Source organism: Dromiciops gliroides, chromosome 1 (genome assembly GCF_019393635.1).
Source record: "Dromiciops gliroides isolate mDroGli1 chromosome 1, mDroGli1.pri, whole genome shotgun sequence".
In the NCBI taxonomy this organism is placed as follows: Eukaryota; Metazoa; Chordata; class Mammalia; order Microbiotheria; family Microbiotheriidae; genus Dromiciops; species Dromiciops gliroides.
Genome location: NC_057861.1, coordinates 666,224,411 through 666,348,871, shown reverse-complemented (window position 1 = coordinate 666,348,871; position 124,461 = coordinate 666,224,411). Strand labels below are relative to the sequence as shown.

At 42.6% G+C, this 124,461-nt stretch overlaps 4 protein-coding genes and 1 long non-coding RNA gene across 15 annotated transcripts; 2 read left to right on the top strand and 3 right to left on the bottom strand.

Moving 5' to 3' along the window:
* Positions 1-20,377: 20,377 nt before the first annotated feature.
* SHISA5 (shisa family member 5) lies at positions 20,378-65,274 on the top strand. Of its 7 annotated transcripts, none has more exons than XM_043977258.1 (7): positions 20,379-20,558; positions 31,419-31,607; positions 31,863-31,992; positions 33,089-33,160; positions 61,316-61,431; positions 63,055-63,264; positions 63,731-65,274. In XM_043977258.1, exons 2-7 carry the CDS (start codon positions 31,568-31,570, stop codon positions 63,808-63,810), a joined length of 648 nt encoding a protein of 215 aa, XP_043833193.1. In that variant the 5' UTR covers positions 20,379-20,558; positions 31,419-31,567; the 3' UTR covers positions 63,811-65,274. The 7 variants fall into 7 exon arrangements, with proteins under 7 accessions (XP_043833182.1, XP_043833193.1, XP_043833200.1 ...); XM_043977265.1 differs by having other exon boundaries at positions 20,380-20,590; positions 31,419-31,550; XM_043977247.1 differs by lacking the exon at positions 31,419-31,607 and having other exon boundaries at positions 20,378-20,677; positions 63,734-65,274.
* A 517-nt stretch (positions 65,275-65,791) lies between these two features.
* Positions 65,792-68,677, bottom strand: TREX1 (three prime repair exonuclease 1). 2 transcript variants are annotated; one of them, XM_043977209.1, is made up of 3 exons: positions 67,848-68,677; positions 67,341-67,426; positions 65,792-66,904 (listed from the first exon to the last, which is right to left on the bottom strand). In XM_043977209.1, exon 3 carries the CDS (start codon positions 66,898-66,900, stop codon positions 65,923-65,925), a length of 978 nt encoding a protein of 325 aa, XP_043833144.1. In that variant the 5' UTR covers positions 66,901-66,904; positions 67,341-67,426; positions 67,848-68,677; the 3' UTR covers positions 65,792-65,922. The 2 variants fall into 2 exon arrangements, with proteins under 2 accessions (XP_043833144.1, XP_043833155.1); XM_043977220.1 differs by lacking the exon at positions 67,341-67,426.
* A 147-nt stretch (positions 68,678-68,824) lies between these two features.
* On the bottom strand, positions 68,825-87,017 carry LOC122735555 (ATR interacting protein). 3 transcript variants are annotated; one of them, XM_043977179.1, is made up of 14 exons: positions 86,918-87,017; positions 86,025-86,488; positions 84,996-85,132; positions 83,420-83,590; positions 80,252-80,373; positions 78,574-78,737; positions 77,003-77,098; positions 76,436-76,562; positions 75,350-76,093; positions 72,642-72,784; positions 71,990-72,081; positions 71,401-71,484; positions 69,500-69,752; positions 68,825-68,984 (listed from the first exon to the last, which is right to left on the bottom strand). In XM_043977179.1, the coding sequence occupies exons 1-14, from the start codon at positions 86,962-86,964 to the stop codon at positions 68,902-68,904; spliced, it is 2,727 nt and encodes a 908-aa protein (XP_043833114.1). In that variant the 5' UTR covers positions 86,965-87,017; the 3' UTR covers positions 68,825-68,901. The 3 variants fall into 3 exon arrangements, with proteins under 3 accessions (XP_043833114.1, XP_043833123.1, XP_043833131.1); XM_043977188.1 differs by having other exon boundaries at positions 86,864-86,932; XM_043977196.1 differs by lacking the exons at positions 68,825-68,984; positions 69,500-69,752 and having other exon boundaries at positions 71,470-71,612.
* Positions 87,018-90,098: 3,081 nt separating this feature from the next.
* On the bottom strand, positions 90,099-98,745 carry LOC122735159. The gene is made up of 4 exons (XR_006354103.1): positions 98,647-98,745; positions 97,983-98,038; positions 97,478-97,565; positions 90,099-90,289 (listed from the first exon to the last, which is right to left on the bottom strand). It is a non-coding gene; the product is annotated as an uncharacterized LOC122735159 (long non-coding RNA).
* Positions 98,746-98,757: 12 nt separating this feature from the next.
* CCDC51 (coiled-coil domain containing 51) lies at positions 98,758-112,430 on the top strand. Of its 2 annotated transcripts, none has more exons than XM_043976499.1 (4): positions 98,758-98,866; positions 104,109-104,452; positions 106,109-106,273; positions 109,426-112,430. In XM_043976499.1, exons 2-4 carry the CDS (start codon positions 104,144-104,146, stop codon positions 110,212-110,214), a joined length of 1,263 nt encoding a protein of 420 aa, XP_043832434.1. In that variant the 5' UTR covers positions 98,758-98,866; positions 104,109-104,143; the 3' UTR covers positions 110,215-112,430. The 2 variants fall into 2 exon arrangements, with proteins under 2 accessions (XP_043832434.1, XP_043832435.1); XM_043976500.1 differs by having other exon boundaries at positions 98,783-98,866; positions 104,259-104,452.
* Positions 112,431-124,461: the final 12,031 nt, after the last annotated feature.

The window sequence follows — 124,461 nt, the reverse complement described above, 5'->3', positions numbered from 1 at the left end:
TTTAAAGATAAGTTTTTCCATCCTCTCTATAAACTCCTTAGGATATGCTCTTGTCACTGGGATCATTGAGTCAAAAGCTATGAACACTTTTTTGGATGAGTTGAGTTTATACATTAGCAATTACAGCATCCAAATTTATAACTAATGATGGTTTTTCCTGCTTTGATTTGATTAACAGGCCACAGCTTATCACAAATGTCTATGCTAAAAATTTTTTTAATAAAAAAAGAAATGTTTATGCTGTTATTGGCTTTCCCATTTTTATAAAAGAGTCACAATTAGTCCCTCAACCCTTTCCATCTCTCAGAGCCATTACTAGTATGGGATACAAGAGGCTTTGTTCCTGGGTACCAGAAAATTAAAGGGTGCTGACAGTGTTTACCTTGCTTTAGTGGGTATGGAAACAACTATCTGTAGCATCTCATTAGCAAGAATAATTCATTAAAATAGCTACCAGATAGCTGTGTAAGTGAATTATTTCTTTACAGATGATTCCCAGAGCTATTCTCCACACAGAAGGGCCATGGCCTCAGTGGGTTCCTCCCTGACCTGGCCATGTCATGGTTCAACTTAAGACTGTCTTCCCTGTCATAGCACATGCCAGGGTCTCTCCTTCCAACTCACCACCACCACCTAAAGGGCAGGAGGATTCTCAATTGCTTGCCTGAATCTTTCTTGTACTAATTCCCAGGAAGTAAAAAGGGAAATATCCTACCTTGAATTCATGGCATTTCTCCCACTTTCTCAGCTTTGGAAGTCCTTTCCTCACCTTACCTTGTTACTGCTTTATGTAGAATGCTCAGCTTGTCCCAATGCATCAACAACCTTGGCTGTAGTGTCAGGAATTTCAAGACACTTAACTTCATTGGGTGAAGTGAGATATATGCTCAAGCTGTCCTACTTAGTGCTCTTCCTCAGATTCTCCCTAGCTCATCCCCTCTAGGGGCTGCTACACTTTCTTACAGGTTCAATCTGAAGCTTTTCTGAATCTATGACCTCTTCAAAGCACACACTCCAGAGCAGTAACTAGGAATTCTGGTGCCTGGGGCAAATTCAGTGGGAGAGGTGGGGAGAGTGTTTGGGGTGGGTGGAGCTGTTCAATAACGGTGGTATAGAAGATAGTCTGGAAACAAATTTATTTAGTGAGGCAACTGGGGTTAACTGACTTGCCCAGGGTCACACAGCTAGTAAGTGTTAAGTGTCTGAGGCCAGATTTGAACTCAGGTACTCCTGACTCCAGGGCCGGTGCTCTATCCACTGTGCCACCTAGCTGCCCCTGGAAACAAATTTAAATGTACTGGGGGAGAAGGGTAACTTGTAGGAGGAGGGTGGCACAGTGGCATGCCATTTGTAATGTAGCTGGCAAAAGATTGCAAAATAAGGCTCAGGTATGTCTGCCACAGAGAAAAGGAAATGAGCCCCTGTTCAGGAAGTAAACATGCATCACCCAGGATTGTGAGCTCCCTTGAGAGAAACTTGGTCACTACCTACCAATTACTCTATGCTCAAGCACACCAAAACACATGAGGATCACAGTCCTTCCAGGCTTTCACATCCTGTGTGGTTTTCATTCATATCCTTCTACAAATTCTTTATAGGCTATCTGTCCAATGTTCCTTAAATATCTAATGAACAGAAGTGCAATGTTCAGGCAATAATAACTTATTGTTCTGTTTTGCTACATGATCAGCCTCCCTTCTTTTTTATCTTTGGTAATAATGCCTTTTAGGACATTTCACAGCTGAAATCAACATCAGTAATACCCTGGAGCCTGCTTTCATCTACCATGCACCTTCTCATCGCTCTTTTTTTTTTGGGGGGGGGTGAGACAATTGGGTTTAAGTGACTTGCCCAGGGTCACACAGCTAGTAAGTGTTAAGTGTCTGAGGCCAGATTTGAACTCAGGTCCTCCTGAATCCAGGGCCAGTGCTCTATCCACTGCGCCACCTAGCTGCCCCCCCATCACTCTTGCCTACATTTTTGATCCTCCAGAAATTTTGGTGTACTGTGATGTCTGTCACTTGGAGGATATCCCTTGGTATTAAGAGATGGACTTTCTAGGCAAGGGAGCAGCATTGCTTTCATGTAACTGACTGAAAGCCTTGTTTTGACAGACTTCATCCAATAGGATGGGGTGTGATTGGGTACGGTATAGCCTGGTATTAGGTGGTGCCTTGGGTTGACAGCCAGTCTATGGAGCTGGAAGAGACCCTCAGAGTTCATTTAGTCTCTAGTTCAAACTCTAATTTTACATTTTAAAAAAGTATTTATTATTTTCCAGTTACATGTAAGGACAGTTTTCAACATTTGTTTTCACAGGATTTTTAGTTCCAAATTTTTCTCCCTCCCTCCTCCCCAACACAGAAAGCAATCTGATATAGGTTATATATGTACAATCACATTAAACATATTTCTGCATTAGTCATCTTGTGATAGAAGAATCAGAACACAAGGAAAAAAGTTCAAAAAAGCAGGAAAAAAACATGACCCCAAAGTAGAAACAGTATGGTTCAATCTGAATTCATAATCTACAGTTCTTTTTTTCTGGATGTTGAGAACATTTTCTATCATGAATTCTTTGAAATTGTTTTGGATCACTGCACTGCTGAGAAGAGCCAAGTCTATCACCATTGTTCATCACACAATGTTGCTGTTGCTGTGTACAATGTTCTCCTGGTTCTGCTCCTTTCAGTCAGCATCAGTTCATGTAAGTCCTTCCAGGTCTCTTTGAACTCCTCCTGCTCATTGTTTCTTTCTTTTTTTTTTTTTTTTAAGTGAGGCAATTGGGGTTAAGTGACTTGCCCAGGGTCACACAGCTAGTAAGTGTTAAGTGTCTAAGGCTGGATTTGAACTCAGGTACTCCTGACTCCAGGGCCGGTGCTCTATCCACTGCACCACCTAGCTGCCCCCTGCTCATTGTTTCTTACAGCACAATAGTATTCCATTACATTCATATACCATAACTTGTTTAGCCATTCCCCAATTGATGGGCATTCCCTCGATTTCTAATTCTTTGCCACCACAAAGAGCTGCTATAAATATTTTTGTACATGTGGGTCTTTTTGCCCCCTCTATGATCTCTTTGGGATACAGACATAGCAATGGTACCACTGGGTCACAGGGTATGAACAGTCCCATAGCCCTTTGGGTATAGTTCCAAATTGCTCTCCAGAATGGTTGGATCAGTTCACAGCTCCACCAACAATGCATTAATGTTCCAATTTTTCCACAGCTTCTCCAAAATTTATTATTTTCCTTTTTTGTCATATTAGCCAATCTGATAGGTGTAAAGTGGTACCTCAGAGTTGTTTTAATTTGCATTTCTCTAATTGATAGTGGTTTAGAGAATTTTTTCATGTGGCAATAGATAGCTTTGATTTCTTCATCAGAAAACTGACTGTTAATATCCTTTGAACCATTCCTCAATTGAGGAATGACTTACATTCTTATAAATTTGATTTAGTTCCCTATATATTTTAGAAATGAAGCTTTTATCAGAAATACTGGCTGTAAAAATTGTTTCCCAGTTTTCTGTCTCCCTTCTAATGTTGTCTCATTGTCATTGTCTTGGATGAAGTTATTGATTGTTTCTATGATTTGTTGTTTGACCTACTCATTCTTTAGGATGAGATTATTTAGTTTCCAATTAAATGGCAGTCTACCTTTCCATGGCTCTTTATTTTATGTAATTTTTATTGCATCATGATCTGAGAAGGATGCATTTACTATTTCTGCCTTTCTACATTTGACTATGAGATTTTTGTGCCCTAATACATGGTCACTTTTTGAATATGTGCCATGTACGGCTGAGAAAAAGGTATATTCCTTTCTATCCCCATTCAGTTTTCTCCAGACATCTATCATATCTAACTTTTCCAACATTCTATTCACCTCTTTAACTTCTTTTTTATTTTTTTAGTGGTTAGATTTATTTAACTCTGAGAGGGGAAGGTTCAGATTCCCTACTAGTATAGTTTTGCTGTCTATTACCTCCTGTAACTCATTTCACTTTTCCGCTAAGAATTTGGATGCTAAACTACTTGGTGCATATATTTTTAGTATTGATATTACTTCATTATTTATTATTCTTTTTAGCAAGATATAGTTTCCGTCCTTATCTCTTTTAATTAGCTCTATTTTTGCTTTTGCTTTTGCTTTTGCTTTTGCTTTGTCTGAGATAAGGATTTCTACCCCTGCTTTTTTTACTTCAGCTGAAGCATAATATATTCTGCTCCAACCTTTTACTTTTACTCTATGTGTATCTCTCTGCTTCAAATGTGTTTCTTGTAAACAACATATTGTAGGATTCTGATTTTTAATCCACTCTGCTATTCGCTTCCGTTTTATGGGAGAGTTCATCCCATTCACAGTTAAGGTTACTAACTGTTTATTTCCCTCCATCCTCCTTTCTCCTTTGTACTCTTTTTTCGCTTCTTTCACCTTATTCCTCCTGAGCAGTGTTTTGCTTCTGACCACTGCCTCCCTCAATCTGCTCTCCCTTTTATCAGTTGCCCTTGCTTTTTTCCCCCTTTTCACCCCTGCTTCTGCCCTCCCTTCTATTAATACCACCCTTTCCCCCCCCTTTTGTTTCCTTAAAGAGTAAGCTAAGTTTCTTTATACTTTTTTCTTTATATGTATTTTATTCCATCCCTGAACCAAATCTGATGAGAGTAAGGTTGAAACAATGCTCACCTTTCCCTTCTTTCCCTCTATTGTAATGGGCTCTTTTTGTGCCTCTTTATATGATGTAATTAACCCCATTCCACCTCCCCCTTCCTGTCCTCCCCCTAGTCTCCTTTTATTCTGCCCCTTAAGTTTTTTTTATATTATCACATCAAAGTCAATTTAATAACAATACCTTAATAGATATACAGATCCCAAGAGTTAAAAGAATTATCCTCCCTCATAGGCATGTAAACAGTTTAACCTCATTGAACACCTTTCCCCACCTTGTTTACCTTTTTACACTTCTCTTGAGTCTTGTATTTGGAGATCAGATTTTTTTGTTCAATTCTGGTCTTTTTTTTTTTTTCAGGAAACCTTGGAAGTCCCCTATTTTATTGAATGTCCATCTTTTCCCCTGAAAAAGAATGCTAAGTTTTTCTGGGTAGTTGATTATTGGTTGTAATCCAAGCTCCTTTGCATCATATTCCAAGTTCTGTGATCCTATAAAGATGAAGTCAGCTCCTGGGACACAGGGGTCATTGTTGCAAGCTTCTTACTGCTCTCAGCTGCACCACTCTCAGCTGCTCCACTCTCAGCAGTGTCAAGCTGCCAGTGAGTCAGTGAGTTGGCTGAGTCACCCTCCCCCTTGTCCCAGGTGAAACAGACCTTTCCTGAAGTCTTCTAAATTATCTCAAGTAAGAGGATTGTGTCTCTCTGTCTTTTTGTAGATTCTGTAGTTCCAGAATCTGTTTAGAGGCTTGTTGTTTTTGAGGGAAACACAGGAAAGCTCAGGCAGCTTCCTGGCTTCTCTCCGCCATCTTGTTTCTGCCCCCAGAAGTCTCAGGAATGTTTTCACAGAGTGATGTGAATAAAAGTTAAGTTCCAAATGGATGAAGGAGAGGGGCAGAAATGCAGTGAGGCTATTAAGTATAGCCAAATTTCCCAAGAAGTTTGTCACCAAAGGGGAGGAGAAAAGTGCCTAATGAGGAGAGCGCTCATCAACCAACCACAGTTCCAGACCGAAAGTGAGTTTCAAGATGGTGCTCAAATTTTACAGTTTACAAAATTGAGAGACCTAAAAAGATGAACTGACTTGTCCCAAGTCACAAAATCAGATCTTAAGAATCAGAACTCAAACCAACGTCTTATAACAACTCTGTGTCCTATGCACTTTCTAGTAGGTGATGGCCATGGGGCCTCGTTGGCCCAAACCATACTCTTCAAGCCCAGGTCTGATCCATGTCACTACCTGGGGTTCAAAAAGCTTCAGTGCTTCCCTATGTCCTTGAGGACAAAATAAAAACTCCTTTACTGGGCATTTAAAGCCTATATTTCCAAGACTTACTTCATGACTCCCCCTCAACACACATTCCACATTCCAGCCAAACTGGCTCACTGGCTGTCCCCTGTATATCCCACATACACAACATCCCCTGTCCTACCTTCATGTCTCCCATTGCTGGAATGTTTGCTTTCCTCACTTTCAACTCTTGGACCCTGGGTCTATTCAATACAGGAATCTTTGGCAAAAGTCACTCAGAATCTTTCTTATTGAAACCTCTTATCTTCCCTACAAAAGGTCCCACACCCCAAATGCAGTGCTTTTTAATATCCTCAGGCTTAGTTTGGGTCCCTTTGGTAAGAGATTGATTAGGTGTGTGTTTTAGGCGTGTGTTTTAGCTATGTGTTTTAGCCGTGGGTTTTAGGTGTGGGTTTTTTGGTTGTTGTTTTGTTGGTGGTGGTGTTGGTGTTGTTTTGTAGGGCAATGAGGGTTAAGTGACTTGCCCAGGGTCACACAGCTAGTAAGTGTCAAGTGTCTGAGACCAGATTTGAACTCAGGTCCTCCTGAATCCAGGGCCAGCGCTTTATCCACTGCACCACCTAGCTGCTCCCTAGGTGTGTTTTTGTTTTTGTTTTTGTTTTTTTGTTTTGTTTTGTTTTGTTTTGTTTTTTAGGCAATGGGGGTTAAGTGACTTGCCCATGGTCACACAGCTAGTAAGTGTCAAGTGTCTGAGGCCGGATTTGAACTCAGGTACTCCTGAATCCAGGGCCGGTGCTTTAACCCCTGCGCCACCTAGCTGCCCCCTCCTAGGTGTGTTTTTAAGCATGTGTTTTAGTTGTGTTTTTAGGTGTGTGTTTTAGGCATGTTTTTTAGGTGTATGTTTTAAGTGTGTTTTTAGGCATGTGTTTTAGGCCTATATGCCTTACACACCTAAACATGCCAACACACCAACACATACCTACTCCTGTAGATTTAATCCATCATGTCTCTGTCAGGATGTGTGTAGCATTTGTCATCACCATAGTCTTAAAGTAAGAGACCTGAGTTCCAGTACTGTCTCTGACTTTTTGTATTAACACGGACCATTCACCTGACCTCTCTAAGGCTTCTTCATATGTAATATGGAGACAATAATCACACCTGCCTCATGAGGTTGTCTTGAGCATCAAATGAGACCATGTATGCATACAGTCCTTTGTTATAACTTTGACGCTCTAGATAAATGCGAGCTTTAAAAAACAAAACAAACAGCTTCTTAAAATATCTTGGGTGTTAAGAAGAAAGCCTGGCTAACTTGGAACTGAATGAGGTCTTTGTTCTATCTTAGAAAACATCTCCTTATAGAGGATTCAGAGAATCTCATGAATACCACAATAAGATGATCTGTGATGTTGGTTTTTAAATTTGGGGGGGGGTGGTGGTTACCTGCTGAGCCATTCATACTTCACTGAAGATGACTGATTGAGTCAGGGTTATTGTGCATTTGAACTTTATCCTTAGATAAATTGGGAGAATAGGGATAGATCTGGCACAGAGTTCACAGGACCAGAAGTGATCCTGAAAATAAACAGAAAAAGAAAATATTTTAGAAAACAGCCAAGTTCCCGGGGGAGGTGGGGGTGGGGGAGACTGTTGGATTAGCACAGGCCTCCAGGGAATTCCTTCACCCCAAAGATGGTAGTGGTAGAGATGAATCTAGGGAGAGGCAATGACATAGAAGCTAAATCAGTTCTGGCTTGGGGGACTTCTTGGTCCCGCGAGAGGAGGGTACTACCAAGCTTCCGAGAATGATGAAAATTCCTGGACCTGGACTCCCAGGAAGAAATGCTACTTGAATCTCTGGACTTGGACTTCAAGAGGGAAGTTCTCCCTGAATTCCTGATCCTAGCTTTCTAGAGAGAAGAGAGCAAGCACAGACCCTGGAGCTGGAGAAGTAGAATGGAACCAAATTACAATGTGAGAGAGGAAATGCAGACATCATTCTCTACTGAGTTATCCAAGTCCAATGGCAACCTCAAATGCAAAATTCCCTTGGTGGGCAGCCCTAAAGCATAAGGTGGTAGTATAAGTCTGCAGGACCATCCATAGGACCCTGGGTTAGAGATGGACTAAGCATCCATCATACAAAGAGAAGGTGCGTATCCTTTTTAGGGAAGTTTCAACCAGAGGGTGGTGCTATGAATCAAAAGGACTAGAAAAATCCCTAAGGAGGAATTGTTTGGATTGTTCATGGGCTCAGGGAAATCCTTTGTCTGTTTTATATTTTGTGTAAAATGTGGGGGTAAAATGAAGGCTGTTCCTTATCCAAGACATATTGTGCATGTGGGTGCCTGCTTGGAAGCTGAGGACCTCTTCCACCCATCTCTGTAGAGACCAAGCTACAAGCTACATGTTCTTAGGGGACACCCCAGGTGGGAAGAAACAAGTTAACTAGGACTTTACAACCAGATGTCCCCCTCACTTCCTTCCCCCAGAAGAACACTGGTTGGGCATGTAGCCCTCTCTTACCTACTCCCCAGGCTGGTACTTGTCAGGGACTTGCCATCATGCTCTGCCTAGGCTGCATCCAGTACCAGGCTTGGTACAGGGACATCTATCACATAGGCTGGACAGGATTTGGAGGGGGGTCAGAACCATATTCGTCTCTCCCAGTAAAACTCTAGCCCTAATCTTAGACTTTGACTTGGCCCCCCACAGCTCCTCTCTTCCTTTCTCCTGAGCCTTCTGGAATCCTGTTTTTACTTAGGTCCCCTTTATGTTAGATCTCATCCTCTTGAAGACATCATCTCTTTGTACTTTCTTTAAGGCTGGCTGCCCCTCTTCTTATACCCCCTGACCTTCAGGACCAAGGGTTGGCATAGTCCTTGGTCCTCATCACCACGTTCAGACTCTCTCTGCCACTGTCACTCAGCACCCACTTCACCTTTAAAATTCATTCCCTCGGGGCAGGTAGGTGGCGCAGTGGATAGAGCACTGGCCCTGGATTCAGGAGTACCTGAGTTCAAATCTGGCCTCAGACACTTAACACTTACTAGCTGTGTGACCCTGGGCAAGTCACTTAACTCCAATTGCCTCACTAAAAAAAAAATTAAAAAATTCATTCCCTCCTTCCAGATCTTTGTTATTGTCATCTGTGGATCTCCTGCTCCTTTTTCTTCTTCAATAAGTTCAAGACCTGGCTCATGGGGAAGCTAGGTGGCACAGTGGATAGAGAGCCAAGCCTGGAATCTGGAAGGACCTGAATTCAAATCTGACCTCAGAAACTTATTAGCAGTGTGACCCTGGGCAAGTCACTTAACCTTGTTTGCCTCAGTTTGCTCATCTGTAAAATGAGTTGGAGAAGGAAATGACAAAACATTCCAGTATGTTCCAAGAAAACCCCAAAAGGTTACCTTAAAGAGTAGGATATGACTGAAAAGCCTGAACAATAAATATCTGGCTCATAGTCTTCTCTACCCCAAAAGGCTTTCCCCTTTGAACTCTGAGGGCTTCCAGTTCGTTCTGAACTCTTTTGACTTTTGGCTCTGCTCTAACTTAGCTAACCCCAACAAAGCCTTTCCTCTCAATTGTTTCACCCCATTTGCCCCAAGTGCTGAAATTCTTCCTTGCAGCCTTTTCTATTTCACCCCAAGGTTATTATCATATTTATTTTAAACCCCCCTATTTCTTTCTTATCCTGAACAAATGCCAAATATCGCAAGCATTTCCATACGCATGGCAGAACAGAAGAAGATTGTTCGTGAAACTGTGGGTCTCTATTTAGAGTTTGCTTTAAAAAAAAAATTCAACATGTAACTTTTGAAGCTGCCCTGCTTATCTGACCTTCCTTTTCGTTTCTTCCTATTTGTGGGGGTGGAAGGGAACCTAGATTTTTTCCCCTACCTTTTCCTCCTCCCCCACCCCAACAGATGTTTCCAAGGGAAACTCTGGGTGTGTAAATCCAGAGCTTGTAGGTTTAGGCTATGGGTTAAATCCTCTTTTCACTGTGAATATCTCAGGTTAAAATACAAAACAAAACCTGGCAGCTAAGGCGTGGGGCGTGGTGGGGGGGTGGGAGGAAGAGGGGGGAAGGGAAGGGGGGAGAGAGAGAGAGAGAGAGAGAGAGAGAGAGAGAGAGAGAGAGAGAGAGAGAGAGAGAGAGAGAATGAATCTCCATATAAAGACTAGCTCTCCATTTCTCTCTGGGCAGCACTCCAGAATTGACCATCATGCCCTTGAGCTGGGTGCCTTCCTTTTCCTGCCCCTTTCCACCTTCCTTTTACGTGTTATTAGAAAGTATGCGGGGCAGCTGGGTGGCGCAGTGGATGGAGCGCTGGCCCTGGATTCAGGGGGACCTGGGTTCAGGTCCAGCCTCAGACACTTGACATGTGCTGGCTGTGTGACCCTGGGCAAGTCGCTTGACCCCAGTTGCCTCACCCCCCAAAAAAAAAGAAAGTATGCTTCTTGGGAGCAGAGACTGTCTTTCTTTTTGCATTTTCATTGTTTGGTACTGTGCCTGGAACACAGAAAGCTCTTAATAAATGCTTGTTTACTGACTGACAAGTCAGCAAACATTTGTTTAGCATGTTCTATGTTCAAGGAATTATGCTCAGTATTAGAGGAAGATACAAAGACAGATAAAATATGGACACTATCCTGCAAGGTGTTATTATAGTCTGATCTGGCCATGTTATTGTAAACAAATAACTGCTCTATAAGCAGAATATGTTATGCACAGAGAGAAGCCCAGGCAAGGTGCTATGAAAATGTGAGCAGAAGAAATGTATCACTTTCAGCTAAGGGGAAGGGATGTCAGGGGAGGCTTCATGAAGGAAGAAACACCTGAGTTGGACATTAAAGGAAGGAAAGAACTTTAGCAGGAGGAGACAAGAGACTAATAAGATAAGGAATTTAATACTGGAATGGTGTGAGCAAAGGGTCACAGAGAGCAGTGACATGGGGCTTAGGATAAATCAGAAGTTTCTCCAGTGAGAAGCAAAACCAAAGATAACCAGATAACAAGACAGACATATGGAGAAATCAAGGGACTATTAAAGTTTAGATTGACCTAGATTGAACTAGATAACAGACTCCTAAGAAGTAAAGGGAGATAAAATTCTATAACTGGAAAGTCAATTAGGCGTAGCTACTACCTGAATAGAGCTAGGAGACAGAGATAACCCCAAAGGTCAGGATCATTTCAAAAAAAATTTCCCTTGACTCTCAGGAATATGACAAGCATCTAAGCTTTCCCCACCCCACCCCAAAAGAGAACTTTCCAATTTTCTTATTTATTTTTATTTATTTGTTTGTTTTTTGGTGAGGCAATTGGGTTTAAGTGACTTGCCCAGGGTCACACAGCTAGTAAGTGTTAAGTGTCTGAGGCTGGATTTGAACTCAGGTCCTCCTGAATCCAGGGCCGGTGCTCTATCCACTGTGTCACCTAGCTTCCCTGAACTTTCCAATTTTCAAGTAGACACCCCATCTATCCTCTATAAAAGCTTTTGCCTTTCCCCTGTTCTAGGAGGAGAATGTTTCTAAGGCCTCCTCAGGGGTGAAGTCTTTGGTTTCCCCCTTCGTCACTTTCCTAGTGCCAAATAAAAGACCACTTTAATTCTAATTGGACTGTGTGGAAGAGTGTAATTCCTTTTTTTAAATTATAAAAGTATTTTATTATTTTCCAGTTACATGTAAATATAGTTTTCAGTATTTGTTTTTATAAGATTTTGAGTTCCAAATTTTTCTCCCTCCTTCCCTTCCCTCCCCCAAGACAGAAAATCTGATATAGTAACCAGTATATATACAATCACATTAAACATAATTCTGCATTAGTTATGTTGTAAAAAAAAGAATCAGAAAAAAAGGGAAAAATCTCAAAAAAGAAAACAAAAACAAAAAAGTAGAAACAATATGGTTCAATCTGCATTCAGATTCCACAGTTCTTTTTTTTTTTTCTGGATGTGGAGAACGTTTTCCATCATCAGTCCTCTGGAATTGTTTTGGATCATTGTACTACTGTGAAGAGCTAAGTCTATCATAGCTGATCATCACACAGTGTTGCTGTTACTGTGTACAATGTTTTCCTGGTTCTGCTCACTTCACTCAATATCAGTCCACTTAAGTCTTTCCAGGTTTTTCTGAAATCTGCCTGCTCATCATTTCTTACAGGACAATAGTATTCCATTACATTCATATACCACAACTTGTTCAGCCATTTCCCCAATTGATGGGCATCCCCTCAATTTCTAATTCTTTGCCACCACAAAGAGAGCTGCTATAAATATTTTTGTACATGTGGATCCCTTTCCCTTTATTTTTGTTTTGGGTGCAGGACAATGAGGGTTAAGTGACTTGCCCAGGGTCACACAGCTAGTAAGTGTCAAGTGTCTGAGGTCAAATTTGAACTCAGGTCCTCCTAAATCCAGGGCCTGTGCTTTATCCACTGCGCCACCTAGCTGCCCCCCCTTTCCCTTTTTTTTTTATGATCTCTGGGATACAGACCTAGTAGTGGTATTAATGGGTCAAAGGGTATGCACAGTCCCATAGCCCTTTGGGCATAGTTCCAAATTGCTTTCCAGAATGGTTGGAAGAGTATAATTCTTTATTGTGGAATATCTAAGGACTACCACAAACCCCTGTAACAGACAGGATAATAGGCAGTTGAAGAGTAGAGTATATGAAGAATAGAGTTAAATAAAGCCGGAAAAGGAGTTAGAGACAGATTGCAAAGGGTCTTGAGTACTGGGCTCTAGAGTATATATCCCTTTCTCCTTGTCCTCTTCAACCATTTCTTTTTTATGTTTATGGAAACCAAGTTCCAGCCACATGACATTGCACTGCTGGCCACCAGCTCCAGTGCTGGTTGTTTCTTCTTTTACGTCCCAGAATACACTAGATCAAGAGGGTTTGGCATCCTCCTTGTTCCTACTGCCTTATCCAGACTCTCCTACTACCTATAACTCTACTACGACCAGGACTTGGAAACCTCCTCTCTTTTGAAGTTAACTTCATCAGTCTATGTCAATAGGTCCAGGTCCTTGTTATCTACTCAGCTTCCCAGTTCATCATACGACAGAGACGGCTATGCTCTAAATCTCACTGTCACTCGTAGCTATGCCACTTTCTTGATTTTCAACTCATGACACCAGTTAGATGTCACGCTCCTGGATAGAAGGGCTGATTTTCATTTCTTCCTGTGTGTCCCCAGCACCTGGTGCGTATTGTTGTATGCACTTAATAATAATAAAATGACGATTGCTAACAATATAACATCTGCTTATGTGTCGGGCACTGTGTTAAGTGGTTTACAAATATGATCTCTCCTGTGTGGTAGGTGCTATTGTTATCCTCATTTTACAGAGAAGGAAATTGAGGCAGAGATTAAGTGACTTACTCAGGGTCACTCAGCTAGTAAATGTTTGAGGCTAGAGTTGAACTGAATAAAATCTTGTTGAATTGAAAACCTCTGGTCATATTCTTTCCTGCCATTTCTCCTTCTGCCTCATCCTCATAAATCTATCTTTTGAGGGCCCAGAGCTATAATTTTATTAGTATATGGAACTAACTCTTTTTTTAAAAAATTAATTAATTAATTAATTATTTTTAAGTGAGGCAACTGGGGTTAAGTGACTTGCCCAGGGTCACACAGCTAGTAAGTGTTAAGTGTCTGAGGCCAGATTTGAACTCAGGTACTCCTGACTCCAGGGCCAGTGCTCTATCCACTGTGCCACTTAGCTGCCCCAGGAACTAACTCTTAATGAGCAAACCCCCTTTGCCAGTGTAGATGGCTATGCACTCTGCAACTTGTATCGTTGAGAGATGCCCAGAGCAATGAAAGGTTAAGTCAATAGTCCCGGGCCCACAGAGCCAGTATATGTTAAAGGTGGGGCTTGAACCCAGGCCTTTCTGACTATAAAGTTAGCTCCTATTATGTTAGGCTGCCTCTCCTAAGCCTATTCTTTATCCTTACTATTCCTCCCTCCATTCCTCCCTGTACCCCGAAGCCATTGTTACTGCTCAGGCCTCACTTCCTTCTCCTTGAAATCTTGATTTTATAGTCCCTAGCTTCTTCTTCTCCTCCTTTCTTCTTCTTCTTCTTCTTCTTTTTTGGTGGGGCAAGGAGGGTTATGTGACTTGCCCAGTGTCACACAGCTAGTAAGTGTCAAGTGTCTGAGGTCAAATTTGAACTCAGGTCCTCCTGAATCTAGGGCTGGTACTTTATCCACTGTGCCACCTAGCTGCCCCATAGTTCCTAAATTCTTAAACTGTGGGTCTTGACCCCATATTGAGTCCCATAACTGAATATGGGGGTTGCTAAAAATTTGGCAACAGTAAAAGGTTATGTCTACCTATTTTATATACCTATATACCCAGAGTCCTGTAAGAATGTCTTGGGCAAAAAGGTGTCAAGAAGTCCTGTTCTAGTTAACTAATTAAACTATTCTTACTGTTGTCTTACCACCTGATCCTCAACTTTCTCTACCATTTAATCTTTTCAGCTACTGAATAATACTGGAGGAAAACACACCACTGAATCCAAAGTGTCCATGATAAGCTCCCCATTATCTAAGCACAAGGTGGAAAGGGAAAACCTTTCTTCTTCCTTTAGTTACTCTATCATACTCCCTCACAGGTTGTTGCAAATCTCTTCTGTCCTCAAGCACTGCAATATCTTCACTCGCCCTCTCAGCTTTACTGAGAAAAATGTGTGTGCTGGGAGCTCCCCTTCCTACCTAATTTGATCATTTCCAGCCCTTCTACATTTTTACCCATCCTTTAGATTTGACTCTGAGAAAGAGGAAGTCTCTTCTTACCCAAGTCAATTCTTTTACTTCTGTTCTACATCTCACCCTTACTGTCTCTTTCAGGAAGTTGATCATTCCTTTTCTTGGTCTCATCTTTTTTAGGTTTTGGGTTTTGTTTTTTGTTTTTTTTTGGTCAGATCTTTTTTAGGTTTTGGGGTTTTCTTTTTCTTTTTTTTTTTTTTGGTCTCATCTTTTTAAATCTTTCTGCATCTACTGGCCGTTTCCCTAATGCTTCCAAACATTCTCTGGTTTACTCTAAGCCTGAAAAACTCTCACTTGATCCTGACATCCCCTTTAAGCTATCCTATTACTCCTCCATTTCACTACCAAACTCCTACAAAGAATTTTCAATCCTCCCTTTTTCTACATTCCCTTACTATTCCTTTTCAAGCCTAAGCTCGACTGAAAATGTTAAGGTGATCAACATCCTCTTAATTGCTGAATCTGATGGGACTTTTCTCAGCTATCCTTGATCTCTGCAACTTTTGATACTGTTAATTACCTCCTCCTCTTGGACATTTTTTCCTTCCTTTTAGGCATGATGCTTTTTTTCCTGGTTTTCCTTCTACATTTCACTATGTCTTGTTTAAAATCGAAATTGTGGGTTCTAATCTGCCACCCCCCCAGTCTTGGGGGGAAGCTGGCTAAAATCACTGATAAATTCAGCAAGAATTTTTAGGGTTTTAAATTTTAAATTTTAAGGCTTTTAAAGATTTATTAAAATATATATTATAACTTAGTGAAGAGAGATTGAGAACAGATTCCTTATAGCATGAAAATCCTAGCTCAAATCTAATTTGGTATAGCCAGAGAGAAAGAAAGCAATTTCCTTTCCTAGCAGCCCATGTGAAATCTTTCACCCCCAAGCCAGTGTCCAAACAACTAAGAGGGCCCCACCCTCATTCTCCATCTGCTGCCATTCCTCCTCACCAAAAAAAGAGTTCTTCTATGAGTGAGTGTCCACTTCCTAGTTCCTCTCTCCCTCCCCCAAAGGGGAGGACCTTCAAGCTGGTTAGTTGAGAGTGGTCTCTTGCTGACATCAGTAGTAGTATACCAACACATCACTCAGGGCCGGCTAGGTGTGGCCTCCATCTAATCATCCTTAAGTAGGTACTTAGCCAGTTTCTCATTCTCACCCAATTCAAATAATACTAAATCAATCAGGTGGGGCCCCTGGGAATCTGCCAAATTTCATTATTTTATCACACCAATATTCTATTTCTTTTGCTTGGGGCAGCTAGGTGGCACAGTGGATAGAGCACTGATCCTGAAGTTGGAAGAACCTGAGTTCAAATTTCACTTTAGACACTTACTAGCTGTGTGACCCTATGTGAGTCACTTAAACCCAATTGCCTTAAAGGCCATTTCCAGTCTTAATATCTGATATAAATCTTGCCACTGGACCTAGATGGCTTTGGAGGAGAAATTAAGGCTGGTAAACTTGCACAGTTCTCCCTCACTTAAATCCAATTCACTGCAAGTCATGACATCACCTCTATGTCATGTTTCTCTTTGAGAATGAAGGACAAGTGATACCATGGGTAAATTAGGAGAGGAATGAATAATTTACCTCTCAGAGCTATGGAGAGGAGGAGAATTTATGACCAAACAAGAGATAAAGAATATTATGAAATACAAAATGGATGATTTTGATTACATTAAATTAAAAAGGTTTTGTATAAAAAGAAGAAATATAGCCAAAATTAGAAGAGAAGTAGAAAGCTGGGAAACAATTTTTACAGCCAGTATTTCTCATAAAGGCCTCATTTCTGAAATATGTAGGGTACTAAATCAAATTTATAAGAATGCAAGCAATTCCCCAATTGAGAAATGGTCAAAGGACATGAACAGGCAGTTTTCAAATGAAGAAATCAAAGCTATCTATTGCCATATGAAAAAATGCTCTAATCACTATTAATTAGAGAAATGCAAATTAAAACAACTCTGAGGTATCACCTCACACCTATTAGATTAGTTAATGTGACAAAAAAAGAAAATAACAAATGTTGGAGAAACTGTGGAAGAATTGGAACACTAAAGCATTGTTGGTGGAGTTGTGAACTGATCCAGCCATTCTAGAGAGCAATTTGGAGTAATACCACTACTAGGTCTGTATCCCAAAGAGATCATAAAAGAAGGGAAAAGGACCCACATGTACAAAAATATTTATAGCAGCTCTCTTTGTGGTGGCAAAGAATTAGAAATTGAGGGGATGCCCATCAATTGGGGAAATGGCTGAACAAGTTGTGGTATATGAATGTAATGGAATACTATTGTGCTATAAGAAATAATGAGCAGGCAGATTTCAGAAAAACCTGGAAAGACTTAAGTGGACTGATGCTGAGCAGAACTCTGCAGAGAACATTGTACACAGTAACAGTTACATTGTATGATGAACAACTGTGATAGACTTAGTTCTCAGCAGTACAATGATCCAAGACAATTCCAAAGGACTAGTGAAGGAAAATGCTCTCCACATCTAGAAAAAAGAACTGTGGATTCTGAATGCACATTGAACCATATTGTTTTTACTTTTGTTTTTCTTTTTTGAGGTTTTTCCCTTTTGTCCTGATTCTTCTTTCACAACATGATTAATTCAGAAAAATGTTTAATGTACATATATAACCTATATCAGACTGTTTTCTGTCTTAGAGGAAGAGAAGGAGGGAGAAAAATTTGGAACTCAAAAATTTTATAAAAACAAATGTTAAAAACTTTCTTTACATGTAACTGGAAAATACTAAAATACTTTTAAGATAAAAAAAGAGAATGAGAGACAAATAATCTTTTGCTGGAGCATCATCCATCTTCTTTCACATTGTTTTCTCTGAGGCTCAGTCCTACACCCTCTTTTCTATTTACTCGTGCTCTCTTAGAATTTTTATGGGTCCAAGTATCATATTAGTGCCGATGACTCCCAAATCAATACATCTCTCCACTGAACTCCAATCATACATCAGTTGCATCCTAGATTTTTCCTCTATCCCTTAACATTTCAAAGTCAAATGTCTAAAATGAAACTATCTTTCCTTGTAAACCTGCCCCTCCTTTTATCTTTGATATTTTTGTCAAGGACATCTAGTCATCCAGGTGAAACCTTAGTCTTTTTTACTCCTCCCTCTTCCTCATTCCCCAAACTCACTCTATTACCATTTTTTTCCTTCAAAAAATTTTGTTCATTTTGAACTTAAATTCCAAAAGAAAAAATAACCATGTACGAAAACGCAAAAGAAAACTAGGATTCAATATGAAAACATGAATCGCCATTTCATACTGTAAACTTTTTTGGAAATACTATGTAATTAAATATGGCACATCATTTTCAAAGCTACACTGCTTTTCTGTGCTTCCTTCTGAGTTTTGTTTTGTTCTCTGCTGTGTGCCATTTTTTGATGACTCTATTTTTTTTTTGGTGGGGCAATTGGGGTTAAGTGACTTGCCCAGGGTTACACCGCTAGTTAGTGTCAAGTGTCTGAGGCTGGATTTGAACTCAGGTCCTCCTGAATCCAGGGCCCGTGCTTTATCCACTGCGCCACCTAGCTGCCCTGTGTGCTATTTTTTTCTCCCTCCCCACCCACACTAGACAAAGCTGTCTTTCTCTTGGTTCTGCTTATTTCATGCTCTATTATCATCTTGTCCATTCTACTTTTACAACACATGCCAAATCAGATTTTTTGTTCTTTCCTTTATAGTTCATATTTGTTATTCATATTGATTTCTTGCTTTGTCTACTTTGCTTTGCATTATTTCATGTCTTCACATGCTTCTTTGAATTCACTCCAGTATTCATACTTTCATCTACCAGTTTGTTTAGCCATTTCTTAATTGATGGAAATCTACTTTGTTTCCAGTTTTTTTTTTTACTACCACAGAAAGTGCTATTATGAATATTTAGCTATTTATAGAATTTTTATGCCTTTGACCTTGGAGTGAATGCCTAGCAATATGTTATCTGGGTGAAAAGGTATAGACATTTTTGGTAATTTTTAACATAAATCCCATTTTTCCCAAAATAGTTGTACCGATTTCCCTTATTTATGAAGTTATGAAGTTTATGAAGTTCTGTTTTTTTGTTTTGTTTTGTATCTGAGAGGCAACTAGATAGGTGATGCAGTAGAATGACCGTGGGTCTGGAGTCAGGAAGATGAATTCAACTTCTCTTTCCGTCTGTTTCCTCAACTGTAAAATGGCGATAAAATGGGCACCTATCTCCCAGGATTCTTGTAATGATTTAATGAGATATTTGTAAAGTGATTAGTACAGTGCCTGGTCACGGTAGGCACTTAATAAATGTTTTTTCTTCTATTTTAAAGTTAATAATCAGGGGCAGCTAGGTGGCACAGTGGATAGAGCACCAGCCCTGGAGTCAGGAGGACCTGAGTTCAAACCGGCCTCAGACACTTACTAGCTGTGTGGCCCTGGGCAAGTCACTTAACCCCAATTGCCTCACCAAAAAAAAAAAAAGTTAATAATCATTAACAAATACAAATATTTCAGTGAACGAAAAAGAACAACAACAAACAAAGAGGATGGGATATGCTCCTGTGAATTTATCTTACTTACAGTAAGGTTAAATTAAGCGTTAATTTAAGGCACAGGAAAACGGCAATTTTATTATTTCCTTCCTAGATAAAATTTCTTTCCTTCCTTTTATGCATGAGACTGCGCTTTCCCAGTTTTCCTTCCACATGTCTCACCAATATTCTCAGTCTCTTCTGCAGCAGCATCATCCATTTTCTGTGCTGTTACTGCTTTAATTTAATACGGTAGTAATAAAATTGTCATGTTTGTGCGCCCTTTTGAATTTTGGGGTTTTTTCCTGTGCATTTTCTATATTCTACTGATGCTTTTTAAAAAAAAAATCCTTTTTTTGGGGCATTTCTATCAAACTACCTAATCACCCCCCCCCCCCCCGTAAACATAACTCTTTTCTTGCAACAAACAAGGATAGTTCAAGCAAAATAAATAAACGCGCTGGCTAGTCTTGGGAGGGAAAAAGTCTTATTCTTCACCTCTAGTCCATCGTCTCTCCAGGACGGAGTTTTTTCGCTTTTCAAAATCAGTCTTTTCAGACCATGATTAGTCATTGCTTTGGTAAGAGATCTAAGTCTCCCAAAGTAGGTTTTCCTTTACATTCCTAAGGTCTTTCTTTGGAGCTTCTTTTGCTCGACATCAGCTAATTCAAGTCTAACCAAGTAAGTTGGTTGAACTTCAATTTCTTACGGCACAATAACTGTCCATTACATTCATATACCAAAATCTGCTGCCCCCCCTCCCCCCGCCAAGCGATGTGCGCCCACGTTGTTTCCGGGTCTTACTACAACAACATTGAAGCTATAAATATTTCTGTTCGTATGGGTTGGATCAGTTTTCCGGGGTATTCTTAAATGTTTCCAGGATAAATTTAGGGAGCGTGGTTCAAATTCGAAGTAGACCTGATGGGTGGAGCCTCCCTGGCGTCCTGCCCCTCGGGCTCCGGGGTCCCGCCACTCCCTGACTGAGAAGCGGATTCCAGACCAATCCTAGGGGTGTCGGAATGGGAGGGGGCGTCGCCTTTCCCGCTTCTTGGGCTGCTGCTCCTAGATTCCAGGGCAGCCTCGGGGCTGGGCGGGGCGGGGGGGGGGAGAAGAGAGAAAGGAGGGAAGGGGGTTCCGGGAACAGGACGGGGCGTGGCCAGGACCGGGGCAAGAAGGGAGGAGGGTCCCTATTCTCGCCCTCCCCTCTTGCCCCCGCAATTCCGACGGGAGATGCTGTAGGTTGTTGCCAGCCCCAGTTCGGGCTCCAGCTCCGGTCCTGACCTTGGCCCCACGAAGGCGACGGAGCGACCAGTAAGTCCGCCAGTCCGTCCATCTGTCCACTGGTGCGTCCCAAGGTGCTACCATGGCGGCTTCGTCTTCCTCTGAGGGCTTTTTCCTTCTCTTGCTGCTACTACCTTCACCGCTGGGCTGTGAGTGCTGTACTGGGAGAAGCCACGGGATGCCCCGCCTGAGAGGAGAGGGGCGAGGGATAGGGGAGGGGGCGGGAGGGGAGGAGGTTCTACCTTGGACAGAGGGCGGGCATCCTACTTGGACACGGGTAAGGGGTCAGACTGGGCCATACGTTCCCCGTCGGAGTGAGCGCCATCCTCCTCCCACCCTGTCCTGCTCCGAAGGACTGGGGCGGGGCGGGGGGGGGGGGTAGACCTATTGTCCAGACTTTTGACTCCCGATCCCAACATTAGAAGAAGGTCTTTCCCTAATTGGGGATCGGGGCGAGGGTGGGATAGGGTGGGACATGTCTAGACAAACCCAATCCATCTCGCAACCCTGTCTTTCACTCTAACCCATTTTCCCCTTTGAGGATGTCTCTAAGTTCCTAGGTAGCCTCCCTTCTGGGTCCCTGTGACCTCCATGACCCCAATACGATCCTTTACTTACTAACCCCAACATTAGTTTTGGGATTACCAAGACTGGGGAGAAAATTTCTAATCCCCACTCCCCTCTGTGCCTCCCTGGGCTATACTTTTGGTATAAGAGTGGAGCCTGAAGACTCACAGCTGGCAGGGCTCTTATTTTAACTAGGGGGAAATTGAGGCCCAGAGAAAGGAAAAGACTTGTCCGGGTCAAGGGCTAGGAGGAGAACTCCTATTTTCTGTCTGCGGATAGCACTCTTGAGTACTGTTGTAATCCATGCTAAAGCAACCACAGAGTCTGTTCCCCAGGTAACACGTGGTTGGGTATTGCAGAATCCTTCTTTCCCCAGGGAAGTTGCCATATTTTCCCCTGGTTGAACCTTAGGCAGGTAGGGATTCCAGTAGGGATTCTAGGGTTTGTGTTGGTTTGGTTAGGGAGGATTGCTGGGGTGCTGGATAGTGAGTCTGCTGCTGGAGACAATGTTTTTCTTTGTTCTTCCCTTATCTATCCATCTGGGATTCAGAAAGTTAACTCAGTGCCTTGGTGGAACGACTCAGACTTGGTGGCCCTGGCTAGTCTGAGCTAGGGAGGAATATTATGTATGAGCTTACCCTTGTATCTACTGTGTCAGGAGCTCAGATGAGATTTTTTTTCTTTTTACTCTGAATGTGATTTCCCAGCCCCCAGAAAGTCCAGATCTCCACGCAACTCCTTATCTTGTTCCCTCCCTCCCTCCCGGAAGGAGGGGGACGGGATGCCAAACACGGAAATATTCTAGAGGAAGTAAACACAATTCCTCTGAAAATATGGGTGGGACAGAGATGAATTGTGTGTATGTGTAGTACAGAAGGGAGTAGTGTATGTGTGAGTGATATCCAGTATAGAGGGAAGTTGTGTTTGTCTGTCATACACAGACTAGAGGAAAGTTGTGTGTTTGTGTTACACAACAGGGGGCAATTGTATAATTATGTGATATACAGTTCCCAGGGAAATTGTATGTATGTCTCTAATACATAATACAATGCAATTTGGGGAGGGGGGTATACAGTACAGAAGGGAATTGTGTATGTGGGCATAGTGCACAACAGGAATTGTGTATATCTCTTCAATACACAGCACAGAGGATTACTGTGTATATGTGTGGTATACAACACAGAAGGAAATTGTGTGTGTGACATATAAAATATAGTTGGAAGACTGATTTTGAACCTCAGGAAGAAATACAAGGGGAGAAGATCAGGGTGGGATGGTTGGTTTCCTGTTGAACTCAGTAAACAAACAGCCCCAGATTCCTGCTGAGCTGAACAATAGGCATTTACTATCTGGTCTTGATCCCGAAGTGCAGACGTTCTTGAGCCGATGCTTCTAGAGCTGGTGCTGTGAGCCCTGGTTCAGTCCAGACTGAGCCCTGAGCCATCCTCAGAGAGGTTGAACCCTGACCCCAGTCCCAAATTAAGCCTGGCACTGGCCACTGACTAAGCCCTTATTATTTACTAAGAGGCCAGCCCAAAACACGATCTCTGATACAGAGTGAGCCTGGGTCTGAGCCTGAACAAAACAGAACACTAACCTCAGCCTTGAGGATGAACTCTTCATCATTTTTATATTGTCGGTCATGAGGGGGGCTGGGTAAGAGAATCTAGTTGACTCAGTATAGCTCCTTCCTTTTGCTGACAAACAGGACTCAGAGCCCATGTGCCTTACTAAGAAAAATCAATAACTTGCCTTAGTTCATGAAGGAAGAATGGGGGTTGGGAGACTGGATGGGGAATGTTTAAGAACCTGGAGAACCAGTTAATGAGGCTTTTTGAAGTTAGTTATGTTTTGATTTTGTCTCCCTAGTGCCTAATTCAATGCTTGACACCTAGTTGGAGTTAATGTTTCATGGTTGCCACTGTTCTAACCTGCATACATTCATAATTCTTTAGTTTGTAGGGGGCAGATTTGAGGGGGTGGTCTTTGCTTACTTGGGAAGGATTATGTTTTGTGTTTGTGAGGCTGGTTAGATAAACTGGAACCACTTTCAGCAGTTCTATAGCCCAACGATTGAAATAGAATGATTGCCCTTTTTGTGTGGAGCAATTGGGGTTAAGTGACTTGCCCCAGGGTCACACAGCTAGCAAGTGTCAAAGTGTCAGAGGCCGGATTTGAACTCAGGTCCTCCTGAATCCAGGGCCGGTGCTTTATCCACTGCACCACTTAGCTGCCCCCAGAATGATTGCTTCTTAAGGAGGATTGGGTGGTGGTGGGGGTGGAATTTAGGGCTTCCTGATTGGCTGAGAGTGAACCTGGAATTGTAGAATGGACCAGTGAGTTCAATTGGGGGTACTCCAGGATCTCAGATCAAGAGGGTGGGTTAAGAAGGTATAGTTAGGAAGATTTCATTATTTTGGGGGGGGGCTGTGAGAAAGCCAGGAGATTTTCTCCTTCTTAAGAGAGGTCTCTGAAAGATTCTTCCTCACTGGTGGGACTGATCGACTGATAAAGTGAAGGGCTTTGGGATTGGGGGGCTGGGAAGAAGGTACCTGCTAAATGCTTAGTACCCGTTTTCTCAGGGTGTTCTGAGCTGTCAGAAATTCCATTCATGGATGCTGATGCCCCAGAAAGGATATTCTGAGGAGACAAGTAGGGGTAGAGTCACCCCCCACCCCAAAGGATTCCCTACAGAAATTGTTATCATCAAAGTACGAAGGAAAAGAGAGTATTCTTTTCCAGATTCAGAGTATAAATCTTATTCATTATTTCATCCTTTCCTGTATCGTTTCACTTCACAGGAAGAAAGTAGCTTCTATTTCATTCAAATATCCCAGCTGTTGATTAGGGATCCACAACTCTCCTTGCCAGTGCCTACCCTGATCAGTATTTGTTCCTTTGAAAAGTAATAATCTTCTTGATTTAAAAAGTGGATTTATGTTGCCAGACTTTGTTATAAAAATACTTTAATTCCTGCCTAAAGTTAGCAAGCATGGGTGTATTTTCAATATAGGTTTTTTCCCCCTAATTTGCTTTAAGCAGAGGAAAAATTGTAAACCTCTTCACTAGAGCATGCACTTGAGGTAGTGAGTTCCCCATTTCTTTTTTAAAATTTTATTTAATTTTCAGTTTCAAATCCTCTCTCACCCTCTTTTCCCTCTTCCTCTTCCTTCCCTACCCATTGAGGAGGCAAGTAAAAACTAAGCCCATTACAAATAAATACAGTCATGCAAAATAAATTCCCATATTAGCCATATTTAAAAAAAGAAGAAAAAAGGAAGAAGGAAAAGAACATCTGCTTCCATTTGCATGCTGAGTATATCACCTCTCTGTCTGGAGATGGATAGCATGTCTCATCTTGAGTCCTTTGGGATTGTAGTTGGTCCTTGTGTTTATCAGAGTTGTTGATTTTTTTTTCTGAGTTGATTGTTCTTTACAATATTGTTATCGTGTAAGTTGTTCTCTTGGTTCTGCTCACTTCACTTGGCATCAGTTCACAAAAGTCTACCCAGGTTTTCCTGAAAATATCCCCTTCATCATTTCTTAAAGCACAACAGTATTCCATCATATTCATATAAAACAACTTGTTTAGCCTTTTTCCAATGGTTAGGTACCCCCTTAGTTTCCAAGTCTTTGCTATCACATTCATACACAGCTACTGTAAACATTCTTTGTACATTGAGTTGTTTTTCAGTTGCATATGACTCTTTGTGACCCCAGTTGGGGTTATCTGGGCAAAGGTACTAGAATGGTTTGCCATTTCCTCCTTCTGCTCATTTTACCAGATTTGAACTCACAAAGAGGAGTTTTCCTGACTCCAGGCTGGGCACTCTATCCATGTCACCACCTAGCTGCCCTATTTTTGTATGTATGGGCTCTTTTTTTTTTTTTTTTTGGCAGGGCAATGAGGGTTAAGTGACTTGCCCAGGGTCACACAGCTAGTTAAGTGTCAAGTGTCTGAGGCTGGATTTGAACTCAGGTGCTCCTGAATCCAAGGCCAGTGCTTTATCCACTGTGTCATCTAGCTGCCCCCTGTGGGCTCTTTTTTGAACTACCCATCTTTGGGAGAGGCTAAATGATTCCATGTCAAAGATGCTTTTGAGGAAATTCTAGAATGGAGTGGGAGCTTGGATTAGATGAGTTCTCTAGTCCTGTGGTGTTGAATTTTAAACAGAAAAAGATTAACTGTTTTTTTTACTAATGGCCCTATTTTATGAACTTAAGAGCATCTTTAATGAGAGGTGATAACAACCAGATTTTTATAGACTTTGAAGTTTGAAAAGTGCTTTACATATGTTATTTCATTTAATAACAACTCAGATTTACAAAGGGCTCATCACAACTCCACAAAATAGTCTGGGCAGATTATTATTATTATTATTATTATTATTATGCTGATTTCACAAATGAGGAAACAGGCCTAGAAAGATTAAACAACTTGGTTGTGGTCACAAATGGAGATCACATTCCAGTCTCTAGACTCTAGATCCAGCACTTTTGATTTATATTGCCCCTGGAATGCACAGTTCACATAATTTAACCTTTTACCTTTAATAATATTTAAAATTTTGTTTTTTCTTTTTGCGAGGCAATCAGGGTTAAGTGACTTGCCCAGGGTCACACAGCTAGTAACTGTCAAGTGTCTAAGGCTGGATTTGAACTCAGGTCCTCTTGAATCCAGGGCCAGTGCTTTATCCAGTGTGCCACCTAGCTGCCCCCCTGCTTTAATAATCTTTTTCAGAATTTTTCTCTGCTCTCTTAATAGTTTTTCTTTTTCTTTGCCTATGTCTCTGTGTCTCTGAATTTTTCCCTTGTTTCTTCTTTCCTCTCAGTTTTTCTTTTTCACTGGGTCTCAACTTTTGTATTTTTCTGGATCTCTGGATCTCCCTGGTTTCCTCTCTCTCCTTCCCCTTTCCCCTCTCTTCTGTCTTTTGTTTCATTCTGTTGTTCCATGAGAATCCAATTGTCTTCACCTTTGTTATGGACTGGTAAGGGGTCCCTTCAACCTGTCTTTTTGAGTTGCCCTGTTTTCCAGAAACTTTGGACCCAGAGGATCATGAAGTTGTGATTGATCGCCTCCTGACATTAACCTCCAGCTTGTTTAATTTCAAGTTTGAATATTTGTTGTGTTTTAGGGCCAATAACTATAAATCAGTTTTCAAATACAAATTAATGAACCAAAGTTGAGAGGGATTTGACAGAATATTTAGTCCATTCTTCCATCCCAATAAGGAATCAGCTTCCCAACATTCCTGACATTGGTCAGCCAGTAGGTTCTTAGCTCCTTCAGAGTAGGTACTGTTTTTGGTTTTTTCTTTGTTATTTCTAGCATCTACACCTCCATGCTTACCTAGTTGATTGATAAAAGCTTGTCAGTTTGGATTGAATTCAGCCTCTGCTTGAACACAGTTACAAATAGGAGCTTATCAACGTCCAAGCCAAAAGCAACCTATTCCATTTATTATTTAAGAGTTTTTCTTTGTACAGAACCCACATCTGTCTCCCTTGTTGCTCCTAGTTCTGTCTCTTTGAGGCTAAGTATATGATGTTGAATCCCAGTTCTATGTTATAACTCTTCAATTACTTGAAGAATGGACAGATACAGCCAACAGCACATACACTATTTCTTTTAGTTAGTTAGTTTTTTTGTGTTTTTTTTTTTGATGAGGCAATTGGGATTAAGTGACTTGCCCAGGGTCACACAGCTAGTAAGTGTTAAGTGTCTGAGGCCGAATTTGAACTCAGGTACTCCTGACTCTGAGGCCGGTGCTTTATCCACTTCGCCACCTAGCTGCCCCAGTTAGTTTGTTTTTGTGGGGCAATGAGGGTTAAGTGACTTGCCTAGGGTCACACAGCTAGTCAATGTCAAGTGTCTGAGGTTGGATTTGAACTCGGGTCCTCCTGAATCCAAGGCCAGTTCTTTATCTACTGTCCTACTTAGCTGCCCTTCCCCTACACTATTTCTTTTGATCCTTCTGACAGTCCTCCGAGGTAAGAGCTACATGTATCATTCTTTCCCTTTTAAAGATGAGAAAACTAAGAGTGAGACAGGTTAAGCAACTTATGTCCAAGGTCACATAATATCCAGGGCAGAATTCTGATAAAGGTTTTCCTGAATCTCTCTAACTGTCTCTACTACATGCCCCCCAGCTTTTCTTTTCACTAGTCTGCACATCTCCAGTTCCCTCTTTTTATGTAGATGCGTAAGAAATATTTGTTGGATTGACAAATGTGAAAGATGTTGTAAAGGAAGAAGGAACACAACTACCAAATGGAATAAAATTATGTGAATTATACATTGAATTGTATGTGGCATGGGCTCTGGATGGTCAGTAAATCTTTATTAATTGCTTACGATGTGTCGGGCACTGTGCTAAGTACAAAGAAAGGCCATCAGCTAGGTGGCACAGTGGATAGAGCACCAGCCCTGGAGTCATGAGTACCTGGGTTCAAATCCGGCCTCAGACACTTAACACTTACTAGCTGTGTGACCCTGGGCAAGTCACTTAACCCCAATTACCTCGCTAAAAAAAAAAAAAACCCAAACCCAAAACAAAACAAAGAAAGGCCAAAGACACTTCCTGTCTTCGAGGAGCCTGAGATCTAATGAAGGAAGAGAAAACAAAAAAAGAAGCCCCAAAGGGTGTAGGGGAGGGAAGGTGCCATCAGGGTCACATGGGGCATAATCAAGTCTGAAGTTCAACCAGATGGGAAATGAAGAAATGGGTGGCCTGGGTGCCCTTCTGAAATTGAGGCTCTGACAGAAGCTCTCTTCTCTCTACCTTCAAATCAGAGGGCTAGAGGGACCCCAGGTGCAGGGGATACCGACCAGTGGGAGTTCCAGGGCTGATATGATCTTGCAGAATAAAGAGGTTCCTAGACTCTATTAAAGCCCAGTGGAGCACAGCCAGATGGAAAATGAAATCGAGTTACCTCCTCATCCTGATTAGCCTCCTCTAGACATGCTCCAGCTTCCCAAAGCTTTAGGAAGCTTTTCTTCCTAAATGTGACACTCAGAATGAAAAAATAATCCACCTGCAGACTGACCAGGGCATGGACAGCAGGACTATTTCTATATTCATCTTGAACACTGTTTTTTTGTAATGATGCCTAAGATTGCATTAACTCTTTTTTTTGACTGTCATGTCATGTTGTTGGCTCTTGTTATCCACTCGTAATATCCCTTCCACCAAAATCTTTTTCACACAGACCCTGAATTGTGTCAACCAAAGTACAAAGTACAAAGTGTTTGAATGATCTGTGATTTCATCAATGTGGGTGCTCCCCTCCACTAATGCAGATTGCATACCATAATAGACAACCTTCATATGATCAGGAAAACTTATGACCTGAGCAACCAACTTCTGGTGATGGGTCTAAACTCAGCTGGGTTTATCCTCAGAGCACCAAGTAAAATGGGATCCACAGAGGACATATAGTCCAACCTGCTTATTCTGCAGTTGAGAAGACTGAAGGCTAGGGATACACAGATAGGAAACATCAGAGCCAGGTTTGAAACCCAAGTCCTCCACTTCCAGAGCCAGGGTTCTTTCTCCATTGTAACACACTGCTTCATAGTCTGTCCCTGGGCCAGTGTTCCAGTTTTTAAACTTTTGATAACTATTTCAGTATAACTGGTTTCCTTTGTAATACTCTGTATTTTATTTTATGCATTTAAAACATGGCCATTGGACCCAAGATCACCTCCACTCCAGGATAAGGCAATTGAAGAAGATTTTAATGGAGATGCCAACTGAAGAAAATGGCTTTAAACGTAGTACCCACTGTGCACCTCCCTCCTTCCCTCCAAAATCTTTTTCACATGATCTTCAATCTCCTCTATTTTGTAATTAGGCAATTGGTTTCTTGATCCCACGTGTAGAACTTTCCATTTATCTTTGTTAAATTTCATCCTCAATGCAATCCATCACCTTAAATTGTCATGATATTTTGGGATCCTAACTGCCACAAAAATGCTTAGCTGTTCTTCCTAAGTTCATTATGTCTAACATAGAAACTCATGATTTCCATCCACACCCTGCCCTCCAAACCCATTTCTCCTCTTCCAAACTTTCCCATTTTCTTTTGAAGGTACCACCATTCTTTCAGTCTTCCAGGTTAGTCATGTTAGCATATCCTTGACTATTCCCTTTCCCTCACCCACACAGTTACCAGATCTTTACTTTTCTATTTCTACAACTCTCACATCCAACCATTGTTTTCTGCTCACATAGCCTTAGTAGTTCGGCTTGTCATCCATCACTTCTCTTTCAGACTATTGCAAACAGTTTCCTCTCTGAGTCATCTCTCTACACTAATGCCAAATGACTGTTCTTGATCTGACCCTATCATCCCCTTCCTCCAACAACTCTGGTGATTCACTGTTGCTTTTAGAATAAATGATCATCTCCTGTAGTTGTTAAAGCATTTCAAAATCAGGCTTCAACCAGTCTTTTCAGCCTCATTGTATGTTACCTCACCTCCCCCTTCCTGAATTTTGTGATCCAGCCAAACTGACCTTTATTCTGTTCCTTACACTCAGGATTCCATCTCCCATCTTTATATTTTGATAAGCACAGGAGCTAAGCCATCACCTATTATTGATAGATATACTGAATAGTATAAGGCCAGGAATAGATCCTTGAGGCATTCCATTAGAGTGTCCCTTCTAGACTGACAGTGATTCATTCACAATTAATAGATCACTTGGGTTGAGTCCAGTGAGCTGGTCTTAGCTCTCATCATCTAGCCCAAATCTCTTCATATTACTTATGTGCAGTCTTGGGTTGTTTTTTTTTTTTAATCTTCCTTCTAGTCACTGGCCCTTAAGAAAAATTTTTCTTTCACTTTTGTTATTTTTTAAATTTATTTTATTCTGAACTTAGAAATAAAACAAGCGCTTCTATAACAGAAAAAAGATGATTGTACATGAAAATATAAATTTATTATGCACAACTTGCTATTTAAAAATTTATATTAAAATTATCGTGGGGGCAGCTAGGTGGCACAGTGGATAGAGCACTGGCCCTGGAGTCAGGAGTACCTGAGTTCAAATCTGGCCTTAGACACTTAATACTTACTAGCTGTGTGACCCTGGGCAAGTCACTTAACCCCAATTGCCTCACTAAAAAAAAATAATAATATTGTGTAATTTTTTTCCCTTTTCTCCCCCTCTCCCCACCCTCCCTACCCTGGCTATGACTGCCATTAGGTACAAATATGTATATATGTGTATGTACACACACATATATTTTAAACCATTCTATATATACTTCTATGTATCAATTCTTTCTCTGGATGAAGATAGCATTTTCCTTCATAGGTCCTTTGCAGTTAATTTGGGTATTTATAATAGTCAAAATGACTTATTTGCTTAAAGTTGTTCTTAAAACAATATTGTTACTGCATACAACATTCTCTTGATTATGTTCATTTTGTTCTTCATTATTTTATGGAAGTTTATCCATGTTTTTCTATGATCATAGAGCTTATCATTTCTTATAGCACAGCAGTATTCTATCATAATATGTACCACAGCTTGTTCATCCATTCCCCAATTAATGAACATCCTCACAATTTTCATTCTTTGCTACCACAAAGAGAACTGCTATAAATATTTTAGAACATATAGGTTCTTTTTCTTTTTTCCCTATTCATCTTGGGAAACAGACCTACTAGTTGTATTGCTGGGTCAGAGGGTATAGGCAGTTTAATAACTCTTTGGGTGTAATTCCAGATTGCTCTCCAAAATGGTTGGATTGGTTCACAGTTCTACCTACATTGTTTTAGTTTTACCACATCCCTTCCAACATTTGTTGCTTTCCCCTTCAATCATTTTAGCGAGTCTGATAGGTATAAAATTGTACCTCAAGGTTACTTTAATTTGCATTTCTCTAATCAATGTAGATAATTCTTTCATATGACTATAAATTGTTTTGATGTCTTCATCATAAAACCACCTGTTCATATACTTTGACTATTTTTCTCTTCTTTTCTTTTTTTGACTATTTTTCAATTGGGGAATGATTTGTATTCTTATAGATTTGACAATGTTCTTTGTATATTTTAGCCATGAGACCTTTATCTGAGAATCTGTCTATAAAATCCCACCTTCCAGTTTTCTGCTTTCCTTCTGATCTTGGCTACATTTTTTTGTTTGTATAAAACCTTTTTAATTTAATGTAATTGAAATTATCCACTTTATACCTCACACTGCTCTCTCTCTCTCTTGTTCATTCACAAATTGTTCACTATTCACTGGTCTGATAGGTAGCATATACCATGTTCTTCAACTCTTTTTGTAATCTCTCTCTTTATATCTAGGTCATGTGTCCATTTTGATCTTCTCTTGGTAAATGGTGTAAGATGTTGGTCTATGATCAGTTTCCACTGTTGTCTTCCGAGTGATGATGACAAGTAATGGAGTTTGGACTTTGTGAGAAATGGAAGCCTTTCGTGAGTAGGGAAACAATATGGTCAGAACTCTACCTTGGGAAGATTACTCTGGCAGCTGTGAGTAATATGGATTGGAGGAGGGGAGAATGGCACTGAAGGAGACTGAACAGCTGTCAGGGATGCTTAAGGAAGAGAGCTCCCTTACACCCTAGGCTACAGTTTTATTCCAGAAGCTATTCATCAAATGTTTCCTAAGCCTCCACTCTGTGAAAGGCCCCATCCAGGCCTAGTTATACTGAGAGAGAAACTAAGTCATGCATACATATCCCAGCTTGGAGTCTGACTTGACCTGAAGGTTTCTCTCATTTCCAGCCAAAGGTGAGACGTGTGGGTTGTTCACATCCTGTCCAGAGTTCTGCTGTGGGAATTGCCTCCTCCGGTACTGTTGCTCTGACGAGCTGAAGAAATTTGATGATCACGACATTTTGTGCCTGAATGACAGGTATGTGGCCTGGGAAGTGAGGGAGGGAGCCTGAGTTCTTCATGTTTGTCATTTCATGTGGCATAATAATATTCTGTTATATTGATGTAGCATTGTGTTTAGGTTCAGCCATTCTTTAATCCATGGGAGCATGCTTTATTTTCAGGTTTTTGGTTGGGCAGTTTTTGTTGGTGGTGGGTTTTTTTCCCTTATCAAAAAAAGCAGTGGTTTGAATATTTTGGTATATATGAGAATTTTTTCCTTTGGAATTTGCTCTCTTTGGGAAATAGGACTAAAAATGGGATCATTGACTCCAAAGCTATTAGCAGTATTGCCTCTGTTTTATAGATAAGGCTCAGGTTCAGAGAGGGCAACTTGCTTGGAGTCACAGCCAAGAGCCAGGATAGAATCTATGAAAAAGAAGGAGTTGGACCAGAGTGGGGGCTCTCGCCCTGTTCTTATGTCAGGGACCCTGAGGGCAGTCTGGGGAAGCCATTGGTTTCCTCGTTGGAACAATGGTTTTAAATGGCTAAGGCAAAATATATAACTTTACAAAGGAACCCACTTCTGTTGAAATATGGTTATCAAAATATTTTAAATAGCAAGTTTACAGATCCCATTAGAGCCCCTAGACTGGATGATTTCTGAGCTTCCTTTAGCTCTAAATCCCAAGATCACTTTTATTGTTGTTATAATTCTTCAGCCATTTCAGTCACATCTGACTCTTCATGACTGCATTTGGGATTTTCTTGGTAAAGATACTGGAGTGTTTGCCATTACTTTCTCCAGCTCATTTTCTAGTTGAGGAAACTGAGGCAAACAAGGATAAGTGACTTGCTCAGGGTCACACAGCTAGTAGGTGTCTGAGATCAAATTAGAACTCAGGTTTTCCTGACTTCAGGGCCGGCACTCTATCCACTGTACTGTCTAGCTGCCCACAGTTTTTGATTAGTAATAGCAAATTACTATGGTTTTAAAGAGAGTTCAGCTTACTAGGTTGCGTTGATCCTTGGGTCTGGAGCCTCTGTGAATTCATCCTAATGTGTTACAAGTTTTTGGATTTTGCTTCTTGTATATTTTCCTTGTTCATTGTGTTCCTATTGTGTTTTCTTTTCAGATCAATAGAGTGGGAAGAAAAAGACAGAAAAATGACATTTGATATTGACTTTGACCATAACCCCTCACCAGGGTAAATTCTTCTCTTTTGTTTTGGTTCATTTGCCACGTCTGGGAGGGTAGGGTTTATAGACGGTGGAGGGAATTAGAGATGGCCTCATTGGACAAGTGGAAGAAGGTAAGTGCCCGGGTTTAGAGAGGGTATAGATAGAGGTGGGAAAGCTAGTGGGGTATAGACAGCATAGGAGACTGTGGGGCATGGGGGTATAGTCAATGGGTGATGCATATAGAGTATGTAAATAGGAAGAACTCTAGATGAGCACAGGGTCTAACTGGCATTGGATTCTCACAGGGGTCAGGAAATGTGTAAATGAGCATAGAAGGTCAGAGGTACAGTCAATTGGAGAGATATTGATGAACACGAGCTATAGACTGGAGATAGATTGGTACAGGGAGTCATGGGAGCAGGTCATGGGCAAGCTCTGAGGAAATCAGACCTGGGTGAACTGAGGGGTGTGATAGTTGGCCATCTCTAGGGGTACCGTGGGATAGGCAGTGTCTCTTTCCACCCTATACCATCTGCTTATTCTAGGGACCCCTGCATGTAATGAACCCAAAGGCTTTCCTGCCTCTTAATTTATGACTCAATGAGCTCTCTGATTTCATGCCTAGCTTTGTAGAAGATAGGACATAATCAATGGGAATGGATTAGTGTGAGGTGCCGAATGGGAACTATTGGGATGGTTATGGGCTTGGGAAACTGAGACTTGAGGGGCTCGCTAGCCCTGTTAAGAATGTTCATGTGCTGGGGCAGCTAGATGGCGCAGTGGATAAAGCACTGGCCCTGGATTCAGGAGTACCTGAGTTCAAATCTGGCCTCAGACACTTGACACTTGCTAGCTATGTGACCCTGGGCAAGTCACTTAACCCCCATTGCCCCACAAAAAAACAAAAGCCAAAACAAAAAACAAAAAACCCCACAAAAAATCAAAACAAAACAAAAAAGAATGTTCATGTGCAAGTTGGTTTTGACTTAGAGGTCACCATTGGTGTTGAGGTATTTATCTGCATAAGTTTGTGTTTCTTTAAGCATCACAGTGTGGACTTGTGTGGATGTGTATATTTGTGCGTATGCCTATGCATGAGTTTCTGTGTATTTGTGAGTCTGTGTGCACCCTGGGAAAGGATTCTCTGTTTGACTCTACCTGTGTTGTTTGAAGTGTATGTCTCTGTGTATGTTTTTGTGTTGAGAGAGTGTTCCCTGGGAGAATCATGTTAGTTAACAAGTATTTATTAAGTGTTTATGATGTGCCAGGTAATATGCTGAATTCTAGAGTTACAAAAGAAAGGCATAAATTTGTGGTGGATCTACTCAACACGATTTCATGATTTTCTCCATCTCCATTCAACAGTACATGAATGGGAGCGAAGGAAATCAGAAGTGATTCAGAGTTAAGGTTTGGCAAGGAATGGTTGTGGATTGGACAGAAGGGCGATGGAATCAAGAGTAGAGGCTAATATAAAGTTGAACTGGTTCAGCAAAGGGGTCAGGATAGGGAAGGGAAAATAGTATATTCATTACAAGGGGGATATCTTGGGAAAGAACTGAAGAGTAGAGATAGTGGGAGATTATGGTTGAGGATGAAGGATAGGGTGAGGGGTTTGTAAAGTGTAGGGAAAGGGAATGATAAAAGATTATGAAAAGCTAAAGGAATTTCAGAGTTCATGATGTTCATGAAGTGGAAGACTTGTGGGTATTGGCAAGTTCAATGGTATGACCATCTCTGTTTGGGATTAAAGAGCTATAATATAGATCAGTGGTCAGTGAATCTGACCCCTCCCTTGTTTTGGTACAGCTGGCCAGCTAAGAATAATATCTACATTTTAAAAATTTTATTAACTAACAGTTTTCATACTTTAAAATTTATAAAACTTTATTTAAAAATGTAAAAAAAATTTCTTAGCTCACAGAGGCAGCAGCCCGGATTTGGCCTGAGTACCATAGTTTGCTGACCCCTGTTATAGACTAAGGAACTTTAGGGAGGGTAAATATGTTTATTTTATTCATCTAGTAGGATGGCAGGAATTGGGATGGAAAAGACTGTCAACCAGGTACCAAATTCACTGAGGAAGGAAAATGTTCAAGGGGTCAATAGATGGATCTGGCTTGGGTGACAGATTTAGAACATGTAAAACTTGAAGGAGGAGAGGTTGCTATGTGATGATGGTGAAGGGACAGTCTGAAGGAAGCAAAGGGGAGCAAGGGGGTAGTCTTATTCTCCTGCTAGAACTGGTGAATCCAAGACGTAAGAGAGAGAATACTGAATGGGGTGGCTAGAGAGGAGTGTCTGGAACGGGAGAATGAGGGATTAGGGGTCAGGAACCTAGGAATGGGGGATAGTGCATCAGCAGCCAAGGATGCTGAATTACTGAGCTAAAGGGCTAAGGAGTTCACTGAAGCAAGCGTTGGATTTTCTTCCCCCTGTAGCTGAAACCCTGGGTGGTCAGTCCATCCTGTTTATTTGATTCATGTCGGTTGTTTTCTTTGGGCATCTATGGTGGTAGCATTCTATTAAGATTGTTCTCTTCTAGGGGCTGCTAGGTGGCGCAGTGGATAAAGCACCGGTCCTGGAGTTGGGAGGACCTGAGTTCAAATCTGGCCTCAGACACTTTACACACTTACTAGCTGTGTGACCCTGGGCAAGTCACTTAACCCCAATTGCCTCACCAAAACAAACAAACAAACAAACAAAAAACCCAAAGATTGTTCTCTTCTTATATCAGGTTTGTTATTATATGAAAAGTGCTGCTGTATTGGGGTCCAGGATCCAGCTTACCTTGCTGAGAGCATCTTTCCATCATCCCAGGGCCTTTCCTGCCTGCCTGTTACCTCTTGACTTCAGTTAAGTTCCCTGTAAGAGCTGAGACTGTCCTTTGTCTTTATTTTTATCCCCATTGGTTAGTACAGTTCCTACATGGTGTGGTTTCTTAATAAATGCTTGGTTGACTACCCACCACTGAGGAGTGGAACATGTGAGTTGGTGCTGTCGCCATGTGTAGGTTTGAGTTTCTAACCAGGAAGTTCTCTGGTGTGTTGGATTTTTAAAGTGTCCTATTACCAGCTGTTTGTTTTACCTGGGCACATCCCTCTCAGAGTCATTGTACTTTGTCTCTATAATGCCTCCCCAGTGTGAGGTACAAGTTGATAAGGCCTGGATTCCCTGAGTTAATGTTTGATGTTAAGCCACCCTGTGACCCTGGAACTTCATGCCCTGTGCCTGTGCTTTGGCCTGTGCTAAGCCTCTGCTTTGGGTTTAGAACTGTGATGATGAAAGAGGACATTTTAGGCATAGGGTATGACTGCTGTCAAAGCACGTGGGCCCAAGAGGGCAGCATGGGATCAGGGAACAGCCTATAGTGCAGTCTGGCTTCTATATAGAGAGCATAAAATGGTACTTAGTCAGTAAACATCTCTTAAGCACCTACTGTGGTCAGACATTGTGCTAAGTGTTGGGGATGGCTACAGAGAAAGGTAAAATGTGTCTCCTGCCCTCCAGGAATTCCTGGTCTGATGGAGAAGACAACATGTAAATAACTATGTATCCACAAACTATATGCGGGATAAGTGGGAAGTGATCAACAAGGAAAGGCACTAGAATTAAGAGGAATTGGGAGGGGCAGCTAGGTGGCACAGCGTATAGGGCACCGGCCCTGGATTCAGGAGGATCTGAGTTCAAACCCAGCCTCAGACCCTTGACACTTACTAGTTGTGTGACCCTGGGTAAGTCACTTAACCCCAATTGCCTCACCAAAAAAAAAAAAAAAAAAGAGGAATTGGGAAAGGCTTCTCATACGAGGTGGGATTTTAGCTGGGACTTGAAGGCATCCGGGGGGTTAAGTTGAGGAGGGAGAGCCAGTGAAAATGCCCAGAGCCAAGAGATGGAGTGTCTTGTTTGAAGGCTAGCAAGGAGGTAGTGTCACTAGATTGAAGAGTCCACAGCGGGGATATAAGACAAAACAAGACTAGAAAGGTAGGGGTTCTAGGTTATAAAGGGCTTTTCATGCTAAATGGAGGCTGTTAGATTTGATCTTGGGGGTGATAGGGAGCCCTAGAGTTACTTAAGTAGGGGAGCAGTGTGTTTGTGATATGGTCAGACCTGTGCTTTAGGCAAATCACTTTGGCCAACGAGTGGAGGCTGGACTGGAGTGGGGAGAGACTTGTTTTTGTTTTTTTTTTGGCGGGACAATGGGGGTTAAGTGACTTGCCTAGGGTCACACAGCTAGTAAGTGTCAAGTGTCTGAGGCTGGATTTGAACTCAGGTACTCCTGAATCCAGGGCTGGTGCTTTATCCACTGCGCCACCTAGCCTCCCTGGGGAGAGACTTGTGACAGGTAGACCTACCAGCAGGCTACTGCAGTAGGTCAAGTGGGAGGTGATGAGGGCCAGAATTTGGGGTGGCCACTGAGAAAAGTGAGGTAGGCATTGAAAGATAGGTTGGGACCTGATTATAAAGGTTCTTAAGTGCCAATTTAAGACATCTATATTCTATCTTTTGGGTGGTGGGCAGCCCCAGAAAGTTTTTGAGCAGAGGTCTGATTTGTGCATTAGGAAAATTATTTGGGATGCTATGGAGAGCTTCTAGGCCAAGGAGGTGTGTTAGCTACAGGAGCATGATAATAGTCTAGGAGAAAGGTGCTGAATTAGGGCGGTCACTGAGTGGAGAGATGAATGGTTCATATGTCAAGGTTAGCTCAAGACTTGGTGTTTGATGGGATGGAGTAAGGTAAGGAAGGGGAAAGAGTCAACGATGGGGGCAGCTAGGTGGCGCAGTGGATAAAGCACCTGCCCTGGAGTCAGGAGGACCTGAGTTCAAATCCGGCCTCAGCCACTTGACACTTACTAGCTGTGTGACCCTGGGCAAGTCACTTAACCCTCATTGCCCTTCAAAAAAAAAAAGAGTCAACGATGACAACAAACTTAGGGCCCTGGGAGAATGGCGGAGCCATCAGCAGAAACAGGAAAACTAGAAGGAAAGAAAGATTTTAAAGATGAATTCAGTTTTTATACATATTGAGTTCAGGATGCTAGTGAAATACCATGGTGGAGAAGTTGATTATAGTGGTGCTTAATGTATGTTTATTGAATTGAATTCTGTAAACATGGACATGGAAACATGGGACTGAATCTCAGAGACAGCAGGATTCTGTGTGTGTGTGTGTGTGTGTGTGTGTGTGTGTGTGTGTGTGTCTATTTAGGGGTCATCTGCAGAGAGGAAATAATTGAAAGTATGAGAATAGGGACAGCTAGATGGCGCAGTGGGTAGAGCACCAGCCCTGGAGTCAGGAGTACCTGAGTTCAAATCCAGCCTCAGACACTTAACACTTACTAACTATGTGACCCTGAGCAAGTCGCTTAACCCCAATTGCCTCACTAAAAAAAAAAAAAAGTATGAGAATAAATTATATTGTAAAAAGAGGGAGAAGAGGACCAAGGATAGAGCCTAGATTTAGGCAACTAGCATTTCCAATGTGTCTGCTATGTGCTATGTATTTGCCAAGCACTGGGGAAATAGAAAAAGGCAAAAAATAAAAATTAGTCCCTGCTCTCAAGGAGCTCACAGTTTAATGGAGGAGATAACATACAAACAACTGATGTACCAATAAGATATGTACAGGATACATTGGGGTTAACCGCAGAGGGGAGGCACTAGCATCGAGGATTTAGGATGTGGGGAGAGGGTTGTAAACCTGTAAAAGGAGCCTGAGAGATTGATCTGAAAGATCAGAGGAGAATTAGAACAGGCCAGTGTCACAAAAGCTAAAGGATGAGAGAGTCTTAAGTGTAAACAGATAGGGACAGCTAGGTGGCACAGTGGATAAAGCACCAGCCCTGGATTCAGGAGGACCTGAGTTCAAATCTGGCCTCAGACACTTGACATTTACTAGCTGTGTGACCCTGGGCAAGTCACTTAACCCTCATTGCCCTGCCCCCTCCCCCAAAAAAGAATGGCAAAAGTGTAAACAGTCTCAATTACTGTAGAAAGGTCAAGAAAGATAAAGACTGAGGAAAAAGCCATTGAATTTGACATTTAAGAAATTGATGACTTTAGAGACAGTAGGTTTAGTAAGAGTGGTGGGGACTGAAACATGCTCATTTGCAGGAATATAGAAAGGGGGACAGTGGGAGTGATGAAAAATGTAAAACAAACTTTAAAAAACTGGCTATAACACGTAATTGTGCCAGTGACAGAACAGCCAACAAGTAAATTCTATCTGACCCTTCTTCCTCCCCACCTTGACACCACCTATTCCTGGCATCCTTGTAGTCTGGCTAGTGCTAAACCCTGTCCATTCCACCTCTGCTCTTTGTAGAAACCGGCTTCCAGAATGGCTTCCATCTTTTATTCTCTGCCTTTGGCTGTTCCACCAGTTCTTAATCCGCTTAATTGTATTCTTGTCTCATATATAGTTCTCTGTATTGTCCACTAGTATATTAGGAGAAATTTGATCAGATGCTTTCCTGAAATCCTGTTTGTTGCATTCACCTAGTCTACCAGTCTAGTGAAATTAATCTGTCAAAAAAAAAGTAAATTATGTCATACCTAGCATGACTATTTTGTGAACCAGTGCTGGCTACTAGTAATCACTATTTCTCTTTCTAAAGCCTCACAAATCATATATGTTTTTTTTGTTTGTTTTTTGTGGGGCAATGGGGGTTAAGTGACTTGCCCAGGGTCACACAGCTAGTAAGTGTCAAGTGTCTGAGGCTGGATTTGAACTCAGGTCCTCCTGAATCCAGGGCCGGTGCTTTATCCACTATGCCACCTAGCTGCCCCCTACAAATCATATATGTAATAATCCATTCAGTAGTTTGCTGGGGATTTATGTCCAGATCCTCAATAATTTCTAAAATCAGTATTTTAGAGAATTAGGATATTTTTCTCATCTCTGATCTTCTGATGCCATCGAAATTCTCCACAACCCCATATAATTCATATAGGCTATCATGTAAAGTTATTTTTCTTTTTTTTCTCCCCCTACCCCTGCTCTAGAGAGTGCTACCATTAGACACACACAAATAACACATACACATACATAACACATGCATTTGTGTGTGTCTAATGGTGGCCGTATATAAATATATTACTTGTAATTATATATATGTATAATGTGTACAGTTATATGTAAATAAATATATTTATACCTGTGATTACATATGTGTGTATACCCACATATAATCACACATGTAAATATATGTAAAATGATTCCATTCATCTTTCAGTTCTTTCTCTGGATTCAGATAGCATCTTTCTTCATATGTCCTTTATTTTAAATTTGCATGTTTATAATAGTTAAAATTACTTAATTGGTCAAAGTCATTCTTAAAATAATATTGCTGACAGCAATATTGTTTGATGAAGAACTGTGAATGATTTATTCTCAGAAATTCAGCGTTCTAAGACAATCCCCAAAGGACTAATGATGAAGCATACTATTCACCTCCAAAGAAAGAACTGATATTGATTGAACACAGACTGAAGCATGCTATCTTCTTTCTTTTCTTTTCCCCCTCTTATTCAAGTTTCCTTATACAAAATGACTAATATGGAAATGTTTTATATAACTATAAGCATATAATCTATAGCTGATTGCTTACTGCCTCAGGGAGAGGAGAGGGGAAGGAGGGAAGGAGGGATAGAATTTGGAGCTCAAAACTTTAAATAAAATAAAAATGTTTATTAAAATAAAAAACAATATTGCTATTACTGTATACAGTGTTCTCTTGGTTCTGCTCACTTCACTCTTTATCATTTTGTGAAGGCCATTTCCCAGTCAATGAGGATCCCTGTAATTTCCAGTTCTTTGCCACCACAAAGAGAGCTGTTGTTAGAAACATCCCATTCACATTTTTTTTTTTTTAGTGAGGCAACTGGGGTTAAGTGACTTGCCCAGGGTCACACAGCTAGTAAGTGTTAAGTGTCTGAGGCTGGATTTGAACTCAGGTACTCCTGACTCCAGGGCCGGTGCTCTATCCACTGCGCCACCTAGCTGCCCCAATATTTATTAATTTAAACTTTTTATTCTAATTTAAAGCCCCAAAATCAATAATTCCCAGACAGAGCTGAACATGAGGATTATATATAAAATGATGAATCTGCATCTCATACTACTTGCTTTTTTTTTTTTTAGTGAGGCAATTGGAGTTAAGTGACTTGCCCAGGGTCACACAGCTAATAAGTGTTAAGTGTCTGAGGCCGGATTTGAACTCAGGTACTCCTGACTCCAGGGCCGGTGCTCTATCCACTACGCCACCTAGCTGCCCCTGCTTTTTTATTTTTAATATATTTTATTATATTAAATTTTCCCCAATTATGTTTAAAAAATTTTAAACATTGCTTTTTAAAAATTTTGAGTTTGCTGTGGTATCTGATTGTAATGGAATATTATTGTGCTATAAGAAATGACAAGCTGGATGGTTTCAGAAAGACCTGAAATGACTTATATGAACTGATATATAGTGAAGTGAACAGAACCAGGAGAACATTATACATAGGAACAGCAATATTGTTTGATGAAGAACTGCGAATGACTTAGCTATTCTCAGCGATACAATGATCCAAGACAATCCCAAAGGACTAATGATGAAGCATACTATCCACCTCCAGAGAAAGAACTGATATTATCTGAATACAGACTGAAACATGCAATTTTTCTCTTTCTTTCTTTTTCTTTTATTCGATTTTTCTTATATGGAATTGTTTTATATAATTGTACATATATAACCTCTATCTGATTGCTTGCTGCCTCAGGGAGTTGGGAGGAGAGAGAGGGAGGGAAGAATAGAATTTGGAACTCGAAATTTTAAATAAAAATATTTATTAAATTTTTTTAAATAAGAAAAAAATTAAAGTTTTGAGTTCCATATTCTCTTCTTCCCTCTTGCCCTTCTCCCTACCCCTTGAGAAGGCAAGAATTCCTGGGAAAACCAGAAAATAGTTTGGCAAAAACTAGGCATAGACCAACATCTCACACTGTGTACCAAGATAAGGTCATAATGTATAAACGAGTTCGACATAAAGGGTAATATCATAAGTAAATTAGAGGGTTATGGAAAAGATGGTCAGATCTATGGATAAGGGAAGAGTTTATGACCAAATGAGATGGAGAGGATCATGAGTGGTAAAATAGATAATTTTGATTGTATAAAATAAAAAACTTTTGCACAAACAAAACTAAGGAAACCAAAATTAGAAGGAAAGCAGGAAACTGGGAAAAATAATTTACAACAAATTTCTTTGATAAAGGCCTCATTTTTCAAATGTATAAGGTTTTTTGTTGTTGTTGTTTTTTTTTTTTAGTGAGGCAATTGGGGTTAAGTGACTTGCCCAGGGACACACAGCTAGTAAGTGTTAAGTGTCTGAGGTCGGATTTGAACTCAGGTCCTCCTGACTCCAGGGCCAGTGCTCTATCCACTGCGCCACCTAGCTGCCCCTCAAATGTATAAAGAACTGAGCTAAATTTATAAAAATATAAGCCATTCCCCAGGATAAAGGATATAAACAGGCAGTTTTCAGAAGAAAAATATGAACACAATCAATAGTCACATGAAAAATTGCTCTAAATCACTATTGATTAGAGAATTGCAAATTAAAACAATGAGATACTCCCTCATACTTAATAGATTGACTAACATGAAAGAAAAGGAAAATGACAAATAGTAGAGGGGATGTGGAAAATTAAGTACACTAGTGCACTGTTGGTAGAACTGTGAACCGGTCTAAACATTCTGAAGAATGATTTGCCCAAAGGGCTATAAAACTGTATACCCTTTGACCCAACAAGAGCATAATTAGGTCTGCATCCCAAAGAGGTCAAAGAAAAGAAGAAAAGGATCTATATGTGCAAAAATATTTATAGCAGCTCTGTTTTTAATGGCAAAGGATTGGAAATTGAAGGGATGCCCATCAACTGGAGAATGGCTGAACAAGCTGTAGTATATGATTGTGATGGAATCCTATTGTGCTGTGAGAAATGATGAGCAGGATGCTCTCAGAAAAACCTGGGGACTCATATGAACTGATTCAAATTGAAGTGAGTAGAACCAGCAAAGGCTTGTACTGTTGTAATGATAAATAACTGTAAGTACTGTGATCAAAACAGTGCTCCAACCAAGACAATCAAAGGGCCCATGATAAAAAATGCTATCCACCTTCTGATGAACTCTGAGTGCTGATGAAAGCATAGTTTTTTTTTAACTTTTTACTCTTCTTTTTTTGCATGTATTTTCTTTTGCAATGTGGCTAATATGGAATTATGTTTTACATGACCTCACATGTATAACCACTATATTGCTTGTTTAGACTGCTTGCTTTTTTTTCTTTTGGGGGGGGGCAGGGCAATAAGGGTTAAGTGACTTGCCCAGGGTCACACAGCTAGTAAGTGTCAAGTGTCTGAGGTCGGATTTGAACTCAGGTCCTCCTGAATCCAGGGTCAGTGCTTTATCCACTACACCACCTAGCTGCCCCCAACTGCTTGCTTTTTTAAATAAATAATTCCATATTACTAAAAAACCCAAACTTCTGAATTTCTTTCTGTTTTCCTTTGTGCATTAAAACAAATATTTCAGTGGTCCTCTTTTTTTTTTTTTTTTTTGCATTACTATTGATAAGCCCTCCTTCCGCATGCCCTCACAACACCCCTCTGAGGACAACTCTGATCCCCGCTCTTGGGGAGCTTACTATTTAGTAGACATGTAAGACATCAAGGCAGATAGCTGTACCCACATGATATTACATAAAAATGGATTAGTGAGAATGTTAAGGACCACTGACCACTTGCAGCCAGACAGCAGATGTAAGACTCTTTCTGAAGAGGCAGCTGAAGAGTCACCTTTTAGAATACAGTTACTTGTCCCAAAAGTAATGATGATATAGTTCCAAAGGCAGTATATAACACTATAAATCCACTACCGATTTATGTTACAGAATAGCAGCTGGGCACTCACTGCTACTAGGCAATCCTGCTATACCTCATTTATCAACTGACTCTCCCATTCTCCACAGCAGCTCTTCCCAACCTTTTCTTTTTTTTCTTCTTTCTTTTTTTTTTTTTTTTTTTTTTTTTTTTTTTTTTTTGCGGGGCAATGGGGGTTAAGTGACTTGCCCAGGGTCACACAGCTAGTGTCAAGTGTCTGAGGTTATATTTGAACTCAGGTCCTCCTGAATCCATGGTCGGTGCTTTATCCACTTCGCCACCTAGCTGCCCCACTCTTCCCAACCTTTTCATGTCTCCTCAAAATTCCCATGGCTTTTCTTCACCCTATTTTCTTTTCTTTTTTTTCTTTTTTTTTTTTTTAGTGAGGCAATTGGGGTTAAGTGACTTGCCCAGGGTCACACAGCTAGTAAGTGTTAAGTGTTTGAGGCCGGATTTGAACTCAGGTACTTCTGACTCCAGGGCCGGTGCTCTATCCACTACGCCACCTAGCTGCCCCTTCACCCTGTTTTCTTAACTGAGAACCTTGCTTCATTAAATTTGAGCTTCCTCTTCTCCCGTCTTCCTCATCCCCTTCTGCTACTGTTTCCTTCATCTTTGTCTCACATGAAGTGGTCAATCCATAACAAGGCTAACCCTTCTGCTTGTTCAAGCAATCCCATTCCATCCTGTCTCCTCCAATAGATTATCCCCTTTGTCATTCCCACTTTTCATTAATTTAATTTAATTTAATTTAATTTTTTGCAGGGGCAGCTAGGTGGTGCAGTGGATAAAGCACCGGCCCTGGATTCAGGAGGACCTGAGTTCAAATGTGACTGTAGACGCTTGAAATTTACTAGCTATGTGACCCTGGGCAAATCACTTAACCCCAATTGCCTCACCAAAAAACAAAACAAATTAAATTTTTTTGCAGCGCAGTGAGGGTTAACTAACTTGCCCAGGGTCACACATCTAATAAGTATCAAGTGTCTGAGGTCGGATTTGAACTGAGGGCCTCCTGAATTCGGGGCCGGTGCTCTATCCACTGCACCACCTAGCTGCCCCCTTTTCGTTTAATTTCAATCTCTCCTTGTTTACTGGTTCCTTCTCTACTGTCTAAAACATACCCATGTCTCCCTCATCTTAAAAAAACCTCACTTGGTCCTTCCATCCCTGTTAATCTTCATATACCTCTCCTGCCTTTTGTTGCTTAAACTCCTTGAAAAAGCCATCTACATAGGTGCCTCCACTTTCCCTCCTCTCACTCTCTTTTTAACCCTTACAATGGGGGTTAAGTGACTTGCTCAGGGTCACACAGCTAGTGTCAAGTGTCTGAGGTTATATTTGAACTCAGGTCCTCCTGAATCCATGGTTGGTGCTTTATCCACTTCGCCACCTAGCTGCCCCACTCTTCCCAACCTTTTCATGTCTCCTCAAAATTCCCATGGCTTTTCTTCACCCTATTTTCTTTTCTTTTTTTTTTTTAGTGAGGCAATTGGGGTTAAGTGAGTTGCCCAGGGTCACACAACTAGTAAGTGTCAAGGGTCTGAGGCTGGATTTGAACTCAGGTACTCCTGACTCCAGGGCCAGTGCTCTATCCACTGCGCCACCTAGCTGCCCCCCAGACATCTTCATCTTAAACTCAACATGTCCAAAATGGAATTCATTATGTTTCTCCCAAATCCAGCCCCCTCCTACCTTCTGCATTCTTGTAGACTATCCTCCCTCCCCTCAGGCTTGCAAACTAGGAGTCATCCCGGACTCCTCACTATGTCTCACTCCTTCCTGCCTCCATGTTTGATTTATGGCCAAGGCCTGTTGATTTCAAATCTTTGCAAATCTCTTCTGACACTGCCAATCAACTCTCACCTTGATTACTGAAATAGCCTGCTGATGGGTCTGACTGTCTCAAGTCTCTTCTCTCCATCCATTCTCCATTCAGCCACTAAAAGTGATTTTCCTAAAACAAGGACCAGTCATGTCAGTCAGTAAACTCTAGTGCCTTCCTATTTTCTCCAGGAGCAAATACAAAATGCTCTGTTAGGCATTCAAAATCTTTCATAAACTAGTCACTTTGTACCTTTCCAGTCTTTTTTTTTTTTTCATGTCAGTGAGGGTTAAGTGACTTGCCCAGGGTTACACATAGTAAGTATCAAGTGTCTCAGGCCGGATTTGAACTCAGGTCCTCCTGAATCCAGGGCTGGTGCTCTATCCACTGCACCACCTAGCCACCCCAGGCTTTCCAGTCTTCTTATGCCTTACTTCTTCTCAATGTGTACTCCAAGCCTCTTGGTTATTTCAGAAACAAGACACTCCATCTTTCAACTCTGAGCATTGTCTCTGTCTATTACTCTCCCTCCTCTTGTCTGACTACTGATCTCCTTGGCTTCCCTTAAGTCCCAACTAAAATCCCACCTTGTACAGGAGGTCTTTTCCAACCTGTCTTAATTCAAGTTCCTTCCCTCTGTCAATTATTTCCTTTTTAAATTTTATATATAGTTTACTTTGTATATATTTTTATATTGTCTCCCCCATTAGATCATGAGTTTCTGGAGGGCAGGGGTGGTCTTTTACCTCTTTTTGTATCTCCAGTACTTAGCACAGTGCAGGGAACATAGTAGATGCTTAATAAATATTGATTGATTAGTTGAGAGATCAGTGAGAAATAATGGTGGTTGCACACTTCCTCTTGAGGGGTGTTGAAGCAGTTGAAGAGTCTCTTGGGGGAAACTATGCTCCTGTCAAACTTAAAAGAACAGAGAGCCGTGTAGTCTTCATGGGACCTGTTTCCAGGATGAGATGGAAAATTTCCCAAGATTTGTAAGACAAGATGATGGATACGCACGTCTGGTGATTCAGTTTCTGAGTCATAGGCTGGGTTTTGGGACCCTGCCTGGGTTCTAGGCTGGGTTCTGGGATTTGGGCCAGATTCTAGGCACTTGATAGGGCTGAGTTCGGAGCCCAGGATTGAGGATCCAAGCTTTGGGCTTTGGACTAAGCTAGGGCTCTAGGCTCTGGCCCCTGGGCATAAACAGGGTTAGGCTGTTTGGAGACAGGGATCCCCTCACCATAAGGAGCCAGGGAGCAGAATCTTTACAAGGAAGGGTTGAAATAGTGCTTTGGGGGAGGTTAAAACACAGTCCACCTTAGGAGGGCCAGCTTTCCTTAGGAAGAGGACTTAATGAATGCATTGTTCCTCCCTGCTTCCTCCCGAGTGGAGGAAGGGAAGACGCATGTGCCGTTAAGAGACTCTTTGAGCATGCCCAGGTGTGTCTAGAGCTGAAACTCACTCTTGGTCTTTTCCTCTGACGTCAGAGGGCCAGCGCTGTGGCCTCTAGTTGGGGAGAATTGAGGCAGTTTGAGGAACTGCAGGCACACGTGCTTACTTTCGTTTTTTTTTTCCTGGAAAGGGGAGGGGAAGGGAGCCGGTGCCCTCTGATCAGGGGAGGTTATTGGAAGTGCTTCAGCATGTAGTGGGGATCAAAATGGGGTAAGTTTGGGGAGTTTTGTGTTCTATCTTGTGTCCATCCATCTGTGTGCTTGTCAGTGGGTATCCCCAACGGTGTGTCTTGCCTCGGTCCATGTAGTTATCAGTGTTTGTGTATGTTTCTTTGTGTGTCTCACCCTGTCTGTGTATAGGAATGCAGCTGATAGTACCCGTCAGGGTGTACCTTAGCCAGGTTCAATGTACTGAGACATCCAGGAATAATTAAGCAAAGTCTCCCCACACCCTTGGCTGGAATGCTCAGTTTAAAATTTGCCAGGAGAAGAGCATCCCCCCCGCCCCCCAAGGGTTAATTTCTCCATGCTTCATTTAAAGGACCATCACTTTGAATCAGTATTGTTATGGTGCCAATGGCCTTGGCAAATGTTGCCTTCCTTATAAATAAGTGGAAAGATGATGGTGAATTAGGAATGTTTCCCTCTAAAAGTAATTGCTTTCTCCAATACCTACCTCCTGGGCAGAAAGGATGAAAGCTAGATTCTCTGGTGTCTGGGTGATGGCACTGCCCACTGCTGGCACACCCGGTGATAAGGAATTGGAGTGGGGGGGGTCATAGGGATGATTGTAGGGAGAGAGACCTATCAAGGTGTGTAGAAACCCTCATAACTATCTGCCTAACCCCCTTGGATTCTGATTGTTCCGCTCAGGGTCTGAAATCTTTTATCTTGAAGATTCTTTTGTTTGTTTGTTTTTTGTTTTGTTTTGTGGGGCCAAGGATTAAGTGACTTGCCCAGGGTCACACAGTTAGTAAGTGTCAAGTGTCTGGGGCTGGATTTGAACTCAGGTCCTCCTCAATCCAGGGCCGGTGTTTTATCCACTGCCACCTTGCTGTCCCCTTGAAGCTCCTTTTAAACAGAACACTCCCCCCCTTTTTTTTTTAATTTATTTATTTATTCATTTTTTTAATTTTATTTTTTGTGAGGCAATTGGGGTTAAGTGATTTGCCCAGGGTCACACAGCTAGTAAGTGTTAAGTGTCTGAGGCCGGATTTGAACTCAGGTACTCCAGGGCCGGTGCTCTATCCACTGCGCCACCTAGCTGCCCCCCCCCTTTTTATTCAAGGAAAGGTGGGAGAGAGAAAATCGATTTTTTAAAAAATGTAAATTTTTAAAAGAAATAGATCACCTCCTACAGTAAGGAAACAGGAACATATTGTGAGGTGACTAGAGATATCTTTTATCCTAAGATCCAGAAAGTAACTAGGGTCTCCACCCAAGGTTCTATGTGCCTCATGGGCAATGGAACAGATTGAGGGTGGTCTTTGAGTTTGGAAAGAAAGGGGAGGGAGAAAAATACCTGCTTTAAGGGAGCTGGGTGGGATATGAATGAGGGAAGCTTGGTAAACCAATCTGTGGAGGTCTAGGACCTTAATTCTGTCTGGGTGGTAAAAAAAAAAACAAACAAACAAAAATTGTAGTTGGTCGGATGAGGGCTAGCCTGGGGCTGTCAGGATCGGAGGATGATTCTTGCATTTGGAAGGTCCTTTTGCAGCCATCTAGTCTAAGGCTTAATTTTTTACCCGGGAAGCCCAGGGATATTTAAGTCTAAGGTGGAGTTTTGAAGCACCCGGGGGGAAAATTAGGAGGGGTCCTGGCCTCTTTGGGATTGTTTGCTGAGCATTCTGAGGGATTTTGCAAATGAATGGTGCTCTCTTGGCCTAAGGGTGTTTCCTTTCCTAGGATTTTTAGTTTCAAATTTTTCTCCCTCCCTCCCCTCCCCAAGACGCCAAGCAATCTGATATAGGTTATATATGTCTAAGGGTCTTTCTTGAGCTAAACTTTGAGGCTTCAGCTTGGAGAGGAGATTTTGAGAGTTTGGGGTGCTAGCTGCTGGTAACCCTCCCTTGATCAGGCCCAGAAGAAAATAGTAAGGCTGCTCTCATGTGGCCTGTGACTGAAGCTACAGGAGAGGAAAGGTTTTTGACATGGGGCTTAGGACATATCGAGGAATTAAGAGACTATTAACTCACTAAAAATAAATGAATAAATAAATAAAAAAAACTTAATTGAAAAAAAAAAGAGACTATTAAAGTAAGCCCCATGTCGGTTTTTATAAAAGCAGAGGTTTTAAACCTTTTTTTTTTAAATCATTGACCCCTTTTGGCAGTCTAGTGAAAGCCTCTGGACCCCTCAGAATGTTTCCAAATGCATAAAGTATACAGAATTTAAAAGGACACCAATTCTATTCAAGTATAGTTATCAAAATATTATTTTTAAATTCCTGGTCCCCAGGTGAAAATCTTCAGTTTTGTGAGGGGTAGTTGGTGGTGAAAGGAGCTAAAGCCATGGAAACTAAAGGTGTGAAGAGAAGGTTTGGGAGTTTCTGAAAGTGCTCCCTTGCTAGCTTTTGTGAGGGAATAGGACCCAGCTAGGAAGCATCTGTTCAATGAGACAGACAATGCCTAGGTCCCAGTGACAGGGATCTGAGGCCAAACTTTTCAGGGACTTCTGACTGGACCCTGACCGTTAAGGAAAGCTAGCAGGATGAGAAAACAGAGAAAAAGCATACTGCCCCAGTAACACATCACAGATTCACCCTCATTAGGGCAGGTCTCTCTTGCAGTAAGTAAGTGCTTTGCTTTACGGAGAAGTGAGAAAGGATGTGGTAGGATGGGGGCCAACAACTAGCATGCTGTATGTAGTGACAAGGGCCCCAGAGGGGCTAGAGAGACTGTGGAACAAAGTTGGAGGTGTTTGTTGTCGTTGTTTGTCCTTCTTTCTCAAAGAGGACCATGATATCTGGGAGGTGGTGTTAGGACTTGCAATGAATTGGATTTAAGTGAGGGAGGGCTGTGCAAAGTCACCAGCCTCACCCTCTCCTCCAGAATCATCTGGGTTCAGTGGCAAGATATACATCCAGATGACTGGAGATGGCCCCAGATACAGTGGGAGACTTTGGCCTTTTATGCTAAGGCCTTTCACAGGTCTCTGTGTGCTGAGACAACCCCCCTTCAGTGATTAAAGCTGGCTATCACTTTAGCAAAGCTCTTGAGACAGTACCGTCTCCGGAAGTTACTGTCCTGTATCTCTCTTCTCTTCCACAGCCAAAGTACCAGGAAAAAGCAGTCCACATTTGTCTTCATTTCCCTTCACCTCACTTTTCCATCCTTTGAAATCTGTTTTCCAACCTTGAATCAAATCAAACCACTCTTTCAAAAATGACCAACCATCTCTTAATCCCCATATCTGATATTTTGACTTTTGTGAAGGATTTTGATCTCTTTTAGTTCTCTTCCTACCCGGTTAATTGCTCCTCTGTCTCCTTACTGCCCAAATTGGGTGTGCCCCCAACCCCTTGGGCTGGGTGCTTCTCTCTTTGTTCTAGATACTTTCATTTGGGGACCTCACCACTTTCCCCTATCTCCTATGCAAATGATCTATATAGCCAGCCTTAGTCTCCTTTCTGAACACCAGTCACATATCACCAAATCTCTGTTGGACTCTTGGATATGTTTACAGAATGTTGGAGAGTGATGGAAGCCACTGATGAGATAGAACTGAAGGGTTGGAAGCCATGAGCAGGGCTATCTCAGTTCTAAGAGATCCCTCAGAACGTGTGGGGATGAAGATGTTGGATTCTGTCTCATACTAGAATCAGCAGTGGTAGCCATCCAGCTTATCAGAATGAGGGCCAACTCAATTTGATTCAAAGCAGTTTGGAGGACAGGGTGGAGAGAGAAGGCCTTCACTGACCCCTCCAGCCTTAGTCATCCTAACCACAGTGAAAGCATGAGGCCAGTTGAGTCCAGCATCTTGGCCTAGATTCTCAAGAGGCAGGGCTAGTTTGAAAACCTCAGTTTTGTTCTTCCAGTGATTTAGATTCTGCTTCAAGTTCAGGCCTGCCCTTTCCTGAGGCTGAGGTTTGAGGTTTGCACTGAGTAAAAGGCATTTTTCTTAAATAACTAACTGGAACCAAATCTGGATGACCTGGCGTAGACAAGTTTAGTCTTGGGAGTGAGCCCTGTGTTCCTATGGGCCTGTGGAGACAGATGCTGGAGGCCCATGGGTGGGTCTCAAATGGAGGTATTTTCACTGTTGAGATTAAGGAGGAAGACTGTTTCATAGCATGGAGAAAGAGAAGTGAGCTCAGATGGGAATAGTAGCAGTAGAGATTCCCGATGGAAGGCTTGACCCCAAAGAAGAGATATAGGAGGGAACCACTCTTCACCCCTACTGCTGCTCCACTTCTTTGCAGAGGTGGGAGACTTAGGGTGATGGAGCACTTCATTTGATATCTGAATTTTGACATATTCATTACTTTTGCTGAGCTTTTCCTCTGTTATATTCTTTGCTACGCGGGATTCTGGGATCGTAGATTTAAAGCCAGAAAGGGACCTTAAAAGCCTTCTGGTCTAATCCTCTCATTTGAAAGATGGGGAAACTGAAGGTTAAGTGACTTGCTCAATGCTATGCGGGTAGAAAGTGAGAAAGACTGGATTTGAACCCAGGAACTTTGATTCCAAAGCCAGTGGTGTATATTGTAGCACTTAGCAGCAAACAAACGAGAGAGAGAGAGAGAGAGAGAGAGAGAGAGAGAGAGAGAAATTAAATTTTTTTTTTTTTAGTGAGGCAGTTGGGGTTAAGTGACTTGCCCAGGGTCACACAGCTAGTAAGTGTTAAGTGTTTGAGGCTGGATTTGAACCCAGGTACTCCTGACTCCAGGGTGGGTGCTCTATCCACTGCGCCACCTAGCTGCCCGAGAAATTAATTTTAAAAAACATTCCTGAAAGGGATGGACAAAACTCAAGCACAATAAATTAACCCACTCAGTACTCCCCAAACCTAAAGACAAAGCCAGTTCTGAGTTTGTTTTTTTTAAACCCAGATTTTATAACAGCGAAAACCTCAAACTACAAGAGAAGATTGCATCAGCTAGCCCCACCTGTTACCGGTCACCTGAAGGTTGATTATTTTCCCCCTCAGTTCAGCCTGTTCACTTGCTATTTTTTAAGCAGTGCATAGTTCCTGTAGGCCTTTCCTGCACCTGACACAGGGTGCAAGCCAATGGGACCCACAGCGGTTTGGATTCTCGCTTCAATTGCTGGGGAAGGGGAAATGTAAGTCATGTAAAAACCAAAGCTATCTAAAACTTACTCTTTTACAAAAGAGAAATGCAGAAGTGGCAGAAACAGTAGAGAAATTCTGAGTTCATAAGGAACAAAGGTATTCTAAGTTCATAGTTTCAAGAGATGGGAAAATTAAACATAAAAGGATCATAGATTTAGAGGAAGGGGCTTTAGAGATGTTCTAATCAAACCCTCTCATTTTAAAGATGAGAAAACCCAGAGCTGTGTACAGGGTGGACCAAAAGGCACGAAGGGGTCTGATGTTTTCATTACTTTTTGAAAATTATGTTTTCTTTATTTTTGGCCATTTACAAGATTTGATTTTTCACATGTAATGTAAATTCATTTCCTATATGTATTGTATATGATGCTATGGTATTGTACATTAGAAGCAAAAAATAAAGGAGGTACTAAATATTGATGACTTTTGGCCCATCCTGTTCAGTGCCTCTATTTTATAGATGAGGCAACTGAGGCCCAGGCAGAGGACGACCCTTGGGCCCAAGGCAGCGGAGTCTAGGTCCTCAGAACTCCAGATCCTAATGACTGCAAAGCCCAGGGAAGTCAGGATTTTTGTTTTGTTTTGTTCCTGTTGATGAGGTCTCCAAGGGAGAACTTCCCACAGTTAATAAAATACAGATGACTTCATGATTCTTGGTAAACACAAATCTGAGAACTGGTTGATAGGGTGGGGATTGGGATGGGGAGGAAAGTAAAGTCAAAACTAAGAAAATTATGATTCTTTGGAAATAACCTCCCTCTAATACAGGGTCAAACCGTATTAAGGAACATTCTACCAACAAGCATTTGTTTACTTATTTTTTTGAAAAGTTCTGTTTTATTTTTATTTCTGGATTTTCTTCTCTCTACTCCATTCCCCCACCCATTGAGAAGGCAAGAAATACAATATCCATTACACGTGAAGTCATGAAAAAACATTTCCTGAATTGGCCATTCAACTAGCATCTATTAAACACCCAATTTTTTTTTTTTTTACATATAAAGTATTTTATTTTTTCCGTTACATGTAAAGATAGTTCTCAACTTTTGTTTATACAAGCTTTACAATTTCAGATTTTTCTCCCTCCCTCCCCCCTCCCCTAGACAGCAGGTAATCTGATATAGGTTATATCTATATATCTATATACATATAGATATAGATATATACACACATATATATACACGTAATAACATTAATCCTATTTCTGCATTAATCCTGTTATAAGAGAAAAAATCAGAGCAGTGATGCAAAACCTCAAAATAGAAAAAAAAAACAACAGCACCCAAAACAAAAGAAATAGTATGGTTCTGTACCATTGCATTGGTGAGAAGAATATAGTCCATCACAGTAGGTCAACACTCAATGTTGATGATACTGTGTACAATGTTCTTCTGGTTCTGCTCATCTCACTCATCATCAGCTCACGCAAGACCCTCCAGGTTTCTCTGAACTCCTCCTGCTCATCATTTCTTACAGCACAATAGTATTCCATTGTATTCATATACCACAACTTGTCCAGCCATTCCCCAATTGATGGGCACCCCCTCAACTTACAATTCCTTGCTACCACGTAAAGAGCAGCTATAAATATTTTTGTACATGTGGGTCCCTTTCCCCCTTCCATGATTTCTTTGGGAAAAAGACCTAAAAGTGGAATTGCTGGGTCAAAGGGTATGCACAGCTTTATCGCCCTTTGGGCATAATTCCAAATTGCTCTCCAGAATGGTTGGATCAGTTCACAGCTCCACCAACAATGCAGCAGTGTTCCAATTTTCCCACAGCTTCTCCAACATTTATTATCTTCCTTTTTTGTCATTTTAGCCAATCTGATAGGTGTCAGGTGGTACCTCAGAGTTTATTAAACACCCATTTTATGCCAGGCAATTATCTTACAACCCTGGGAGGTGGGTGCTATAATTGGCCCAATTTTACAGTTGAGGAAACTGAGGCAGATAGGTTAAGTGAATTACCCAGGGTCATAAAGTGGCTATAGCTAGATTTGAACTCAGGTCTTCCTGACTAAAGAAAGGCCCAGCCCTGGAAAAACATTGTTTTGCTTTGAAAACCTCAAAGACTCTGATCTACAAAATGACCAACCAGGATTCCAGAGGACGCACAATGAATCTCTTGACAGATTGGTGATAGTATGCTGATTAAGACATATATAAGGGGGCAGCTAGGTGGCACAGTGGATAGAGCACCGACCCTGGATTCAGGAGTACCTGAGTTCAAATCCAGCATCAGACACTTGACACTTGCTAGCTGTGTGAACCTTGGCAAGTCACTTAACCCCCATTGCCCCACACAAAAAAAAAAAAAGACATATATACATGGGGGCAGCTAGGTGACTCAGTGGATAGAGCACCGGCCCTGGATTCAGGAGGACCTGAGTTCAAATCTGGCCTCAGACACTTAACACTTATTAGCTGTGTGACCCTGGGCAAGTCACTTAACCCCCAATTGCCTTACCAAAAAAAGAAAAAAAGACATATATACATAACATGTCTATCTGTATTTTCGCCATGACCCATGTAGGAGTTACTTTTGCTTGATTATATGTATTTGTTACAGGGGTTTTTGTTTTTCAGTGAGGAGAGGGAGGGGAGTAGGAGAGAGAAAAGTCAGATTTGGCTGAATTTTAAAAATTAACCTAATTTTGTTTCATTTTAAAGTTTTTGAAAAGAAAGGAACTTGCTCGAAAGGCAATCAATCCGCCTGTTAACACAAAGGGTAAAATAATCCCATCTTACACCCAGAAATCCTCTTCTGCCCACCCTCATACCCTCTGACCACATTATGCTGTTAGGTCACCAGGTAGTAAAGAGAAGAGCAGGGGCAGCTAGGTGGCACAGTGGATAGAGCACCAGCCCTGGATTCAGGAGGACCTGAGTTCAAATCCGGCCTCAGACACTTAACACTTACTAGCTGTGTGACCCTGGGCAAGTCACTTAACCCCAATTGCCCTGCAAAAAAATAAAAAGAAGAAGAAGAGCAGAAGCTTCTTGGGGAAGAACTTGAAAAGTAAGTTGAAATGGAGCCTCACTTTGTTCCAGGCGCATTCCTAGCTAGAGTCTGGGTGGACAGTTACGTGGTACATCATAGACTGCACCTGCAGGATCCTTGGGGCATGTGGACTGTGTGCATGGATTTCCTGTGGTGTGAGGTGGCAGGAGGACAGTACGGTGGGGTGGCCAGGATTGGTCTCCCCAGTCAGCACAGCCTCAGGGACGGAGCTGAAGGTCAGCTTGGCAAGTTGCATCTTAGGAAGACCTAATGAAGGAGAATGCGGTCAAGTCAGCAAGAACTTACTGTGCAAAAACAAGAAAAGGGCAATCTAGACCCTACTCCCAAGGAGCTCGCGGAATGATTGCTGTGTCATAAGCCTGCAGAGGCAGCAGAGCTAGATCGTGGAGGACCAAACAGGAGTTTAACCTTAGAGACAAGAGGGAGCCACTGGAGGCGTTTGAGCAGGGGCCTTGAGGTGGTCAGACCTGTTTATTAGAAAGATGATTTCGGAGGGGCAGCTAGGTGGCACAGTGGATAAAGCACCAGCCCTGGATTCAGGAGGACCTGAGTTCAAATCCAGCCTCAGACACTTGACGTTTACTAGCTGTGTGACCCTGGGCAAGTCACTTGACCCTCATTGCCCCACCAAAAAAAAAATAAATAAAAAACTCTCTTTAAAAAAAAAAAAGATAATTTGGGCAGCTCTGCCAAGGATGATTGGATAGGGGAAAGACTAGAGGCAAGGAGACCAGTTAGGCGGCTATTTGGAATAATTCAGGCAAGAGGTTGTGAGAGCTTCCACCAAGGTGGTTCTTGGTGTGAGGAGGGCGAAGGCAACAGGTGCAGGAGATGCTATGGTGGTAGAATTGACAGGATTTGTCAATACCTGATGGGGTATGGGAGGGAGAGACCGAGGGGTGAAGGATGATTGTGAGATTGTATTCCTAGGTGCCTGGGAGAATGGTGATACCCCTAATAGAAATATAGAGATACTTGGGGGAAAGATAATAAGCTCTGTGCAGACATGTTAAGTTTGAGATGACTGTGGTATATCCAGTTAGAAATTGTACAGTAGGTGATGTGGGACTAGAGTTCGAGAGACAGACTTGGAGCTGAAAATATAGGGATAGCTAGGTGCTGCAGTGGATAGTGTTGGACCTAGAGTCAGGAAGGCCCAAGTTCAAATCCAGCTTTGGACACTTTCTAGTTTGATGATCCTGAGCAAGTTGTTTTACCTCTTTGCTTCAGTTTCCTCAACTGTACAATTTGGGTAATAATAGCACCTACCTCTCAGGGTTGTTCTGAAGATCAAATGAGATAATAATTGTAAAGCATTTAGCACAGTGCCTATATAAATGTTACCTGCTGTTGTTATTGTTATAGTTGGCTCTAAAGGAGATAAGTTCACAATTACACCTCTTACAAGGATGATTATTTTGCAGGGGAGTCTTCTAGGAAGGAGAATGAGGAGAGAGTAATGTCATGAAAACCCAGAGAAAGGAGGTGATCCCTAGGAATGAGGGAATGGTCCACAGTATCAAACGCTATAGAGAGGTCAAGAATAAGTAGGACTAAGAAACTGGTTTGTTGATTTGGCCATTGGAAGATGATTGGTAACCTTAGAGAGAGCAACCTAATAATTGCCAAGTCTGAAGGTTGCCAAAGTTTGAGAAATGAGTGAGAGGTGAGGAGAAGGAGGAAAACAGGTAGAGACAGTTTTTTCCAACAGTTGGGTTGTGAAAGGGTTGGGAAGAAGATATAGAGTAGGATGCCTGTTTTAAGAGTTGAAGGGGGGCAGCTAGGTGGTGTAGTGAATAAAGCATTGGCCCTGGATTCAGGAGGACCTGAGTTCAAATATGGCCTCAGACACTTGACACTTACTAGCTGTGTGACCCTGGGCAAGTCACTTAACCCTCATTGCCCCATCCCCTCCCCCCCCAAAAAAAGATTAGCAAGAGTTGAAGGGGAATGTATGTCCAGAGGTTATGCATCAGGTGGGTATAAGTATCAATCAGTTCTTGCAAACTAATAGAAAGTTGTGTTTTTAGATTTTAACAAATGGGTTCAGAACCTACTGAAACTGAAGATTTTTAAACAGATTAGAAAATTATGTTTCCAGGTTTTCTAAGTATTTACCTAGGAGAGCTTTTACAGAGGACACAGATATGGTTTTCTGCAATAAAAGCTGACTTTAAATGTCTTGTTAGATCAGTACCTTCATGGTATCGTTAACTAATGTCTTGTGGTACAACACATATTGGGGAAAGTTCATCATTAATGATAGTGTGTATTTAAATCCATCTTTCAAATAAGATCCTTGATGCGTAGAAGTTTCTTCTAGCTGACCTTGTGGGAGATGGATTAGATCATCCTTCTGGCTAATAAAGAGGCTGCTAAAATGTGTCAGCTCTGCTGTGTTCCCTTTTGTCAGCTTGTGCTCAGTTATTAGTATGATTTTCCAATGAACAAATGGAATGAACGAGTGTGCCATAGTCAACCCCTCTTCACTGTGTGTGTGCCCACTCTTTCCTTAGGACGCCCTGCAGACTGTACATGGCAGGTGGTTGGGGGGCAGGGGGAGAGAGGGGGGAGGGGAGAGCCTAATGATGGTGCCAGTGTCAACCCATATATTTCAGTATTAGTAAAGCTTATTTGTTTCTTGTTTTTAAAATGAAAATAAGCATAAACAAGTTTTAATATTTTCATCCCATACCCTGATGGATTCATTGCCTTGCATACCCCACTTTGGAGGCCAATCTCCATGGCTCTCAGTAATGTCCTCTCTCTGTGCACCATTCTTCCTTGTTGATCTCATCCTCTTCTGTGGCTTTGGTTGTCACTTCTATGCAGAAAAATCCCTAATCTATTGAGGTACAACCTCTCCTCTCCTCTTAGCTCCTGTCTCAGGTCCTAGCTCCACCAGCCCCACCAATCCAACATTACTCAAAGTGAACTCATCTTCCCCTAAATTCTCTGTGTCTCTTAATTGTGCTGACTGCTTTGCAGTCACTTTGTCTCCTAATCTTGGAATCATGTCTCGATTAGCAATCCTATCTCCCCCCAAAAAAAGAAAGAAATCCTATCTCCGCCCCGCCCCCCCCCATCCAATCTGTCGCCAAGTCCTGTCAATTCTGACATTGCCACCACCCCAGTTCAGGACCTCCTAACCTCTCACCTACTCTATTATACTAGTCCCCTAATTGATTTGATTCTGACTTCATTCGCCCTCCTTTCCAGGTCACTCGCCTTGCATGTCACTTGCTCAAATCATTTTCCTAACATACTCAGAAACTTCAAGAGGCTCCTTTTTGTTTTTGTTTATTTTTTAAGTGAGGCAATGGGGGTTAAGTGACTTGCCCAGGGTCACACAGCTACTAAGTGTTAAGTGTCTGAGGCTAGATTTGAACTCAGGTCCTCCTGAATCCAGGGCCGGTGCTCTGCGCCACCTAGCTGCCCCACTCCTTTTCATTAAAATACAAACTTCTTTGGGGGCAACTAGGTGGCGCAGTGGATAAAGCACTGGCCTTGGATTCAGGAGGATCTGAGTTCAAATCCAGCCTCAGACACTTTACACTTAACTAGCTGTGTGACCCTGGGCAAGTCACTTAACCCTCATTGCCCTGCAAAAACAAAAACAAAACAAAATAAAAAAATACAAACTTCTTATTTTGGTTTTCAAAGCTCCTCACAGTTTGGCTGCTGCCTACCTTTGCAGCCCAGCCAAACTGCTGTTTTCATTGTGGGGTGGGGAGCAAAGGAAATAAACATTTATTAAGCACTTACTAGCTGCCAGGCTAGCCAGAAGCAGCTAGATGGCTCGGTGGCTAGAGTACTGGGCCTGGAATCAGAAAGACCTGAGTTCAAATACAGCCTCAGATACTAGCTGTGTGACCCTGGGCAGGTCACTCTGCCTTAGCCCATTGGAGAAAGAAATGCCAAACTACTTCAGTATCTTTGCCAATGTGTGTGTAGGGGGGCTGTCCTTAGGTATTCCTCAGGAAAGAATTACACTCTCCACAGTCCAATTAGAATTAAAGTGTTTTGCTTTTTTAAATTTGGTGCTAGTGAAAGTGACCAAGGGGGACTTCATCCCTCCAGAGGAGGGTTAGAAACATTCTCCTCCTAGAACGGAAACAAAAGCTTTTATAGAGGATAGATGGGGTGTCCACATGAAAACTGCAAAGTTCCCTGGTGTGGTGGGGTGGAGAAAGCTTGGATGCTTGTCATATTCCTGAGAGCTGAGGGGGATTTTTTTTAAATGGTCCTGACCTTTGGGGTTATCTCTGTCTCCTAGATCTGGTCAGGTAGTAGCCATGCCTAATCGACTTTTCAGCTATAGAATTTTATCTCCCCATACTTCTTAAGGTATGTCTTTCTTGATATCTAGTTGGTCAATCTAAACTTTACTAGTCCCTTGATTCCTCCTCAATATGTCTGTCCTGCTATCTGGTCATCTTTGGTTTTGCTTCTCACAGGAGAAACTTCTGATTTATCCTAAGTGCCTTGTTACCGAGAAAACCCCATAGACAGTATTTACATAATATCCCTGAAGTCTTGAAGAGTCAGACATTACTGAACAACAACAACAAATATTTTCTTATTTAATCCTCACAAAAAATACCGAGGTAGATGCTACTCTGATGCCTGTTTTGCATTTAAAGAAATTGAGGCTGACTGAGAACTGCCCAGGGTTATACAGCTAATATTTGAGGCTAGATTTGAACTCTGGCTTTCCTGACTTGGGGGAAGCTAGGTGGTGAATTGGTTGGAGCACTAGGCTTGGAGTCAAGAAGACCTGAATTAAAATCTGGTCTCAGACACTTACTAGCTTTGTGACCCTGGGCAAATCACTTCACCCTCTTTGTCTCAGTTTTCTCATCTGTAAAATGAGCTGGAGAAGGAAATGGTGAACCACCATATCTTTGCCAAGAAAACCCCAAATGGGGTCTCGAAAGAGTTGGCAGCCACTGAAATAATTAAACAACTTCCTGACTCCAGATCTAGAGGACAAATTGAAATGGAAATGGGCCACTAAATCAAACATAAGGATCCCTGTAGGCTGCTTGTGGATTTAGAAAACCAAAATTAACATTATCTATGTTCTATTGTATTTTTATTTCTTTTGCTAAAGTTATCCAGCTACATTTTAATCTCCCCAGTGGAATTTATCCTAGATTTGGAGTCTGAAGGCCTAGGCTAGAATGCTCTTCTTTTGGGGGAAGCCCACCCCCACCGTTACTTTCTTTTTTGGTGGGGCAGAGGGTTAAGTGACTTGCCCAGGGTCACACAGCTAGTGTCAAGTGTTTGAGGCTGGATTTGAACTCAGTTCCTCCTGAATCCAGGGCCAGTGCTTTATCCACTGTGCCACCTAGCCGCCCCTACCTTTACTTTAATTAATGAGACTCCACAAGCTTTGCAAAGCAGAGAAGGCAGAGGTTTCTGTGGCCAGAGAAGATGGAATGAAAGGAGGGAAGAGGCATGGCAGGTTACTGCATTGTGGGTATACCTGCTACTTAGTAAGCCCTGCGGGCCCAATATTGTAATATTCTCTGTGTTGGTTATCACTGGGTCATGATTAAGACTAAGAGGACATATTTGGGGGAGAACTATGCATAGGATATTTGGAAGTCCTAAGAGATCAAGTCCATAAGCTAGTCTTCCTTTTGATTTTTCCTCTTAGTTTCGGGACATTCGTGGGCATTGGAGCAACCATCTTTGTGCTCATTGTGGTCACCATCATCCTCTGTTTAACGTGTTCCTGCTGCTGTTTGTACAAGATGTGCCGAAGGCCCAGACGTGAGTTTAGCCTTAGTCCCTCCTCTCCTCTTTTCTTTTTATCCATATAGATTTACTCTTTCTGAATTCCATGAACTCCCCATTCCCCAATGTGTCCCCGTCCTCATTCTCATCCCATGCCCAACCTCGCTTTCTATCATCCATTCTTTTTCCATTCATGTCCTTGTCCCCTATACTTTCCACCATACCCTTATCTCTTCCACCCCAACCATTCCCTCACTTCCAACTCTATTCGTTTCTCCCACACTTTAATTTCTCTCCTACCTCTTTCTACCTTTTTCCCTTTTCTACTTGTCTGCATGTTCCCCACTGTATAAATTCTCTCCATTCCTAATTCCATTCCCATTTCCTCATCCCTTCCTCTTTAAAAAAAAAAAGTTGTGCCTTTTGTTTTATTTTTACATTATAATTATTTGTGGAAATGTTTCTCACAGAACCAAAACTGAACCCTTCCTTTGTTTAATAACAATAACAAAAAAACAACAGTTAAGTAATAACAGGGTCCTTATACAGGGAGTACATCTGATGATGTGTACAACATTATGATCTAGTTGTCTGGCAAGAATAGGCAGACTAGTTCCATTTTCCATTTTCTTGGATCCATTCCTTTCTCTATTTTTCTTTCCTTATTTTCATTCAACATTTCCTCTTTCCAATCACCCTTTGGCCTAACATTAGCTAAAAGATTCATTAGGAGTATGTGTGTTCTCCCATTCTTCATGACCCCATTTGGGGTTTTCTTAGCAGAGATACAGGAGTGGTTTGCCATTTCCTTCTCCAGCCCATTTTACAGATGAGGAAACTGAGGCAAACAGGGTGAAGTGACTTGCCCAGGGTCACAGAGATAGTAAGTGTCTGAGGCTTAATTTTAACTCTGACTTCAGACCCGGCACTCAATCCACTGTACCATCCAGTAGCCCCAAACTTCTCATACCCCAGGATAATTAAGATTAGTATACTGTGTTATCTGTTTTTATCTCTTTGCTCATCCCTGAATTTCATTGTCTTGTGTGACTCTCTGTTGTACTGTGCCCATCTCTGTGTTCCTCTGTTCACCTAACTCTTTGCCCTGTTCTGTCCCCCCTCTCATGCCTACTTCTGTGTGATGAGCTCTGGCTAGGTCTGATACACTCTGTGCTCATCAGGATCTTTTTGCCCATCTTGCTGTGCCACATGGGATTTAATTTATGACAAACCATATTAGCCTTTTGAGCGTCTGGTGGTGGAACAGAATCAGGAAGCTTGAAGACATTTTCCCAGGCCTGTAGCCAGACTTTCAGGAATCACTATTTTCCCAATAGCACCAGGATAGGGTTGGAGAGAGGAGCAAACTATATCCCATGAGCCCATATGAGTCTGTGGACCCAGGTTTATCTCTGTATATACTATACATTTCTCTATGCATCCCAGGGACAGCAGTTTTGTGTACATATTTGTGACTGTGTGTAGTGTGTGTGGGGGGGTGCTGTGTAGGGGGGAATGTGTAAGAGTTAAACTCAGGCCTTGCCCTAAAAAAAGGGGCTCTTGCATGGAGATGTTAGGCTGGATAGGGAAGGCCCTGGGAGACATAGGCTTTTGCTGGTAGAAAAGGGAAGGAGCCTTTGATCTGTGTTCTGTTTGCAGCTGTGGTGACGACCACTTCGACTACGGTGGTCCACTCTGCATACCCTCAGCAGCAAGGTGTGCCTCCTGGTTACCCAGGGGCCATGTACCAGGGCTACCAACCTATGCCTCTCCAGCCAGGGATGCCAGTGGCGCCTTATCCAGCCCAGTACCCACCACCCTACCCTGCCCAGCCAGCTGGACCTCCTGCCTACCACGAGACTCAGCCCGGTGAGTACAGCCAGGGTAAGCGCTTTATCCTTCCACATACCGCCCCCCAATCTCAGGGCCCACACCCTTCCAGCCACAGTGACTTTTCCAAGTGGCATTTTTTCCCTCCGGGCTCCTATTTATAAGAATCATTCTCTACTAACCCCCTCTATACCACACCCCATCTGCCCAGGTCTTTTTTTCTTTTTAAAGACAGTCATTGTTTCCTCTGAAGCTCAGGGACTTTGTTTGGGGGACACTACTTAGGGACCACTCTCCCCTCCATCCCAAAACCCTGATCAGTGTCACTAACCCTCAGGCACTCAGCCTTTAGTTAATTGCACACGAGTAATGGGAAATAACAACCAATATTTAAGAGACATATGATTTAAAAAAAAAATTCATACTGGTTCTGATGAGGAGTCTTGGAAGGCGTTGGAGGAAGGACATGGTTTTGACTAATCTGGTGGGGGTGTCTGTTCCTCAGCAGGTGCTGGAGCACCGTACCCTGTCAGCCAGCCTCCATACAACCCTGCCTATGTGGAGCCTCCGAAGACTGCCTATTGAGCTTCTGTGCTCTGGCCCTAAAACCCCCTCCCACCTCTTTTCCTCCTTCCTGCCTGTCAGTGTGTTTTTGAGCACGTGGGTATGTGTGTCTGTGTTGTGTCCTCTTCTCCAAGTAAATGCAAGCTGTATGTTGTACTTGTAACATTCTATTTCACCACAATATATGAGCTGGGATGAGAGACAGTGAAATGTGACATTTCCTAGAAATTTCCTCAGATCATTCTGGAAAATTGGTTGGTGTGATTTTTTTCCGAGTCACAGGACAAAAGGAGGAGATTTGTGAAACCAGTGTTAGGGCAGTGTTTGAAGGGCAATCACAAGGCACATGTTGAAAAGAATGGATGAAAATACCCATGTGAGCACTCGGCTTTTCACCATGGTGTGAGTCGCTGATTTTGATTTGAAGATCAGAAGAGGCTCTCCATCTTCCTGCTGGTTCCTGAAGGCCTCACAGAGCCCACGTCCTCCACAGTGCCCTGCTCATCAGAGGGAGGGGAGCAGCGGCTTCGGACTGATCCGAAGAAGTGGCCGGTGGCTTTGGGTCTGTGACCCTGTCAGCTTTAGGGTATTCCTTTAAAATTCACATCAGGTGTGTACATGCCAAAAGACATTTTCAGATGCCACTACATAATTCACTCTGGGCTCCTCGGGCCTCTGCTCCTTCCATCTCAGGGTGCCTAGGCCTCCCTCTCCATCCAGTCTCCACGTGGAAAGAGGAATAGGTGGGACCGTAATCCTCTTAACTGCTGAGAGGAACTTGGAGCCAACTATCAGTGTGCATGTATGTGTGTTCTGGGATGTGGGGGAGGATCCTCTTGGATCAGAGGCCTGACTTGTTCTGTTGATGTAGTCATTAAATAAATTTGGCCTGCACTTGGCAGAAGATATAAATCTTGCCCTTTCCTCTGCCAGAGAGGGGAGATAAAATGGGGCTAGGTTCGTCTCAGTTCTATTTGCTGCTCTCTCCCATTCATTCCCTTGTCAGGAAGGACATCCAGACTCAGGTTTGTCAACCCTTGTTTTCTTGTTTTTAAACTTTATCCCAGCATTGGTACCCGTGTTTGTCTCCTGAGGCAAAAGATTTTGATGACATTTAAGCTGCAAGTAGCATATGCTCAGGCTTGCCAAGGGTAGAGAAGGGGCTCATGCCCCAAAGGAGAGGGGGCCAACTAGATTCCCTACCCGTGCCCTCTTTATTCTTCTCTGATTTGAGGGGATTGGATACAGGTGGATTTTTAGGAAGGATTTAGAGGAATGGCACTAAAGGCTGGGTGTTTGGCTGGGTCCTGTCTGGCAGGGGTAGATGGGTATTTGGTTTCAGGGCACAGGACTTTTCTGGTCTCATCCTTTGGCTACTTTTGTTCTCTCATTTGTATGTAACCTGTTGCCTCTGTGTTTTCTGTGATGGGGCCTGTTCCTGTTTGGGCCAAGCTCCTATTTGTAATAAACCTATGGATTTGAAAATGGCTGTGTCTTTCAGTAACTCCAAAGGTGATGATGTGGTGTCAGGGAACTTCTGGGTCCCAGTTATTGGGGATGGTATTGGTTTTGTCAGCTTAGATGGGGGGAGGAGGGTTTTTGAAGGCTGATTCTGGACTTTGTAGCTGTGTGGCTTAAGTCATTGTGGTCAGGGGTCCCTGCAATTTGCCCCCTAAAGATAAGGAGATAGATCTGAGACCAGATGTCTTACCCTCAGACTGGAGTTAAAGTGGAAAGGTTTTCTCCCACTTTGTCTCATGTCTTCCATGGTGCTCAGTCTTGAGCCCTGTGTGTGACAAATGGGAAGAGAGCTTTGGTTTTGGCCCAAGATAGGAAACCGTATCATTCTCACTTCCGTCTTTAGATTCACTAAAATAATTCTCCAAGTCTGCCTTGTCTGGAAGGCTATATCCAAGTTGATCATCCCCTCCCAATAGGATTTGAATGTGGGGCCACAACATAGATAGACCAGAGATGCTACTGGACCAGGCTCCTTGGATTCCTGTGGTGGGAGTCTGAGCAAGTGCTCTAATTTTTATTTAAGTCTGTTTTACAACATATCCCTGAGCTCCTCCCTTGGAGGACCCATCAGTGCCAGCTGGACTGCCCCCCCCCCCAAAGCCAATGATGTGGTTAGGATGACCAGGGTACCCAGTACAGAGCTACTGCCGTGGTTAGGATGACCAGGGGGCCCAGCATTGCCAGCAGATGGGACAGGTTCGAATAAGAGGTCCTAGGGCTGCCCTGGGAGGAGGAGGGAGCCTCTGATCTACCTCTCCTCTTCCTGATAGCTGGGCTGCTATCCCCTGATGTGGCCAGGTTGGTGGCTGTCCGTAGCTTCTGGAGTTCAGTCTTTGGCCCTGTATCATAGGCAGCCCCCTGCTCAGTCACAGATGCCACTTCATACATGGGTTTGACACTGCTGAAGGGTTTAGCATGGGTGTCAACCCAGTGCAGCAGTGGCTGGGGCCTGGCCTGGCAGATGCTGACCAGAGCAAGGACGTCACCCTCAGCCGTGTGGGTGTCCGGTGGGGCCTGGCCATATAGGCGGGTGTAGACATTACACAGACTGTAGCTCTTCCTTTGGCCGGATTCTCGGGGTGGGCCTGAGCGGTCCAGGGCTCTCAAGGCTGCGATGCTGTCCACACAGAAGACGCCTGTGAGGGCATCTGTGCCTAGGCCGGCCCCGCTCAGCTCGGCCTGCAGCAGGGGGAAGTCATAGCGGTCCCCGTTGTGGGCCACAAGGCAGAGCGGGGGTGGCTGCCTCTGAAGGAAGGCCTGCAGCAGGCCAACGAGGCCGGGGTCAAACCTTCGCCTTCCATGGGCAGTCAGCATGGCTGTGTTGAGGCCAGTGAGATTGCTGGCTGCTGAGCTGCAGGCCTTCCCCGGTGCCACACACACACAAAGCTTGTCGACCACCCTAGGTGGCAGTGGCACCTGGGAAGAGCCCCCTGTGGGAGGGGCAGGTTGGGGCCCCTCCAGGGCGTGTCTGTGGATGGCCACCAGGCACAGCTCCGTGACCTTTGGCTGAGAGAAGGGCAGTCCTGTGGCCTCCAGGTCCATGAAGACAAGTGTCTCCATGGGCCTAGAAGAGGCAGCTTCCAAACCCATGGACCTGGGAAGATAGTAAGTGAAGGGAAAGGCGGGTTGAGGCCTGAAACTCGGGGAGCTGGGATGGTGGGGCGCAGGGAGGAATGGTAGATGTATATGTCCATGGATCTGGGAAGAGGAGCGAGCAGCTGCTCGGTTTGAAGCACATAGACTCGAATCTGGGGAATGCGGTGAATGGAGGGAGGCAGAAGGATCTAAAGCCCATGGACCCGGGATTGGGGTTGGGGTTACTCACAACAGGAAGTGTGGGTGGAGAGCCACACTGGGGTCTGAAATTCATGGATCTAGCATGTGGGGATGCCCAGAACAGCTCATGGTTTGGGGGAGGGGGACACACTGAGTACAGGTGGAAGGAGGCAGTGGGGGCTGAAGCTCATGGACCTGGAGTTGGGGGCGGGGGCGACGTAGAGTAGGTGAGGGGGCCGCGGAAGTTCTTGTACCTGGGATGGGAGGGGCGACCGTAGTGTAAGTGAGGAGGCCGAGGGATCTACGTCTGAGACAGTTCTTAGAAGGTTGAGTCGGGGGGCTAGAAAGAAGCACACAAGGGCCAAGACAGTAGGACAGAGGGCCCAGGGAGACAGCAGGGCCCTGGCTCCGGGGCGGGGGTGGGGGGGGTGGGGGGGCTGACTCAGCCTGTGGCCCGGATTGGCCGGGCGTGGCTTCGGCTCCCAGCCGGGCTGGGGGCCAGCTCGGGGCGGGGGGGTAGGGTTAGGGAACTGGAACTGCATGAGCCCTGGATCGCGGGGGTTCCAGGGCTGGAAGGACCCTCTGGGGACACCTCGTGCCCTCCCCGAGAACACGGCTGTGCAGTGAGGGTGCGGAGCGTCTACATTGGCTCCGGCACCGCCCCGGCTCCTCCTCCTTACTCCGGCATGGGGGTTTCAATCCCGGAGCCTCACTGGGGTCCCCTCCCCGGGATGTGCCTGCGGGGTCCGTACTCTACTTACCGGCTGCATCGGAGGAGGGAGCCAGGCGCTCCGGGCAGATCTGGGACTCCGGGGAAGTTCTAGTTCTCGGCTTTGGGGAAACGAAAACTCACCCTTCATTTGAGGCCGCCCCCGCCCCGCCTTCCAGCACCCCCAGGCGGGGTGCGGACACGCCTCCTGCCCCTCCCCTCCCGGGCCTGCCTGTCATCTGCAGGGCACGGGGACAGAGGCCCGGGCTACACAGCCACCAGCTATCGGGACTGGTAGCGTTTCCAACATTTGTCCAGGGCACCAGAGAACTGGCATCCCGTCTAGTGCTGGTTCCCCTGGGGACTCCAGGAAATCAAGGTGGGCCCCACTTATAGTGGTCGTTTCCCAAAGCTCTAATGAGCCGGGCATTTAAGTGGGGTGGGGGAGCAGTTGTAATGAACACAGGAGGAAGTCACGGAGGACCGCCAACCAACCGGCACACGGATCTTACTGGAACATCAGCTCTTCCTGGTGGGCATCGTGCTCTTTCTATCCAGGGACCGGCAAAGTGGAGGCAGTTTACATAGGGAGGAGGTATCACTTTACTTTCAGAACGGGAAGCCTTAATTTGCCCTCCTGGAGATGCACTTCAGTTGCCAACAGTGGGGGTACCAAATGTCAGTTGGGGATGGGGCTTCTTGCATTTAACTTGTACATATCAGATGAGATTTTTGCAGCACTATGGGACTTGATGGGAAGAACAAGTCAGGAGACAGGAGACATGTTCAGGGCCCAGCTCTGCTACTGCTGGAGCATCATCATCTTGAGCAAGTGATTTAACTTTAGCTTCCTGATCTCTAAATAAAGAGGTTGGATCAGATTACAGATTACAGATTACCTCTAAAGCTCCTTGTAGTTCTAAATTTTAGGAATCTAGTTTCAGAGGTTCTAATTGCAGAATTAGGAAGGACCCATAAACTAAAAGGGATACAAATAATGATCAGCAATATTCTTTGACGTGTCGATGACATTGATCTTTAATCAGCTGGTGTAATTTTAAAAACTCCTCTATAAAATTCATGTCTAAAGTTGAAAAGCTGGTGGTCTAAGTACCAGCTTGTTGTTTAGGGTCCACGTCAGGGTCATCCAAGTCTGGCTCTGTTCGGCACAGGTCTTCCAGAGCTGCCTCTAAAACAGAAACGAGGGGATTGAGTTATGGTTGGCTTGATTCAAAGCATCAGGGAAAGAACTGCCCTGTTGTTGTGCCCCCTTCAGCAGTGCCTCAAGGACTGCCCTGCCCATTGACCCTTCTGTTCCTCTCCCCTCCCCAACACTCCTAGCATCTGGTCACATTTGAACCTAGGCTTTGGTGATGAGTCAGAACAAGCAGTGAAGGCAGTCAGCAGATGAGAGCACCAGAGCTGGCTCAAGAAACCGTAGACATGGATGAAAATCCCACAGGCCTCAGTGGTTGGGTATAGGAGGGACTGCTAAGCAACATCTTATGAAAGACAAATTGAAACCTGAATGGTCACTGAGGAGAGCATATCTGGAGTTACTACTGGGGGCGCAGAAAGGCAAAGAGCAAGACTGTCCTAGAGGTCTCTCAGCTTCCTAATCAGGGATATGGTCACTATTTTCCTCCCTTTGGCTTCCCAAGGACCAAGAGTCTCTCAGAACTGACAGTGCCCAGCTTCACTCACCTTCATAGTTGGTCCTGTCAGGGAGGCCTCGAAGGAGGGCTTGGATACCAGGAATCACCTGGTCATACTGGTGTAGAACATCCATGCAGTGCACGTGGAATAGTGTGTCTCTCTGGGACAGACTGTGCAGTAACAACAAGGTGTCCCGGAGACACCGGACCATCTGCTTCCTCTGACCCATCTGTACACGGCCTTCTAACCTCCGAATGGTCAGCCACTGTCGGTGTAACATCACTATGAGTGCTTTAACGACCTGGGAAACAAAACGAAGGATAGGGGTTAGTAGTATAAGGGCAATGGAGGAAGATTTCATTGAAGGGTTGGTTTTGAAGGGAAAAAGAATGCTTCCTGTAATTGGTTTCATTTTAAATACTGTGTTTTAATGAATGAATCAACAAGCACATTAATTAATTAAGCATATTATGTACCACATCCCTGTGATAGCTAAATAAAGACAAAAAAGAAACAGTTCATACCCTCAGAAAGCTCATATTCTATTGGAGATGACATGTACATAAAGAAATGCATGTGTACATGTACATGTATCTATGTATATGTACACTATTATATACATACATATATATAAAATGTAGATACAGAATATATACAAATATAAGATTTATTTTGGTGGTGGTCACAGGAAAAGCTTCATGCAAAAGCTGGTGCTTGAGCAGTGTTTTAAAGGAAACAAGGAATTGTAAGAGGCAGAGGGGAGGAGGGAGAATGTTTCGGGAATGGGAATAGCCAATACAAAGGCTCAGAAATGGGAGGTTGGACTATCCTGCGAAGAACAGCAGAAAGGGCAGTTTGGCTGAACTGAAGAGTACAGGATAGGGGCTAATGTATGATAAAGCTGGAAAAGGATGCTGGAGTCAAGTTGTGAAGGTTTTAAATGCCCCACAGTGAAGTTTACACTGGATAAGGAGCAATAAGGAGCCACTGGGGTTTACTAAGCAGGACAATAATACCGTTAGAACGGTGCTTTTGTTTATGGATAGGGCTCAACCAAACTACACTGAACAGACAACTTCCTACTGAGGCCATAAAGGGGAAAAAATTGAAAAACTGAAAAGCACCTTTTTCTGTATTGGGGGTTCTCAGACTTTTTGGTCTCAGGACTCCTTTATTCTTTTATTTATTTATTTATTTTTTTGGTGGTAGGGCAATGAGGATTAAGTGACTTGCCCAGGGTCACACAGCAATAAAAGTGTCAAGTGTCTGAGGCCAAATTTGAACTCAGGTCCTCCTCAATCCAGGGCTGGTGCTTTATCCACTATACCACCTAGATGCCCCCAGGACCCCTTTATTCTTTTAAGAATTACTAATTACCCCCCAAGATAATTTATGTGGGTTATAACAGCCAATATTAACCATACTAGAATTTAAAGCATCACAGTATTATGGAAAGTTTTGACTTTGTAGACCCTCTGAAAGTATCTTGGGGACCCCCTGGGAGGCCTGGACCACACTTGGAGAACCATAGCTCCAGAGGTATGTAAGCACACATACCTCTGTGTATGTGTGTGGGAGCCTGGTGGGAGTCACTGCATTACTGTCTGGGGGAGCTTATGATGCTGATAGCACTATTCGGGAGATCACTGTGTACCTGCTAAGGAGGGTGGCAGGGCCGCTGTACAGTGTAGCCAAACATGAGTTGTACTGAAAAGCAGAAGAATCCATTTTCAGGCACATGAGGGAAGAAGGCCCAGATAGCCTTCTTCCTTCATAAGCAGCACTTGCCACAAGTTCAGTGGAAGCCTTAGTATGCATTATTCTCCTTGCTGAGGAGGGCCAGTGCTGTCAAGGGGTTTGGAGGGAAGGATTAAAGGCTTAGGAAGGGCAATGCCTGGCAACACGAACAGAATGGGGCAAGAATGACATGTACTGCCCCTGGCACTCACCTCCAAGCTGCACTGGCAGTCAGATCCTATAATGGAGATGGGAGAGTCAGGGCTCTGCATGATCTTGGCCAGGAACCACACAGTCTAGGACAAGAGAGCACAAGGACGCAAGGTCCTAGCACAAGCTCTGCAGGCAGGAGCAGGGCCCTTCTAGAGGAACCAGACTTCTCGGGCTGCCCTCCACTGATTCAGCTAACTCAGCAACTGCTTACCTGGACAAAGGGAGGTCCTCCCTGAGTACTAGTGGGTACTCAGAAGCCAAGCCAAGCCAAGCCAAGCCAAATGGAACCCCCCCTTTAGATACCCACCAAGGGAAAGAACAGCACTCACACTCAAAGCCAAGCCTGTTCTGTACTTGGGAACGGATATACAAATGGGCTCCCGTTGTACCAAACTGTCTCCCAACCAAACTGGGACCTCTCTGATGGGGCTCACACCTTACTTATTCTTTCATGTCCCCAACAATGCTCAGGGCTGGGCACTTGTGGCTAAATAAATGAAAGCCTTCTTCCCCTAGGACTTCCTCCTCTAGGAACTCTTCAGCAAGTTCTTGAGGGGTTCTGAAAAGCCAGCAAGTCCTGGTGTTTACCTCTTGTTCCAGCTGAAACCATTGTGTCTCCACAGCTGCTTTATCTGGCCTTGAAGTGATGTACATATACAGCAAGAGGAGAAGACAGGTCTCTGAAAAAAAGGTGTCCATTTCTTTCCCTAAGTAATCATCCCTTTGTTCCCCCCAGCAGGCTCAGGGCAGTTATAAGTGACAATTTCAGACGGTTCGGCAGATGAGATTTGTTACCTCGTGCACTCCTCCTTCCCTTCCAAGACAGGCTACACCCATCCTGACGGTAATAAACTCCCTAACCCCGCCCAGCCTCATCCCTGAAGCCTTCAGGGCCTTCTTGTGGCAGAATCGAGTAGTTCTGATACACAGGAGAGGGAGGGAAACAACAAGCATTTATAGAGCATCTACTGTGTTCCAGACACTTTCTACAATTATTATCTCACTTAATGACCACAATGCCCCTACCAGGCAAGTGCTATCATTGTCCCATTTTATAGTTGAGGAAACGCAAACAGAAGTTAAACAGAGGCTTGCCCAGGGCCGCACAGCCAGTAAGTGTCTGAGGCTGTTTGCTGACTCCAGGCCCAGGGCTCTATCCAGGGCTCTATCAGCTTTCTTGAGCATACCATACTCTGCTTCTGCCACCACAGCCCCTAAATATCCAAAAATGCCCTTTTACCTGATTGGGAGCAGAGCTGAGGAGCTAATTTCTCATGGTCACCGAGTAGGGACAGAAGATGAACAGTCAGGAGGACAGCTGACAGATGGGCGGTTGAGGAAAGGCACTGGAGTAACCCGTGGCTACTCAGCACACACTGGAACCTGGAAAACAAAGAAAACAGGGATGCCGTACCAATCAAAACCTCTGTGCTACAGGACAGCCCACAGTCTCCTCATGGTCCGATCTTTTATCTCATTAGAGGATAAAAGAGCAGCTGGATTCTCAGGATGAAGGCAGCGCAAAGCCTATTCCCCAGCAGGCCTCCAGCACGCAGAGAGGGAATAGAGAGCAAATGAAGTGTTTCCATGTCCTTTGGGCTCTTCATTCCCGCAATGAGGGGGAATGCAAGGTATAACACAAAGAGCTTTAGCCGGGTATTCGGTAGTTGCTATCCTACCTCTGTCACTACAACCCTTCTCTAGGCCTGTCTTCTTTAAAAATAACACTGGAGGGGCAGCTAGGTGATGCAGTGGATAGAGCACCGGCCCTGGATTCAGGAGGACTTGAGTTCAAATCCAGCCTCAGACACTCAACACTTACTAGCTGTGTGACCCTGGGCAAGTCACTTAACCCTGATTGTCTCACTAAAAAAAATAAAAATAAACAAATAAATAAATAAAAATAACACTGGACTAGATGATCACTAAGATCTCTTACAACTCTGACATCATGTGAAATAAAGGACAAGCCAGACCAGCTATGGAGATGAACAAACACAAAGATGCAGCCTTAGCCATCCTGGGCCCCCTGAGGTTTTTCCCCACTTGTACAAAACATTGTTAACCTATGCCCTGGCCTACTTCCAGACCACAGCATGTGGGAGGTGCAGATCTGACAACAGATTGAGGCCCTCGTGGAATCACGCATTTAGAAGGGAGAGGCATTTCTTCCTTGTAACAAGAGTAAGGAGTCTGCACTGTAATTCATGCCCCAAAACAGTGTGCCAACTTGGGGATTACTGCTGTAGTAGGGGTCCTAATGGTTTAATCAAGGCTAAGGGAGAACTTTGGATAGTGCATTTCTGGATCCACTGGGCCCTGGTACCAAAGTGGCCACAGGGGGGAAGGTTCCTTGTTTGTAAGTTACTAGGAGAGCCTGAAGATGTAGTTCTGGCTTCCTCCAGGCCTACAGGGAGCAAAGAGGATGAGCCCAAAGGGGGCTGGTGGAATCTAACTGCTTGAATGAGGAAGGAAAGCACCTGTGAGGCTGAAGACTACATGGTGACCACAGGACTCCAGCTCCATTCCAAGCACCAATCTCTGCCTCTGCATGAGAGGTAGAGCAGTGTTGGGCTTTCCAGTATCCATGTGGTTATAAGAATATGCACTGCATGTTTTCGTGTAGAAAATGTGACATAATAGGGTATTTCTCATCAAGCAATAACAATGTAACAACTTACAAAGGTTTTAGTTTCAAGACTAGGACATTTTAGGTTAAAACAAATCACAGGACAAATTCCTTATAGTTTTGACTCTGTGACCTGAAATTTGCTATACTAAATAGTGGTACTACTTTAGATCTTTTTCTTACAGGCTTTGGAAAGTGGTTTTTAGAGACCATCAATGAGACATAAGTGGGCTGGCTGTTAATCACCCAAAGAATATAAGTTAGAATAATTCACTTTTACATAACATCAGTTTGTGTTGCTTGAAGTCTAGAATTGCAGTGGGTCCTGTGAGACTGAAGTAACGACAAGAACAAAACTACCAGAGTACATTCTCATTGTCTTCTACTGAATTGTTGTTGAACTGAGGTGCTTCAGAATCATACCACCTCAAAATGCTATAGCTAGCAGGAACCCAAAGGATCACTAATCCAATCGCCTCATTTCACTGATGAAGTTACTAAAACCTGGAGATCCTAACATTTGCCAAAGGTCACGCAGCAATTTGACCCATGGCAAATCCAGATGTTGTTTTTGTTGTTAATGTTGTTTTTGTTGGATTCAACTAAGGAAAATATCATAGTCTCATAACAGTACCAAGTCCAGAATGACGGACAGAACAAGGACCAGTAACTTGGCACAGACTTCTGGTAAATTAACTTATGTGATCTAACATAGGAACCAGCAACCTTAACAACTACATCCAGAGATGGATTCATCACATACCATGACGGATGCAGGCTATCAAACATTGTTACTCTCTGCCCAGACACTGGAAATGGACATTTATGTCTCAAATTAGATTTTTCCTCTGAAGCTCTTTGTATATGCTGTGGCATATAGTCCCCATCTTACCTGTCATACAGAGTTAAACAAAAGTCATCCCCTTTCCCTTCTCTCTTGAAGATAAGAGCACTCCCTATAAGTATAATAGAACACCAGTCTCCAAGTCAGAAGAGCTAGGTGGGAGTCCAGATTCTACCCCTTCATACCTGTGTACCCATGGGCACATCATATGCCCCTTTGCCTTCTCTGAGGTGCAACTTTCTCATCTGCAAAAGGGGTAATAATAATCCCACCATGTACCTCATAGGGCTTTTTCAAGGATCAGATGAAATGCCACAAGTGCTTTGTGACCATAAACTGTCTTCCAAAACTACACTTTATAACCATGCAGATATGGATTAAATTAAGAACACAAATGTAAACTACTAGTGACAGCACATCCTATTTGCACAAAGTTCAGGACTGCAGAGAAACTTGATTCCTATCTGCTTTTTACCTGGGCAATAAATCAAATGCACAGTTTTCAGCTAATTTCACCAAAACTTTAAGGCACTGGTTCAGGATTCTAACTTGTAGGTGACCTGTTGGAGCAGAGGAGAAAGACATCAAGTGAAAGAGCATCTTCAACAATGGATGTTGGTCCTGACTATTCACAGTCTCCTCTGGGGCATCTGTCAGCTGTTCTTCCACCATGGGGTTTTCTGATGTCTTCCCATGACTCCTTCTGCACACAGGCTTCTCACTCCCTCCTAGGGCAGGATCCTCTCCATCAGTGGCATCTCTTCTCTCTCCTATTGAGAGTAATGTTTGAACAACAGCCCCACTGTAACACACCAGGTGCTGAAGAATGCTGAGGGCCACCACAGTGAACCCTTCCAGAGCTGACAAGGAATCCTCTGTGCTGGACTCTATGTTGCTGCTCACTCGGGAGGAGCAGGCTGATGTGTCCCCAGAACTGTTCCTTTTCACTGTGGCTACAGCCTGCAGAGTCTGGCAGTAGAGGTCAATGTAGTACCTCACAAGGGGGAGAAGGTGCACAGCCCCTGGGAGCTGGCAGAGGTGAGTGACAGGAGAGGGCTTCCTGTTCCCCTCAGTAAGACCTTCATCCGATGAACCGTCATCCCTGGCAATCAAGTTTAGTCCTGTGATGGCCAGGCTCTGGGCTTCTCTCAGGGATGAGGCAGAGAAGGGGCCTTCTCGAGAACATGTGGCCCAGATGTTTGACATTCCTGATGAAGCACTAAGAAGAAAGCACAAAAGAGGGCAGTTCACTGTGAGACAGAATATTAATGTTCTGTACAAAGTCGGCATGTACTTGTTAAATGTTTGTTCTATGGTAATATGTGACACTGCATGGCATCATGATCCCAACCTGGGAGGAAGCAGTGTGTGCTGCAAGCAGGCCCAACCATAGCCAAGAGGCCCCCAAGCACATTCTCTACCGAACTTAGCCTATCCATCCACCCAGAATGCACATGGGCCAGTAAGGATAAGGCCGGCTAAGCGCCACAGCTGTAGGTACTCAGAAAGAATGTTCACCAGTCCTTTCCTGAGAGGAGCTGCTCAGAAGCTGTACACTTACCCACCCAATCTTGAAGACTGGAAGAAGCCAGCAGGGGCTTCAGGATGACTGCTCAGAAGATGACACAGACCTAGGGAAGCCCCTGGGGTCAAAGGCTGTTTCAGAAGCAAGTTTATCAAAACTGAACCTGCAGGAGATAAAGGAGGTTGAATTGATCTTGATGGGAAGCGTTTTCTAGGGCATCCATGTCCACACTGAAAACCCCTTGTATGTTAAGATGTTTGAGTTTCCTGTATAAACCTGCTTGAATAAATTTAACAAAAAAGGCCTCTGTCCTTGCTGTTCATTTCCCATTTTTAAAAGTCTGTTTAAAGGACTGTTTAAAGGCTTAAGGCACCCATCTGATCCTCAGTTTCCAGGCAAGTTAGAGAAGGAAGAAAATTCTACTGTGGGCTGCTCTTCCTCCTCACCAACCTTTCCCTTCCTCTAACAAATGGGAACCATCCCTTTGCAAATTACATCCTGGAATTTTCTGTGGGGCTGGCTGGAGCAGCTTGAGAAAGGGATGCCTTAAGGAAAGCGGTCTTGGCTATGGTGTCCAGTGTCAGGGACTACTAACTTCAGTACCTTGAGTGTTTGGTCGCTGAACAGAACTGGAAGTAAGATTTCTTTGTGTCTCCTCCTGTCTTACAGATTCATTTCCCAAGTTGTGGGTTTTATTGTCTGAAACAAGAAGCACAAATTGTAGGCTCTGTACAAAACACACAACAGCCCAGAAACTCTTGGCTCAATGTACATGTGATGAATGCCACCTTAGAGAGAGGCAGTAAGCAACTTAATCAATCAGCCCCATTAAACCCTTTAGACAATCCCAAAGTCAGAATGAAACAAGAACTAAGTCTTCTAGAAAAGCTTTAACATTTTCAGCTCCACAACTGAAGAAAGAAAATTCACTGCATGTAATGAAGAAGAAAATGAAATTTGTCATTTCTTCTTAACTGAACTATAGACAGACACTAAATTGCAGCTAACTGCTTTTTCTGAGTCAGGTGTCAAAAATATGAGGAAGTCACACACAGGGAGCTTTTAGGAGGTAAAGATGTTATCAAGAAGGAATATAAGGATTCTGTATCATAACTAGGTTAAGAGAATGGAAAGAAAGGCATTTTAAAATGGACTTAAGTTTCGTTTAATCCACAGTTCTTTATCTCCTAGTCACAAAGGGTTGATAGGAAATAGCCTAGACAGTAGTCTCAAAAGGAACCCCTACCACTGGCAGCTTGTCTCTGCCCCAAAAAAGGAGCAGCATCCCTTCAAACCTTTACTGAGAACCAACCAGAACAAAGTTGTTGCATATTGCCCCTCTTCTTTGTAGGCCATGGCCAATGAGTCACCAAGTGCTGTTGATGCTACCTCTCCACTGTCTCTGATACCTGCTGCCACCTCTCCACTCCCACTGCCACCACTCAAAACAGACCCTCAATACCACTCACTGGGAATACTGCACCAGCCTCCTTCCCACTTCTACTATTCCTTCTCTAAATCCAGCCTTTATACCAGTGCCAAATTCATCTTCCTTATATACAGATCTGTTATTAGTGCTTTACTCAAAACCCTTTTATGACTCCTTAATGCTTAACAAAAAAGTACCAATACCCCAGCCTGGCATTCATAGCCTTCCACAATGAGACGCCTTCTAATCTTATTTTATAATACTCTCTTCCATGTATGCTGTAATTTTAACTGGATTATTTCCCTCACACATAGCCTATAATCTCTCATCTCCATGTTTTTGCTTACCCTGTTCCCTATTCCTGGAAAGCTTCCCTCCCTCTCTCTTCTCTCAGTCTCTGTCTTTTGAAATTTTAGCCCTTCTTCAATGTCTGGTTCAAATGACACCTACTTCTAGAAGCCTGCTCTATATTCCCACTCCAAGCCTGATATCTTTCCTTCTTCCAACCTCACACATCTATCCTTTTAATATCCACTTCTGTACTAGTTATTTTATATTTATTGCACATTATTGTGTGTATGGGTTGTAGTGTCCTATGAGGAATGCAGACAACATGAGGTCAGTGATCATATTTTAATATCTTTCTTCCAGAAGCTGGAACCTAGTAGGCACTTAATACCTGATTACTGAATGAAAGAATGAATGAAAACCAATTGTGTTTCTAGAATGTTTGGTTAGTACTTACCCTCTCTGTAGGATAGAGCCAAGACACAGGACTGTGCTGATGACTGACAGGGATGGGGAGGGGAAGTGCTGGCATTGAAGGACTCCTTCGTAGGAAAAGATGATTTTCCAATTTGTGGAGAGCAAGCTTCTTGCTTTATAACTCTGGAAGGGCTTTTCCTAGGACTAGAAAAAGTTAAATCAAATTTGGAAATAATGATTCCATTGAAATCAGTTCAAAATATTAAGTAACAAAAATTTTCAAAAGTCATGCTAGAAAACATTTCGTGACAAGATATTTTTCTCCTTGCCAAATTCAGTATAAGGTCTTGACTATTATATTTGTCCCACTCTTGAGACAATATTTTGCGCTTGCAAAGTGCAAGACATTTTGTATTCACTTGGTAATAAAAGTAGACTGGGCCTTTCTAGTCAGCTAAGAATATTATCCACATTTATTACTTAGTTTCATCAAACCATCTCCTCTCTGTAGAGAAACCATTACCTCAGTATTTAAGGACTGAAATATAAGACTCAAGAAAAAGGAGGTAAAGCTAATATTGGGAGGATGTGTATAGTGCCTGCTACCCTGAAACATAAGGGGAAATCTAGGAAGTTTTTTTGCAAATTCCAATTTCTTTAAGGCCGAGGATAGTTTTGCTTTGTTTCCTCCAATGCACAGAAACCTGGGCTTTAGATGAGAAAATGAGGGATTATGGCAACTCTTATGGCACTATGCTGATGCATTGTAGAAGGAGGGTGATGGAGCTGCTGCAGGGACAAAGCCCTGAGCCTTGAAGCACTCTCACCTGAACCAGCCATGTGCTCCTCAGATGCAAACTGAGAAAGGTACTCATGCCATATTCATTTGAGAATATATGCTTCAGATACCAATAAACCCAATGCCAGAACAAGACTTTTTTTTTTGGTGAGGCAACTGGGGTTAAGTGACTTGCCCAGGGTCACACAGCTGGTGAGTGTCAAGTGTCTGAGGCTGGATTTGAACTCAGGTCCTCCTGAATCCAGGACCAGTGCTTTATCCACTGAGCCACCTAGCTGCCCCTTCCTATGTTTTTTTATGTGCATAGGATTAATTTAGAAAATAAGAAAGTGGTAAAACAGGCACTTAAGTTGAAAAGGAATGGAGGAGGTTGCTAAAAAGAAGTGTGAGTGCCAAGACAACAGATGAGAATAGATATTCTAATTAGTCAGGTCTGAGTCACCTTAGGTTTAGATTTGAATCTCTATTCTTTAAAAAATTTTGAAAGATTCAAAAAGCGTTTGCAGAACAAATCATTTTAGTTTAAGCAAATCTAATTTTTTTTGTTGGGGGGGGCAGGGCAATGAGGGTTAAGTGATTTGTCCAGGGTCACACAGCTAATAAGTGTCAAGTGTCTGAGGCCATATTTGAACTCAGGTCCTTCTGAATCCAGGGCCGGGGCCCTATCCACTCACCTAGCTACCCCAAGCAAATTTAGTTTTGAGCCACTACGATTACTCAAAGTCTGGTGCAACCTGAACAGCATGAAGGTGCTAAGCCTTTCCAATGTGAAGTCAAAGCTCCTGACTAGGGGTGGTGATCCAGATTGTTGGAGTCTTCCTCAGGAAACGGCTGTTAATGACCCTTGCTCAGGACTCTCTGTTGGACTTTTATTAAATAAGGCCAAAGGTGCCTTCTCTTTCTACAGGACAGACTGTACCTGACATGGGAGACAGACTGGGCAGTGGCAGCTTTACTGGCTTTCCCACTGTTCTGCAGCTTAGTCTTCAATTCATTCATCTCGGCATCTTTAAACTGAAGTTCTGACTGCAGCGACTGGAGCTAGAAGGCAAGAGATAGTCCGTCCATTCAACAAATACTCTTTAAGTACCTATTGGTAAAATACACTATGTTAGGTGATGGGTACACAAGACATAAATGAAAACATGCTGTGGATGAGTGGGTTCGGGTGCCCAGACTATCTTTAATACTAACCTCAAGATTTCAGTCTTGAACTAGAAAAGGGAAACCAATAGAAAACAATGACAGGAATTTGCTGTAAGGAAACTAACTATATCTAATGATCCCAATTTCTAGTCTTGTTTCTGAATCTGGGCAAGCATTAATACTTTAAAAAAAAAAGTGATTTCCAAAGCCCCATGATATATATAGCTCAAACAGTTAGCATCTCCTTGCAGTGCATAGCCTCTGTAGGAGGCTTAAACAAAATGGGGTAGGGGCAGCTAGGTGGTGCAGTGGATAGAGCACCAGCCCTGGAGTCAGGAAGACTTGAGTTCAAACCTGGCCTCAGACACTTCACACTTACTAGTTGTGTGACCCTGGGCAAGTCACTTAACCCCAACTGCCTCACCAAAAAAAGAAAGAAAGAAAGAAAGGAAGGAAGGAAGAAAGAAAGAAAGGGGGTAGCTCAGCTGCAATTGTAGGAGTTTGAAACTGTTGATAAAACTGAGAGTCTGTGTATAACCTAAGTTTTATGCACAGAGGAAAGCTAAAGTGCAGGAAATCATTACATGAGGAGGCCCTGTATATTAAATTTACTGGTGTGAAGCCCCCTCTAGGAAGCCCTAAATCTGGAACTTTATATGCCCAATGTGATTTTTTTTTTTTTGGTTTGCTTTTTTTGCGGGGCAATGAGGGTTAAGTGACTTGCCCAAGGTCACAAAGCTAGTGTCAAGTGTCTGAGGCCGGATTTGAACTCAGGTTCTCCCGAATCCAGGGCCGGCACTTTATCCACTGCGCCACCTAGCTGCCCCCAATGTGATTTTAACAGCAAATCTGGAAAAGCCACAAGAGCGCAACCAAAGATTTTTTTTTGGTTCTTTTTCACAAAAGTATTTTATTATTTTCCACTTACATGTCGATAGTTTTCAACATTTGTTTTTATAAGATTTCTAGTTTCAAATTTTTCTCCCTCCCTCTCCTCAAGACAGCAAGCAATCCGATATAGGTTATATATGTACAATCACATTAAACATATTTCTGCATTAATCATGCTGTGAAAGAAGAATCAGAGCAAAAAGGAAAAACCTCAAAAAAGAAAAACACAAAAAAATAGAAATAGTATGGTTCAATCTGCATGTAGATTCCTTAGTTCTTTTTTTCTGGATTTGGAAAGCATTTTCCATGAGTCCTTTGGAACTATCTTGGACCACTGTATTGCTAACAAGAATCAAGTCTATCACAGTTAATCAACATACAATGTTGTTGATACTGTGTACAAGGTTCTCCTGGTTCTGCTCATCTCACTCAGCATTAGTTCATGTAAGTCCTTCCAGGTTTCTCTGAAATCTGCCTGCTCATGGTTTCTTTTTTTGTTTTTTTTTGCGGGGCAATTGGGGTTAAGTGACTTGCCCAGGGTCACACAGCTAGTAATTGTTAAGTTTCTGAGGCCAGATTTGAACTCAGGTACTCCTGAATCCAGGGCCGGTGCTCTATCCACTGTGCCACCTAGCTGCCCCTGCTCATGGTTTTTTACAGCACAATAGTATTCCCTTACATTCCTATACCACAACTTGTTCAGCTATTCCCCAATTGATGGGCAACCCCTCAATTTCCAATTCCTTGCTACCACAAAAAGAGCAGCTATAAATACATGTACACGTGGGTCCTTTTCCCGTTTTTATGATCTCTTTGGGAAAAAGACCTAATAGTGGTATTGCTGGGTCAAAGAGTATACACAGATTTATAGCCCTTTGGGTATCATTCCAAATTGCTCTCCAGAATGGCAACCAGAGATTTTAAACTAAATTCAGCAGGAAACTGTCATGGAATGGAAATATCAGATCTGGACCCAGGAGATCTGGGTTCTGACACTTATTAGCTATATGATCATGGGCAAGTCTCTTAGCTTCTCTGAAATTCATCTGTAAAATGGAAATAATGACAGAGAGATGACAAACTCAACAAATACATATCTGGATTTGGCTGGTGAGGCAATTTGCTTTATTTGACTGCCTATTTGTTACAAAAGTTTATTTTGTTGTTATTTAATGGGGTGGGGAGGAGAGAAAGGAGAGAGGAAGGCAAAGAATAAATGCTTGCTAATTAATATAGTAGAAAAAAAATGAACATTATTTTACAATTTTTATAGATCAGTGTAATGTCCAGGGGTTTGTGGCCAATGTTTTTTTCTATAATGATGCTCTGGGCCTAGTACAGTTTATTTGTTAAATTCTCAAGCATACTTTGGTGTTTGTGTTTGTAATAAGATTTGTTATGATAGTGAGTTTCTGGTGTATTATTTTAACCACTTGGTCATATTTTTCTAGGTATTCAGTAGGTTCTAATTTTTTAAAAAACTGCAGTGTTATGTCTTACTGTTTTCTACTATTTCCTTGTAATACCTGAATCAACATAGGTCTGGGCCTCTTTTTCTAAATTCTGGAAGCAATAACCTGATCATGAACTGCTATCACAAACTCCTCTGTTTCTATAAACATGAATGACTTAGCCATGTGTTTGATGTTTCTTGGTCAAAATATTGAGTTCATCTGAATAATGCCTATGGATTCTACTGTGTGTCTAAATCATTTCATAGGCTCCATCTGGAGGTAAAATATTCTCAGTTTCATTAAACAAATTTAGTGATGAATATGTATTTGTCATCAATTCAATTCAATAGACATTTGTTAAACGTCCTCTAAGTGCCTGGTACTATATTAAGCCCTGGGGACACAAAGAAGACAAAGGAAGACAGTTCCTGCCCCCGAGAAACTTATATTCTAAGCAGGAAAGACAATACACATTTGATTGTAACCCTAATTCTTTCTCCTTCAATAAAATGAAGGAACTCTGGATGAACTCTAAGCAAAAGGGCTGTTTTGTGATAGAGTAAAGCTGACATCAGAAACAACAGACAGCAAATTACCTTTTTGGAGAATTCTTTTTCTTTGTCATTGAGAGCCTGAATTTTTTCCTGTTCAAGAAGGAAATGTGACCGTTTCTTTTCTTCTAGATTGGACTCTGTGTGATGCAATGAGTCTCTTAAGATTTTAATTTCTCCATTTTTAATGAGGATTTCCTCTTGCATTGCTTTCATCTGTAAAACCCAAATTAATCTTATGAGATAATACCAGAGGAAAAGAGACATATATACTTAAAAGCTATATGTAATTATGATCTCAGGTTAAGGAAAGAGAAAAGTTACACATATAAAAGTACAACTAAATATACATGCACACACAAAGGAGTTAACTAGATGGCTCAGTGGATAGAGTGCTGGGCTTGGGGTCAGGAAGACCTGAGTTCAAATTCAGTCTCTAGCTGTGTGACCCTGGGAAAGTCACTTAACTTCTGTTTACCTTAATCTACTGGAGAAGGAAATGGCAAACCACTCCAGTATCTTTGCCAAGAAAACCCCATATGGGATCAGGAAGAGTTGGACATGAGTGAACAACTGAACAGCAGCACAAACTAAATGTTGATGCAATGCTTCAAGTGCTAGAGACCATGAAAATTCTGTTGAAATGAAAAGCTTTGAAATCAGCTCAGCTTCTCTAAGTCAGAAAATAGACACAAAACATTAGAGTAGATGGGTAAGATGGTAGAGGAAGATTGTTCTGCCTACTTTACCCCTTAATCAAGACAAGCTTCTGAACTAGCTTTACAGATAGGCTTGTGTCCATTTTCATCAGTCAGACAAAGAAAGGCAACACAGTATGCTGGAAAAAGTATTGGAATTGAAGCTACTATATGCTTTCAAGCAAGTCATTTTATCTTTCAAAGCTTCAGTGCCCTCATTTGTAAAATGGGATTAATGATCTTCCAGTACCTATTCTATATTGTCTTTGTGAAGAAAGCATTTTATAAATCTTAAGACCCTATACAAATGTGAGCTACTATTATGACTGAACTGGCCTCACACCAACAGGACAGGAAATAAATCAACAAGCATTTCTGTGTTTACTGTGTGCCAGGTACTATGTTAAACACTGGTGATACAAAGATACAAAAAGAATTTCTCAAGGAATTTGCATTCTACTGAGGAGACAGCATGTCCCTCTATAGGTATATACAAGATATATACAAAATAGATACAAGGTACATTTAGAAGGGAGGCACTAGCAGCAAAGAGAACCAGGAAGGCCCTTCTGTAGAAGGTGGCACTTGAAGTGAGTCTTGAAGAAAGTCAAGGATTTTAAAGTATGGAAATGAGTAGAGAATACATTCTAGTCACAGGAGACAGTCAATGCAAAGGAAGGGGGGAAGGGAACATGAAGCAGGACAGTATGGATGGACTGAAGAGTTAGAGAAATATAAAGACTAGAAAGAAGCCAGGCTGAGAAGAGCTTTGCATGCTAAATGGAGGAGTGTATATATTTGATCCTAGAGGCAACAGAAGCCACTAGATTTTATTGAGTGGGTGTGAGGGTAGGGGAAAGAAGGAGGGAGTAGGTAGTCAAATCTGCATTACTAAGCAGCAAAGAACACTCTGCATCACTTACCTTTTCTTTTAGTTTTTCATGTTGTGCTTTAAGTTTTTCAAATTCAGAAACATCTTTAGCTATAATCTTTTCTCTGCTTTTCTCTGAAGGAGTTTTACTTCTGGACATACCATCTTGTTCAGGAAATGTAGGGATTCCTGCCAGTAAGAATTTACCTATATTATGTCTGAATCCAGATATAATGAAAAGAACCATTTGTCACTGTGGATAAGCGGCAGGGAATCCCCAGCTTATGGAGACATGAAATTTACAAATGATCCCATATGTTAAATACCCCTACCCCATATCCATTGTCCTGACAAGAGATGGAACTGGAGCTCCCACTCTGCTGTCTGAAGGAGTTAGTGCCCTTGAAGCTCCAGTTCTAATAAAACCAAATGGTGGTTTGATTTTATGGTACCATTAGTATTATACATTAGGCTTTGGTGAGATGGCCTGGGGACCTGATCACCTCCCTAGTACCTGAGACAATGTTTAGAGGTCAGCTGTTGATTACTTGAAACACAAACTTTTGGAATACAACCCATTCCCAACTTGCAAACTGCATGTGTGAGATGACAGGAGTCAGGAAGGTGAGTAAACCTGTGGAAACATGCTTAACTTTATTTCACACTCAAACTCATCATGCTGTCTATTTTCCAGAATCTGATTTGAGTGTTTCCACATCAGAAAAAAGATGAATCATTTCAGTTCCTCCATTAATATTGATATCAACTAAAGAATATCTAGTCTCAGAAAGAGAGTGAGGTAGAGTGGACTAGCAGTCAGAAAGACTTGGGTTCAAATCCTCATCCTGATATACTTACTATCTGTGTTACCATTGGGAAATCACTTAAACACTCTGGATTTAGGCTTCTTCACCTGCAAAATGGGAATAATACTGGTAGTACCTACCTAACAGGGTTGCATAAGGACCAAATGATAAAATGAACATATAGATCCTTGGAAACTTAAAGAACTATACAGAAATGAGCTATTATTAGTATGACTGATTTTCCATTCCCCCAGGGTCAAATTCAGTGTACATACCAAAGGAATATCTTGCTGTGCTATCATTTCTGGGGAGCTCCAAATGCCCCACGCTTTGACTAGAGCTTCTAGCAGATGAGGAGGTAGACGACCTTGAGGCAGAATTTGTATTCAGTAGGGCCTTACAGTCTAAACCTTGAGTCAAAGCTTGGGATGCAATGATATCAATTTCCTCCAGATCATCCGCTGTAAACTCTTCGTTGTATCCAAAGGAATCGTCTGTCTCCTTGAAATCAGTAACATCGAGGCTCCTGGACCGCTTATTAGGTGGAGAAACCCCTGGAGGGTCCTCCCTGTTATCTCTGCCCTGGTGGTGGTGATGAAGGCCGTGTAACTGTGCAGTGGTCCTCTTCTTGGCCCCCAGGAAACGGTGCCCCGAGTTCCCTGCCATTGGTGCTTTTCTGGAGAAATGGCCTGACACCCTGACACTCTGAAGATTCCTGGGTGGGAAGATGTGGGGCTGGCTGAAGGGAAGAGCGGTAGACATGTGATGGATTGGGATAAAGGAAAAAGAGAGGTTTGATCCAGATCTCTAGGGCTTAAGAAAAAAGAGAAGCCATCCTGCCTTCTGTCACATCTCAACGAGAATCATTCTGACAGTCGTGCCCTACCTACGCCCTCCCCACCTGTCTTCTCTCTCTTCCTCCCCATCTCCCCGGGCATCGTTCCCTTCCTTCTCCCATCCCTCCGTCACACTGGTGCTCTCCTCCCCCATCCTGTCACCCCTCCCCCACCGGTCCCCTCCCCATCTCCGCCACCCCTTCCCACACCTGCCCTCTCTCCAACCCTCCTCCACCAGTCGTCTCCTCATTCCTCCCTCCCGGCCGCTCCTCCCCTACCTCTCTCCCCATCCCGGACACGAGCCCGCTCTCGGACTAGAGGCGGCCACTCACCTCAGTTCTGCCGCCGTCGCTACCACCCCCTGCCAATCATTGCGCATGGCCTGCCTCCCTACCGCACCGACCAATAAGGTCCCGGGTTCCAGGCGCGAGGTTGAACTCCCGGCAGGCCTGGGGATGGGTAGGCGGGCGCTTCCGAGTGACGATACAGCGTCGCCGGCGGCCTTGTGCTGGGCGCGCGATGATGACGTAAGGAGGTGGGGAAGAGGTGGGGCAGCGCCGGGGCTGGCCTTAGGTGCCTAGTAAAAGCTTGGGAGCTTTGGCGGCGAAAGCCATGGCGGGAAGGATTGTGGGAAATAGAAGTTGGTGGGTGTTTGTGTGTGTGTGTGTGGGGGGGGTACATGTTCCGAGGGAGAGGGGGGCGGCGCTTTGAGGTCAGCTGAGCCCTCGGGTGGGTGTGCGAATGCCGCTCTTTCCGGGTCCCTGAGCATCTCCAGAGTCCCAGCCGGGAGAGGAGGGCGAGGGTGGAGGTCGCAGCTAACTGTGCTCCCAGAAACGTCACCTTCCTCCGGGACTCTACATCCATAAGGTTCCCCTTCCCTCGTCGGGATGCTGCCTCATGACGAACGGGACCCGCGCCCAGGACGGCGCCTCAAGGGCCGGCCTCCGAGGGCGGGCCGGGCGCCCCGAGCCTCTGACTTGTGCAGTATCCCCAGTGTGTCTGCGCTGGTTCCGTAACCTAGTAGCTAGTGCTTCATTCATTCATTCATACGCCCACTCTCATTGTTCCTCTTGGGGACGAATATACGAGAAAAAGCCGCGTGGGCCCCATCTTCCTGGAAAGGGCTTTTGATCTCCGTCTTCCCGACGCAGAGTGGGGCAGGGAGGGGCTTATTTTGGGTTCCGATAAAACCGGGGAGCTCCCAGGCCCCCGCTGAGTGGCCTTAATCTAGTTCTTTAACCTTTCAGTGCCCCCAGGGCAACTCTATAATGAGCAAGGGGGAGGGAGTTGCCACTTTGAGAGCTCCTCACTGTATAGATGAATTTACAAATCCCATCTTCCTCTCATCCCTCGTACTTCGCCCCCTAGCCCCCAAAGTGTGCTCTCTGGATATGACAGTCCCTTACCTATGTGGAGCTTACTATCTAATTTGGGGATAAATGACAAATAATACAAAACAGAATGGCAAGATTTTTTTTAATGTCCGTTTTAAAATAACACTTTATTTTTTTACATGTAAAGATAGTTTTCGACAAGCAATCTGATATAGGTTATACAATGTGCAATCATGTTAAACATATTTCCAGGTCATGTTTTGAAATAAACAGAACAAAAAGGTAAAACCACAAGAAAAAAAAGTGAAAATAGTATTCTTCAATCTGCATTCAGACTCCATCAGTTCTTTCTCTGGATGTGGATAGCATTTTACATCAAGAGTTTTTTGAAATTGTCATGGATTATTGTATTGCTGAGAAGAGCTAAATCTTATCATAGTTGATCATCACACAGTGTTACTGTTGCTGTGTACAATGTTTGGTTCTGTAGCATTAGTTCATGTAAAGTCTTTCCAGGTTTTTGTAAAATCTGCCTGCACATCATTTCTTATAGCACAATAGTGTTCCATTACAATCATAAACCACAATTTGTTCATCCATTCCCCAAATGATGGGCATCCCCTCAATTTCTAATTCTTTGCCACCACAAAAAGAGCAGCTATAAATATGTTTGTACATGTAGGTCCTTTTCCCTTAAGATCTCTTTAGGATACAGACCTAGTAGTGGTATTACTGAATCAAAGGGTATGCACAGTGCCAAGATTTCTCAACTTGAACTCTGTGAACTTTTTAATGTTTTTCCCCAATTACATGTAAAACCAACTTTTAATATTTTTTAAAACCTTGAGTTCCAAATTCTCTTCCTTCCTTTTCCTCCCCCTCCCTCGGATGATAAGCAATTTGATATAGGTTATACATATGGAATCTTGCAAAACATTTCCATTAGTCATCTTGTGAAAGAGTCTGTGAACTTCTAAAAAAAAAAACCATTTTGATTCCCATCTTCTGTAAGAGACCTTTCTAGTTCTCTTCCCAAACCTCTAACCCCCAATACCTTCCTCCTGAGATTACTGCCCATGTATTACACTGTTAATCTGTTATACACATAGTTCTTTGCATGTTTTCCCCATTAGAATGCAAGTTCTTGATGACAAGAACTAGTTTGTACTTAACTTGAAGGCTGGCACATATTAAGCACTTAATAAATGCTTACTGGCTTGTTTTGTGTATTTAAAACCATTATTGAGAAGTGGTCCATCAGTTTCACCAGACTGCCAAAGGGCTCCATGACACCAAAAAATACAAAGATCCCTTGTAGTCAAAATCAAATATAAAATTGTTTTGCTTTTAAAGACTTTCATGATCCGACCCATTCTACCTTGTCTTTACCCTCACCATAACACTAGCCTCTTTGCTTTTCCTTGAATTCAGTACTACAACCACCAACCACCATTTTCTGACGCCAGGACATTTTCACTTGCCCTCTCCATATAACTGGAACTCTCTCATCTCTATTTCCTGGGTTTCCTGAAGTATCAGCTGAAGTTCCTTTTTCTGCAAAATGCCTTTTCCAGTCCTCCTTAATGCCTTCCTTCTGAAACTATCGCCAATTTATCCTTTCTTTATCTTGTTTGCATATGGTCTCCTTGAGCTCCTTGAAAGCAGTGACTGCTTTTTGCCTTTCTTTGCATTCTAAGTGCTTAGCATAGTGCCAGGCTCTTCATAAGTGCTAGTTGATCAAATGCCTGTCAAGGCCAAGATTTCTGGAACTGAATTCAATTTAAAACACTGAAACGACCTTAGAACAAAATGTATTAAAACTGTAGTTCAGCTTTCTACCCAGAGTACCCTAGTTTCTTCTCTTCAGGATCCAGAGGCTTTCACATTTCAAATATTTAGGGCTGATTCAGGTAGGTGCCAGAATTTGGCCCTAAGGCCCCATTTTTCATTTCTATACCCAGAGTAGCTTGTACATAGTTGGCATCTATTTGTTGAATTGACTGGAATGAACAAAAACTAAAGAAAAGTGTACACTCAATCATCTGGTTTGATTTTGTATACACTTGTTTAAATCAGAGGCATATCAAGCAGAGTAAGGCAGAGGACAGTTTCTAGAATGGGTCAGCTCATTCTACCTGAACCAGGAAGAGCTGACTTGAAAAAAGAATAAAGAGAAGACTGTGATTTAAAAAAAAAAAGTTTATTACAATGTACAATAGACTAAGATGACACAATCTTGACTGCAGGTGGCAACAGATGTTGAAGTAGGAAATGCAGATGTCACAAAGCAAGAAAGAAACCAAAAGGAATCACCATCTTATCTACACAGGAACGTCTACTTTTTGCCAGATTTCTTAATTCCACCACTGGCTGTAAGAGAAGAAAATATTATTTTAGAAAGAGAAGAATGCTGGGCCCTCATTTGTGGCCACTAAACTTGATCTGGCTTGATTTTAGCCAGAATTACAATTCTGTCCTACATGTCCCACTCACTAAGTAGGAAGTTCAACAGCTCTCACATCCACTCTCTTCTCTCTACCCACACTACAAACCCTTCAACACCTTTCCCCTGGATTATTGTCATAGATTAATTGGTCTCCCTGTACCTAGCATCTCCCCTCTGTATGCTACACTGTTGCCAAGTTAATCTCTTTGAAATGCAGGTGTCACCATGTTTACTCTGCACAAAAATTCAGCAGCTCCCCATTATTTTCAGGATAAAGTACAAACTACTCTGTTGGGCATTTGAAGTTCTTCAAGGTGGTCCCAGCCTTTCTTTCCAGGCTAATGATTATCCCTCAGGACTCTTCACTATTGATAAATTGGCTGACTTGATACTTCCTCTTTTGGACATTCTACCTTCTGCCTCCCCGCTTTTGCTGATCTCATTCCTCAGTTCTACTTTTTGGAAACTCAAGCTTCTTCAGACCCAGTTCAAGTGCCATTTCCTTCAATAGGCCTTTCTTGTTTCCCTTAGTTCTTATTAGAGCCCCATCTGCCCAATTTCTGTGTATTTATTTTGTATTATTCTGTACTTCTCTATAAACATTGTATCATGCTGGTACAGCGTAAGCTCTAAAGCTGGAACTATCTCACTTTTGTCTTGGTATCCTCAGTGTAAGGTAAATAGGCACTTTAAAAAGTGTTCTTTCATTTCTGCAAGCTGAATATAAGTTAAACATTTTAACATCATTTACAATGCTAACAGAATTTTAGAGCATGTCTTATATACTGGTACATGTCCAGTTTTGGTCGATATACTTTACTCATTTATTTATTCATTCATTTTGCATGGCAGTGAGGGTTAAGTGACTTTCCCAGGGCCACACAGCTAGTAAGTGTCAAGTGTCTGAGGCCAGATTTGAACCCAGGTCCTCCTGAATCCAGGGCCAGTGCTCTATCCACTGTGCTACCTAGCCACCCCTCACCATTTTAAATGATTATCTAGGATGGCTCAAGGGAAGAGGGTCAATATACTTTATTTATTTATTTTTAGTTTTTTTCTAGTGAGGCAATTGGGGTTAAGTGACTTGCCCAGGGTCACACAGCTAGTAAGTGTTAAGTGTCTGAGGCTGGATTTGAACTCAGGTACTCCTGACTCCAGGGCCGGTGTTCTATCCACTGTGCCACCTAGCTGCCCCAAATAGAATCTTGGGGTTTGTTTGTTTTTGTTTGGTGAGGCAATGGGGGTTAAGACTTGCCCAGGGTCACACAGCTAGTAAGTATCAAGTGTCTGAGGCTGGATTTGAACTCAGGTCCTCCTGACTCCAGGGCCGGTGCTCTATCCACTGCACCACCTAGCTGCCCCCAAGGGTCAATATACTTTAAAAGGAAAATGGAGAGGGCAGCTAGGTGGCACAGTGGATAAAGCACCAGCCCTGGAGTCAGAAGGACCTGAGTTCAAATCCAGCCTCAAACACTTAATACTTACTAGCTGTGTGGCCCTAGGCAAGTCACTTAACCCCAATTGCCTACCAAAAAAAAAAAAAAAAAGGAAAATGGGGAAAACAGAAGGCCTGAAAAATTACTTAAAGCTGTGGAAAATAGTTCTTATGAGGAAAGGCTAGTTACTGGGATTCTTTGGCCTAGAGAATCCTTCTGAAATGTAATCAGTTCTAATTTATCTCCCTTAACAAAAGAAATCTAATAGCTCATATTTATGTAGCACTTTACAATTTACAAAACACTTTCCTCTCGGTAATCCCATGAAAAAGGTAGTGCAGGTATTATCATCCCCACACAAATGAGGAAATAGGTTCGCAGAAGTAAAATGACTTATTCAGATTTACTCATAACCACACAGTTAGTAAGTCATATGATATTTGAACCCAGGTTGCTTGACTCCAGGTCAGTATCTAGATGTGTAAGATGTAGCCCATTCCTAAAAGGAGTTTACAATTTGGTTTGAGAAGACACACAAAAAGTTAATAGAAGACCACATTTGACAATGCCAAATCAATGGTACAATTTGATTGGTTGTTGTCCTTCCTTCTTGAAGAGGACCAAAATGTCATCACTATGTTAAGAGTCAGGTTACAGTGTATCTGACTGGTTGATCAGGCCAATATGAGCTCAGGATGCTTTACCACAGGTTGAGCACAAATAATCAATAGGAGGTATAAAAGTTGGCAGGAAGAAAAAGAACTGTTGGCTAGGATAATGAGATAAGGCTTGATGGAAGAAGGAACAATATTAGCAAAGATGTGGAGAGAATTGTGAGGGATTTGAAGGACCAAGGGTTTAAATGGGGTAACAGTGGGAAATAAGTCTGGAAAAATTGATTTTGGACAGACTGTCAAGGTACTTGAAGGCTAGGCTGTGGAATTTGGGCAAGTAAAATTTCTTACTGATAAATATTTAGTTAGCATGATAAGCCCAAAAGGCAAAAGAATTTAGAAAGAAAACTAACAATTGTTAGGAAAAATATCATTTGCGATTTTTTTTACATGACAAGTGTTTATTTACACACATGGACTTCAGGGTAAGAATACAGAAAAGGACGGGAACACTGACTGCACTGCAGTATACATAGATTTATTGTAGAAGAAATAACATGTTAAAGACAAAGATCATTATAAAGGCAGTGCAATGTAGTGAATACTGTTGGATTTGGTTAGAAGACCTGGGTTCAAATGCAGATTTAGATACATAGTAGCTGTGTTACCCTGGGCAAGTCACTAGTTGTGAGGATCAAATGAAACAATGTAAAGTACTCTAGGTCAGCTATCAGATGTTAAAAGGGAAAGAGAATGGATAGCTATGTGTGGATATATTCTGCTTTACTGTACTTATATGTTTACAAGGAAAGATTCTATGGGGGAGGGAGTTGGGAAGTGACCAATGATATATACATTTATGAAAGAAAAGTGTTATTAATTGGTTTGGGATATGACATTATATATGAGAGATCAAGGAAAGGTGGTAGGATGATTAAGATTGAGGGGGAGATTCCTCTTAAATCAAGATTAACAGTTAATATGCCATGGGGCAGCTAGGTGGCAAAGTGGATAGAACACTGGCTCCGGAGTCAGGAAGACCCAAATGGAAAGAGAAATGAGAGTGATGCAGGAAAGACATGAGAAAAAAGTCAATAGTTTGAAAAGCCAAATGGAAGCCAGTGACTTTATGACAAACCAAGATACAATAAAGCAAATCTAAGTGAATAAAAAAATAGAGGGCAATGTGAAATATCTTCTGGGAAAAACTGCTGACCTGGAAAATAGGTCCAGGAGGGATAATTTGAAAATTATTGGTCTACCTGAAAACCATGATCAAGGAAAGAGCTTAGACATCATCTTCCAAGATATTCTCAGGGAAAATTGCCCTGAAATTCTAGAAGAAGAAGCTAAAATAGAAATTGAAAGAATCCACCGATCACCTCCAGAAAGAGATCCCAAAAGGAAAACTCCTAGGAATATTATAGCCAAATTCCAGAGCTCTCAGGTCCAGGAGAAAATATTGCAAGCTACCAAAAAGAAAGAATTCAAGTACTGTGGAGCCCCAGTCAGGATAGCACAAAATCTAGCAGATTCTACATTAAAGGACCGGAGGACATGGATGGAATATGATATTCCAAAGGGCAAAGGAATTGGGATTACAATCAAGAATCACCTACCCAGCAAAACTCAGCATAATCTTTCAGAAGAAAAAATGGGACTTTGATGAAGAAGAGGACTTTCAGATATTTGTGATGAAAAGACCTGAACTGAATGGCAAATTTGACTTTCAAATACAAGACCCTAGAGAACTATAAAAAATTGGAGTCGGGGGACATACCTGGGGTGGTACAGTGGGTGACTATCTTGTGTCTGAGGCCGGATTTTGGCTGGGATCTCCCTGGGTCCAGGGTGGATGCTTTGTCCACTGTGTCACCTAGCTGCCCCATGATGACATCTTTAGGGTTAAACTGAGGGGTAAGGGGAATGCACTGGGGGAGGGGGAAGGGCAGAGGTGAAATCCTACATGAAACAAACAGGAAAAGGCTTATGGAGTGGGGGAAGAGATGGGAGAGGAGCAGGGCAGCAAATGAATTTTATACTCATCAGAAAAGGCTCAAAGACCTTAAACTCATTAGAGTTGTCTCAAGGAGGGACTAACACACACACCCAACTGAGGGGAGTAATCTATTTCATCTGGGCAGTAAATGAGCCTAACGCTCATTAGAATTGGTTCAAGGAGGGAATAATGTACACACTCAATTGGGTGGAGAAATCTCTCTAACCCTGCAGGAATATAGGAGGGGAAAGGGATAAAGAGAGAGGGGCAAAATAAGGAAGGGCAGAGTGGGGGAGGGGACAGACAGAAGCAAATCCCTTTTGAAGAGGGATAGGGTGAAAGAAGATGGATAATAGAATAAATATCATGGGGAAGGGAATAGGATGGAAGGGAAAGTTAACAATAGTAATCATGAGAAAGAGAAAAGGGGGGGAAATTATACAAAAAATATTTATAGCAACTCTTGGTGGAGGCTAAGAATTGAGAATCAAGGGAATGTCCATCAACTGAGGAATGATGGAAGAATCTGTGCTATATGATTGTGGTGGAATGGTCTTGTGCTATAGCAAATAACAGGATGATCCCAGAAAAACCTGGAAAGACTAGATGTATAGTGAAGTGAGCAGAGCTGGGAGGACATTGTGCATAGTGACAGCAGTATTGTTCAATGAGAAATTGTGAATGACTTAACTACTCTCAGCAAAGCAATGATCCAAGACAATCCCAAGGAACCAATGAGGAAGCTTACTATGCACCCCCATAGAAAGAACTGATAAAAAGAACACTTGTGGATTATACATATACAACCTGGTTGCCATCTTGTGGAGGGGGGAGGAAAGGGAGGAAGGGAGGGAGAAAAATTTGGAACTCTAAATCTTATGAAAATGAATGTTGAAAACTACCCTTACAAGTAACTGGAAAAAATAAAATAAATGTTTATTGCAAAAAAAAAAAAAGAGAACAAAACAACATCTTCCCTCTACCCCCTCACGCTATGTACTGATATCACTCATGCCTTTCAAAGCCAAACTCCCCTCTTCCCCAACTCAGTGGTTTATATTTGTTTCCTCCATTCCTTCACTTCTTATTCCTTCCCACTTTGACTCCTTTCAAACCCTTCTAACCTGACCTCTATTATTCAACAGAAACTGCTCTTTCCATAGTTACCAATTATTTGTCAACTGCTAAATCCAATAAGCTTTTCATTCCTTAAGCTTCCTGATCTTTGTTGGCTTTTGACACTTCTGATTGCCATCTCTCATCCCTCAGTTTTTGTGCCACAGCTTCCCTTCATCATTCATGTCTTGGGCAGCCTTCTCTCTTTAAACCTTTTCCTTCTGTTTTTATCAGTTTTCATGGATTCAGTGATCATTTCTTTTCAGATGAGTCCCAAATCTATATATCTAGCCCTGGTTTTCCTGTGCTCTGTCTGATATAGAACTTCCAGCTAGACAACTTCACCTAAATGTCTCACAAGGTATCCCAAATTCAGTATGGCTGAAACAGGACTCTTTATCTTTCTCCCTAAACCTATCACTCCTCCTTAATTCCCTATTTCTATCGAGGACACTACCACCTTACCATTCACCCATACTTGAAATGCCAATGTCTTCAACTCTTCATTTTCTTTCACCCCTTTCACCTAGCAAACAAGTTGCTAAGTTTTGTCTATTTCACCTCCACAGTATTTCTTGAATTCAGGCTCAACCCTGCTTAGTTCCTGAGATCAGGAACATTCAGGGCAGTACAGTTGTACTTCCCTTTACTTATGTTGCTACTAGATAGTTCAGGCCCTCATCATCTATTCTCTGTACTATGGCAATAGCCTCTTAATTGATGTCCCTATGAATTCTCCTCTCTAATCTATCCTCCACATATCTGGCAACATTTTCCACAAGCACAATTCTCACTAAAGCACTCTTTGTTCAAGAATCTTCGGCCACTTCTTATTGCCACTAGGATAAAATGCTAACTCATCTTTTTGGCATATAAAGCCTTCAATAGTCTGGGTCCAGCTTATCTTCCTAGTTGATAACACCTCCTTATAAACACTATACTTCAGCCAAACTTGCTTAATTGCTGTTCTCCAAACACAACACTCCTTCTTGGAACAGGCTGTCCCCCCTAAAATGTGATCACTCCTCACTTCTGCCTCTTAGAATCCTTAGCTTTCTTCAAGGCTCAGCTCACTTCCCACTTACACAAGGTCTTTTTTCTCTTATTCCTCCAGGGTTTGTGGAGGTCTTCCTCTCTTCAAATTTCTTTGTACAGTTGGTATCTCTCCAGGAGAATGCAAGCTCTTGAGGACACTTTGTATTCCCACTACCTTACAGTGTTCCTTGTACTGAGCACAGTGCTTTTCACATTTTTTTTTTTATGCAATTGGGGTTAAGTGACTTGCCTAGGGTCACACAGCTAGTAAGTGTTAAGTGTCTGAGGCCAAATTTGAACTCAGATCCTCCTGACTCCAGGGGCCGGGTGCTCTATCCACTGCGCCACCTAGCTGCCCCTCACATAGGTTTTTTAACAAATGCATAAACAAAATTGATTTGGGTTTCAAGTCTGGGTTTGCCACTTACTAGCTTCATCCCCCAGCAAGTCTTTACATTTTTCTGAACTCTGGTTTCCTAATTTGTAAATTGTGTATAATACCATTTACATCAATTGCCAGATGTTGTTGGTTGTGACAAATAAAATGAGATAAATGTTTAAAAGCACTTTAACAATACCAGCTATCATCATCATTATGTGCTTCAACTAGAATGTTAAGATTTAGTTAAAGGTAGTGGATAAAGCACTGGCCCTGGATTCAGGAGGACCTGAGTTCAAATCTGGCCTCAGACACTTACTAGCTGTGTGACCCTGGGCAAGTCACTTAATCCTCATTGCCCCCCCCCCCAAAATTAAAGATTTAGTTAAAGGTTAAAACAAAGATTTAGAGGTGCTGTGGTAGTATCTTTTACACTGGGAATAGCAATTTAATTTCTGAAAGTGCTTTTTATCTTTCCTAATGAGTACCTTTTATAGATTATTCAAAGGACTAGGCTTTTTAGCAAAACTTACCAAGTGGTCCCTTCCCAGCAGCTTTTGCTTTTAACTCTTCCAGTTTTTTCTGTTCTTCTTTTTGTTTTTGTTTGAAAGCTATATCTTCCTAAAGAAAATGTGGAACACACTGTTGAGGTCCCAGCTGAACTTAGCTGGGTGATTGTAACTATAACTACTGGTACTTGTCCCTGAGAATTCTGATAGTGGGAGATGAGCACATTTGAGTCATGTACTGGCTAAGCACTAGGAAGGCCTGGCCTGTGGGGGGAGGGGGAGTCTGCCCCCAGTACTCTTTCCCGGCTAAGGTTTCCTCCCTTTTTTAAAGCCTAAGTCGGTAAAGTCCACCCCCTTCCCCCAATATTTGGGGGCCAGTATAATCTTACACGGAGCCTAGGGTAAGTAGACTACTACCATTCCCTTGCCTATTACCTCCCACTGGGGTCTGAGGAGGATCAAGTATATAACATAAAACCTCAACTTTCCCCCTACCCAATACCCTTTCACCTCTTCCTAGATCCCTCACCTCATCCATTTCCTTGGTTTGCTTCTTGGGCTGTTTCAGAGGCTTCTTCTTACCACCTGTCAAGAGAGATAGGAAACCCTGTTATTAAGGTTTGGGAGACGGCTGAAAAATTCTGGGGGTGTTTCCTGCTTCTTGGGACAGGAGGCTAGTAGCCGAGGCCTATGGACTCCTTTCCATTGTGAGATTAAAATTGGATATTAGATCATAAATCTCCCCTACTTTTAGGGTGACATGTGGTTCATTACTCTGGGGAGGTGAATGGACCACATGTCGCCCTAAAAGTAGGGGAGATTTATGATCTAATATCCAATTTTAATCTCACACCATCTTCTATCCCCGGGCCTGGCGGGAAACCAGAGACCTCAAGCTTTTCTTCCTGGGAGTCTGCCCCGCTCCTGGGTCTGTGGAAGGGGTATCGGAACCCAGCTTCCTCCTGTGCCCCTCTGTACCTCGGTCTTGAGGTGAGATCTTGGGGTCAGGGAATCCTCTCTTGGGCCAGGCCGAAGGATCCGGCCGTATCAGCCCCTCTTGGGCATCGGGGGAGGGCTCGGACCCTGGGCTCCTCCTCCAGCAGTCCCTCGGTCTCGGTGCCCCCACCCGGGAGTGACCAGGCCATGCAGCCCCCAGCTGCCACCCCTACGTCCCGGGTCTTTGGGCTACTCACCCTCGCGACCCGACATCGTGCAAGCTGCTCGGCTTCCCCAAGCCCCCTCACTGCCGGAAGCGGAACCTTCGGGTCCGCCCCTTCCGCCTCCATCGTCAGGCTGATTGGTTTCTCGCTTGGAAATGAAGCCGCTGCTTCCGCGTCGGGGTCAGAGGTCGTAGCCGGCAGGAGACTTGGCTGCTCCGAAGCTGTAGTTGACGGTTCGGTGCCTGCGCGTCAGGTGAGGGGGCGGAAGCGAGTTTGGGGCAGGCAACCCCCAGGGTTCGCGTGGCCCCCAGGAAGGGGAATCGGGCTGGTCTGAGGGGTCAGACCGGGCCCGCTGGGAGGGAGGCTCTCTGTCTGGCCAGCCTGCTGCTAGCGCCCTTGGCCCTGCTCGGAGGCCTGACCTGGGGGAGCTCCCACCCTGGCGGGTCCGGAGGTACCCCAGGCAGGCTCTTGTCCGGTTGTAGTGGAAGAAGCCGCCTAAGGGCCTCAGTGGTCAGGAAACTAGGGAGAGGGCGGGAGGGGCCCTGGAGGGAAGGAGCCTCCCTCGGGCCTTACTCTGGACTTTGTAGAAGGGAGTGGGAGGGGAGGCCGGGGAAGACTTCTTGTGGACAGTGGCGCGGGGGAGGAGGGGAGCGTTTCTCGCCATTCGAATGAGCTTTTTCTTAGGGATTCGGTGCCTGGATCCGGGACTAACCTGTACAAGCTTGGGGACAAGGAGGCCCAGCGTCAATCACTCCTCATCCCTGAACCTGCAGACCCTCTGCTGAGTCCAGCCGGAGGGCCTGACCCTCTTGCATTTTTTCTCTCTTGTATCAAATTCTGTCTTGAACTGTAGTTAAAAGGATCATAGATTTAGAACTGGAAGAGTCCTCGGGGGCTATGTAGTCCTACTCTTATTTTATAGAGGAGGAAACAAGTCTAAAGAGGTTTCAGTGACTTAGAAGATTAGTCATTGTCAGAGGCAGGATTTGAATCTATTTCCTTTGGTTCTGCCTTCTACTTATTAGATATTTTATCTCAGAGCTCCCCAGGAGTAGGCTGGTCTTGGAGTTAGGAAGATGCTTTGACAGACTTGCCTCTGTCACCAGAAGTAAGTTACTTATCGCTGCTCCAAGCAACTTTTCTAAAACTGAGTTGTCTATCAGTGTTCTCTGCCCTATGGAACTGCCCCCTCCCCCCAAGGGTAGGATGTGGAGGGAAGCTCTGGAAGGACAGGTTTCTATTTCTACCCTCCAATACATACTCGATAAAGTTTAAGTACTTACTTCATGCTTAACTACCTGTTAGACATCTCAAACTGGATGTCCTGTTAAACTTTGTGTCCAAAACTAAACTCACTATCTTTTCCCCAGAAACCTTTGCCTCTTCCTAACTTCCCTATTACTGCCGAGAGTATGGCCATCCAGTCACCCATGCTTGAAATTGTCTCACTCCCACTCTGCACATGCAGTCACTTGTCAAGTCTTTTCATTTCTACCTTCATAACATCTCTTGTATATATGCCCTATTATCTGACACTGCACCCACCCTGGCACAGGCTATTATCACCTAAGGCCTGGACTCTTGCAGTAGGAGGCCTGCTGATTGGTCTCCTTGCCTCAAGTATCTTTCCATTCCAGTCCATCCTCCCTTTAGCTGTCAAATCTTCTGTTTGGCTTTTAAAGCCTTTCATAATCTGTTCCCTTCCTACCTTTCCAGTCTCCTTATTTTCCACATACTCTTCAATCCAATGACATTGGCCTCCTAGCTATTCTTATTTTACTTTATTTTATTTTTTTGGTGGGGTAATGAGGGTTAAGTGACTTGACCAGGGTCACACAGCTAGTAAGTGTCAAATGTCTGAGGTCAAATTTGAACTCTGGTCCTCCTGAATCCAGGGCTGGTACTTTATCCATTGCGCCCACCTAGCTGCCCCCCTAGCTATTCTTTTTTTTTTTTTTTTTTTTAGTGAGGCAATTGGGGTTAAGTGACTTGCCCAGGGTCACACAGCTAGTAAGTGTTAAGTGTCTGAGGCCGGATTTGAACTCAGGTACTCCTGGCTCCAGGGCCGGTGCTCTATCCACTACGCCACCTAGCTGCCCCCCTCCTAGCTATTCTTGAACTAGATACTCCATCTCCCCACTCCAAGCATTTTTACTAGCTGCACCCCCATACCTGGAATTCTCATTATTTTCTACTTCCTGGCTTCAAATTTCATCTAAAATCCCACCTTCTGCAAGAAACTTTTCCTAGACCACTTTAATCTTAGTGTCTTCCCTCTCAGACCACCCCAAATTTATCTGATATGTATCTTTGTACATAGTGTCTCCCCCATTAGACTCTGAGCCCCTTGAGGGTGGGGACCTTTTTTTGCCTCTCTTTGTATCCCCAGTGTTTAGCACAGTATATTACATAGTAGGTACTTTAGAATGCTAGTTGACTGACTATAGGGCAGTTCAAGATACAAATAATAAAAAATGACAATTGTTCAATTGTGTCCGACACTTTGTGGCCCCATTTGAAATTTTCTTGGCAAAGATACTAGAGTGGTTTTGCCATTTCCTTCTTCAGTTTATTTTACAAATGAGGAAACTGAGACAAACAGAGTGAAGTGACTTGCCCAGGGTCGTCCAGCTAGTAAATGTCTCGTGAGTCTTCCTCACTCCAGGTCCAGCATTCTATCCACTGCACCACTTAACTTCCCCAAAAGTGACATGGCCTGCATTCAGTGAGCTTACTGGGGGCAAGATATGACTGCATAGACTGGTATGCATATAGGGAAGGACTTGAGGAGGGGAAAGGAAAGATAACAAATTAAGCTAGACTTGATGTAGATGCTTAATAGAGCCATGTTGATTAATAGGAAAATTGGAAGAGGGAAAAACCACTCTTAATTGGGGGAATTAGAGAAGACTTCATGGAGAAATTGACACTTGAATCAAACTTGAGAAGTATTCTGAAAGACAGAGATGAAAGAATTCATTCCAGTCATGTAGAATGGCATGTTTAGGGATTACCTAGTAGTGCATTTGACTGGAACAGAGAACATGAAGAGAAAATGATGTGAAATAAGAGTGGAAAGGTAAGTTGCGGCCAGATTTTATTGGGTCATGCTTGGTTAAGGAGTTTACATTTTATCCTAGAGGCAATAGAGAGTCATTGAACAGAGGAGTAACAAGATGAGATCTGAACTAAGGAGGTGGCATTGTGGTTTTTTTTGTTTTTTTTTAGTGAGGCAATTGGGGTTAAGTGACTTGCCCAGGGTCACACAGCTAGTAAGTGTTAAGTGTCTGAGGCCAGATTTGAACTCAGGTCCTCCTGACTCCAGAGCCGGTGCTCCATCCACTGCACCACCTAGCTGCCCTGGGAGGTGGCATTGTGAATGGAGATAATAGGACAGGGGTGATACTGTGTAGGTTAGTGAACCAGTGAATTTCTTTTAAGCTTGCTCCAAGTACATTCCATGGTCAGTGGACACCTGTGTGGAGCATTAGGCAGGATAAAATTAGTGCCTGATCCATTAGCAGGTCTAGTTGTACTCTGGAGTATTTTTTCCACAGGCTTGTGGCTAGGACAGAGAATATGTCTTAAGGTAGAAATGGGGCTTAGGAAATCAGGATCACTGTCTTTGCAGATAAATGAATAATATTTAGGCATGTGGAAATTAACACCCACATGCACTTCTCAAAAGAGAAAGGATCAAGGAGGACATTTTCAGTGTGTGTGTGTGTGTGTGTGTGTGAATGTGAATCACTGCAATTATTCCACTTTTACCAGTACTGTATTTTCTTTCCTGTCTTTTTGACCCTAGTCTATTATTTTTGGTTGCCACCAGGTGTCACTGTAACAGTCTCTTAGTGATCAGATTTTCTATTTGGACAGTAATTTGGCTAACACAACGCAGAGCAATTCCATCTTTTGGCAGACTTTTAATAGACATGAAAAGACAGGACCAGATAGGTAGGGGTAGAAGAAGGAGCTCTACTTGTTGGATAATGGGGAAGAATCTGTGTTTGAATAGCCCTTAGCTTCTCTCCCTTTGCTTAGAACAAACATCCAAACGACCAAAAAAAAAAAAAAGGAGAGATTAAGGAAAATCAATCTGTTGAGCCTGACTGAGCAGTGACTAAGAGGAGTGGGGGAAGGGAGAGATTAGAGTAGAAGACTGAAATGTGAGATGCAGGAATCAAATAGCTTGGGAGTCCTGTGATTAAGTGAAATTAAGAGGAAAAAATTGGAAAAAGTACAAGAAAAAAATTAATGTGAAGACCTAATTTTCTTCTACAATTAGTCATTGAAGCTTCTTATAGAGTTTCTGAACCCTGGATCAGAGAGACTTCATTGATTTTTTTGAGGTTGGATTCTGATAGAGAAGTAGTTGATGGGGCTTTTTTCAGAAATGAGAACAAATCCTGGATGTTTCCTGAAATCCTGTCTCAGATTTCCCCGGGGGATTTTTTTGCCCCACTCTGCCTGCTGAGCTGTTGTCCCCTCCAGTTTGTCATCTTTTTTATAGGATTTATAGTCTGAGCAGGCCTGGGCATCCTTTTCCTCAGGCACAAGATTCATCCAGCTCATTAACAGAGACTTACCTGTTCTTGGAGAGTAGCCAAAGTTTCTGTAGGAAGGTATAGGCAATGGAAGTGAGGACAGCATACACTATTTGCTGTTTGTGTCCAATTTTTTTTTTTTTTTGGTGAGGCAATTGGGGTTAAGTGACTTGCCCAGGGTCACACAGCTAGTAAGTGTGTAAAGTGTCTGAGGCCGGATCTGAACTCAGGTCCTCCTGAATCCAGGGCTGGCGCTCTATCCACTGCGCCACCTAGCTGCCCCCCTGTTTATATCCAATTAAAGACAGGTTAGTGATAAAAAATGCCTGGATATTTTTTTTTTAATTAAGTGTACCTTTTCTCTTTAGAAGTGAGAAGTTATAGGGTTTATCATATATACTGTCCAAAGTGATCAGTATGTTGGTAAACTTTTTTAAAGTTTTCCCCCTTTAAAAACAGGGGCAACTTGGCCTAATGCCTACTGGGGTGGTCATGGAGTGAGAAAGACTGAGTTGCCTCCAGTTCATGGGCATCTGCCATTTGTGATGGTGGGCAAATCATTTATCTTCTAATTGTCCCAGGCAACTGTGAGTGAGTTGCAGATTGGATAGGTGGAGGGTTTCCATGTTGGTGAAATCATAGGTATGGACCCTCCCCCAAAACAAAACAAAACAAAACAAAACAAAAAACCTAAGAAATGTAAGGAATCTTTCCATTGAGCCAGTTTACTTGAAAGCTCTAAGGTGAATCATTCTTCAAGTAGAGGGAGGAGAATATCCTATAGACTGTCATACCTAAGGAGTGTTCAGTTATTTAAATGGAAAGTTAAATTATTAAACTTATTTAAGTGGAAATATTTTGTTCAGACATGGCTCTTGTCTCAACAGGAGTTTGGTTTTGTGCTTTTTTCTTGGTTCTGAATAGCTTTCTTTTGTGTTCCTTTTCCAGCATCCCTCACTGCCTTGCATGAATTCTCAGGCCTAATGATGGGGCATAGCACCATTTTTGCATTGCAGTATATCATGAGTTCACCCCAGAAATTGGGGCTGAGAAGCCAAAGAGTGAAACTCCTTTTCATGAGGACCTTCTACAACCCAGGTCCCATCCAGCCCAAGAGGAAAACTTCAGCAAAAACTGCCATCCGACTATATCACAGACTCACTGAAATGGGTCGAGCCCTGGGGCAGAATTTCCAACAGAGAATATCTTCTGTGGCCAAATCTTGGTGGGACAGTTATGAAGAGTTCGTTGGGATAAATGAAGTTCGAGAGGCCCAGGGGAATGTGACTGAGGTAAATACTACATCTGGTATATAGATGAGAATCTAGAGCTCATCACTTTTTATAGTAGGTCCTGCTATGATGTGTTATTTCTGGCTAACATAGTCCCCAGCAATGTTGTTTAAACTCTAGCTTCTTAAACTGTGGGTTGAGACCCTATATGGTATTGCATAACTGAATGTTGAGGGGGCTCAAAATTTGGCAACAGTAAAAGGTTATGTGTACCTATATAGGTACCCAAGGTAGGGTAAAATCTTGAGCTAAAAGGGGTCACAGGTGGAAAAAGTTTAAGAAGCCTTGTTTTAAAGCATATCCAGCCTTTTCTTTCCTTGTTATCAGGCTTCAAATCTTTAGTGCCACTGGGTTGGAGATAGTGCATGTGGCTTTAGTATTTTGCCTAACCAAACCACTGGTCATTGACCTTTTGACCAGTTAGGTCCAATAGCTAATTCCTCTGCTGGATATGAATTGATGGTGTTTGTTTACATCTATAATGATTTTATAGCAGTATAGTTAAGAGCATTTGTGAAGGAAATAATTGAAAAACATTCCCTATACACGTTGTCCCCAAAATCTTAGCACCAGTTAAGCTTTAAGAGCTTAAAACTACTGACAAAAGTCACATCCATAGGGGCAGCTAAGTGGCACAGTGGATAGAGCACTGGCCCTGGAGTCAGGAGGACTTGAGTTCAAATCCAGTCTCAGACACAACACTTACTAGCTGTGTGACCTTGGGCAAGTCATTTAACCCCAATTGACTCAAACACCCCCCCCCCCCCAAAAAAAAAAAAAGTCACATCCATCATAGCTTCAATGTAATCACATTTTGGCTCTTTCCACAATAGCAGTGAGAATAGTTTATTTACAAAAACACTAGAGTTTATGATACTTTCTATAAAGACGGAGAATTGGGTAAATATTCTGCTTTTTATTGTATATCATGTGTACATATGTGTGTACACACACCACATCACTTTTTTCTTTAAATCTCATTTAAAATTTGTTACTTAGTTACTAGAAACTTGAATAGAAAGCTTCCTTTCCTCTGTTTGAATGGAGAAACAAGAATGAAGAAAGGGGACAGAGTAGAGGAGATGGCAGATCCAAGGATAGACTCTGAGCCCTAGGTTCCCTCTTTTGTGGAAATATGCTATCATAACATTGACAATATAGTACACAGAGTGCTGAGCCTGGAGTCAGGAAGACCGGAGTTCAAATCCAGCCTCAGACACTCACTACTGTGTGACTATGGGCAAGTCACTTAACTTTTGTCTGCCTCAGTTTCCTCTTCTATAAAATGGAGATCATAACAGTACCTATCTTACAGAGTTGTGAGGAGCAAATAAGATAGTATTTGTAAAGCATTTAGCATAGTGCCTGACATGCAGTAAACACTTAATAATTGATTATTTCATTTTCTTATTCCCTTCCCTTATAGCAGTGTTGGAAAAACAGTTATGTTTGAAATGTTGTCCCTTTCACATCTCTGTATTCTACAAGAATTTTTTTTAAAAATAGAAGGAAAGTAGAATTACACTAGGGCAACCAGAGTGCCTATGTGTACCACCCGTGTGTAATTGTCCTCCCTCATTCCCAGAACTTAATTTATTTTAGAAAAGTAGTTCACCCTGAAAAGGAGGACAGGCTTCACTTCTGTTTTCCTTTCAGGCAGAGAAAGAGTTCATGGTGGCTCGAGGAATTGTCCGAAAGGCTAGAGATGACCTGGAAACTCACCAAGCCAGACTCAAAGAGATTCGGGATCGTTTGGATCGAGTTTCCCGGGAAGATACCCAGTACTTGGAACTTGCAACTCTGGAACACAGATTGTTGCAGGTAGGATAAATTTGGAGGCAGCAGGGTAGCTGGAGCTACTGAGATGATACCTCTATACCAACAGAGGTACAGTCTGGAGCTTCCTTTTAGGGATATAAGTCCAGATCCCCTAACAAGTCCCTGTTATTGGTATACTCAGGAAAAGTGGTAGATGTGTTTACCTCTGTAGATAAATTAGGTTTGAATGATTAAACTTTACAAAAGCAATTTATTTTGTGACTTGGTCATTAATGTCTTCAAAGAGCATTGATAGAACTTAGGGAAAAACAGGAAAGGAATCAGCATAATAGTAAGTGCTCTATTAGTATCCTCTTGTCATTCATTAATATATTAAGATTAATATAATAACATTGATGGGTGGCTTTGAACACTTCCTTATTAACCAGTTGAATTCAAATATTATTTGCTCTCTTCTACTGGCTTATTGCCAAAAACATAACTTAGTTTCATCTATCCAAAAAAAATACCAAACAACCAGCCCTTGTCTTGATCAACTGCTCAAGCTATATTACTCTTATACTTGCAGTTTGTACTTGTTTGCTATCTATCTCTGCAGTCTGACTTGTATCTCTATTGCCCTCTCTAAGATTTAGTCCTCATCCTCCTTGACCTTTCTGTAGCATTTGAGACTACCAGCCATCCTCTCTTGTCTTTCCTTGTCTTCCATGATACTGTTTTTTCCTGTTTTTCCTCTTATCCATCTGACCTCTCTGTTTCGATCTTTCCTGGTTCATTATTTTCCTATGGGTTGTTCCACAACCTTGACCCTTTTATGTTTTTTCTTTTCCTTAGCAATCTCCTCTACTTCTAAGGCTTCTATTGCCATCTTTCTTCAGGTAACTCCCAAATCTATAGATCAATCTCAGTCTTTCACTGAAACTCCGATCTTCTCTCTAGCTGCCTGCTAGTGAAGTACATCTATGTACTGCTGACACCTCAAATTCAAGGTGGTCACAACTAAACTCATCATTTTCCCCTAAAACTTATCCCTGTCTTCTAACTTTCTCATTTTTTTTTTTGGTGGTACAGCCATTCTTGTAGTCTCTCCTATTCCAAATCTCAGGGTCATCTTTGACTCTTCTCTTTTTCTCACTTCCCACATTCAGTCATTTGCTAAGTCCTGCCATTTTTTCCTTAGACAGTATTCATACCTGTCCTGGCTTCTCTACCCACATTGCCACTATCCTAGTTCAGGCCTTCGTTTCATGTGAGTATGGATAGTTGTAGTAGCCTGACTGTTGTATTTCAAGGCTTAATCCTCACAGATCTATCACCCAGCTGCTCAACTCACATTCCTAATGCATTGATCTGGCCATCTTCCTAAAGGTCCCTGCTGCCCAGAGGATAAAAGATAGATTGCTTGCTTTACCCTGCTATGGAAGGCCCTCCATTATACAGCTCCATGTTGTCTTTTCAGCCTTATTTCATATAATGCCATTCATGCATTTTATTTTCTATTCAGACTATTGAGTGGCCCATTTATAAACTGAGGAAGGGAGGGCCTCTCAAATCCTTATAGCTCTGATCCTGATCCTGAACCTGATTTTCTCACCTCTATGTATTTGTAAAGACCATCTCTCATTCTTGGCATGTATTCAATCCTTCTTTCTGACTTCCTTTTTTTTTTCATACAAATATTTTATTATTTTCCAGTTACATGTAGAGATAGTTTTCAACATTTGTGTTTTTTGGTTTTTTTTTTTTTTTAGTAAGGCAATTGGGGTTAAGTGACTTGCCCAGGGTCACACAGCTAGTAAGTGTTATGTGTCTGAGGCCGGATTTGAACTCAGATACTCCTGACTCCAGGGTCGGTGCTCTATTCACTGAGCCACCTAGCTGCCCCTCAACATTTGTTTTTATAAGATTTCTAGTTTCACATTTTTCTCAGGGCAGCTAGGTGGTTCAATGGATAGAGCACTGGCCCTGGATTCAGGAGGACCTGAGTTCAAATCTAGCCTTAGACACTTGATACTTACTAGCTGTGTGACCCTGGGCAAGTCACTTAACCCCAATTGCCTTACCAAAAAAAAATTTTCTCCTCTGCCTCCCCCCCCCCCAGACAGCAAGTAATCTGATATAGGTTATATGTGTACAATCACATTAAACATATTTCTGTATTAGTCGTGCTGTGAAAGAAGAATCAGAGCAAAAAGGAAAAATCTCAAAAAAGAAAAACAACCAAAAACAATAGAAGTAGTATGGTTCGATCTGCATCTAGATACCACAGTTCTTTTTTTTTTTTTTTTTGATTTGGAGATTTTTCCATCATGAGTCCTTTGGAACTATCTTGGACCATTATATTGCTGAGAAGAATCAAGTCTATCACAGTTGATCAACACACAATGTGGATGATACTGTGTACAATGTTCTCCTGGTTCTGCTCATCTCACTCATCATCAGTTCATGCAAGTCCTTCCAGGTTTCTCTGTACTCCTCCTGCTCATCGTTTCTTACAGCACAATAGAATTCCATTACATTTATGTACCACAGCTTGTTCAGCCATTCCCCAATTGATGGGCACCCCCTCAACTTCCAATTCCTTGCCACCACAAAAAGAACAGCTATAAATATTTTTGTACATGTGGGTCCTTTTCCCTTTTTTATGATTTCTTTGGGAAAAAGACCTAATAGTGGTATTGCTGGGTCAAAGGGTATGCACAGCTTTATAGCTCTTGGGCATAGTTCCAAATTGCTCTCCAGAATGGTTGGATCAGTTCTGGTTTCCTTTTGAAATCTTTTTCTTTCAAAATTAACTCAGGTGCCACTTCCTGGATGAAACCTTCCCAGATCCTCTTCCCACTGAAAGTCCATTACTCCTCAAGTTTTCCCACAGCACCAAGGCTTGTGCCTTTGCCTTTATGACATAAATTTGGGGAGGGCAAGAGTTGTGTTATTTTTTCATTTTTGTATTCTTGATGCCTCCTGTACTAGCTTGACCATAGTAGATGTTTCACAGATTTTTGATGAGGTCATTTTCATCTCCCAACTTAGTCCTTCACGGTTCATGCTCAGGGCATGTGTCCTTCCCACCCCCTGCCCTTTTTTGTCCTTGACAGAGGGGTGAGGGACAAAGTTCTATATTCATAACCTACTTCTCTGGGTTTCCATTGACATAAACTTTATAGCTTTATTTCCATCTGTTGTTTCTGCAGGAAGAAAAGAGGCTCCGAATAGCCTACGTTAATGCAGAAGAGTCAGAACGAGAGAAATTTTCTCTCTTTTCTGCTGCGGTGCGGGAGAGCCATGAGAAAGAGCGAACAAGAACTGAAAAAACAAAAAACTGGTCAATCATCGGTTCTGTTCTAGGGGCTGTGATAGGTGTTGCTGGCTCCACCTATGTGAATCGTGTACGATTGCAGGAACTGAAGACATTGCTTCTAGAAGCCCAGGCTGGACCTATGAGTCTGCAGGAGGCCATCAAAGAGCAGGCTTCCAGCCACAGCATGCAGAACAAGGATCTCAGTGACGTCATCGAAGAACTTAGGAGCTTAGTGCACACTGGAATGAGGGTGTCTTCTGGAGCTCAGGAAGATGCCGCTTCTATTGGAGAAGGTCTCATGTCTCATAAAGATACATACTTACTTTCAGCCTCTTTGAAAGAACAGCTCAGCCACTCTCAGCAGGTCCGTTCACGTCTGGAGAGTTTACAAGAGCAGCTTACTGACCTGGACAAAAAATTCAGTCAAATGGTTGCTGAGGTTCAGCTTGTAAAGGCTACAGCCCGTTCTCAGCTTTTAGAACAAGCAGACCAAGCTTTGCTAGACTCTCCACTGGACAGCAGGCAGTCCCTGGTTGCCCAGGGCATGATTCTAGAACTGTCAGATATGGAGCAGAGGTTGGAGGCCCAAGTCAACAGGAATTCTGTCTACAGCACTGTGTTAACCTGTACCATGTTTGCTGCTACGCTGCCAGTGCTGTACATTCTCTTCAGAGCCAACTAGCTGTCTCTGGAGGAAGCTCTGATGAGCTGTTGCATTTGGTAATGAGCTGGCAGGCGCCTTACTGCTATGTCCATCTAAGTCACTTGGAGGTTTCCCATGGTGAAGCCACCCAGAACCTGCTGAGCCTGGCTCCTGAAAGGGGAGAGAGATAGGCAACAAGATTTTCTTTCTCACATGCAGATTTACCCTTTTAAAATTCCAGCTCACATATTCCACTCATTTATGGGCTTTGCACTTAGAGGACGTGTCTACAGATGGGAAAGGATTACGTTTGGGATTATGTCATTGAAAACAATTTTAAAACTTCAAATTAGGATAATGGCTGAAATTTACATGACGTTTTGCAGTTTACACAGCACTTTATATAAGTTATCAATTGATCCTCACAACAAGGTAATGCAGTAAGGAAAAGCTAAGCCAATTTGGTCGAAGAGATTGAGAAAGCAGTTTGGCAGTATGGATTTAGAACCATGAAGTTCTATTAACTTTACAATTTACCTTCATAGTCCCTGTGTTCTCTCTAGGTTCTCCCCAGTGTTCCCTCCTGTTGTCTGCATTTTGTGTCATTTTTAGTATCATGTCACTTTGTGTTGGGAATAATTATTTTTGATGCTTCATCTGTCTACTTTTCTTACCTTGATTTTCATATTCCTAACTTAACTTGTATTTCTCAGACCTTCTTGTGCCTAAAGTGTTTATGGGGTGTCTAGTCATTAGAACCTGGGAGTCAAGGTTCCTGTGTGCTTGCCTGCTGGCTGACAGTGGAATCCGCTTCTCCTTATGATTTTGTGGGAAGAGCTCCCCTTGCCTTTTTTTCTTTCATTCTTTTTTTTTTTCCTTTTAACCTTTTCACTTTATCCCCCCCCCCACCCCCCATGAAGAATCATTAATATCTGATACTTGAAACAGGGGGAATTGGGGGTGGGAGAAGTAGGGTGGGTATGATAGGAAAGTGTGAAGCCACTGAGTTTAGGTGATAATGGATTGTGTTGAATTGGCAGCACCAAGAAAGGAGCTTGCTAAACAAACAGATCTCTGCCTGTAGGGAAATAGGATTTGGAGACTACCAAAGGGTGTGTATACCTTCCCTCTTTACAGCCTGGAGATGTTCTCTGAGAGTATCTCATTTTGCCTAAAGCAAGATGGGAGGAGAGCTGGCAACGTGTACCTCATTGATTGTATGAACTGAAAAGCAGGAGCTGGGTGGGGTGAATTCCAGAAGTGGAAGTCACCTTGCTAGTCAGTTAGGGTGGGGGTGGAGTGGGGGGGAAGGCAGAGCGGATGGTGGCAGATTCACTTCTGAGCAAACCCTACCTCCACATGCCTGCTCCAGTACAGGAGGGATGCCTGCTATTCTTGCAACCCTTCCTGCTCTATCAAGCCTCAGATGGTGGGCTTGCTCTGTAGGCATGTCCTTTGTGTTGCTGGGTTAGAACTCATAGTTGAATAAAAGATATGACTAATATGGCCATTTAAAATTATTATCAACATTAGTTTTTATTTGGAGTTGTTTTGGGGAAGCTATATTGTCTATTGTGTGGAAGCAAAATGGAAGGATAGCACCATCGGTGGCTCACTACAGTTTTATACACATTGTAGTTGTGTATAAGTGGAACTGGAACTGGAACTGGAACCTGAGAATATTCCTCCCAGCAGAATATCTTAGCTCTTGGATATGTTCTCTCTTTACAGTGGACCCCACCCTGACACTAACCATACCCTTCCCCTAGGGAATGTACGGCTTTCTAAAGGGCTAAAGACACATTAAATTCAACATACATTTAAGTAGTACCTCCTTGGGCAGCTAGGTGGCGCAGTGGATAAAGCACCAGCCCTGGATTCAGGAGTACCTGAGTTCAAATGCGACCTCAGACACTTGATACTTACTAGTTGTGTGACCCTGAGCAAGTCACTTAACGCCCATTGCCCTGTTTAAAAAAAAAAAAAGTACCTCTTCTATACAATGTAGTATGTTAGGCACTGAAGATGTAATGAAATAAGAGTTCCTGCAGAACTTTATCATAGAATGTCAGAGGAAGAAGATTTAGATGTCTTGTAGCCCTATATACCTGAACGTAAATACCTTCTCCAAAAGAGACCTTCACAACACTCCTGAGTACTACCTGAACGAGATTAAAATGTAATTGGGAAATATTTAACAAAATAGAAATACAATAGAACATTACTTTTTTTTTGTTTGTTTTTTTGTTTTTTGTTTTTTGTTTTGTGGGGCAATGAGGGATAAGTGACTTGCTCAGCGTCACACAGCTAGTAAGTGTCAAGTGACTGGGGCTGGATTTGAACTCAGGTCCTCCTGAATTCAGGGCCTGTGCTTTATCCACTGTGCCACCTAGCTGCCCCAAAACTTTACATTTTAAAACAGTCAAAATATGCTCACGCAGCTAGGTGGCACAGTGGATAAAGCACAGGCCCTGAATTCAGGAGGACCTGAGTTCAAATCCAGCCCCAGTCACTTGACACTTACTAGCTGTGTGACGCTGAGCAAGTCACTTATCCCTCATTGCCCCACAAAAAAAAAAAAAAACCACAACAAAATGTGCTCGCAGGTATCTTTATGTATGGATTGGTGGCCCCTATTTCTTTTTGAGTTTGACATCACTATTCTATAATATCCCTGACAAATGGTCAATCCAGCCTGTATTTGAACATAATTTAAATAATTAATTTGAAGGTAATTCCATTTTTGGACAACTTAATTGTCAAATTTTCACTAATCTTGACCCTATTCCCCTTGCTGTGTGGGACAAAGTTAAGGAAGTCTTACACATGATAGGCCTTCAAATACCCGAAGATGACTTATTTTCAACTAAATGTGCCTGGTTTGAGATCAACCTTTAATAGAAAGCTCTCTAGTTCTTTCACCATCTTGGTCTCACTCTGGCTTGAAAATGTCTTTCCTAAAATGTGGCATCCAGAACTAATTATAGTCCCAATGCAGTCTACTCAGAGCATTCTATAACCTTTCATTCTGGAAAGTGTGTTTCTATTACTGTGTTCCTTGGGTTGCATTAGCTTTTGGGGGAGCCATGTCTCACTGATACAGTGATCTTATAATACACTAATCTCACACATGTTTTTCATATAAACTTCATGACTTTTCTAATCAACTACTTATGTAGTTGATTTTTTAACCCAAGTACATGATTTCACATTTCTCTCATTAAATTTCCTATTATTAGGTCCGGCACATCATTCTGGCTCCCATGAGGGATCCAGAGGATCACTTTGGATCCTGATCCAGTTATCCAAAATGTTATTCCAGCTTCATATCATAAGCGAACTTGATAAGCATGCCTTCATCCAAGTCACTGATAAAAATGCTGAATAGAACAAGGTCAAGGGGATGGCTTAAGTCTAGTAGAGATAAGAACGCAGGTGATTACAGTGGAATGTTAATTGCATGAGAGAAGTACAACTCTGAGCATTCATGGAAGGGAGACATCATTTATGGCTGTGAGCATAAAGAAAGGCTCCGTAAAGGAGCTGGCATTTGAGCTGGGCTCTAAACCACAATTAAGATTTTGATCAGGTGGGCATGGAAAGGCTATTCTGAGAACAAGGAACTAAGTTAAGGAAAGTCACAAAGGTGGGGGAGTTTAGAACATGTTTGAGGAATCTCTGATTTGTTTAGGAATACACAAGGGGCAAGTAATGTGAAATGAAACTGAACAGGTTAGGAATAGATGACCACCTTGAATACCAAGCTAAGGCATCTAGACTATTCAAGCAATGGGAAATCATTAAAAGATTTTTGAAGAGCTGGGAATTGGGGTTGGGGAGCAGTGATAGCTGTATCTTTGGAAGATCCATCCCCATAACACTATGAGTTGCAAGAACAGGTAAGTAGATGAGAAACAGGAGAGAAATCTTCAATAGAGGGATCGGGGTGGTATCTTTGTGGGCTGGTTTCCCTAGCTTCTCCCCAACCTGTTGCCCTGAGATCTTTTGCTATTGTGCTTCTATTCACTTCAATAATAGCTACAGTCCTTTATTACCACTGAACACTGGACTGGACCCAGCCCAGGACTAGAGACTCATGACCTCTTTGCATCAGGCCTTCAGGACCTTGAGTGAGTAGAGTCCAATCTCTCTTCCCTAGTTTCCTAGTGCTAGGAAAAAAATTTATTCTGCTTTCTGCCATCACAAGAGTCTTAAGGGTATGAGCCCCAGTCAAAAAACAGATTTCCATCTTAATCCCAGAAATAAAGCACTGCTAGTTGTCCAATGGAAAATGACCTTTTCTGTCACTCCCTGTTTTCTTAATCCCATGCATCTCGGTCCTATCCTTTACTACTGTGCCTTGTGGTGCCCTTGTTCCATTGTTAACAAACTTCCCTTCATGAAACACTCATGAAGACCTGGTTTCCCCTTGAAGGCATCCTCTAGCACCTTCTTTTGTGCTTTCTGACATAATGAACTAAGAGGAGGAGCAGATTCCTTGCCTCCCACTGCCACTTCCAAACACCCTCTCGGCCACCATCATTTAGCCTCTACTTTGAGGTTTTCACCATCCAGAAGTAACACCATACCAGATCCTGGCTATGTATGGCCTCCCAGGTCATTCTCCCTGCTCAGTCTTCATCTTAGCCCCTGCCATTCTACTGACTTGATGTCACCTCAAGAATACTGGTCTCCAAGTTGTTAAATGAGTTCTGTAAGTAAAGGTATTCCTTTACTCGATCTCTGCTACATATAGGTATGATCATACCCTTCAGCTCCACATCATTTAAATGTTCTGCAAATGTGATCCTTTCCCCCATCCTTAAACCTTCACTTGATCCTATTATCTCCTCAAGCTATCACCCTGTATCTCTCCTCATTTTCATAACAGAATTAGAAAAACCCATCTATACTTATTCTTTCTATTTCCTGCCCTCTCACTTCTCATTCTCAGATATTTTGGCTTCTGGCTTTATCACCTGAAACTTCTCTCTCCAGGAGAAGATGGGCAAGAATATCAGATGGTGCCACATCAAATATCCTGTCCTCTGTCTTCATTCCTCTTCATCTCTACAGCATCTGGTATTCTTGAACACTTCCTCCTGATACTCTCTCCTCTTTGCGTTTTGTGATCCTGATCTTTACTGATTCTCTCCCTACTTGTCTGACTACTCTCAATGTCCTTTGCTGGATAATCATCTGCAATTTGCCTTGGTGTATTTATGTACCCTGGGCTTTCCTCTCTGCTTTCTTGGTGACCTCATCAGCTCCTATATGTTAGCATCTCTATGCAAATAGAACTTTAGGCCCATATCACCAATAGTCTATTGTACATCTTTTTTTTTTTTTTTTAGTGAGGCAATTGGGATTAAGTGACTTGCCCAGGGTCACACAGCTAGTAAGTGTTAAGTGTCTAAGGCCGGATTTGAACTCAGGTACTCCTGACTCCAGGGCCGGTGCTCTATCCGCTGCGCCACCTAGCTGCCCCTTTCCTATATCTTTTGAGAGTACCATCATCCTTTCTGGTTACTTTCTGACTCTTCATTTTCCCTTACCTCTCATATTCAATCCATTGCCTAGTCTCCCCCACCCCCACCCCCCAAGTCAGGGCAATAAGGGTTAAGTGACTTGCCCAGGGTCACACAGCTAGTAAGTGTGTCAAGTGTCTGAGGCTGGATTTGAACTCAGGTCCTCCTGAATCCAGGGCTGGTGCTTTATCCACTGTTGCACCTAGCTGCCCCCCTTTGCCTAGTCTTTTTCATTCTATTTACAAAGCATTTTTGTACCCTCTATTCATATATGACCAGTGCCTTAGTTCAAGCCCTCATCATTTTCTTGCCTGGACTATTGCAACTGTGTCTTAATTGGTCTCCCTGCCTTGTCTCTCCCCTGTCTGATTCATCTTCCACACACCTAACAAATTGATGATCCTAAAGTACAGGTCTGACCATGTCACTCTTAGCTCTAGGGTAAAATACAATCTCCTTTGTTGAGGATTTAGTTATTCACAATCTGGCTCCTGCCAATTTTTCAAGGTTAGTCGTATATTACACCACCCATGGACTTGACAGTCCAGCATGGAATACTTCATATTCCCCCTGTTGGGTGGTCCACGTCCTTCTCACTTGCTCTGGCCTGGAATGCTTTCCCTCCTCAGATTCCACAAAGGATTCCTAGCTTCTTTAGTGTTTCAAATCTAATGCCATCTCCTACACATGGTCGGTCTGTCCTCATCTACCCAAGTGACTAGTGCCCTCCCCACAGGGAAATTGCTTTGTTTATATTTTGTATTTCCTAATATGTTGTCATGTTGCTCCCCCTTGGGAATTTATTGGGGGCTGGGACAAGTTCGTTTGTATTTCTATATGCATTGTAGCATAATGGCTGATACATGTTAGGTGCTGTTGATAAGAATGTGTACTTGTATCTCTGATGCCCATGTTTTATTTATTATTGTACGTGTGACTCAATCTTTCTACCAGACTATAAGGTACTGGAGGGAAAGAAGCTTATCTTGTGTATCTTAATAAATCTTCTTTGTTTATCTTAATGTTTCTCTTATGCCCAGCATAGTGCATTGTAAATAGCAAGCACTGAATGATTGTTCAATAAATTGTAGGGGGAAGAGACCAGAGGCAGGAAAACTGGAAGTCATTGTAATAGTTCATGTGAGAGGTAATGAGGCCCAGAATAGGGGTGGGAATGGAAATGAGGGAATAACTTGAGAGAGAATACAAAGGTAGGTATAAAATTGGTAGGATTTGGCGACTGGTTGATTAGGTATGGGACTCCTGGGAGAAGTCAAAAGATGATTTCATCCAGCCCAGGTAACTGGGAGAACAGTGGGGAGTATTTGGAAGTCAGGAGGAAAAGCAAGTTTTCAAGGAAACAGAATGCATTTGGTTTTGGACAAGTATTCACTTTATGTACTAGGTGTATAACAGGTACCTGAGGCTCTGCTGGGGATGCATTATTTACATAATCAAAGCCAGCATCTTTAGAGAACTGAAACATTAACAAAGGGCTTTATAAACACCGTTTGACCTTCACAACTTTGTTATGTAGGTAATCATAGGTATCATCCCCAATTTGCAGATGAATAAACTGAAGCACAAAGGGGTTAAGTGACTTGTCCAGGGTTACACATCAAGCAAGCATTAGACAGGGGCAGCTTTTGATCCCACATCTTCCACACTTCAAATATAGTACTCTAGTAGGTCAAACTCAGATAGAAACAGATTAGAAAACTGCCAATTAGCATCATGTTTTATTGTATTTTTATCTATTTTATTAGACATTTCCCAATTACATTTTAATCTGGTTGCAATTTTGTGGGCTGCATGCCAGGGCTGCAAGTTTGATGTCTCTGCTGTATATCATGCTGCCTCATATATGACATCATCCCTTAACTGTAGGAGTTTACAATCCAGATTAGAAGCTAGGTACACAAATAATTATAATACTAGATACTACATAAGTGGTATAAATGAATGAAAAAAAGCATTTATTAAGTGCTTATTATGTGTAAAGTTAAACTTCAGTGCTGAGAATATTGTTAATTACTAATAGAACTAATAAAATAATGATAATTATTAATAGTAACTAACATTTATATTATACTTACTATGTGCCAGATGTTGTGCTAAGCACTTTACAATTATTATCTTATTTGATCCTTGTGATAACCCTGGGAGGTGGGTACTATTATATTATTCCCATTTTACAGATGAGGAAACTGAGGCACACAAAGGTTGTGACACAGCTAGTTAGTATCTGAGGCTAGATTTGAACTCAAGTCTTTCTGACTCCAGGCCTGACACTATCCACTGCACCATAATAAAAATTGAGACAGGGCCTGTCCTATAGGTACTCATATTTTAATTAGGGAGAGACAACAAATAAAAGTTCAGTTGCAGGGCAGATGCCAAAACCCAGGGATCCTTAGGTTACATAAGTAGAGAGTACCAGGACACTTGAAGGCATTAAGAAGGAGTGGGCAGTAAGGCCTGGTGGTCCTGAGTCACCAGAAGGAGTAGAGTTGTTAATTCCTATTTCATCCAAGCTATTGTGAGCTTGTTCTTTATAAGTACTGTAGACCACAAGTGATGGAGGGATTCAAATAAGAAAGAGATTGATTGTTTCTGGCTTGGGGATCAGTGAAGGCCTCATAAAATGGAGAGGGTACTTCAAGAATGGGTAGAATTTTGGTAGCTAGAGATAGTGGGTGAGTGTTCCAAGTAGGAGAAACAATAAAAAGAAAGGCAAAGAGAAAAATTAAGGCATGTTTTGGGGGGATGGTGACCCGACCAATATCGCTAGATTAGCTACAATTAGAAAGGGAGATTGGGCAGCCAAATGGTGGAGGGCCTTGAACAATCTTGTAGTCAATGGGACAATAGGTTTTTGAGCATTGAAGTGAGTCCCCCAAATCTTTTAGGGAGATTAATCTGGTGCTAGGGGCATATTGGAGGGAATATAGGAGGCAGAGCCAGGTAGATATTGTAGTGATCCAGAGAGATATCTGATAAGGGAAAACTGACAGGGAATTAATAATTGATTAGATGTGAGGAACAAGTTAAGGCAGGAGACTCTTCCTCCCCAGGGTTATGTCACTTTTCCGTAAAAACAAATGAAACTAACCTCAAAATTCCCCAAGCTGCTTGTTCATAATCTGGGAGCCCCACATATTGGTCCCCTATTGTTCAGAGTCCCTTCCAAGAGAGTGAGCTCATTTGGATCCTTCCCAAGCTCCAGGCTTTGAAATTCTCCTGAACAGACTTTAAGATGCCCATGCATGGCAGCGGAAGAGAGGTGTTGTTCAGTCTTGCTCTTTCAAGCTTTCTAGAAGAAGAATCTAGTTCAGAGGCAAAGACACATTCAGTGGTTTGGTCCTGGCTCATTCTCTAGCCTGTAGCCCTGAAATTCATGGGGTTTCACTCAAAGTGATCTCCTAGGTAGGAGAAAGAAGGGAGGAGGAGGAGGGAGAGTTTGGGGGTGCTGGTAGGAAGGATTTAATATGTTAACTGGGTGGTGGACAGATAAAAGGTGGTGCCTCAATTAATAGAAATATTTGTTAAGATATGTTTAATGTGATTGTGCATATAGAACCTATATTGGATTGCTTGCTGTCTTGGGGAGGGGGGCAGGGAAGGGAGGGAGGCAGAAAAATTTGGAACTAGAAATCTTGTAAAAATTATTGTTGAAAACTACCTCTACATGTAACTAGAAAAATAACAAAATACTTTTATGATTTTTTTAAAAGGGAAAAAAAGAAATACTTGTTAAGTTTGAGGTTGTTAAAGTAAGCTCTGGGGGAAAGGAATAAGGACTGGGAAGATTCTAAATAGAAAAGTGAGTCTTTCAGCTAAAAGCCTGAGCTGAGGAGTTGTGGGGGATTAAAGGAATAGGGACAAAAGACAAAAATCCTTTGGATAAAGGATTGATAGGAGGTATGCTCTTAAGATTTGCAGGTGACACAAAAATGGGAGGTATAGCCACCCCTGTGAATGACAGTCAGGACTAACCTTACAGTCAGGCTAGAGCATTGGACTGAATCTAATGAGATGAAATTCAATAGAGATCAATGTAAAGTCTTAGACTTGGCTACAAAGCATCAATTTCACAAATAAAATATGAAGGAACATGGACGGGTAGGCAGCAGTCACTTTGGGAAGGATCTGGTGGTTTTAGTGGACCAAAAGCTCCAAATGAGAGAGCCATATTGATGTAACAGCTAAAAATAAATAAATAAACAAAAAGCCAATGTAATCTTGGGCTGCATTAAGATGGGTAGAGTTCCCACAATGGGGTAATAAGTCTACTGAGAGTCCCTTGTCAGATCTCATCTGCAGTGTTGTGTTCGACTCTGGGCACCACAGTTGAAGAACATTGATAAACTGGAGAGTGTTTAGATGGGATAATGGTGAAGGATCTTGAGGTCATAACTCATGAGGATCCATTGAAAGGATCCAGCGGATTTAGACTGGAGGAAAGAAGACTGGGGAGGGGGGGGGGCGGAACTTGTTAACCTTGGTCAAGTATTTGAAGGGCTGTCATATTTAGGAGGAGGAATTAAACTTGTTCTTTTTGACAAAACCCATAACAAGGTGGGAAGAAGATGCAAATAGGTCAATTTAAGCTTAATATTAGGAAAAACTTGCTAAGAATTAGAGTTGTCCAAAAATAGAATGTCTTGCCTCCAGAGGTGGTAGAGGCTTTCAGGCAGAGGTTGAATGGTATTCCTTTGGGTATAGGCTCAAATAAAATAATACTAATAACAGCTACTATATATATATATATATATATATATATATATATATATATATATATATATATATATATATCTCAGGCACTATGCCAAGTGCTTTACAAGTATTATCTTGTTTGATCCTCAAAAACAACCCTCAGAAGTAGGTATTATTATTATTATCCCCATTTTATAGTTGAGGAAACAGAGGCAGAAGTTAAATGACTTGCCCAAGGTCACACAGTCTGGGGCTAGATTTGAACTCAAGTCTTTCTGACTCTAGGCTCAATACTCTATCTACTTGCACTATCCAGTTGCTTCTGGAGAGATGGCCACTCAGGTCCCTTCCAACTCACAAATTCTGTGATTCTGTGACACTATTGATTGGATATTTAATTGAATTCAAAAAGTATATGACCTACATGATGTGCTAGGTGAGAATCATAGTGATAAAGAGCTGACCTTAGAGTCAGGAAGACCTGATTTCATGTCCTGCTTCTATCACCATACTATGGCTGCAACGCTGAGCAAGTCACTTCACCTTTTGGTACCCCAGGCAAATTGCTAAAAAGGAATCTACCGGGGGCAGCTTAATAGCGCAGTGCATAAAGCACTGGCACTGGATTCAGGAGGACCTGAGTTCAATTCTGGCCTCAGACACTTGACACTAGCTGTGTGACCCTGAGCAAGTCACTTAACCCTCATTGCCCTACCAAAAAAACAACAACAACAACAACAAAAAACTGCACTAAAAAGGAATCTACCTACATTGACCAAAGTTCAGATGAAATCATGTATGGGGGGAAAAAGAGCTGGGCACTAGGAACACAATAACAAAAATGAAATTCCCTGCCTTCAGGCAGCTCATATTTTATTGGGAAAAATGATACTTAATGAGATAAGTAAACACAAATTATGTACAAAGTAATTTCTGGTAGTTGTGGGGGAGTGCTTTTAATAGGGGGTGTTAGAGAAAGTGAGGACAGAGCTAAACTTTGAAGGTAGCTAGGAAATCTACAAGGCAGAAGTAAAAAGTTCAGAAAACATTCCAGTCAGTCAATTGTTGTTCTCCCTCTCTCTCTCTCTCTCTTTTTTTGGGGGGGCGGGCAATGAGGGTTAAGTGACTTGCCCAGGGTCACACAGCTAGTAAGTGTCAAGTGTCTGAATCTGGATTTGAACTCAGGTCCTCCTGAATCCAGGGCCAGTGCTTTATCCACTTCACCACCTAGCTGCCTCCTTGTCCTTTATTCTTAAGACTGGGGTGATGTCATGACGTGAAGTGAATAGGATTTAAGTGAGAGAGGGTTGTGCAGATTAACCAGCCTCACTCACTCTCTCCTCCAGAGCCATCAGAGTCTAGTGGCAAGATATACATCAGAATTACTGGAGATGGCTCTGGATGTTTAAGGCAATTGGGTAGAGTGACTTGTCCAGGGTCACACAGCTAGTAAGTGTCAGCTGTCTGGGGCCAAATTTGAACTCAGGTCCTCCTGACTCCACTGGGGCCAGTGCTCTATCCAGGGCCATCTAGGTGCCCCTTCAATCAGTCATTAAACATTTATTAAGTGCCTACTATGTGCCAGGCACTATGCTAAGCACTGGAAATGTAAAGAGGCAAAAGACATCCTTGCCCTCATGGAGCTTACAATCTAGTGGGGGGAAACAACAAGCAAGTAAATACATATAAAGCTATATACAGGATAAATAGGAAATAATTAAGAGAGGGAAGGCACTAGAATTATGAGGGTTTGGGAAGGGAAGGCTTCCAGGAATGGGGGTAGACTTTTCAAATGCACAGAGGTTGAATGGAATATCTCCTATGAGTGTCATAGGATCATAGATTTAGACCTGGAAGGGTCTTTCGAGTTCATTAAGTCCAGTTTGGCTGAATTACCAATTTCCTGAGAGGGAGAAATGTCAAATTAGTTTAGAAAGAGGGATCAGAGCCCAGCTGAGAAAAGCTTTAAATGCAAAATAGAGGTTTATATTTTAGCCTCAAGGCACTAGGGACCCACTAAAGCTTCTTGAAGGAAGGAGTGCTCCTAAGGTCTGAGCTGGTAGGAAGTGAATGAATGAGAGTGTGTGTTAAACAGCTTCCCACTGTTTCTTTTGTTTGGAGGTAGTGGTGGGCCTGGGGGATCGCTTTATATTTTTGTTTGTTCATAGGCTCCTGTGAGCCCATCATAGCTTATACATTTTCTGTAGTGTGTAAAATAAGGGCTATCCCATAACACAATATCCATATCATACACTAAGTATCCTACAAAAATTGATGCCTACTTTAAAAAAAATTAGAATTTTATTTTTCCCCCAAATTACATGTAAAAACAAATTTTAACATCAATTTTTAAAACTTTGTGTTCCAAATTCTCTTCCTCCCTCCTTCCCTACCCCCCCTTAAGAACTGAAGCAATTCAAGTTATACATATGTAGTCACGCAAAACATTTCCACATTAATCAGGTTGTGAAAGAAAACAGACAAAAAAAAACTTTAGAAAAAGGAACTAACAAAAAAAAATTATGCTTCAATCTGTATTCAGATACCATCAGTTCTTTCTCTATAGATGGATTGCATTTTTCATAAGTCCTTCAGAGTTGTCTTGGATCATTGCATTGCTGAAAATAACCAAGTCATTCATAGCAGATCATCTTACAATATTGTTGTTATTTTGTATACAGTACATTTTACTTTGTTGATGCCTACTTTTAAGGAAACCTGAGCATGAACCATATTGTGATTTATCGTAAGATTTTCCTGGAGAACTCCAGGTAGAAGCAATGAGCCAAAGAGAGAAAGTGATCCTCATGGTGTCAGGTCCCCATGATCAAACCCAATCCATGTGTGATAAGTCCTTGGGGCCCTGAGTCATAGATGACAAACACAGATTGCCCTACATTAGTTGCGGGAAATGAAGCTAGGGTTGTTTTGTGAGTGTGGAACAGAATTTCTTTTTAATTCAATAGAGGTTGTCCAGTACCATGCAAGGATGTGAATGTATTCTATTAAGTATGATACGTTACCCCTCTCACACGCCACCTTCCAGCCAAACTGGCTGACATTCCATCTCTTGCCTTTGTGCTTTTTACACATGCCTGGAGTGCACTCTTTCTTCACTTCTACCTCTTGAAACTCTTCAAGCAAGATATTTGTACCCCCTGTACCTCCAATAGTGCCTAGCACATAGAAGGCATTTAAGAAATATTTAGGGGGCAGCTAGGTGGCTAGGATGTAGAGAGAAAGGAATAAATCCTCGAAATGGGAAGAAACAAGATTTGGTAACTGATTGGTTTAGGGAAGTGAGAGGGAAAGTGAAGAAGGGGTGACTCTGAATGACAGAATCCTGAGATTCAAAAACAACTTGTATCCCAGCCATTAGTACAGTGCCTGCCACACAGTAGGGACTTAATAAATGTTTGCTAACTCACTGACAGCTGGGAGGTTGGGAACAATCAATGTGGTTGATGAATTTGTCAGTTTCTGAAGGGGACTGGAGTGGACAGGGTGGGGATGGCAGGAGGCAGGCACTGGTTAGACTAAGGGACAAAGACGAAGGTTCATATCTTTTACCTCCGGATAAGATTCATTCCAGAGCATCACAGTGCAATGAAGCATGGAGGCTGGTTGTTAGAATGACCAATGCCCACACATGCTTTCCTTGTTTTCCACACTGGGGAACAGCAGTGCTTTTTTGGTTTCCTGAAGCTAGACTTTTAGTCTTTTGCCCTCCTCTGGCCAGATAGGCCCTGGGGAAATTCATTAGGCCAGTGCAAACTAAAGGCAGAGAAAGAGGGATTGTGATGTAGGCACAACCCAGACCCCCAGCTGCCAGACACCTGAGGTCCTACCCAGCTTTGCCTGGTGGGCGGAGCCTAAGAGAAAAGACACCATTGAGTAGTTGGAGAGCTGGGGCTAGGGTTGGCTCCGGGGAGCATGGGCGGTGCCAACCCAGCAGGGAGAGTTGGGGAAGGGTGGGGCAGGCCAGCTTTGAAGGTAAATCCCTGTTCTTGGCTGGGAAGGGGCCCAAACAGGGGCAGAGTGG

Bases quoted from the DNA above. Each gene is read 5' to 3' on its own strand.
- LOC122735555 (XM_043977179.1), bottom strand. From the start codon at position 86,964: ATGCGCAATGATTGGCAGGGGGTGGTAGCGACGGCGGCAGAACTGAG. The intron at 78,738-80,251 runs GTACAGTCTGTC...AACTTTTTCTAG, and splicing joins CAGTCTGTCTCCCATGTCAG to TCCTAGGAAAAGCCCTTCCA. The intron at 72,082-72,641 runs GTAAAAGGGCAT...CCTTTTTTTCAG, and splicing joins TCAGCTCTGCTCCCAATCAG to AGACCTGTCTTCTCCTCTTG.
- SHISA5 (XM_043977236.1), top strand. From the start codon at position 20,611: ATGGCGGCTTCGTCTTCCTCTGAGGGCTTTTTCCTTCTCTTGCTGCTA. The intron at 31,993-33,088 runs GTATGTGGCCTG...TTTTCTTTTCAG, and splicing joins ATTTTGTGCCTGAATGACAG to ATCAATAGAGTGGGAAGAAA. The intron at 63,265-63,730 runs GTGAGTACAGCC...TCTGTTCCTCAG, and splicing joins CTACCACGAGACTCAGCCCG to CAGGTGCTGGAGCACCGTAC.
- TREX1 (XM_043977209.1), bottom strand. From the start codon at position 66,900: ATGGGTTTGGAAGCTGCCTCTTCTAGGCCCATGGAGACACTTGTCTTC.
- CCDC51 (XM_043976499.1), top strand. From the start codon at position 104,144: ATGATGGGGCATAGCACCATTTTTGCATTGCAGTATATCATGAGTTCA. The intron at 104,453-106,108 runs GTAAATACTACA...TTTTCCTTTCAG, and splicing joins CCCAGGGGAATGTGACTGAG to GCAGAGAAAGAGTTCATGGT. The intron at 106,274-109,425 runs GTAGGATAAATT...TTGTTTCTGCAG, and splicing joins TGGAACACAGATTGTTGCAG to GAAGAAAAGAGGCTCCGAAT.